Here is a 144,179-nt window from a genome sequence, read left to right on the forward strand (position 1 = left end):
ACCACAATCATCATCATCATCGTCATCGTCATCATCATCCCCACAACCACCACCACCACCACCACCACCACCATCATCATCATCATCGTCATCATCATCATCATCATCCTTATCATCATTATGATAAATGTTGTTCCTTAGGGCCAAACAAAGTGATGGAAATCTTCGGAGAAATAAGATTAGCAAAATAGTCGGAAGGGGGGGGGGGTGGGAGCTTTACACAGGGTTTTTTATATACAAGGTAAGGGCAGCTTTGCGAGGAATGTTTCATTAATGGGCAGATCGCTTGAATCATGGATGTATTAATAGATTGACTGCTAATTTGACGGAACGGTCTAATTGGTTAATCAATATTTTTGTTTCAAAGAGACTAATGTTTAGCCTATCCCGCATGTATGTTGCTGACATTTATTGCATTTAACCACTGTATCAAACCTCATTCCAGTATTACTCTGTACACTGTAGCATGTGATCAATGGTTCATAATCTTTAAAAAAGAAAAAAAATCATTGCCATCATAAGCGCCAGGGGGTTGCTATAAAAATGCTCGATATTGTTATTACTAGCATTATCCATTTATCGTTAACGATATTTTCTTAGTGTATAAAGTTGTGAAATACAAACAAATCCTGTGCTGGTCCAGTAGCTTCGTTTTCTTAGCTTATTTTGTGAAATATAAATCCTTTAGACCGTTTACCCAAGGTTGACGGAGAAAAGTAATAGAATAGAAGGTAATTACAGTACAAAATGATCCAGCGAGATAAAGAAGAAAGGAAGTATGAAGAGGGATGGGAAGAGAGAAGGTGGGTCTTAATGACAAAAAAAGGATAAAACTTCAAGAGAATAATCAAAGGTAAAGACCAGTATTGGAAACGCCCCAATTTCAAAAAATGAAATGGAAGCTCTTATTACCAATCATGTGAAAGAATATGTTTTGACTAATACATGATGATAAAAAATTTGCCGGGAAACCGCCTACTTATTCATATATTTGGTAAATTTGTTTCTCTCATGGACTGTGAGAGATATAGGGTAACACCCCCTGATTTATTTTGGTTTAATTTCTCTCCACCCTCCACCCAAGTACATCCTTCCGCTCTCGGGTATTTTTTTCTACAACTATACATTCAAATTATTCTTGTTTTGCATTCAAGCTTGATATATAGTTAGTATGTTGTTTGAGATAACAGAGAGGGAGTTGTACGTTCTAGTCGTATCAAACTATTATTGTGAATGTTTATTGATCCACGTATCTTTTATTTAGGCTATATTTAAAGCATGACAGCATTTAGACTGATAAGTGATTGACATGTATAGTAACAATATGTCAATCACACAAGAACATCTCTCCACATTTTTACTATCATTTCATTAATATTCTTTGCCTCTTTTTCACAAGCTTTTTTGCATCATGACCTACCGGTATGTGTATTTTACTTTTAGTTCGTTCTCTCGGAAATTATTTGTTCTTCCTAAATTTCATAACTAAGTTTTCAATTAAAGAATGCTTTTTTTTTTTTTATAGATGTTTCTATATTTCCATTTGTGGCCTTCCTTTCACTTCCTCTTATTCAACTGTTAAAGGTAAAGACCAGTTATGGTCATGCGATTGCATTGTGAAAGAAACGTTGTGGAATCGATCAGAAAAGGTTGATCATCTAGCATCTAGCATCTGCAAGGTTCTGGAATCATCAAAATGATAAGAAATTTGGCCCATTCTTCGTAAAGTTACAAGCACTATACACAGAAAGATGTATATGGGACTACCCTATATCTCTCACAGACCATGAGAGAAACAAATTTACCAAATATATGAATTACTAGGCGGTTTCCTGGCAAATTTTTTATCATCATGTATTAGTCAAAACATATTCTTTCACGTGATTGGTAATGAGAGCTTCCATTTCATTTTTTGAAATTGGGGCGTTTCCAATACTGGTCTTTACCTTTAAGGAAATAAGACCCGGTAATGAATAGAGAGAGACCACATGGTAATGATATTACCTACATGATGTGCAATACGATGTTAATAAAATAAAATCAAATGAATGAATTAGAAGAGGAGTTAAGTATTCCAATCAAACTTAGAAATCATGACTAGACGGATGAAGGATATGCGGTCAGATCATTGAATGAATGACTGAAACAGACATTGCAGAACAACTTTAATTGGCTTGGTGTCAAAATGAGCAAAGTACCCATTGTGGTAGACCGGTTGGGGTGCATTCAATAACAAGGTATAGTGTTCAAGCCCCCATCATTCATCACTCCCCTTAGGGAATGGTGAATCAGTGCATAAGGCAGACCAGTAACAATATATTTGAAAGCATGATTTGAAAGAAATATAAAGAATGATATATTATAATGGCAGAATGTATTATTATTATACAATGGAGATGTTATGGATGGATGGATGAAGAACAGCATGAATATGGCTCATTAATTTTGATTGTATTAGTCTTTGTATGAATTCACCAAAATGAAAGGAACATTTCTAAACTGTCCAGATATTTCCTGATAAGGTGGAACACAAACACCGACAATATCTAAACTCAGTTCCTTTTAAACTTGATCTAGGTATTATCAGCAGGGCTGTATAGATAATAGCTTCAAGGAAGATCTACATAATAATACTATATTTGTTTTTTTAAATCAAAAAATGAAATAGTGCTGGAAAGGACATGAACAGAATATAAACATAGACCACGTCAAACAAAATAAAGATACTCCAAAACAAACAATTTGTGTAAACCTGCTAATATAAAACAGTTTTATTTGGCATAACTTTCAATAATATATATAGAATGGCAGCATCTGTATAAAAATCATTAAGAAATCTGTTAAGATATTACACAATGTAAGAAGATACTGGCATTACTGTGTTATACTATTATTGCGATTCATGATCACTGATATCAATGCTTTAACATCCTGCATATAACATGTTGAGATTGTACTGTTTAGTGTAGATCTTTGGTTGTCATTCTTAGATTAAATCCAAATCATAGTCATTTTTTATCAAGGCTAGAATGAAGAAAATTTGAATTCCCTAGACATTTATTGAATAAAGGAGACAGCAAAAATCTCTGAGCTACCTTTAAACAAAATGTTTTCATAACATAGAAGTGATTAAAATACAACAGAGAACTGGTATTTTGAGACAGATGTTTTTTCAACATGGTGTTTAACCACATTATTCCATAGTGAATTAAATGTACATCTCTTGAATTGGGTCATACTTGCAGGCAAAGAAGCTACTGAAAAACCAGTTTCAAAATGTGTGACACAAAAGAATTTCCTGCAGGACCTTTGTTATACATTGGCTTCTGTATTTGGCAATACATGAAGAGCAGGTAGAAAACATGGAATCAAACAAGCTACTTGAAGTAATGTTCAATTTTCTTCTTCAAAATATTGATGGACTAAGTAATTGTTTTCATAGTTGTCACGAGTTTGTTGATAACATCTCATCTGATTTTGTGTCAATCAATTAAAACTATTGTAAGTGATATTTGATACAGAGATTCTCTGACATTCTGGATGTTTCTTGTCAAGGGTCATACATTTCACTTATTTTCCTATTAAATCTGTCCTTATCTTATGTAAACCTCTGGGAAGGTACATCACAATTAAGAACAATCTAGGAAAAGGAGTATTCCTGAATTTTGATAACATGTTTGGGGTCATCATCCCTGGCTACAAAATATATCTGTAAGGAGAAATACAAGGAAAAGGAGGTAGGTATTTAGATTAAATCAGTATGTCACATATCTGAGTGTTTAAAAACAACAACGGAAACATGGTGTAAAACAACCATGTAATAAGCACAAATATGAGCACTGCTAGATTACATGATGTTATGGTAAACTTAAATACTACAGGATTTACTAACAGATGGAAATCCACACACTCTTCTTATGCATGTGTGTCTCATCTTACTAGTATAGTATGTAGGTATTGTAATGTCTTGATACAACTCCAATATTGAACTGTTTATTGAGAATGGATAAACAGCCTAGTACACAAAACTGATGATAAATAGAATATATAGAAAACACTTCACACACAGAAATTTCCAACTGGAATCCAGTTTTAGAAGAAATTACAATATCATTAGCTACAAAAGACTACCAGTTACTATTTTAAAATTCCTTATTTAATATTAAGTATTTAGTGTCACCTATGCCTGTGGGGGGGGGGGGGGGGGGGGGGGGGGGAAGCGAACTGAATCACTATGAATCTCGGCTCTCTCCTCCCGATATAACTGATTGGGGTTTGTGCAGGTGGACCACTACACCAGGGTTTCCCCCTACTCTTATACAAATAGTGCAGTGGGTTCTTACTGTTCAAAGGTGGTGGCTCTCCTGTGGAAAGGACAGAGTGTTTTCCACTGTAACATGACCTGTGTTTATGAGACACTGGAGGGGCATGTTAACACACAATGCTTTAAATAAGCCTTTGTAATGGTTATATGTATAGTTAACTTGTAAAAGCTTGGTATTGTCTGCTTCCCAGTTGGATCAAAGCAAGGCCTGATCAGCTGCGAATCATAGTGACATCACACCAGACATTAGACTGTCCATAATTTGGCCAATTGTCTGAATGAAAGGTCTAGACTACCTCACAACTCCAATTTAACTATTCGTATAGCCACAAGGAACCTCAATCTGAAATAATCTAAATATTTAGAATTTCATACCTAACGATACTCATTTTTTTTTTCTAATATCAAGACTGACTAACACAACACATTACAACACAAACATGTATCACACAGCATAGTATAGTTGAAGAGCATAGTAGTACACACAACACACAAAATAGCAAAATATGATTTAAGTGAACACAAGCAATACATGATGGGCCCCGTCTTATAAAGAGTTGTGATTGATCTTTTGATCAATCACAAATGCTCCAATCAATCGCAAGTTTGCAGTCTATTATATCTTATGTACATAGTTGTGATTGACATCAATAGCAAATGAATTGCAATTTACATCACCTCTTTATAAGATGGGGCCCTGGTCATATTTCAAGATAGACTATGTTAAATACAGTAGGATCTGTTTATAAACAAGAATAAAAACCTAAATGTTGAGAGCAGTTAAAAGGATTTTCATATCAGATTTACAGAATGATGTGTATCTGTGAAAAGTTCACATAAACTCAGAAAAAACATTTCTATAATGATATTGGCTTGCTTCTATAAAATCCTTGATATTGGATTAAATAAATAAATAAATAGCTGGACGGACGGCTAAACATTTTATGTACTAAATTCTGGTGATGAGCTCCTGCTACGCGATGACTTGTAGCTATGATGAGAGCTTGTAATAGAAGGTGCTCTATCTCTTATGAACCCACTAGTAGGATGGCTTGGTTTAGGCTGGTTGTATGTAGCACTTAGGTGTGGTGTAGGTAGGTGTAGAGACACATGGCCTCCTCTGTCATCAAACAAAACAATGATAGTAATAGATGTAATAATATATATAAGATATGTGAGGAGCCAAATCCACTTGGAATCAAATGCTCAAGGCGCTCTTGTGAGAGAAAAAAAATCACATAAAAGCATCTGCATTACAACAGATACATTTTAAGAAGGCCCTGCATGAGTAAAGGTTCTTTCCCCCTCCTTAGTAGTGAGCTTAGGAAGAACAAGAAATCCATAGTTTTGAGATATCTAAACGGAATGTAATGATTTTAATATTAAAGTAACATTCTAATGGGGAGCAGAGCCATGGACACAATGAAATAAAACAAAACAATGATACATGCATATCAATCAGTATCATTCACATCGGCATATAAAGTTGAAATGATAACACAAAGTAATCAAATGAGTGTGACCTATATTGATTTGTTGAAAAGTAGAATAAATTTACACCTCACACAACTTTGTGAATCACTCGAGGTGATCCAGTTTAAACAAAAAGAAAAAAGGAAGCCATATAAAAATAGAGGCCATCAAGTTTACAAGTAGGAATAGAACTTTCTTTGTCTTTATTTTGACAAGACAAATGATATGACTACTACTGCTACTAGTGCACATATCCACCACCTAAGATGCTATTGATTTCTGCGCTCACAGCATTCAAGGAATTCCTTCCTACTGGTACCCATTTAACACCTGGTTGGAGAGTGGAAAATGTAAATTAATGTCTGGACAAAGGACATTAGTGCCATGGCAAGACTCAAATCGCAAACCACATGATCCACAGTCCGATTACATATCAATTAGACCACAACACCTGTAGCAGAATGATAAAACATCATCTCCTTTCAAAAAATTTCAATTCTAGTCATAACATCGGAAAGGATTCACCAAGATTTCTCTGTGAAGTGTTTTATATCTCACCTGTCTGATCTAGTCAGTTCTGTTCTGATCTTGTCAAGCTGAGCTTGGAGCTGCTTCTTATCATGGGCTAGTCTTCTCTCTCTCGCTGATCTATCAGTTAACTGGGTAATACATGTAAGAGAAAATATACTCAATCATCAATATTCAAAGCATAACCATAGCTGATCTGTTATTCGAGTACAAGTCTGAGAGAGGGAATATAATAAATGATTAACATTCAAAGCTCAAACTTACTTGGTCTGTACATTATCTGTGGATGACAATGGAAATTTCTGAAAGAGCTCCTTTCCTATGAATTCTCCCTAAAATTTGTTTTACTGTATTTCTTTTGTAAATTACTCCTGTCAACATTTCAAAGCTAGTTACCGTTTGTTCCAGTATCATGTATCAAATCAATTTAACTACATGAAGATGAGAAATTCATATTCATCTTCACACAGTTTCCGAGATGTTTGGTGGTGAATGTTCAGTCTTTTGTATAGGACTTACAGTTGTATGTCCCCTGGTTGTTTACCTACAATAAAATATTTCTAGCACTCCATTCAGATGAAGCACCTAAAGAGATGTTACAACCATTTACCTTTCTAGTGACCTCAGTAGCTTGATGTTCAGCTAATTCAACTTTCTGACGTAGCTTCCTATTCACATCCCTCTGGTCAGATAGAAGCTGCTCATTCTATTAACAGAAAAGTGGAATTAAAATACACAAAATAACAATGTATAACTATAATTGAAATTTCATATTGCGTGAATTAATGGTTCTGGTTGTGTATTGTGAATTATATGACTTAAGCTTTGAGTTGCTGTTTTTGTTTGAGTTGCCGTACAGTTCCTACAGGTGCTGGGACATTTTTCACCAGCCGTACGGACGGTGTGGTGATGAGTTAGGTGCTCCCAATACTCCCGGCGTTTTCGTCTAATCGTCAACATGCGGATATACTTTCTGATACTATTTTTGTCATTGTTACCCGAAAAACTCATGTTTTTATGAATTAAATTTAATTACTTAGTCTGAATTATGAATCAAATTTTAGTTTGCATGTTGAACTATCGCATTTTGTGTTTTTTGGGGGTGTCTTTATGTGTTACCTATGTTCAAGTCAAATGTACTATTCTGTATCTTATTGATGTTTATAATCTGTAATCTTGTACTGACATGCAAACGGAACAAATTTCCAATCATTGGACAATAAATTTTGAATTTGAATTTGAAAGCCAGTAAAGGGGGCATCGAAGGGCCCCTCACAATTTTTTTCTGTCAATTCTCATGAAAAATCTTTACGGGCACCTTGCGGTGCTCAAGAGTGCCATACGGGCATCCTACAGGCATCCTAAGGGCCCCAGGTAATATGCACAACACCGGGCGTCTGCCGTCCGGGGGCCATTTGATATGAATATTGCCTGTGCGGGCCCCTCAAGGCGGCATCACCCGTTTGGTATAAATACAGTTACATATTGCCCTCAAACTCTCTCTTTCTCTGGTGTGCTGAAGCCGGCTTTTAATGATCACTACCGCACAAGTCAACCGTTTGTGACAGGATGGCACTCATTCCTGTGCAACGTCCGAGGCCACAATTTGTCCCCCCCCCAGAACGCCTTCATCGTGCATGTATTGCTGGATTGCAGATGCAGTTGGACATGCTTTACCTCCGTGAGCAGTATGTAGTTGCTGCACACCTTGCAGACGAATTGGAGGAGGCCCGTCACAGAATGCACAACTATACTAATTTTTTCTCTGGACTATGACTCCCAACCTTGAACATTCTATTCTAGAAATTTCCTTTTCTCTCTCCTTATTCTTCTCCTGACCCCCATTCTTTACCTTTTATTCCTATTTCTCTTCTTTCTTACATCCATCATCCATATCATTTCATTGTTTTTGTCTGTATACTCTGCTTTTTTTGGTATTATACTTCTACCTTATTATGAATGACACTGTGTCAAAATTATTTTGAGGAACTTAAATTCTACAAGCTATATGCTTTTTTATCCTTTTTTTTTAATCGTAATTTCGAAATTATTTAGTGTAAATACCATACAAACTTGTGCCATGCAGATGTCTTTATTGTTCACGAATATCAATTTTGTAAATATGCTACGTTTTGTTAATGTATTGTATTTTTTTTTCATGTGAAATAAAAGAAACTACAGAACGTTTTGGGAGAAACCTTGGTTGCAACGACATGTTCTGCGAGATGCTGGCCCGGGTGGCCCCAAGAATAACTAAGAGCATGGATAGAAGTCCCCCTATCCATGCTGGACTCAAGCTTGCAGTGAACCTCCGCTTTCTGGCCACTGGGAACTCATAGAAAAGTCTATCATACGAGTTCCGCGTGGCACACAACACCATCTCCCTGTTCGTGCAAGAAGGGTGCAACACAACAGTAGAGGAGTACAGACTGGAGCAGTTCCCAACACCATCAGATGCCGACAGGTGGAAACAAGTGGCAGTCAAGTTCGGGAATTGATGGAACTTTCCAAACTGCTGTGGCTGTTTAGATGGGAAGCAAGTTGCCATCCGGAAACCAGACCATGCTGGAAATCTCTATTACAACTGGTGTTATACTGGTCCCAATTTTCAACTGGCATTTATATTGGTCCAACTTTCTAACTTCAAATTAAGTTGGTTAGTTGGTATGTTCTGTTCTTTGAGTTGATGAATATGATTGGTTAGATCCTCATATCTGTATGTTCTGTTCTTTGAGTTGATGAATTTGATTGGTTAGATCCTCATATCTGTATGTTCTGTTCTTTGAGTTGATGAATTTGATTGGTTAGATCCTCATATCTGTATGTTCTGTTCTTTGAGTTGATGAATTTAATTGGTTAGGTCATCATACCTGTAAGTTCTGTTCTTTGAGTTGATGAATATGATTGGTTAGATCCTCATATCTGTATGTTCTGTTCTTTGAGTTGATGAATTTAATTGGTTAGTTCATCATACCTGTATGTTCTGTTCTTTGAGTTGCTGTTTTTGATTGATTAGTTCATCGTTTTGGGATATAATTATGTTGATTATCTTCATGCCCATGAAGTTTTAGAGATTCCATCTCTTGCAGATGGACAACAACAATTGCTCACAAATTTTGTTTAATCACTCTTGCAATCCAGACACTCGTTCCATGCTTCCCCCAGGTAGGGATTCCTTACCAATTTTCGCCAGTTGAGAAACAGTGACCCTCTTTACCAACCAGCTTGCCGTACTTCAAGATACCAAAATTTATTTATACCACAGGCAGAGAAGGAAATCAACACTATGAAACTTGTGTAAATCTATCCCCTTCTAATTTCCTATCCTGTGTTTTCCCCTCTTTTTCATGGATTCCTCTCTTTTCCTCCTTGTACTATTTCTATTCTTCTGTGGTAGATTGCACATGTTTCTTTTTGCTTCATGTACATGTATTTCCGTATAATTGCAATGTCTACAATGTTTGGATACTTTTACAAATTCTACAGATTGCATTGATATTTCCCTCCCTAACTCTCTTCCCATCTCATTCCTTTTCTCTCTCTCCCTTTCTCAGTTCCTCTCTCTCTCTCTCTCTCTCTCTCCCTGTTTTACTTTCTTCTCTTTCTATGCTCTAGCTCAGCGCTTACAACCTGGTATGGCTCAAAGAAAGGAGAGAGGATCTTTGTTGGGACTTTGCCACTTAGCTTTACAAGAACTTTGGCCATTGGCTACCGGAAAGCCAATCATCAAACAGACAATTAAGACATAGTAACAGGTTACGAGAACTGAAGTGTCGGACACAACGTTACAAAAAAGCGCAATGCAACAAATTTTTAAACTGTTGACCTCTAATGCTGAAAATCTGAACATAGAGTTTTAGAACACACAAAATAGTGAATTGAAGATTAATGTTGCCTGTAAATGTGGAAATGTATTTTTTTACCTCAAAATTATTTTTTTATGAATCAATTCCTTTGAAGTGCATTCCCGCTAACTTGGATGAAATAACTTTTTTCAATTACATTTTTAATTTGTGTTATATTATACCAGCTCTGTGTTTGTGTTCCTCTCTCTCTTTCTCCCTCTATCTCATCCTCCTCTCTCTCTTTGTCCTTTCTCCTCATGGGAATTCCATTCACTGTATAATACCTTCTGCATTACATGTACATTCCTATTATTCAGTATTACACTTGTTTGATTCTCATATGAGGGTTTTGCTTCAATACCATTATATATATTAATACAATGTATATTGGTGTACTCAGTTCTTATACTACCAACATCACTTTAATTAACGTTTACGGAAATGTTATATTTAGTTGTGTTCATATCTACGTGTACATTTATATCCTTTTAATGTATTTAATGATAATAATTGTTGTGAAATCCCTCTAAGGCCCACCCCCCCCCCCCCCCTCTCTCTTATATTTTATTCTCGAGCTATCTGCCCAGGAAAACTGCTGTATTTGTTGTTGGTTGTCCCCTGCACCCGCATTATTTGTCCGTTGGGTTCATGGTCTTCACCTAGTGCGAGGATTCCGGATCGGATGGCGGGTGGTTTGGGTGTGGGGGACGGCTAGCTTGTGTTTGTGCAGGATTCCTGGCTGGAATGCGCGAGGCACTTTAATTTTGTTTAGCTGACATTGTCTTCCCCTCTCTTCACTGTTAATCTTTTTAAACCCCATTACATGGTCTTATGCTTCTTCTGTTTTTGGACTCTCGGTCTGTGCCTGATTTAGTTATTGCACAGCTCGAGAATCCTCTTTTGATTTACTTGTAATGATATATACTTATTGTTGTTAGTGTTTATATGTCGTATTTGCAATATTCAGTGATGATAGTTTTTTTAATATTTTGACTGAGGTAACTTATTTACAGTATGTATTCGTTACCGCCATTTTATGATGTATACTTGATTTAAATTTTATATTGTACCCAAGACAGGTGTCAGTCTTTGGACTGTTTGTTCTTGGTTTTGGATGTGATTTGCTTTGATTTCAATAAATCCCATATATAACGGTATTATACCTGTACGTTCTGTTCTTTGAGTTGCTGTTTTTGATTGGTTAGATCCTCATTCCTCTTCTTCTGCATAGTAAGCTGAGATCTAGGAATGAAAAGAAGAGAAATCAGTAGGAGGCATAATGGCTCAGTATTAGAAAAAGATTGTATAAATAGGACATGTCGGGTAGGGAATTCACTAATATCCTCTGGTAAGGCTTTACTTATCAAACACCTCAGATAACACTTAAAGCTGTTTATCCATTGGTTGCTAATCTACAAGCATATATTGTCTGTTTGGAGTCAAAAGAGCATAAACTCCAATACTTTACCACAAAGTTACATGTATAATATCAATAATGCTGTTGACAATTCATAGATACCGTAAATCTCTGTGTATAAGGCGCACCTGTGTATAAGGCGCACCCCTATTGTTGCTGAAAACCCACGCGGAGAAGGTGCAGTTGAAGGTGTCGATTTGTGCTTGTGAAATTGTCACAAATAATAGTAACAATGTCGTTTTTAGAAAAATGTGTAAGATCATTAATGTAAATTAAAAACAGTAGAGTACCTAGGATAGAACCTTGTTGTACGCCATGTAATAGAAGAAAAATTTGAGGAATTACTATTATAAACTACATATTGAGATCTATTAGAAAGATTACTTTCAAACCAAGATGACAGACAAATTTGAGTGTTGTTGTAGTTTCCAAGTGGTGAGTCAACAGTGACCCTCGTTTTTCTTTTCTTTTTTCGGCGGCAAAAAAGTGCGCCTTATACACAGAGATTTACGGTATTTGTACATTGGTAGAAAGTACAGTGATTTATGGAAATATATCTGAGGACTCGCCCATTTGAATAAATAACATTTAACTCTTGAATGACTGGATCACTGAATGATGACCACTTGGACAAATTCACAACATCTCAGGATTAACGCATTCAAAATCATTATACATGTATGTCTAGCAGAGCCGGGGTAATATTGGAGCGCTTTGAGCTCCTTGCAGGGTGGATATGTGCGCTATATAAATATGCAATATTATTATATTATTATGCTGTATTTTAGAGAACTACAGTTATATTACCTTAGTTCAGATATCTTGCCCTCAAACTTCTGACCCAGAACTCTGCATTCTTCTTTCCATCTATAAAGAAAACACAAGAAATTCAACGGGTAGATGATAATAATTGATTAGTGTGCATTTAAACCAATAGAGTGTGAAGGAGGGAAGCAATGGTTATATATGGACACTACAGGTAAACCTACCAACTGTCACGAGTTATCTACCAGCAATAACTTTCTTTTTGTGGTTTTAAGAATTACTACATCTGTAAATGATACAGAATACATAAAATAGGCAATTTCAATCCTAAATGTAAGTTTTATGCATGCTCTTCAGGCAACAGTTGCGACATCTTCACAAGTGTGTCTTAAATAACAAAAGCTAATGTAAGTAATCTGTAGGCTGAATACTGAATACTTTTATTTGTAACATGTCATAATTCATCAAGAAACATTTGGGAAAGAAGTGTTTATAACATCTGAATGTATGAAAAACATGGTTTCTTTTGCTTTGTGCATACTGTCAGCTGACATCAGGAATGTTCAATGATATGAAGATTCAAAGAGTTGATTGATAAGGGTTAGGGAGATACATACTTTGAGCTCATCCTCTGTTGAGTGAGGACCATCTGTCTGAGTTCCTTGGTAGATTGTCTGCTGTTCTCCTCCACACTCTCCAGACGAGCCTCATACTCTCTCCTCATCATACTCATCTCATGTTCTACACTGATCAACTGCGGAATTACAAATATTCTTGTTATCATCAAGCTAAATCTTATGTGATTTCTAGTACCTTCAACATTCATATAAATACTTGCAGCACATACCCCCAATTTGTTTCTGTTAATGTTTGGAATACAATCGCTTTACAACAACAAACACAACTTCTCTTCAGCAATATCCCATTTAAAGCCTATGTGCACTAGTTGGCCAGGAGGGATAAGACCTCCCTGCGTGGTCACTGACAGGTAGTTATCTCATCAAATCAGCTCTCAATTAACATAAGAAAAAGGGGACCATGGGGGATCAACGGGTACTGCTTGGGCATTGTTGGCTATATAGAGGGCGCAAGTAGCTACAAGTAGTACAGTCCCGCATTTAACAGTTTATGATATGCAATATTTTATTGTGGAATGAGCACATAAATCAAAAGTTTTTGAACAAAATGGCAAACCATATTGCCCCTAGATAAGTTAAGTATGCAGAAAGTCATACATTGTGCACATCTGTCCAGTAATGTGTTGAAATGCTTTCTTTTGTTCATGATGATTAGCCTCAGAACCTGGACAAACTTAATAATCAAAAGGCTTGGGTAATTCAAATTCAATCCTATATAAGGACTACGCAATAACTTTTTTGGCAGGGGGTCCGGATTTAACCTTTTAACATTGGGTTAAAATTCAAAAATGCTTAGAGTCCAGACTAAGATTTTGAGCGAGCTTGTGAACTGACTGCCTAGTAGTATCGAGCCCTGTCTATATCTTGAGATACAGATATGAAGTCTATATACATTACATACATCTTTAGCAGCTGATCTCCCTGTATCCTCCTTCTCTCTGCGTAACTCTATCATCTTCTTCTTGAGGTTATCATTATCTTCAGTCAATCTCAGTCTCTCATCTGATAAGGTTTCACACTCTCTCGATAACTTCTCAAGTCTTCCTCTCAGCTGGTCTGTTACGAGTAAACTCCTAGACTTCTCTTCCTCATGACTGTAAAGAAACAAATGAAACATTACGGACTGTCACCTATTTCCAGGTTCTAGTTCAACTTACGGAAAATGTGTAAGCTTTCCAACCCTTCCTTTAAGTAGGCCTGTTACAGGCAGACCCATTAAATTTTCATCTTTATGAATAAAACAAGAAGAATAAATTTGATATGACAGCAGAGGCTTCTTAACTATTCCTTATGTTGGAGAAAACTGACATGTAAAATATTTGTATCTTATACAGCGCTCTACCATTAACTGACCGAAGCACTTTATACAGTATAATTATTACCCCGGTCACACATTCTCCACCCATTGGGGAGCAATAAAGCTAGTACAGCTAGAGCACGTGTTAATCCCACAACAATGACATTTGCATCCCATTGGGTGCCCATTTAACACCTGGGTGGAGGGGAGCAATGTTGATAAAATGCCTTGCTTAAGGACATAAGTGCCGTGCCGGGGCTTGAACCAACGACCTTTGCATTCCCAGTCAAGTGATTAAACCACTAGACTACTCCTCTTCATTCCATGGGACCCACCTGTACTCTTGTCTCTGCACGTTCTTCTCTATCTGTTGAGCTCTTATCAAGGTTTCATCTTTTAATCTCTCCATTGCAATGATCCTATTCTGTAACTCATTTATACGTTGGTCTCCCGTCACGGCTGTGCCTTCTTTATACATCTAAAAAGGAGCATAAAAGGTCATCAGGTCAGAAATGTGCTAGCTAAGATTATTGTGAGTTTATGCTACCTATAATTCTATGTTGGCTGCGAGGGAAATAGCCAAAATGTACAGCGAAAATCAGAACTCAACCTTCTCTGTAATAGAGAATAACACTTCGCACAAGGGCAATTATTTGAATCTTGAGTCTTCCAGTTCTAAGACGGTTCCTCTAATCACTAAGCTCATCTATCTCACATTCCCTATCTTTGGTGAATATCAACCATATCCAAAAGCCCTCAAATTTACATGGTGTAAATATATCAATGCCCTGGTGCCTTAGGCTTACACATAATCCCCTGAATGAGTCATTTTCATAGAAACTACACCAATAGGAAGCATGAGAGCAACTTCCAAATGTACATGAGCCCAATGCAGGGTGGTATATCAGTATCATCTGAGGATATAATATTTACCTGTTCAAGCTCATGCTCTACTGCCCTCTTCTCTCTGATTGCTCTTTCTATCTCAGCTTGTTTCTCAGCATTCTCCTGTAAAATAAAAGACAGAAAGAAAGAACAAGGGCTTGAAATATGATCAGTGTTAATATCCCCACATACCAAGGACATTGCAACATGATTGGTCTACCTGCATGACTACTCAAACAAAGAGTCTAAGCAAGATATCTCTTTATACATTTCTGACTGATTTTGCTCTACCAGGAGTGTTGAGCCATATTCGTCAAGGTCTCATTCAGATATGATGCAGTCAAGCATCGCAAATTAACCGCCATTTTCTTTTTTTGTTGCGTGTAAATGAATGGCACGACTGCACGCAACAAAAAGGTCCTGCACCTGTTCACTGAGCTCTGTGTTTAGGAAATGTGAAGACTCTTACACTTTACATCATTATAAAAAACAAAACAGTGGTTTTGCTGCATCCTATCTAAACAAGACTTTTGGCATTTTAACTTGGAATTGAATCCGGGACCTCATGGTTTGAATACTACTGCTCAATCTATTGTTTCACGAAACCTCTGATATGAGTACTCACCGTTTCTAAGGCTGTAACCTCCTCCATCAGCTTAGCAATATTAGTATTACATTGCTTTCTGATGCTGTCTACTTCTTGTCTTGTTCGTTTGCCTGCATCATTGACTAGTTTACCCAGAGCATCCGCTAATCTTCTCACTTCCTCTTCTTTCTGCTGCTCTCGGATCATAGCCTACGTTCATGAAGGAGAAAGGTCAAAGGTCATAGTGGGGGTCATTCCATGAGGGGAGAAAAGATATGAGGCTGTCCATGCATGTAGCGATATGAGAAACTTTACTACACTTGAAAGATGATCATCTGTTGATGTTTAAGCAATGGATATATAATCTGTAACACAACTGTAACTGTAACATAAATTATGTTATATAAATGTGTGTGTTGTTTGTGTAGCGCTGCAAATACCCTATGGCCTGCCATGAGTCTGGCATGGGATAATAGACCTGGTATCTACAGTGTATGTATAAAAACTTCTTTGAAATAAAGACTTGATAAAACAACTATAATAGAAGTGTCCTGCCAGAGTCACTTGTTTCAATACTCTTCAAAATCTTTCCTTAATGTGCTTTTTTCTTTTTACGAGCATTACATGGACACCAAATTTATATAACATTACATAAATTTCGGGTCTATAATATTGATTCACCATGAAGCTATAGTACTTCTAAACATAGTTAGTTGAGCTTTTTAAGCTAAACACAATTAGTGCAAACATTGTTATGGTTGAAAGGAGACATGGCTTCTCACTTCCCATTGGCATGTCACAAAAATGCTCCAACTCCATGGAATGACAATGCTAAAATCATGTATGGAATATTAAATTTATATAAGAGGTGGATCAATGTAGCAAGCCAAAGTCATAGAAAAATCAAAAGCACTTGTGTATTAGCTTTATCAATATAATATAATTCATTTAAATATTGGTTCTACTTTATCTTGAAAGACATTTTTTTTAAACATGCAATAAGGATTTGCTCAGGAATCCATAAAATTCATTTCATAAAACTAAAAATAATAATACCGTATTCCATGAACATTTACTACTTTGGGATTAGATACCGGTATCTAATTCCTCAGTCATCACTTTAAAAATAATTCAGTTTTGTGTTCTTAATATGAAGTGAATTTACCTGGTCTTTCTCTAGCAATGCATTTTCTGACATCTGTATACTCTCCCTTACTTGCACTGTTGCTTCATATTCACGACAATCAGCATCTGTACTGTAAGATTAAAAGATTACATTGGCCAAATGACATCAATACAATAAATACAAATCAAATTACCAGATATAAACATTTATTCATCCTTTCAATCATTCATTTGAAATGGTATTACAAGAATTAAAACAAAAAAGTAGTTGCAATATAAAACTGAATTGTACATATTTACAAACATGTAAAAAGTGCCATAAAAAATCAGATCAAAAGTTCTAAACAAAATCATATTTTTAAACTATACTAATAGTGGCCGGATGTCAGTCAATGTTGGTAGCAACCATTATGTATTATCATTCATGTTTGCTATGGACGTTTGTGATATTTCTAATACTTTAATTGGATAACACATATTAAAGATTTTTAGCTACTATAAAAATTCACAAATTATCATTTCTTACTGTCTCAATACACCTATTGTATTTGAATAGGTGCATCTATACTGCACAAAGATTTTTTTTTCCCCCTATAAGAATTTTAAAAAGGGCTCAGTTTGTCTCGCAAAATGACAAAAGTTTAGGAATGCAACTCATGCAATCACAAAGAAGTGGTTGCATAACCAATCATCCCCACGATATGCATGTAAAGACTGAGCAATGTTGAGCTCACTGCTGCTGCAGACATACATGTAAGTTTATTTTGCTGTTTAGCATGTTACAGTTACAGTTCAAGTTTATTTCCACTCATAAAAAGACAAAAACTATAAAAACATATACAATTCCAAGTTATAAACACATCACATAAATAAATACTTGTACAAAGTGAGAGAAAGAGAGAAAATCCATTGAATTGGGATTGGAAGAGGCACCAGAGGTCAAAGGGCTATTGAGGGCTAGCTTCTCACTTTTAAAAGTTTAAAAGCAAACAAGATTTACCATCTCTGATGCAGAGCTTTAATCCTGTCTTCTAGCTCCTTCTTAGCTCCTTGTAATCTCATATTCTCTTGAGATATGAGCTCCATAGTCAACTCCAGCTCCTTGACTCTCTCTTCAAGACCTGGTATCCTACCCTCTGAGGACTGGACACGACTACGTAGCTCACCTAGATCCTTGTCCTACATACATCAATATAATAATAATAATAATATGAGATATGAGCTCCATGGTCAGCTCCAGCTCCTTGACTCTCTCTTCAAGACCTGGTATCCTACCCTCAGAGGACTGGACACGACTACGTAGCTCACCTAGATCCTTGTCCTACATACATCAATATAATAATGTAAGGACCCACACAAGACAAAACTAGTCTTACATGTTTGAGGACTTGAGCTTCACTGTTAGATTTTAATACAACCACAAAATGGCTGCCAAGATGGCTGACATCCAGTCCATTAAACAATAGTAACCAATCACAAGATTGGACAAGAAGTAAGTAACCAATAGAAAAGCTTGTAAAAGATAGAGTGCCATGTGCCTATAGTGTGCTGGGTGGAATAGCTAAGAGATAGGAAGAGTGAGTGTGTATGTGGTGCTATGGCAGGTAATGTGCATGAGGATGAATCACTATGAACATGACTGACAAAGAAAGCGGACAAAATATACAGTTCCTCAGGTAGATAAAGGAACATCCCTTCACTGCTATTATGTAAAAATGTGTAGAACAGGTGTCACATGGATATTCACTTTTTACATAATAGCTGTGAAGGGATGTTCCTTTGTCTACCTGAGGAACTGTATATTTTGTCCGCTTTCTTTGTCCAACATGTTCATAGTGAATGAATAGGGACAGAACAATAGAAGCCAAGAGCTAGCAGACATGAGAGAATAAATGTAGGTCAGGAGTGCGCTGAAGCATAACAGAGTGGAAAGCCAAAGTAAAATAAACAAGTAACCATCCGGCTCAGTAAAATTAAAACCTTACAATAATAATAATAATAACTAGCAGGACCCGCGGAAATCCGCGGGATTCTAGAGGGGGGCGGGGGGTGTAAATAGATATATAGAGACTGTCTAAATTAAAACCACCAAGAACTTTATTTGCCATTCAGGCCATTAAAAAAATATACATGTTTAGCGTCCTCGCCCGCTTTTTTTTAAAATATTTTATTTTTTTATTTTTTTTATTTTTGAAAGAAAAAAACAGCGTTCCCGTCTGCTTCCTTTTTGGGGGCCGCCTCCTATTTTTTTTTAATTTATTTATTTATTTATTTTTTTTTTTTTTTTTTTTTTTTGAAAGAAAAAAAACATGAAAAGCACTGCTAAAATGTATTTCTGATTTTAAAAAAGAAAAAAAAAAATTGTCGGCCGCCATCTTGAAAAATAGCCTGAATGTCAGGGAAAATGTACGGAGCGGCCATTTTGAAAGAAAAAAAAAAGAAAAAAAGGGCCTCCTTCCCATTTTTCGAAAAAACAGGACGCTAAACATGTTTTTTTTTTAATTTGGCCTTATATAAAAAAACAAAAACGATCCAACTATACCAGTAGTTATTCTTTAAGCCACTGGAACTGCGTAGAGTTCCGTAGTGTGGCGTACCGACTACGCAGAAATTAGGCTGCGTATTAATGGGAAAATAGTCCCTGCGTAGGTTATGCGTAGGCTGGCGTACAGGTTTGCTTATGGTTGCTTACTGTGTGGAAAGCTTTTACTGCTTTGTCAATCTGGCGTAGGGTAGCGTACTGTTGCGTAGTCATGTAGCGTAGTGTTGCGTAAAAAGGCGTACTTTCTGCGTCAAGTTTCTACGCCGAAAGTACGCGAAAAAAATTAAACATGTTGAATTGTTTTCGTTCATCTTGCGTACCCCTTTCCGTCCCCCAGCATATAGTAACGTAGGCCAGCGTAGTTGGTACGCAACACTACGCAACTCTAGGTATTGACCCCACGCCAAATAAAGTATTAAAAATATGCTCATCTGACCCTAATTAAACGCCTAAACCCCCCGAGCTTTCGGGGGTTTATGGCCCCTTGAAACCCGTGGACCCCACGCCTACACTCAACTCGCTTCGATCTACCTGATCCCCCTCGCCCCCCCCCCCCCCCACAACCCGTGGACCCCACGCCTACACTCAACTCGCTTCGATCTACCTGACCACCCCCCCCCCCCACACTTTGAAAAATGTTTTGTGGGGTCTGCATGTAACATGTAAGATGCAGATTTTTTTTTGTAACATGTAAGATGCAAAAAAAATATTTTGCCCCCCCCCCCCCCCCCAACGATCTTATGGCACTTCGGCCTGCCCGCTGTTGTGTTCACGTGTAGGCCTACTTCAATGAATGGATAGACATAAAATAGTCGCATGGATGGATACATAATATAGCGTATAGTTGTCGAATATTGGCATGTTTGGCCCTTCATAGTCTCTTCGACTCTGAATAGCTAGCTCACTCACTCACTCAGCTCAGTCGAGCAGCCAGCGCAGCTGCACTGCACTATACACACTGTATGCGTACGGCAGAGCTCTTGAAACTGAACGATGTTTTTCTCTGATTTTCTTGTGAAAACTTTCCTTTAATAAATGATAATCAAAACTGAGTAAACATGGCCAGAATAATCACAAAATAAGCTTTGATTTCATACCTCCACTCACGAAAACTATATAAAAATCCCGGCAATAATGATGGAAATAGGTCTCTAAGTTTGGACGTGGATATGGGAAGACATCTGTTGCGCTGATCATGAAATAAGCTAATAAATATCAAATAAAGACTCAACAATTTTAAATATGAGGTCGACATTTTAATTAAAAAAAAAATGGTAAAGATTACAACATCTAAAATATACAAAACAAACACGGGGAAGAAAAAAAAAACACTTGAGACGGAGGCGGGATCGAACCCGTGCGTGCAAAAAGTGCAAGAGCTGCCGGCGAATCGAACGCAACCGGCGCCTCAGACCGCTCGTCCACTTCCGTTTCATGCTAAAGCATGAAATTCGTGACGGATAAGTGGGACGTGCGGACGCGTCGACGACGTCGACGACGACCGGGACGTCGCACCGGGCCGGGACGTGGCCAATTCCGTAGATTGAAACCCCGTCCGTCCGCGGGACCGCCCGGCGGCGCCCGGGGGCGGGCGGGAGGGGAGATCTGGGCGCCGTAAAATGGACCCCGGATACCCCCCTCGACGCCTTAGCGTATTATTATATGGATAACCTAGGCTTCTATAGCGCATTTCATCTTCAGAGAAAATAACAAGGCGCTTTACAATAATAAAGCAACAAGATTATACATAACTACTAATTCATGAACTAAAGAAATTTCAAAATAAGGATAAGATTAATCATAATCAATCAATATCAACATCAATATAAAACATATTATATTTTTACAAGTCATAAAGAGCAATGCCATTTTTGTATCCTAAATATCATTTATAAGCCCTTCTTTACAGTCATTATACTTTACAATCATCATTATTTTATAGGTATAATATAATCACAAGTCGAATTGTCATGAAAATAAAAACAATTTAAAGAATTGCAAAAGAGAGACACTGACAAGTTATAGGGGATTTCCTTTAGCGACATGTGTGGTGGGGGGGGGGGGGAGGGGGTAGAGACAGAGAGAGAGAGAGAGAGAGAGAGCACAGCAGCTTTATAGACAGAAATTAACAGATGCACTTTGACTTCACATTGTGTACTACATCATAATCGTGGAGGACCTGGGCCCTGTCTTATAAACAATTGCACTTCATCGCAACTTATTTGCGATTGATAATCGCAACTATGTACATGTACATAACAGATAGTAGACTGCAAACTTGTGATTGATTTGAATCAATCGCAACCAATTATAAGACGGGGCCCAGGGGGGGGGGCATTTAAAAAAGATCCTAAGTTGAACTTATCTCGAACTTAGACTTAACAATTATGGAAAGCCGTTAGCATCTATGAAAACATTTTGTAAAATTGATTTTGAAAGACTAAAAATGGTGATTTAAATCTTTCATACTTTCTATTATCAAGGAGATGTCATGTTCTTGATGTGGAATTTATAAAAAGTCTTAAATACTTGATTTTCACTTTTGATTATATTTAATTTTAAGGCTTCAAATGGCTCTCCATGATTTTTAAGTCCAACTTCGAGTTAAGTTTGACTAAAGATCTTTGTGAAACACCCCCCAGGAGTCTCTAGTTTGACAGACACGAGAGCTGTACAAGCACCTACCATTATCATTATCATTTAAAGAAGCTCTTACCTTTGCTCTGCACTGTTGTTCTAGTGTATCTTTCATAGTAGTGAAGTCTCTGAGTTGGATAGATGTTGTCCTTAGATCACCTTTAACTGTTCTTAGCTGGTCTCTCATACCTTCTATCTCCTGACTCTGTGCATTCATCACATCCTGAAGATGTCTGTTAGCCTATAACATAACATCACATTTAATCAACACATCTTCAATTCATCACATCCTGAAAAGATTCAGTTAAACTCATGGAGCCCTTTTCTAGCCCAGCACTTAAATTATTTGGCAAGACATGGATCCACATATGCCACTCTCTACCCAGGTGTAAATAGGGACCTGGCAATCTCTGGGTAAAATAATTGCAGGGCCCTCAGGAAGAGCAGTAATATTGATGTGGATACCTTGGTAAATAAGTCCCTATTACCATCTATCATTATTACCGGTATTAAAATTATTCAACTATCTTATTCACCAACAGTTATGTGAAGATCTGCCAGTGTTAAATTATCTCCTCCCCACATTCATTTGTATATATTATTTCTGATGCATGACATGTTTATGCTTCCAAATAAATGTATGCTAATTGGAATTGTCTTTTGTAGGAATGCAAACTTGTTCATTTATGTAAACATAAAACGTAAATATCACAAATTCCATTGCATTGCTAAAGGCATGGACAACAAAGAGAATCTTCACCAACCTTTCCTTACTTTAACTGAAGAACTTTAAAAATTAACATACAGAATTGGAAATTGATTTGATACCTATAACAGGTTTATCAAAGTTTCTAAAGAGTAGGCTACTATAGAGCACTCCTAATTTGCTGTACATTAGCAATCTAATATAATAGAAAAGATTGTGATAGCGAGGGAGAATTTTTGAATGGCACATGTAGTTGTTACTAATTAACCAAGTTATGAAGTTATGATAAAGAAAGTCTAACTTACCGTTTCTAGTTTGTAGTTATTATCTCTAAGCTGTTGATTGTCCCTCATAAGAGCTACTCCTTTAGATTCTATGGCATGATGAGTAGAGACTTGAGCTTTAGAGTTTCCTAACATATCCTGTAAAAAATAATCATTGTTTGGCATTAGCTATAATGTTCAATTATAAGTACCCCAGTACCAAAAAAACACAAAAACACCACATGCACATGTAGGAATACATCAAAATATGGAAGGAAATCTTATAAATATAGTATCCTCAGAGCTGCCAACCTGTCACTTTCATTCAGCTTGAAAAAGTATATTTTGCCTGTTTGATCTGTTTTTCATTATTTCCCCTATGAAATGCTACTAACTAGATCTATGTTTCTTTGAATAAAAACGTGTTCAATGTCAGAAAGTTGTTTCGTGTGAATAAATTAAAAAATAAAATGCTGATTAACATTTTGGTTGAATTACAGTACTTACTTGAAAAGTTTATAGTAGAGCAAACTACATGTAGATGAAAACAGCAAAGGAAAATAATGTAGCGAGTATAATGCACTCAATATCACAGCACACAAGTCCATCTGAGCTCGCTCAAGATTTCAGTGATTTCTTCACAACCAAGATTAGACATCTTCGCGACAACCTTGATCAGCAAATCTATGGAGACCTCTCAGCTGATGAATTTTGACGAAGTCTCACAGGACGAGGTTTTGTCAATCCTTAAGACGTCATCTTCAGCATCCTGTGCCTTGGATCCCTTGCCCACCATCCTCCTGAAGCGTTGTACATCTATTCTTGCTCCTCTCATCACAAAGTTTGCAGGGTGAGTGCGTGCAGATTCATGCATGTATTGCATGGAGGGCACGGTCACACAATGCAATAGCACAACAATGCATACGCACGTTCTCACAGCCATACTCGGAACTTTCAAAAAATGTATTTTAGCACAGCAAAACGTACAGACATATTTTCCCCAAAACTACGTATTGAAAAATACGTAAAAAACATACTAGTTTGCAGCTCTTTATCCTGGATGCTGCAATTTTCTTTGAGAAGAAAAAAGCCGAATATTTTCACTTAAACAATTGGTTACAATTCATACTTATGTTACATATTTTGTAAAACTTTCTTTAACTTTAAAAACGTATTGTTGTTTATGTTATTTCATGTCTTTTGTTCCAATGAAAAAAAATAAATGGACATATTGTACTAAGTTTCGGGAAAGCAAAAGTTGAATTCTTTCAAAAGGGAAACATTTCAATAGGTCAATTGTCACCTTTAAATTAATGTTATATGGAATTAAAATGTATCCTTTATCCACATCAAACTTTTTATACTTGAAAAGGTAAAGAACTTTTATTCAAAGGTCAGTATAAAATACAAAACAGCAGTATATACATGTAGATTTGCCTTAAATCAGTTTTGATGAATTTGTGAGGTGCTGCAACATAGATCTCTGATTTCAGCACTCAATCTCTGTCAAATAACATGACTAATTCATTTAACTACTTCAATCAATTCTGCCACTACTAGTGACATCACTGATCTACGATTGAAATTTCAAAATATGAACAAAACAAAAGTCAAGTATACATATCTAAACCACAGAAACAGTATGACACACAACCAATAATACAATTTGACACACAAGACTGGAAACTATATCTGGACAATGAATAGGATTACAATAAGGTAAATTGATTTGAAGAGAGTAGCTTGGCTTACCCTATGTTCTGATGCAAGTCTGTCTAATTCATGTACAGTTTCTTGCCACATCTCATTGGCTGTTTCTCTTTCCTGTATGGAGATGCACATGGGAAATAAAAGACATTTGGGGCTTGATTGTAAGATATCAATAATTACTGGCTTTGCACAAGAGCAGTATGTTAATCTACTCTCCACCAAATAACAGCTGAGAAGTGAGGAATGTAGATAGAAATACTCTCTTCAGAGTATGAGAATAAAAAGCACAAATTTGATTGATTGATTAATAATCTTTTTCTGGTAGTTGTTCCCTAAAGTTATAAATGAATTATCTTACAACATTACTGACTGATAGAATGGTTACCTTTCCCAATAGTTCTATCTGTTTCATCAAGTTATCAATGAGTTCTATATCAACATACAATAAGTTTGATTGATTGATTGATTGGTTGAACACCGTTCTCTGCTTTGCTATCTTCAATGAGTTCTCTCTCAACAAACACAAAGTGTGATTGATGGTTTGATTGGTTGATTGATTACCTTTTCTAGTAGCTCTATCTGTTTCCTTAAGTTATCAATGAGTTCTTTCTCAGCATCCTCCTCAGTGTGGTCTCCTCTCAAGCCTGACTGAATTGTTTCCAGCTGTCCCCCAACCACTGATTTCAGTTCGTGGTGTAAACTGAAAGGTACAAGACAGACAGTAATCAACAATTCAGGCAATGTTAGCAATTAACTTCACATTAGTATAAACAGTCTGATGAGAAAGTAAAGTTGAACTGAATTTACTTTCGCCCAACTCAACCTCCAACTGCTCGAAATGTATACTACAGTGAGCGTGTTCAGATTGTAGACTTGGAACAAAATGTTCTTGAAAGAAAATATTCTGGGCACACGTTCACATATGCTTTCAAAAATAAAACTATTCTCGGCACATGTTTGTTCAGACTAAAATAATAATAGTAATAATACAAAATGCTTGCAAGAACATTGTGTTTCAAGAATGTGTTTCAAGAATGTGGTCCAACTGTGCTTTTGTTAGAACGCTTTGGGCTTGGCACAATGTTCCTTTAGCACACATTCACATTAAAAAAATTGATGTGTGCCAAGAACAGTTTGCATCAAAAATGTGTGCTGAGAACAAAATGTGTATGCCCAGATAGTGGACTCAGATAATACAGGTCATTTGAACACATACTCAACTTAAAATGTTGTTTTTTTTTCTGTCATCTTTCTGTACATCGCAACTCGCAAGTAGATACATGAAAAAAGATGTCCTCTGCATCATTTCTTTCAGGTATATTGTACATATCATATATTTGTTAATGATTTGTTTGTATTGTTGAGCTACAAGGTTAAACAAAACTCAACCAATTTAATTACTAATAAAGTTTAACGGTTCAAATTTTGTGAAATATTACTTGTTGGATTTCTTCATTACTGTAATCTTATCTTTCATGATGTTGTCTTACCTGTTATTTTCTTTGACCAGTTTGTCTACTTTGCTTTGAAGGTCTCTCATCTCTGCCTGCAATGGAGAATGTACATAAAACACACATCATATCATTCTGTATCACTATTGATCATTCTTGCTTCAAGTATATTACATATAATGGCAGAGTTTAAACAAAATATCGTTATAGGTAAAGTTAGAGAATGAAAGACATTAGAAGAAAAAGTCAGACAGAACTAACAAGAAAAATGGGAATTAATGTAGAAACAAATGGTGATACAATATCTTGATAATAATTCCTTGCTCTTCATACTTTACTTACCTTATATACACCAATTTGCTGATACTGCTCTGCTATTCGCTTGTCATACTCTGTGATCAACGGAGATAACATTCTAAAAAGAAAGACAGACAAAAGGAAATGTACATTCACAAATTGTACATTCTTATGTCATATTATAGTATTAATGACTGCTTTGAGAGAAATAGTTGTTTTATTACGCTCAAGGGAAGGTTAGAATAGCCCAATTGTAACCTTCCCGAGAGCGTATGAAAACAACTATTTCTCGAATATTAAAGCAGTCATTAATACTTTTATATGCCGAAAAAAAATAGACTAAAAAAAAAAAAAAAAAAAAATAATTTACATTTTTGTCGAAGACGGGATTCGAACTCTTGCGTACAACAAGAGGTGTATCGAAAACCAACGCTTAGACCACTCGGCTATCGCGCGCCGTTAACATGCTTGGCAGTTTTCTCCAATATATACATTAAAATGGATTGAAAACGGCTCCGCGTGAGGGATGCTTCGCAAAAGCTCCATGAAACGGACCCTTCTTTTACTTTTGCAATGCATATTGGCACGAACTTAGATCAAGATCTATCGGCAGATGTTGTTTTTTTGTTTTTGAGAGTTAATTTTCGTCTTCATGTCAACAATGCAAGATAAAATTGTCGGTAAGATCGATCGAGATTCAATTGTATTGAAATTGCCGACCAATTTTTCGCACACGTATGGTATCCTCCATCGCTCAAACCATTTTTTAACATGTAAACCTATGGGGTAACCATGGAGACTGACCTATTTTTTTAATAACCATGGTTATTAAAAATATTGAAATGTTTTAAGCATGGTTACCGGGAATTTTACAGGAACAGTTGAAGTTTATGAATGCAATTCGACCAATCAGATGGCTGGATTTCTTAAGTGAGGTATATAAAAAGTTATGTATATAGAGGAGGATGGTTGGTTGGACTTAAATGATGTGGTACATGTTATTGTGTAAAATTTCTCTTTAAAATCTCTCATCACTTACATTCTGCTTGTTTGCCAAGGAGCAGCTGGATCACCCTGGTGATATAGACTCTCCTAAATGAATAATAAACAGGGAGGAAAAACATAGTTTAGTACATTGCTCTTCATTGTGGAGAATCCTTTCTCCTTCAAAAGCAATAACAAAGCTATGAATGAGGAACTGAACATTGTTAAGCTTTATGGCCGAGTGATCTGGATGATTTGAAGATCTAAAGAAAAAGAGCTTAATAGAAATGTTCTTTTGAGTCAGTGAGTACATAACCAACTCAAAATGGGTAGTAGAGAACATAAAGACGTAAAAGCAATATGTGATATTATCAAGGAGGACAATGTCCTATTGTTTAATTCTTTTTGATGAATGCTTCAAGTAATTATTATGTAAGCGTACATTGCACATTGTAAAGCGCTTTGAGAGGGCCTTCGGTCCTGAAATGCGCTATAAAAGAACAAACTATTATTATTATTATTATTAATATCAAGGTTATTCAGAAAAACTATAGCTCAAGTTTTTTTAGAGCACAGAATCTTACCACTTCCTTCTTTTCCAAAGGGCCATACTTCTCTTGATATCGTTGCAGAACAGCATTCAGTCTTTGGACTATAGAACAAAATAATGAATGTGGAAAAGAAATTAAACCTCTTGGCAATACATATGTGTATCAATCATTTAGGATGAGGATCAATTGAGTAGCTGTCCATGGTTCGGTCAGTTCCATACATGTATCTCAAAATATCTGTAAGATTTCAAAATTCTGATACCACCAATGGAAAGAGGATCATACGCGCACTCATAGAATTATCTATAGCGGTAGTAACAAAAGTGCATAAGCGCTGCAAATTGTGCAGTCTTTTGTATCTATTCTGTAAAAATATGAACTTGCTGACAAGTCAAGCAAAGCCCAAGGATCCAGAATCTTCATTTTGAGAGATGTCATCAAACTTGTAAGGTTCTCTAAGGAAAAGTGATTTCCATTGCAATCTGTGAATTATCTTACCTGATGCCATGGATCACTTTTTTGTGGATAAATCACCTTTAAACTCTCATGTGCGAAGAGAATTCATTGTTTTTAAGAATTTTCTTCAGTTGAAGCGTATTTGTATTTTGATTGACATTACGACAATTACAATGATATCGCAATATTCACTGATAAAGTTGTAACCTAATAAATAATAACCTCTTGCCAATTCTCGCCAAATAACACCAATCATGCAAACCACTGCCAAACTCACAAATCCTCTCTCCTAAGTCTTCAACTTATAATCTAAACCAAGCCCTAAATTAATACCACTCACCCACTTCAAGTTCAGTGCAAGTCTGCCTGTGATTTTATTATTATCATGCTGTCCATGTGCCTCATGCAAAGTATATTCAAATGAAATACATTATCAACCAATAGTAAAATAAGATTTAATAATAATACTAAATATTCATTAGGAAAAGGAGAAGAGAACCAATGATAAACAAGAATTGGAAATATGTAAAGCATACACACAAGACTCATGAATACAGAATGAGAAGAGAACAAAGGAACATACCAGGTGAAATGGACAACTTGGTATGTAGGTCTAGAGAAGATGAATGGAGGAAGGCATTGGGTCAAGTGAATAAGCAAATGATGTAAAATGAATATGTATAAAAAGAAGAGACTAGAGAAACAAGTAGTAGACTCTAATTGGGACAAATACAAGTAGGGAATTAGTCTAATTTAAACTCTTACAAAGTGATAAGTGATAGAAGTCTAGTCTATTGCCGGAATTCTATTTTCTACTTTTCAAAAATTCTAGTCTAGAAAAGTAGAATTCTACGATTATTCGCACCTACGACCTAGATCTAGACTCTATCTAGATCTAGTAGTCCAAACAAAAGTTGCTGTCCATTTGGTAGTAATTGATCTCAATCAATTTATGAAGAATACAAGAGATCATGGATAGAATATAGATCTAGGCCTAATAATATCACATTTCTAAATTTCTTTCAAATGTGTGCGAACTTAGGACACTCCACCATAAAGAGCTGGAACTCCAGGCCGACAGAGATGGGCAACTACACCGACCGTTTTCGCTACCCGCACTAGCTGTAGTCTAGTGGTCGCTTACCTTGATCTCGCAGGAAATTCGTTTCATCGCCTTCCATTTTACATGTGTTGTACAAAATCAACCCAGAATTGTCATTCTCTTCTAACTCTTTATTTGAAAGCGTGGTATACTGACAACAAAACCACCGAATATCGGAGAAATTTGAGAAATTAATAGCAAGTTTATCCTTTCAAGTCTTCCGCCATTTTGAAGCGTACGTCGAGACAGTTGCTATTGTGACGTCACGAAAAGTACAGATGGTCCCTCCCCTTTTTGGGGTATGATAATCAAATTCAAATGGGAGGAGAAGTGGGGGGAAAAAAAAGTTATTTTAGCAAATAATCTTACATACATACTAAGAAAATTTAGCTATTTAGATATTAAAAGATGTAATCATGAAACTACTTCCACCTTATCTTTTAGGCTAACTATAGAGAAAGGGCATATGGACTTTACTTATCCAACAGTGGCCTTGAATATGAATTTCCAAAGACTTTATGCATTGCTAATTTGCTATTCCTACAAATACAAGTTTTTTTGGCCTTGTTTAAGACAATCACTTTATGTAGTATTGTTGCTTTTGACATTTTGATTTGTAAAGAAGCAATTTTATTAATTCATGTGCATCAAGGAAAATTTGTTGTAGCTATAATTATGTCTTTTCCTTATCCTTTTCCTCTTTTACAACATACCCAAATGCACTAATTTCATGACCTTTGCTCTGTATCACAGGTAACAGTTTTACAATTTTATTTGGTAATTGGTCTTATTAATTAATCAATGAGTTGATTTTTATAGGTATTAAATTCTATTGATATATAACATTCAGAATTTTCCAGAATGTTAATAATGTATTTTACCTAAAAATGTCAAGAAGTAATTAGACAATTAACATTTTACCAATTTGTATATTGCTATGTAATTTGAATGTTAATGTTAATTTTTATCTTGTGTATAAACATATACAATTAGCTTAATGCTGCAAAACATGTTGTCTAATAAATCAGATTTGACTTGAATTAAAATTGAAAAAATGATCAGTTTTGCAAGGCTTCCTTTAAAATGAAACAAAATAAAAGGCTAGGTTCGACCGTATTGATGGGACAAAAAGATACATTACCAAAGACTTTAAGTGGCAGCGGTTAAAAGGTGTGAAAAGTATGCCTTCCTTTCAATCTTTTTCTTATTCTTTTTTTTTTTAATATTTAAGTTTCCTTTTCTTTAATTTCCATTTCTCTTCTTCTTCTATACTCCTTGTTAAACTTTTTGAACTTATTGAGGCAGCATTCCCACAATCTGCCGACATGGCTCAAACTTTTGCTTTTGGTGTTGGCTCCGAATAGTTGTGTGATTATTCGAAATGATGAAGCAGGTAATTTATTTTGATCCCCTGAGCATTATATAAATGTATATCTCTTATGTTGATAAACAAGTGAATAATCGCAGGCCTTTTATATTGATAATTACATGTAAAAAAAGAATGTATATCTGGTGTAGCTTTCTCATTCCTTCCATTTGTTATGATTTTGTTATGATTTACGATTTAAACTAATATTTCATTGATAACCATGACATTTACATCATACATGTACTTCGTTCAATATTTTAATTTTTTTTAATTGGTTACGTTAGGACCATATTTGGATAAATATTGTGGTAAACAAAATCAAATTCGGAACCATTCTTAAAGCTAGAGGGCGCTATGTAACAATCTGCCAGCTAGTTTAGCTTCAGCCATTTTTTTGTACAGGCAAAATGACGATGGAGAGCGATTTACCAAGGGCGGAAGCACACGAAAACTCAGTGAGAAATTAATATATTATAATAATTTGAGAAAATAATGTATGTTTTGTATACTTATGAAGTTAATATACTAATTTTAGAGAAAAATATTATGTGCAAGTGTGCAAAAATGAGTAGTATTGGTAGGCTAAAGTGCTGTAGCGAACGCTCTCTCCGCTAATCCCCGTGAAAGACCATGGGCGTGACCCCCAACGCTCTGCCTCCGACGCTCCCATGGCGCGGCATGCAATGAGGAGTGAGCTCAGTCACTCAGCTCAGCTCAACACAGTGCAATTCCGGAAAACAATAAACAAATCTGACTTTATGTGGGTTGGTCGTCAGTTAAATCGACTTCTCTTATACCTCCCTACCTCTTTAAACATTTTTAGTCTTTTATAATAGATCTAGGCTAGGCACATTCATGGGGCACTAGAGGGCGCTTCGCGCGCGTACGAAAATCTGAATGGCCTTGCTGCGGTGGGTCGGCAATAATCAGCCCAAAATTTGGATATGGAGAGGGTGGAAGGATATATCTATTTTATAATGTTATCTGGTCTTACCCCTAACCATCCTATGTTTAATCTAGGTAGAAATAACATGTGAGTACAAGAAGAGAAACATCGGGCCCATTACTGATGCAACTTTTTAAATATTAGCCTAGAAATGACCACCAAACGGAAAAAATTGACTTTTTTTTTTCTGACAAATCTTCATAAAATCTGAGTTATAAACATCTCACAACTAGGTACGGTAATACAAACACGATTTTCTGAAAATTCAGGTGTGATTTTTAAAGTTTCTTTCAAGTATATTTCTGCGCATCGCAGCGCCAATTTTCTTCACTGCTTCAAAATCACCCTTGAAATTTTTTTTTGCAACAAATTTGATACGAGGTCTGCGAGTGTTTCCCGTTCCTTGCGTGTTGAAAGTTTGGTAATACATAGTTTGCTTTGACTCATGCACGAAAAAATGGCTCGAAAACAAATGTCAAATGAAGAAATAAACAAGCTTTTGTATAGTTATAAGAGATCTACCGAGGTTTCTTTGTCGATTTAATTTATTATATAGTCTCAATTAGAATTCAGAATTATCTCACTGAAAAGTTAAGAAACCGACGATGTTCTCGATTGTAGTTATTTTCACTTTACCAGCAGACGATCTAGCGTTGTTTTGGCAAAAAGCTAGCCCGCCAACTTCCCACCTCAAACCTTTCGAGTTCCGCTAAAATGGCGCGCTGCGGAGCTCCGAAGGTGCGTTGGTATCGCTGGCAAACTCTCAGCCGGTTAGCTCCCCATGACGGACCATTCGCGGTATGGCGAGAGTGTGTGTGTGAAGTATGATTTTGGATTCGAGAACGCACGTAACGCAAGCGTGCGCGTCATTTTCAGCTGTCGAATGTCTACGACCAATTTTACATGTACGATTTTTAGTACAGATACATGGTCAGTTTTCTTGTTATGTCTTTGGTTTTACAACATTTAAAAATATAATTTCTTCAAATTTGCTCCTGAATTCGGATCAGACTAAATGTCTGATGTGTTTTCAAGTCAATTTTTTTAATATATTTTTTTGCATGGATTTGCCTATCTAGGCCTATAGTTTTTAGCGAGAATGTGTGCTGCAATTCTGTCCATCTTCCAAGATTGTTGCTGTTTTACTGTAGTATTTCTTGCTATCACCAATGCCCTGATGTTGATCTGTTGGACGTAATTTCAAACTACTTACATGCTTCCAGTGTATACGGTGGATGCATGTGGCGCGCGGATGTTACATGTAGTATTATGCATGTGCAATATCCATATCCGAAAGCTCTCGTCACGTCGGCTGCTACTGCCCTCCTTGGAGTTTTTTCAAAGTCCATGATTGTTCGGGAAGAAATATTTAGGGAATACCACTGCATGTCCATCATTATTTAATTATTCTTTGTCAAAATGCTGTGAACAAAGGTGCGATGTTGCAGTTATTTCAAACCTGTCCTGAGTTCTGAGCAATTTTTTCCATGCGATGTGTAGATTCGACTGTAGGTAGGGTGTCTGATCGCGCACCCGATGTTGTGTGCTAAAATTCTTCCCATAGACATTGCACGCATCCCTATGCAGTCTACATGCATTGCGCGACCATGCAAAATTGGTCAATTTTTTTTTCTTCAAATCGAGATTCAAACCTTTATTCTTTGTGATCCTGAATAAATGAGGTGCCATGTTAAAGAGCAGGTGAATTCCAATATTTCCAAAGGGGGGTCATCTCGGAATTCTAAAAATGTCTTGGTCAAAACAGCGATTTAAACATTGTGTCCTGGCTAACACCGAGGTTTGTCACTTTTGAGATATGACGCCCTGATCGTTAAGAAGTCCCAGTCCTAAGGAATATATCTATGCGCTTATTTTTTCGCTAGCCCCCAGGGATCACAACTGATTACAGTTTGAAAATACCCTTCCCCCTATTTGTTGGATCAGCTAATTAGGGAGGCATGCGCTCCGCTCAGTCCAAACCATGGGCACATTGCGTAACATTTCCGCGTACGAACAAAATAGTGAATGAAAGTATGGCTAGCCGTTCGCGCAATAAAACCCAGAAGTTAATACACATTATAGTCTCTGCGATATTGCTATTGACTATAACGTGTATTCACTTCCGGGTTTTATTGTGCGAACGGCTAGCCATACTAGGCAAATGGCAAATATCGCGGAGACAACATGGCTCAAGCTGCAAGTTGCGCATAACATGCGTACGCTATGCACATCGCGCGATACAGCTGTTTGGCTAAATTTAGCAAAACAACATAACTCTGCATGTACGTCTTTTTTCGTCGATTCTGACCAAAATGGTATGAATATTGCAGCGTTTTAGAGGGGCTGTATCTTTTGATAGAAACATCGGTGAGACTTGAAATTTGAAATGTATTATTCTGATTACATTTTTTGTTCAAATATCAAACAAAAATGGTGAAAAATGATTCCAAAGAGTGACCCAGAGTGCATTTGAAACCGGGTCATGAAGTCAACATCTGGGCATTTTGGGGTATTGGCGATAGTCGCAGAAAACTTTATCCAATGATTTATCCTAATTTAAATTGTTTTTCTTCTTCAAGACAGTTAACAATGTATTACTAACATAAATGATCTAATCTTTACCCTAGATTCTGGAAGAGTGCCAAATCAAGTTGCCTGATCAAAGCTCTTGATGAGAAGTAAACGACTGATTATGGCATCCATCCATCGTTTTCAGAATACCACCCGTTAATTTACTTCTGATGTGCTCTTTGTATTTATACATGTAGAGCATTCAATTCAAAGCAATATGAAAAGTAGAAATAGGTCTAAATTTACATGAGAGTAAATTCAATTTCTTTCTTTTTATAGGTTGGTCACCAAGATGATCAACAAGAGAGGAATAGACTGAGAAGTCTCAACCTTGCTGGTCATGTAGGCTTTGATAGTCTTCCTGACCAGCTGGTCAATAAGTCTGTCAATCAAGGATTCTCATTCAATATCCTCTGTGTAGGTGAGTAAATTCTATGGTTTGTTTTCTTCTTACATTACATTGTAGTTATTACTTTTATTATTATTATTATTATTATTATTATTATTAGTAGTAGTAGTAGTATTTATTGAGCAAAAAAGAAATAAATCATTGAATACAAAACAAGAGAACATTTGGAAAAGAGTCACATTGATGCCGGGAAAAGAAAAAGATTAACTAAATAATTGTAACCCAAAGGTCTTCTTTTCCAATCCATGTGACTTAACAGAAATGGTAACAATAAAATGCTGAGGTATAACAATTCATGAATCACTGTGTAATCAACAATACTAATCATTGACAAGATAAAATTGAAAACAAAAACAAATTTAATGTCTACTATTTCAGAAATAATTTTGGTTGACAATGAATTTTAGACTGTCACTAATTTTCAAACCTGTACAATAAAAAAAAAAATCTTCCCCTTCCCATTTAGGAGAGAGGGTGGTCCACAAGGACGTGTAGCATCAAACAAGTATTGATTGCACAGGTTTAAAAACCAGCGACAGGTTTCAATTTTGATCGTACAGGTTTGAAAATTCGTGACAGTCTAAAATTCATTCTCAACCAAAAATTGTTTCTGAAATAGTCGTCGTCGTTAAATTTATTTGAAAATAAATAAAAGCAGAAAAATGAAAGGAAAAGCTCAGTGAAATGTGATAAAAAACTGTAAATTTCCGTTTTCTCTGAAGTTCATGAAGAAATATTTTTTTCTTCTCAGAGAGGTTGCATAAAAGCGTACAGTGCTATAATTAAAACTAGGGTTCATGTATATGATGAAATATTGTCTTTAAATAAAATACAAAAATTAATATTTGTTTAATACAAAGCAAATGGGAGTTGACCTCAAAGGATATTTGTGCATTTATAAAAAGAATTACCAAGTTGTGTTTGATCAATTTAAACTTCAAATATTCATAGCTTTCTTGGATTCATTAAATTTAACAGTCACCTTCAGAAGTCTGTAAAATGACTATTAAACAAATGATGGTACATTGTATACTGCTACTTATGACTAATGACACATTAAATGTGTTTTGTGCCTTCAATAATGTTTAATTGATCAACAGAACAATGCAATATTTATTGTTGTTCAAACACTTTTGTATAGCCCACTTAAAAAAAGAATTAATTTATCACTTGATTGAAATATTGACAAAGTGCCAAGTACAACACTCTTACAAAGAATTTTTAATCATTTGCATGTTCAATGCTAGTTTACAGCATTCCAGTGATCATTCAACTCTGTTTACCCAAATCAGAACTACAAATGTGTGTTATGGTGGCTTTGTATGAAGTCTCTCATCCAGAAAGGTTTGCCCATAGAAAATGCGAACAATTGATGACTCCTTCTAAAGAATGTGGAAAATTGATAATACTGAAAAGACTGGACCCAGATTTTCTGGTTTACTGGTTTATGAAGTGTGTTCACAACAATGGGGATACAGGCATGAATGGAAGAACAAATTGATCACCACTCTAGAGTTTTCTGTATTTCCTAGCTCTGTGGACAATGTATATAAACTAGTTGTGGACTTGTGGTGACAAAACTTAAAAGGTGCATGTAAATGTAAATGTAAATGTAATGTGTCTGTATGTATGTTCATTGATTGTTAAGGTTAGTTCCCCATTTATTACACACATTAAGATAATGGGATATTTTCGTAAAATATTAAGAAAGTCAGGTAAGACATTTAATAATTACGGTAAAGGATTAACACATATATACATGTACAGTACATAGTGTACATGTACATGTACATGTGCATGCACTAAAAAGTAATATACATATTCCCTGTAAGAAGCCAGTTTTTATTTAAAAATCTGCACAAGAAAGTAACAGTCATTTGTTTTTAAAAAATGTGTAAAACCCACTGACACAAAATACCGGATATATGTTCATGAAATTGTGTAGTCATGCGTCAACAGTGCTCTCCATGATACACAGGTGGAAGTATTCTTTTCAAAGATGGCAAACAAATGCTATTCATGAAGCACTTTCATCACTTTGAAAGTGGCTGTTCTAAAATGTGCCAAGTTAGACCTCTCCATATAAAACCCATAGAAGTTTAGAGTCAACTTTTAGTGATGTTATATTCTTTTATCCAGAATGCTCTGAATAATAAATTTTCTTACTAGCAGAAAGTGCAAAAGTTGCTGGAAAATTTGAGTTGATTCTGTTGTTGTTCACGAACATTAAAAAACTAATCATAGAAAATACGCTACACAGAGTGAAATTTATAATTACTATATTTGTGTACAAAATGCCAATTTCTTGTTATTAGAAAGAAAAGAAAAAATTAATATACTTTTTATGTTTTCACTTTTCAAACTATCAAAAAGTGGAAAATACATATAATTGTTGACATTACATGTAGACCTTGAACCCCAAACTTCACTCGAAATTTGGGGTCATTTGCATTGTACCATGTGCTAGCTACAAATTGGTCTATTAAATATGCATAGATCTATCTTCATGGTATTGGCATTCATATAGTGAGTCATAATGGAAGGATGCTACATGTAGCAAGATAGAACGAAGAAGGGTTGAATATTCTTTCAAGTATCAGGTTTCAACCATGATAGAATCCACTTGAACTTGATTGAGATTATCACCTTCTGTGGAAAGCTAATCATCTGAACACACAAACACAGCTGTGGTTTACACTTTATAGATACACTGAACATATCCAAACTCAAGAATATACACAAATTCACTCCTTTTATGAAAATACATGTATGAATATTTGTGTGTGTGCCAATGTGGTGTGTGTTTAAGAGTTTCATACAAATGCCTTGTTCATAGACAAATATCATTATTTTCCTGAAATGCATGAGTAATTATCTCGTCAATCTTCTACATTTCCTCCACACCAATGCTGATCAGCTCCAAACTGTTTCCACCATTGTTGTAACTGATTTCTCAAAAGCTTTCGACTTAATAGTCAATCACAATATCGCAATAAATAAACTCTTCACAATGGGTGCTCGACCATCCCTGCTGCCATGGATCAGTAGCTTTCTTCATGGACGACAACAGATGACAAGATACAACGGAGTACTTTCATCTTCCCTTACTCCAGTTGGAGGTGTACCCCAGGGTACTCGCCTTGGGCCAGCAATTTTCCTAGCGTTGATTAATGACGCATTGACAGACGCAGCAGGTATATCCAGATGGAAATACGTCGATGACACAACCTTCGCAGAAAGCCGCAGACGAGGGTCATGCAACATGATGCCCTCCACCTTAACGCTGTTCCATCAATGGTGTTTGGATAACGGTCTTCGCATCAACTCGTCAAAGTGCAAATCGATGAGAGTGTCCTTCTCACGGACCGAACTTCCACCTTTGCATCTTGAGCTAGATGATACAACTCTGCAGGAAGTGAAAGAGCTCAAGCTTCTGGGTGTCATACTGCAGCATAACCTACGTTGGGACAGCCACGTTCGTGATATCACAGGAAGGGCATCGCGAAAATTCTACATTATTCGGGCCCTAAAGCGTTATCGCGCCCCTGTGGAAGATCTCCTCACAATTTACACGTGCTACATTCGACCTGTGCTTGAGTACTGTGTTCCAGTTTGGAATTCATCCATTACATCTGAACAGGCCAATGATATCGAGAGAGTCCAGAGGAGAGCCCTCCGTATCATTTTTCATGATCGATACCACAGCTATGAACATGCCCTCCAGATTTCAGGTCTGCAATCCCTCTCTGACAGAAGGGAACATCTGTGCCTAAGGTTCGCAGAATCGCTCTACAAGCACTTTCGCGACTGGCTTCCAGTGATGCAGAGCACGAATCGACGATTGAGACACAGTAATAGATTGAGAGACTTTAAATGCCGAACAGAAAGACTGAGACACAGCACTCTTCCTTACTTGGTAAGGACTCTGAACGAACATTTTTTCTGATGCCAATTATTTTGTATGCCTGATATTCATTTTGCTGTAATATAAAATGTAATACACTCCTTGTGGGGAGTATTTGCCAGTAATTGTGCAATAGGTATTTAATCATTGAATTTTTATATCAATATTTTCAATTATTTCATATCTAATTTAAAATGTATATTAATAGCATTGAATTTTAAAGAACGAGTAATACTTGAATATTAATGAATTAACACCGAACACCTAGTACTTAGCCAATAGGTATTTAATCATTGAATTTTTAAATCAATTTTTTCAATTATTTCATATTCAATTGTGATTTAAAATGTATAGTAATAGCATTGAATTTTAAAGAACGAGTAATACTTGAATATTAATGAATTCACACCGAACACCTAGTATTTAGCCAGTGCAATATGTTTATTTTATTTTTTTTTATTATCAACAAATTTCAATATTCTTCGCGAATTTGCAATGTAATTCACTTTATTTCTTAATCCATCATGAAATCCAATTTCAAGATTTCCAATATGTTTTACCAATGACAAAAAATCAACCCTTCGGCATGCCATATTCGTAATAGTAATGGTTTTAATGATTAATTTCAATAGTATATTTTTAGAATGTTTCAGTTAAGAATTTCATGCTTATTATTTGAAATTAATGATAGTTGCCATTATAATTGTCATTTGATCACTTTTATTTGTATTTCAATGTTGATTACCTAGACTGTTTTAATATATTATTGTATAATTGCTTTTATCATGTACATTGTAAACTTTTGTAACCATTGCAATTCAGTCTTTGGACTGCGAGAATGGATAATTATCAATAAAATCCTTCAATCAATCAATCAATTGGTCATAAGGAATATTGTAAATGGTTTAATACTGACAGGTATACTTGAAATTCAAAGTAGTAATTCTGAACTTTTGATTCATAAAGTCTTCTTACTATCTTTCAGGGTTATTATGAGAAGGGAGGAAGGATGAATGGTGTTTTTTCGGGATGGGTCAGGGAAGATATGCCACCTCCTATTCCCCTATGAATGTTGATTATTATTATCTAAATTAAAGAGACAGAGCTCTAGTAAATATAAACAAGCAAGACAGCAAACAAGCAGACAAATAACCAAAACTAACATAAATATTGGTCACTTGAAGTTTTGAACTGTAGTAAAATATAAGGAGCCCCCTTTAATACAGAAAGTGATTTTACACTGCTGGAGAGAGGTACATGTATACAATGTATGTTGTATTATGAATTTACTGAATAGGTGTAAGGAGGCCTACTCATAACATATGAAAGAGGTCATAGCCAGAATGGTGTTAAAATTCATTATGATTGGTGTGAGCTTTAAGGAAGGGGACATATAAAAATACAGTATTCACAATCACACATGATCAGAGAGAGTTTATGAAGTGTCCTGTAAGAATCTTCTTTTCCCTTTTCCTCTCCATATCATATTAGCTTTACTGCTCTAATATAGAGAGACATACATTTATCTATGTCATTTTCTCTTGAGTAATTAATGGTCTTTATGCACACTCCTTATGGGGTTATGGGAGTGTGTGAGTGTGTATCATGCCAGGGTCAACTCATGATAGGTTAAGTATTGTTTCATTTTATAGTTTCAAATGGTCATCAAATTAATTGAAGAACCATAGTCTAGAAGTTCAGACTCTTCCTTGCTTGAAAATTATAGTACAAAATGGCTGAACACTTGGAGTAAAGGCTACCCTATTTTGTTTCCCCGTTATTCTTATCCAGAGCAGGCTGTGAAGTATCAAAAGCAAAAATAGCCCTTTTAGTCTTCATCTAGACTTACTAATGAGTATCACATGTTATAATAAAAGTGTTTGGATTTTGCAGACTATTTATAAAGGGGTTGGCATTGAAAAAGGGACAAAATCCCTGTTTCCCACTATTTTGCTGAAAAATAATGCCGGTGATTCACAATTTCGTCAATACTGTTTTGCCCTATTTCCTTTTAATTCCCCAGTTGATAATAATTTCCTAAGTTTAAATTCAATAGATTGTGGTTTTAAGGAAACTTTCATTTTCATAATGCATGTGTTAAAGGTGTAGGGCCTACATTGTAGATGTACATGTACATGATGATGTAGACTTTGCCTACTGTAAACAATATATATATATATATATATATATATATAGTATAGACAATTCCTTCTTCAGTTTTATATTTCACATAAATATGTTATATTTAAAAAAAATGGATGATTAGAAAAATACTCTTCCCCCCCCCCCCCCCCCCAAAAAAAAAGGGAAAAAAGAAGTACCTGGTAATGCCTCAACCGTATAAATGCACATAATTTTTAGTGCAACACTTTTCTGCACTTGCATACATAATGTTCGCCTTACAGACTAATGTGTACATGTAGAAAGTGAAACAGCTCTTAAATTAAAGGGGCCATTCACACATTCTACATATTATTATGGCATTGTGCTTTTTGTATCGCCACTGTCCATAGGCTCACTATGTATGTACTGTACATGTAATTGACAATGGTGTAATTATAGAGCGTGTCTATGAAATATTTTAAACATATAGTTAAAGGATTATATTTTTCTTTTGCATGATAGGTGAGACTGGTCTTGGCAAGTCAACGTTAATGGACACCTTGTTTAACACAGAGTTTGAGAATGTACAAGCAACCCATACACTGCCCGGTGTGGAACTCAAGGCTAATACATATGGTAAGAGGAAATGTTTGTCACATTGATCAATCAAATTATTAAAGCCATTCTGTACTAGAAGCTCTGCCATCGTGTCATCTGAGGTCAGCTGTGCAGCAGTATGGTCTCATAGTTTGTTCTCGCATCAAGTCCTAGGTCTGCAAAGTGGGAATTGAGTATGAGGTTAAGTACTGTCGGCAAGTTGACCATGAGATGGCGCTGTGCAATAAACAGAACGCTAGGGCAGAAAGTTTGTTCGGTATCGCTTTAAAAGACACGGTATTGGTTCTAGGGATACAAGCTGTTTTTATAGTATTATAGACTAAAGTTTAATTGCATGTTTGTCATTAAAGTCAAACATTTGGCTGTAATGATGATAAATCCATCTCTTATCCATTACTGGTATCTGTCTTAAACCTCTCAATATATACTTGTATATGATTTATTATGTATTACTTCTGTAAGGGTTTGATCAGGGTGTACATATGATGGAATATTTCTCAAATGATGTGGCGTTACTATGAGATTGATTGAATTGAATATCATTATCCAGATTCCATTTGAAATGCTCTATAAATGGCCTCATGCGCACAAATGCAGGAAGTTCATGTCTGACAATTTTTTCCTTCCAGTTGTTTATCTTTGAATATCTGTTTCCTTACCGACTATATTTTGGAACTTGTCAAAGGTGAATGTGTGGTTCATGATGTGTTCTGTCATGAATGCATACATTAGTAAAGTACCTACAGAGGAAGGAAACTGGAGAAGAGAATGGCATGTTTATTGCTGATCTATACAAGGAAATCATTGTCAAGTTTTCATTTCCATTCAATGATAAGGGGAAAAATAAAATCAGTTACAGTACTTTATTCCCTGCGCTACTTATTATTCTATTCAATGTGGGCACATATGAGATACGTAAGGGTTAGATGATTATATTCTTCTGCCCCTCCCCCCCCCCCCCCCCAAAGAGAAAAAAAAAGGTCCTGTTTAAAATAGTGAAATTCTGCATCGGGTATTTATGAAATATGTACTGTCTGCGATGCTAAAGATATTGAATTATTGCCTTCAAGTGTAGCCCTGATACATTCCTATTCATGTTCTAGTCATTTGAAGATGATTTGTTATCTTGTCCTTACAGAGCTGCAGGAATCTACCGTTAGACTGAAGCTGACCATTGTTAATACTGTAGGGTTTGGTGATCAGATCAACAAGGATGAAAGGTAGGGCATCAATCTTGTCGTTACACTTTACAAACATAACATTTCAAAATGACAAATCACTGGTTAAAAATAAAAACAACCAATCAGTAGTGTACCAGAATAGATTTTCTTGTTGAAATGTATCTTCCATAATGGTAAGTTTGATACAAATAATTGTTACCTTTATTTTTCTAATTTTAGTATTGTTTATCATTTATTGTGAACGTGTATTTTAATTGATGATTAAACAAAGATATTGTTGTCACGCTTGACATGTATGCAAAGATGATAGGTTCTTGTGGCATCACGTTCATACTTCCTACATTGCCCTTTCTTCTTACAATCACAAACACACCTGGTACCACTTTTACTATCTGCTTCCTTCATGGCTGTTTTGATGACAAAGGGCTGTATACAGCACTGTTTGAATCAATGCACACTGATCGCTTAAGCAAATGTTTTCTGCCATTCATATGAGGTGGATACTTTGCTAGGGAAAGAGATTCATGCACACACGTGGTTACAAAATTCATTTCAAAGACTAATTTAGACCTAAAAATCAGCTACACTAAAATCATGCATGATGAAAGTATATGTAAATTGTAATTATGAACACTACAGCTTCACTTTAAAACATCGGTAAATGTTCTTTTGAACAGGAAAATACATACCTGTATTAAAACAGATAGCATTACTCCATTTCTCCTTTATTACCCCCAGTTACAAGTCCATCGTGGAGTACATTGACAGTCAGTTTGAGAACTACCTCCAAGAAGAACTGAAGATCAAGAGAGCGTTTCATATGTACCATGATACTCGTATCCATGCATGTCTCTACTTCATTGCTCCTACCGGTCATTCTCTCAAATCACTTGACCTGGTCACCATGAAGAAGCTTGATAGTAAGGTCAACATCATCCCGGTCATCGCTAAGGCTGATACCGTCTCAAAGAGTGAACTTCATCGCTTCAAAATCAAGGTCAGTATTATTAGTCTGTAATTCTGTTCAAATAAATCTGTATCAATCTATTCTACATTGTAACTTCTTATGATTATTTCTATTAGTAAATCCATTTTTTAAATTCATACCAGTGGAAAAAGTTTTCATATGTAATTTTAATTTTAAACACTAACATGTTTTAATTTTGTTTGAAATATCTTAAGAAAAGACTATGTTAAGAGTGTGCCGATTTTTTATTTCATCTTTTTGTATTTGTTAAACTATTCTTTAATCACAGCTAAACATGGGTTGTCGAATGAAGACTGCATGAAATATCAATTTACCTTCCTTAGGAAAAATACAGCAACTATTTGTATATCCCATTTATCGTGAGAAAATCTATGCCTTCCCAAGTTACATGAGATATCTGAGATGCAAATCTCATTGATTTTGTTACAATTTTATATGTACTTCTCTCTTTTCTCCCTTTCATTTTGATCATTTATTCTCATCTGTGCTTTATCAAAATATCTTAATTGATTTATTCTCACTATCTTATGTACCTTAGATCATGAGTGAGCTTGTAAGCAATGGAGTACAAATCTACCAATTCCCTACTGATGATGAAACCGTAGCAGATCTCAACTCAACCATGAATGTAAGATATACAGCTTGGTGAATAGATCTTAAAACAGAATTAGACTTGTATTTCTTTCCCTTCCACCTCCTAAGACATTTTTATTATAATTTGTTATTCTGTGACTGATCATTGAATAAATTTCACTTATTTAGAATTGAAATAGCACAATAAAACATAAACAATATATTGGAATAAAAGTAATATGGATTGTAGTTTGTGATCATATTGTAAAAAAAAGGTATTTGACTCAAAGATGCCTATTTATATAAGTGATCTTACACATGCTCCACATTTGCTTCCTGTTTTATTTCGTCACAGATATAATACTCTGGTTGGGGTTTCAAGTTTAGGTTATGATATGATTAAGGTTAGGGTTACCCCAAGATCTATTGTTCAGTCCAGGAGGTTGGGAATTTAGTTGGTGTTAAAATTGACATTGGAGTAATAAGAAACAAATTTGTTGCATGGTGATTACAGTCAATTTTATTCTAGACTTTTTTTTTTGAACTACTTTTCATTCAGTGTTGTGTAGACTAATGATTGTGATATTACTATCTTATTTCAGGGCCACCTTCCATTTGCTGTAGTAGGAAGTACAGAGGAGGTTAAGATGGGTAATAAGATGGTGAGAGCAAGGCAGTATCCATGGGGTATTGTACAAGGTAGGTCACTCATATTCATTGTAAAAGATTTGTTGCTTTAAAAGTATTAGTAGTTTCTTGTTGATTTTTACGTATTTAGTCATATAATGAATCTTTAAAGCTCATACAAGAATAATAAGAGTCATAACAGAAAAGTGTGATCTTGAACATCTTATCAATAAAGACATCTTCGAGAAAGACATTTACTTGAAATCCACTGTTTGATAGGACAATATAGTATTAAACAAGGAAAGCAAGTATGCAGGGGAATTTAAATAGTATCCAGTGATCTTTATATTTATTTCACATCTCATTTGATTGATACCTGACTGAAAAAAAATTACCATTACAACCATTTACTATTGAGAGTATCATATTTTGTTGTTGAGAAATCTTACATTTTGGGAGGGGGTGGGGGATGCCAAAAGTGTCTATGGACCTTGTTATATCTCTTTGATGTTATTGATTTATAATGATAGAAATGATTGTTTGCATTTCTTGTACACAGTTGAGAATGAGAACCATTGTGACTTTGTAAAGCTCCGTGAGATGTTGATAAGAACTAACATGGAAGACCTGATTGAGCAGACACATACCCGTCACTATGAGCTCTACAGACGATGTAAGCTAGAGGAGATGGGCTTCGTAGATACTGCTGCTGATAATAAACCAATGAGGTAGGTAAACCTGTCATACAACATTCTAGATAAGATCAGACCTGCTTGTTAGATTGGCCAAGTGAATATTTAGTAATCCGTGAACCAGCCTTATAAGCCTATAAAATACACATTTCTGTATGCTGTTGAATTCATTAGATATTCTGTTATTTAATATGTCATTATTTTCTTTAGTATGTACTTTATATAAATTTGGACGCTGCTAGGCATTTACATTGAGTATGCAGCTCACTTTCATAGGACACACAGTTATACTGAATATGAAATCAAATGTATTTAATAGCAAAGAGATATTGCATTCAAATATTATTTCAGTAGATATTAATTTAAAATGTTGAATAGATAGGTCAAAGCATGCGTATGCACTGGCATAATCTTTAATAAAAAAAAAGCTATTAGCCTATACATTTTCAGGTTGATTTTTCACTTTCTAGCCAAACAATATTTTCTTCTTCAGGTGATTGGTACACTTTAAGGTAAGAAGGCTGGAGTAATTAAATCTTTTAATCTGTTAATATTCCTATCCCAGCTTACAGCAGACATACGAGCTGAAGAGAGAGGAGCATGTCAAAGCACTTCAGGTCAAAGAAGATAAGATGAGACAGGTGTTTGTAGAACGTGTCAAGGTCAAGGAAGCACAACTCAAGACAATGGAGAAAGAGGTAAGGAAAACAACCTGTAAGGCCTATTCAGATATGAAGTGGTCAATTGCAGCGTTTTGTTGCTTACAACGTGTTAAAGGGAAAGTCCACCCCCAAAATAAGTTTGTTTCGATAGAGGCAGAATAATAAGAAAATCAGGTGAGTGAAAGTTTGAGCAAATTCTGAATGAAAATAAGAAAGTTATGAATTATTGAAGTTGTGATCAATCAAATACAAATTGGCAACTCTGTGACTTATTATACAAGCTCTCCTTCATTTGCTTTGTGCATAATATTCCATAAAATCATGTTTTCTTCGTTATTGATGACGGAATATATATTTGTTCCTTGCAGGGGGAGTATAGAAACATATTTGCAATTATTATATTTAGGGTGCATGTATGGTTGAAATTTTTCTTGAGGGAAAATGAAAATTTTAGATTTTTTTAGTACTGAACAAATGGAAGTTGAGCTCGCATGATACGTCATAGAGTTGCCAATTTGTGTTTGATTGATCACAACTTCAAAAATCCTAACTTCCTTATTTTTAATCGGAATTTGCTCAAACTTTCACTGACTTGTTTCTCTCATTTTTCTACTCCTATTAAAACTAACTTAATTTCAGGGTGGACTTCCCCTTTAATGGTCGTGTACACGTGCAACAAAGGTCCTACACATATTCACTGGTCTCTGTGTTAAAATATACAAAAATGCATGTTAAATGTTGTATGCTTACTTCATTAAAAAATTGCTGCTGTTTATCGCTTTACATCTCAATGATGCTTTAAAATCACCGATCAAATTCATCATCATTTCAAAGGTTACCTTGAATATTACTTACTTTACTAGTATAAGTTTTGATACAAAACCTGGGAATAATCACATTTTTAGGGGAGGGTGTATTTTGTACATTTTGGTTCAGAGCTTCTGATAAATGTATTGAATTTTTGTTTGTAAATAGAAATGAAAACTATTATTGATGCACTGGTCTACTTGATTAGTTGTAAAGTGAGGCTACCTTAACCCCAATCATGAATATGAATAAATCTAATGTCCATGTCAATAAGCTACAGTTAAATTAACTTTTTAACTAAAATTAGTTCAGAACAAAGTGTAACACTCTTTCTAACCAATAACCAAACTCTCTAAAATCATCTCTGTCTTTTGTCATTGCTAGCTCCATACATGTAAATGGTTTGCCAAGATGAAGAAGGAACTCTATTTAATACCATCTCTGTCTTTTGTCATTTCTAGCTCCATGAACGGTTTGATAAGGTGAAGAAGGAGTATGCCGATGAGAAGAAGAAGCTAGATGAACAACGTCGTCTCCTGAGTGAAGAGATCAACCTGTTCAATCAGAAGAAACAACAAGCTGCTGAAGATGCAGCTCTTCATGCTTCACAAACACTCCCCGGTAAGGGAAAGAAGAAGTGAGATCATACCAAGCAGCTTCCATATGAATGGCTACGGGCGATAACCAAACAAAATTGTTATATTCTGGAGAGTAATGGGTTAGGGCATGTTTTGAACAAAGAGGTCTTACATAAGTGGCCGAGGTTCGATTAAGAACTTAAATATATGCGATAGGAACCGAGATAATAATAATGATAACTGGATTTAAAGGAGGCTCTAGAAAATTAGGATATGTTTGGAATTTATTAATCAACCATATACAACTCTGTTTACAATGACTTGTTCAAGAAAGTTTGAATAAAGGGATAGATAACAGATCAAACAAACTTTAGGTGTATTTTGGTAACATTAGATATGCCAGAAACTGCACAATGAATGATAGCTGAGCAATTCTACAACACCACTCTTAGGGATACTAAACATGTTTGTAAAACAAGGGTAAATTCTTTCTATATTCTATATTCTAAATAAATGGATTAAGGGAGTAAAATCCAAGATGATGGACCAAGCCTTTGTTCTGAATGTTATATACAAGATTTTGTATTTAGATACTTGACTGATATATATCATACAATCAAGACTGATTTATGTAGTATTAGAGGTAGTACATGGTTGTATAGGGTTTGTTTACTGTACATAAAGTGTATGGAAAGTGAGAGATCATTTTTTTCACTACTAGTATATGCAATTTAATGTACAAGATAGAAAATAGATTTTAAAAACAATCAGAGATAAAATATATTTTCTGGAAATTTAATTGTTAAGGGAATTTTTCTAGTAGGTCTTTTTTGTGCACTTATCTTATGATGTCAACAAGAGGGAAATGATGAGAAATTGTATTAGGATTAAAATATTCTTGTAATATTGACGTCGAAACTAAGAACACAGATACCATAGATGTACATGTCTGTGAATTACCACAATTTTCTAGAATGTTTTTAAATATAGCAATTAAAATATCTGTTGTTAATGCCCATATCTAACTCTGCACAGAGTATGAGCAGTACATATAAGCAGACATTTCCAGAAAAACTGAAGGAATGGGAATAATTGTTATCTTCTTAAAACCTTAGTACCATCAGCTGCCTTACAATGTGAATATAACAAATTGGATATCATAGTGGTATGCATGTTGCCTGGCTGGAATGCTCCCCAGGGAGTGGAGAATGTGCATACATTGTGTGCGGGTAAGCCTGAATCCAATGACAGGGGTAATGATATATATCTGTAAAGCACTTTGATAGGGACTTCGGTCCGGAAAAGCGCTATATAAGAACTAGCTATTATTATTATTATTACAAAGACTACAATTTATTATTTTCCCACCAAAGCATGTATTATTACATGCAGTAGAGCTGCACTGACATGTAATTCATGACCATTATCATGTATTGATCTTTTAATCCTCAAGCAGTGTTTTGAATATTTCATTGTAAGTTTATGTATTTCCTAACCGTTGTCATTACTAACAATCATATATAATGTAGTATACTTTAGAAACCTATGTCCAAACTAAAACTAAACACAGTTTGAAATCAAAGTAAGTTGAGAGGAAATGATTGTATAGAAAGAGTAGTGAAAGTTAGTGAAAAGCAAGAATTATATCAGGAATTAAGGTTTGCATGGAAGTAGAAGGAAACATGTGAATACATACATTAATTTGTAAAGAATGCAATTTTTAGATCTTCCATTTTTATTGTTTCTAAAAGCTGAATGTATAATAATATTTGCTTCATCATTGAATATCACCATTTCATAGAACATTTTTTGGCAATTAAAAAACTTGTTTCAGTTTTATTTTTAGTGGTGCTATGAAAACAAAATAACATGTCCATTAAAATAGAACCAAAAAGCAGCCAGAAGTTGATAAAAAAAAAGGTTTGTGAAGGCATATGTATTACTGTGTCACTAATGTATATATTATCTTCCTTTTTTTAGTTTTAGCTCATGTATTTATGTCATTTATGCTACGTTTACTTTTTAAAATCTTATTATGCAAGTATTTATTTTCTTTCTAAGCTTATATTAAATATCATGTTGGGTCATTGTTTCCTGTTTATATTGGTGATTAAGATCAACTTCTTTGAAAGGACAATTTTTATATGGAAAAAAAATGTTATTCACATCAATCGAAAAATAATTAGCTGCTGGTAGTAAAGGATTATTAATGGCAGAAACAAAGAAGTCCCAAAAAAAGTCTGAAGAACCTGAAATACCCATGATGCATTGGCCAAAAAAAAAAATCATATTTATTTTTGATTTACCAACAAATACAATGTTTGTACGTTGGAAATAAGTGTAGAATAGAAAATTGTATTAACTCCTTTTGTTTTCAATATAACAAAACAATGTTTGTATGCTGCTTCTGTGAATAGCATGCAGCAAAATATTTATGAATAAAACATAATGACAAGTTCCTATTTATCACGCTTCATTTTCTTGTTTTGATTCTTAGAAATAATCCAAACTTCTTAGTTTCTATCAGTTATCTGTACTGCATTTTCTAATGGTTCAGAATTCACAGGTTTGTTGTTTAATGAATCCCGAGGAAATTGATATTCAAAAGCAAATGACATCGACTCTCTGAAACAAAAACATATATTTTAAAAGAAATATCTCAAAATGTTGAATTCTCATGGTGCAGCAGATATTGAAACTTGGCCCCTCCTCTGCAAATCATAACACCTGGGGGAAGTCTCAATTGTCGATGCATTTGCATCCAAAAATTTGCAATAAGTTCATTTTTAAGTAAGCAGAACACATGAAATAAAAGAAACAGAATGGTAAAAGTTTGAAATAAATCGGACCAATAGTAAGAGAGATATGAATGTTTGAAATATGAGATTGCTAACATCTATGGGAATAGATGCTCAGTGGATGGTGACTTATGCATATAAAACTCTCCCGGATATCAGTACTAATATCTCTTATTTTCCTCAAAATATATCATGGATAGCATATACATGTAGGTCCTCTAAAAAGAGAAGACCTCATTGCATGCATTGAAAAATTGACAATTTGGTCATTCTGTGTGTTTGAAACAAATGAGAAAGTTTGGCAGTCTGATTCAGCCAATTTGAAATGCCTCTATGTATTTCTTATTGTTTGTCTAATTTCACTGATTCAAAATAACACCCGTCTGCTTCTCCAATTTTTCTGCCCTCCTTTGGAGTAGATGTCTATAAAGATTGAATATTCTTTGAAATAGATTGCGGTACTTGGGGTTACATACCATAATGATTGCAATACTGATGACCTACATCTATACACAACAAAAACAAGCTTGCAGAGACTCTGAAGAGCATGTTTTCACAGTACTGCTTTATTCTACATATACACACACACACACATACACTATGAATAGAGATATCTTACAGATCTTAAATAGGTAATCTTGCATATTTACAGAAACACAAACCAAAACACTTTTCCTTCATACTTTTACATGACAACTCGTAAGCCTGACTAAAAGAAAACTTCTATTTGAGGCCTGTCTTTTTTTTGTGGACAGCAGTCAAATGCATATCTTCATATCATATCTTCTGTATCTAATTGTAATTTGACTTTTAAGAGGTCTTATGGTGAAAAACGCTAAATGAGACGCTAAGTATTAATTCATCCTACGAATGAAAAGTTGTATGACAAGGCTAGGACCTCGCAACACAAAGATTTGCAATCAATTGCGAATTCGAAACAATGATTCAGACTGGTTTATGGTCAGCCTTTTGAAGAATATGTGCGTGCAACAATGATTTTGATTGGCCATTGTCATTTTGCTGTTGATTGTAACTTGTGTGTTAGAGGACCCAGGTATACATTGCTGTATTATACAATTAATCACGAACCCTTATTACTAGATTGGTTGATAAAACCATGCCGTTTCACAAACAAACACAAGACCTTCCATTTTAGCCTTGCATCGACTGAAACAAACTGAGAAACATTGACGCTTTGGCGAAGCGCGGAAGCTTTGAAAGAAGACGATTCGTTGTACCTTTCTCGACTCATAATCCTTGTCTGAATTCAGTCCCTCCCCTCTCTCGCGCGAAGCTTTGACGTTTCATTAAATTATTAGTCAGAGAAAGAAGACGACCGTTCTCGACTCCTTTTCCCTTTTTCTTCCTACGTCCTCTTTCTTTTTTTTCTTCTCTTTCTCTCCTTTTTTTTTTTGGCCGGCGTTTTGGGGGGGGCGACTGCCCCCACCGCCCCCCCCTGGCTACGCGCCTGCTCTCAGCTCTCCAAACCTGCTTTGATATAACAATGAAACATATAGAATTTATGTCTTTATTACATGGTTTAACAGGACTATTATGTCAACCCCTCTTTTGTTGTATATATTCCTGACTTCCCTGAAGTTAATTCAGTCACATTCGTAGTACTACATGAATTTTTATATTAATTCCAGTACAACTTTACCGGTGCTATCTCAGTGTTTGGTAATGTATGATACAGATGGCTTCTAGGCAAATTCATCTTCTCAGCAAAGCTTCAATCTGTCAAAACAACTACACTGAATGTATGCATCAGGAATACACATATCTAACAATGAGCATAAAAAAGCTCTGAAATATTCAGTTGGTGCAATGCATTTTCAAATATAAAGATATGCTATGGTTGCATATGTACAATCCATATAAGCATATTAAGTGAAAACCCTACATGTATTTTGTTTCCGTTCATTTTGATGATATTATCTTTGATAAGGTTTATACAAATTAGTTATACAAAGTGCGCCAGTGAATCTCATATTCTCTTGGTGGCTTTGCCAACCTTATACTAGCAATATGAATTGCCAGATCAGTCTACAAAACACAAGTTGTGTTTCTTGCAAAACTGATTACATTTTCTTAATATGGCAGCTTTATTCAAATCAGTTAGAATTTCACATCAATCCATAAAGGACCCTCTCATTAAAAAGCTCTGTTACATTCCCATAGTTCAACTCACTTATGTGCTTAAAAATCACAATTTGAATGAGAAAGATAACTCAAAGCAAGAATCCTGCAGATCATACTCCCCCAGCTTCAAAGAAACCAATCAGGTTTTCAAGCTCATAGTTATCCAAGACTTCCAGAAGCTGAGGCACTTTAGTCTTGACATTTGACCCCTTGAACTTGAACTTATCAATGAAGAGATCAGTGATCATCCCTGTAAAGACAATCATACACCAATACAACAAATTAGTTAACAAAAATTGTATGTCAATGTCATTCATCTTAAATATTTATATAAAAAAATGCATTTATTACCAAAATAATTTCTTAATCTAAACTATCTAATGTAACATAAAAGTTGGATTGATTGATAGAAAGTTCAAAATTAGCTTTATATAGACACCAAAACTGTCACACAGGTAAATAATTTTGGATGTGTAGTAGAAATCCCTTTCAAATTATCCAAATGATCCTGATGAAAGAGTTCAGCAATATTCAAGTACTATTATAGTTGATATAAGCACAGCTTTGTTATCACTATTCATAACAGTCAAAGGATACATTGTGATAATGGGACAACACTTACCATAGAGTCTTTCCAGATGACATGGCTGTTTCTTGTATTCCTGCTGGAGCGTATCAGCCTCCTCCAGGATCTGACGATATTCAGGAGACATAAACTCCAAATCTCCTTCATGGATCTGTAGCTCCTGCGTCGCAATAAGAAACAATACAAGTTTCCTTTTAATACAACACATCACTGCTATTAAACAAATCAATACCCCTGGATACATTAAGGCTTATGTATCATTACATTACCCCATCCTCAGATTCATTAATGCATGCAATGAGTGCACCTTCTCCACTCCCTGGGGAGTATTCATGCCATATGGAAAATGAAAGAATATAGTTTAATACTTGAAGTTGAAGTTTATTTGTATTTATTTTGTATTTATATGTAACAAAAAATAATGGGTAGATAACTTAAAAGGAGAACAGTGAATAGCATGGTGTTTGGAGAGAAGTGTAGATATGACAGACAATATAAAACTAATGTAAAAAATTAGGAGTTTACATAAAAAGCAAAGCTTACAAGATCATGCAGGCTCCTGATGAATTGATGGGATATTACTCAACATATATGTAAGCATGCTATGATCTACACTTATAGCTCTACATTTAATGATCAATAATAGGAGTTCCGATTAAGGAAGATTTGATATACATGTACATGATAACTTTAAAAAAATAGATTTCTTTCTTAACAGCTATAGTATCATCATCATCATCATTATCATATCATCACCATCATCATCATCATCATCATCATCATCATCATAATCATCATCATATCATCACCATCATATCATCATCATCATCATCATCATCATCATCATCATCATATCATCACCATCATATCATCATCATCATCATCATCATCGTCGTTGTCATCATCATCATTATTATTATTATCATTATCATGTTAGGACTAGTTCATGCCTGTCAAACTCACCTTGAGTGCATCAACCAGCTGGACTTTCTTAGCAAGTAGCAGCTGGTACTCAAGCTTAGGATGAATCCGTCTTAGAGTATTAGCTACCGACTCATCAGCTAGGTCATAAGAGATGTTGAGATTAATCTTTCTCTTGGTAGCTTCCTTGCTAAGGACATCCTTCAATATCGAGATGGTTGAGATATTGTCTGATCGAAACACACCTTCTCCTTTCCTACAAGAGGTCAAAGGTCATTGCAAAATATTTCATGTTGGTGAAAACGGGAGACAAAGCTATACATTGATGCAAACAGGAAGATGATTAGTAAAATGCAATAAAGATGTATATTCTCATGTTTGGGCATCTTCGAGATCCAACATTGAAGGGGTTCCACATCTTATAAGATACATCATACATTCATGTCCTATGTACAAAGACTTGTGTATCAGTATTATGCAGAATATTCCAAGTGGGAAATAATTTCTTCACAATAAAAAAAAATTGCTATTGTTGTGTCTGCAAAATAACACCGGGAGCAATAGTTTACTTTGTTTTAAATGATACCTCTCGACTATATGTCAACATGGCAAATCTGTTTAAAATTTATTCTTAAATCTATAAATCGAAAATTGTATTATATTGGTCTGATTTATTTCAAACTTTTGCTATCTCTTTTTCTTGTTTTTATTGCTTTCATACAGATGTACTCATTACAAAAGTTTTGTCCTTTAACTAAAACCTGAACAAGCAGCGATTTGAATACTCACTTGTAGAGACAATCTAGTTGCGTATCCAGGAATGTAGAGAGGAAATGAAAGTTGATGGAGTCTCCTGGGGGTGTCCTCTCTGGAATCTCAGGTAAACAATAAGACACCCAGGAATGAATCTCGGCTAGACTGAACTGACCGGTCAGCTTCAACTGATTCATGGGCCTATAAGAATGATAATAATATTATCATTAGTTGATCGAATCATAAATAAGAAGATTTTTTATATTAATCCCACATGTTGGTGTCATCTGACCATGAATTATTCAAACATGGTTGAAACCAGGTCACTCTGCAGTATCAATTTATCAATAGTTTTGTGTGTAATCACAGATCTTTGACTTGCTTTCTATCTCTGTAATGAGAGTCTCTATTCTATGATGGGGTATACCTTACCTAGAGTCATCCAGCATGTGTGTACGTTGATGAAGTGAGAGTGGCTTGATTTGGTACTGTCTGAGTTGACATGTCTTGGGCTGTAGCCTAGGTGTGATATAAGCTTGTAAGGTTCCATATTGACCCTCGATGCTACGGATCTTCAACTCAAGTCTTGTTGTATTGGCCTGGCAGCGGTAGGTAGCTAGTAAAAAGTTCCCATTCTATTGTAAAGAGAAGGAGAGAGAAGGACAATGAAAGGGTTGGCACAGAAGTCAAACGTTAACTATATAATCAATTGAAATTATTGATCAAATTTAAATATAGAACTTTGCAAACAATGTTATTCTCTAAGATTATTAATCTATCAAAAATAATATTGCTGAAAAATATTCAAATGTATAATGTCCCCAACATTTGATAAACTTTGATAGATATCAACCCAGGTAAAAAAAGAATTCTTAAAAACTTTAAATTATTGATACTTCCTTTAATAGCTATAAACTGTAGGTAGGAACACCTACTTCTGTTTCTCAATTCTGCCTGCTCTAAGTTTTATCATCATTCAATGAAATAGTGAATTTTCAATGTAAATCAACTGACCTCCATTACTAATAAAGGAATGTCCGAATATGAAATATATCTCGACCATGTCAGGTCTAAATAGGTACAGAAATAAACATGAACTTTAAAAGCCCAAATTGCCACTGATCATACAGTGTAGGTGTTTTGACAAACTTTTTGTGTCATTTTGCTAGTCTTTACAAATTTAACATCCAACCGTACCAGAAGCCCAAACCGGAAGGTTTCCAGTACCCGTCTTGGTTTGACTCCCATCACTAATTGACAGAATCTTGAAAGTATTACCTCAGTATCACAAGCACTGTAGCTGACTACAGCTGTGTTCTTCTCTGTATCCAGTAGATCAATAGGAACATCACTCTGAAGAAGAATATTGTCAATAGCAACCTGGACTTCAATACTGAGTGTATAGCTGGCATCATCTCGATTGAGTGAGAAACGATCATTGATGTTAAACTGAGGGACAGCTGAGATGGCCTTGGTATTCATGGCTTGGTAATGATACTTCTCTCTCTCCTGCATCACCTTACTCTGAAGTGATTCTAACTCACTCCTGTAGGGAAAATACAAGGACAGGAGATAATTCATAGATAGTCAAAGCCAACGGACAATAGACAGTATTATGCAAATTTTTCTTCAGATATGAAGGAAAATCATATCATAACTTAAAGATTAACTTTAGTTGGACATTTTTATATATTGAAATAATGAATAATGAAAGCAAAAGCTACCTTTCAATTTGTCATATATTGAAAGTATTGATATTGTTTTACCATATGATTCTATATAATTTGAAAAACAACATTCAAGACTGACTAGATTATATAATGGTAGTCTGTAGTGTTAATGCCAGTGTATATCATCAGGCCATCCTGGTATAATATGTCAAACAGGAGGTCTTTCTCAGCAATACCGTACTATTTTGTTGAGTATGTACATGCAATAATTAAAATACATTAACTACAGTACTGCATATGGGTTTCTTTCAGTGACATCCATCATAATTTATCAAACCTTACACTATTCTGAGAAGTTCTTACCTAGAAGATTGTTCTTTAAAAAAAAAAAAAAAAAAACAGCGAGAACAAAAAGAACATCAAATTAAAAGAACAATGAATTTAGTTGTTCTAGACTTACTTGAGATGTGAGATCTTGCCTTGTGTATCATCAGAGACTTGAACCTTTTCTCCTGGACCTGCTTCCTTGTAACTTGGTTCAGTGGTTAAGCCTTGGATCCATCCTGAACATAGAAACACCATCATATTCAATTAAAAATCTTCCTTTAGTTAAAAACATTTGTAATTTTACTTTAACAAGCAATATCTTAAAATTTAAAGAAAAATAAATGAATAAAATAAAAATGAATTACTAGCTCAACTAATGCCACCAATTTGAAGAACACATCATCCAGTAATAGTCCAGGGGTGTGTTTCACAAAGATCCTAAGTTGAACTTATCTCTAAGTTGGACTTAACAATTATGGAAAGCCGTTAGCATCTATGAAACTATTTTGTACAAGTTATTTTAAAAGGCATAACATGTTGATTCAAATCATTCATATTTTCTATTATCAAGATTTCATGTTCTTGATGTGGAATTAATAAAAAGTTTTTGAATATATTTTTCTTTAAGGCTACCAATGGCTCTCTATAATTTTAAGTCCAACTTAGGATCTTTGTGAAACACCCACCAGGGGTAATTAGCATAGGAATGTTTAGATTCCGTACACAGACCTCAGTTTAATGGTTAGGTAATCCAGGATATTACAATATTTCAAATGTTAAACTGAGATTGTTATGATCTGTTACTCACCAGCGTATGTACATGCTATGACTTCATCAAACCCAGATGAGTTGACTACTCCTCCTTGGATTGAACTCACACTCTCAGATAAGGTCTATTAAAGACAAAGTAACAAGTATAACTTCATCAGTCTCATATATTCATTGAATAACACCAACATTGTTTTTTTAATATGAATTTTCTGTATTGATCCAGTTTTAAACTATAATCTCTCATCAATTCATTTTCATTTACATGCAGATGTGCTTTCTGTCATGAGGATGACATTAAACAAAAGTGTAACAATTCTTCAAGTTAACCAGTATAATGTGAAACATTTCCTGTCTCATATAGATCAAAGATATATAAATAAACATACACTACATAAAAGAACCACTCTACAAAGTAGTACCTCAATTATTCATCTCAAGAACCAAATATCTAAGTTGGAAGAACATAACCATGAAAAGTATTTTCAAAATAGTACAGCAACTGTTTGTGTGGCCTGAATATTACTTTATACAATTTCATTTTATTCACATGATGTTTTTGATGGGAATGTAACGGTGAAAGATAAAAAAAATAGATGCTGCCGTAATTTCATGCCCTTTAGAAAATTATTTTCCTTGTTGCGTGAATAAGTTGAGAGTACTTACCGTACTGTATCTAAGTATAGGTTCATCAGCGTCATTATAACCATAGACTTCAACCAATCCATCGTCCCGTCCTATTAATAGATCTGAGATACCATCAGCTGTGATGTCATAGTTATCCATACACAGGACTCCACCACTACGCTTCTCGTTTGGAATCTCCCATTTATGACTGGGGGATATTCTAGAGGGATCAAAGGAAGAGATAATCATGTATGCATACTTGATGAGTACAGTGATTGATACAGAGACTGTGAATCAAGTTTAGAGTTTTGTCAGTTGACTAATTGGGATGTAGAAAGTGATGTTGCATTAACATATCAGTTTCATTGCCTCACATCAATTTTCAAATAAGATACAGCAATGATCAACTGTTCCCAATTCTCCATATATGATTAGTACAAATCTAGGCAAGTACTACCAATACAAATCAATACACTGTTAAACAGATGCAATAGACTTGTACCTTAAGAAACATTGACATTGTATACTAAAACCACTGAAATGGACATTATTTGTAAGTATTGAAATGATTATGAATAAAGCACAACTCGTAACCACAGTAAAGTTTGTTATGTGTATCAGATAACAAGTATACAGTCAAACCTGTCTATAGCGACTGCCCAAGGGAAACACAAAATGTGGTCTTTGTAGACAGGTGGTCACTAAAGCAGGTTTGACTGTATATCATTGACCAAGAGATAAAATGAAGTGACTCACCTGTTTAACTGAACCAAACCAACTTTACCATCTGACGTTCCATACAAGACATCTTCACCTTCCTCACCTGATACATACACATGAATAAACAGAAAGAATATAATAATATTGAATCATCAAAATAATACCATCAAATGATCAAATAGCTGGATACTTGTTCCTTCTAAAGATGTATACTGTTCACATGTAATCATTGAGTAGTTCCACCATTGTCATTGAGTCTGGACTCACATGAACTAGTCCCTAAACTTTCCATACAGTTGAAATAGACCGGTGTAAATCACTTATACAAATAATCATATAGGGTGGTATTCCGGTAGCGCGTACTAAGTTAGCGCATACTTAGTTAGTTCACACTTTTATGGAGTGCCTGTTGCAAACTAATTTACCCTGTACAGATTATTTTAATCCTTCAATGAAAAGTGTCCAAAAAATTAATTTTGCAATGAAATGGGAAGAAAAAGATAATATGAGTATGAACTGAATTTCAACAAAGTCTTTGGTAGATTATCTTTGTCATGAATATTGAAGGAGGAAGATGAAACCTATCATTCCATAGAAGTGTGAACTAAAATTCTTGTTTAGTCTGGACTTAGTCTCGGATTAACTTATGAGAATACCACCCATTGAAATATAAGTTCATATTATAGCAATACATCAATAGAGATATACCAATATTTAGCCTTCTTCACTACCATATATACTGTCTTAATGAATGTCTTGATGTCTACATATGATTCAAAAGACAAGCAATTGTTAATAAATTAAATGCCTTGTCTAAATGGATATGAGAACCTTGTAGAAATATAGGACAAACTGAACAGATCGAGCCTCTATAACATGTATCCTCTCTATACCTACCTCCTTCATCTGCAAAGAGACTGAGAGACTGAGGAGGACCAGCAACCTCCACCTCATACAGAAGATTAGAACCTTCAATGACTCTTAAGACACGGTCCTGGCAGGCTAGCACTGGAGTGACCTCCTTGACCCGGGTCAAGGGTAAGCACAGGATGTCATTGATGCGATCACTGCATAGGTAATAATTCTCATCCTTACAATCCAGATAGTGATTGAAGATGTAGTTACCTCCAAGGAATAGATGGCTACCACATACCCACCTAAAGACAATCAAAGAAAGAAGAAGAAAAAAATCCTTAAATAAACATGTACGCAAGTCACTGATTGATTATTCCTTAACATATCCTATTCATTTCAATAGAAATTTGTAATGAAATTTTCATGCAGTTGTATCAGTAAACATAAAATGGCATTATTATTTACAACTATATATACCAGAAAGATAAGCACAAATCTGGAAAAGCTTTTAATTCAGAACATTTTATTTTCAGTTCATCTCTTCAAAAGATTAGCAAGGCAAAAGATTACAGCATTCTACACTAATGGATTTAACAATGAAAGAGAGTATGTATTCTATACCTTCTTCTTATTTATATGAAATAGGGTATTTATTGGTAAGTATCTTATAGACAGACAATGTGTCATGTAACATTCAACAATTTGTGCAGTATAACAGGTTTTTGTGCATGGTATAACAGTAAATTGAACTGTGCCCCTCTCTTCCATGTGCATATCCATTATTTGCAAAGGATGCAACCATCATTGTTGGTCAAACAGTTTTTGAGCGTCAAGTAACGCCTGGCTGGAATGTTCCCCAGGGAGTGGAGATTGTGCACACATTGTGTGCGGGCAAGTTTTAAATCCAATGACCGGGATAATAACTGTAAAGCGCTTAGAGACATCATAGATGTATTACTGGTAATTAAGCGCTATATAAAAGCGGAATATTATTATTATTAACCTGAATGATATTGAGATGGTGCGACTCCAAAGGATCAAGGCATGAGATAGCAACGTACTACCCTCAATTTTATATAACAAATATTGCATGCAGTGCATTATTCAGTGAAACATATATTCACCTCCAAATTCAGAATTTCTCTCATGCCATTATATTTTAACATCAGCCTCTGGCCTCGTTGGAATATAATATCACTCAGGGAAATTCTGAATTTGTTTGTTCATATATTTTGTTGTACTGAACGCCAAAGCATGCAATATTTGTATAATATTATTTTCATGTCAAATCTGATATTTTAAATCATGGTATTGACAGACAATGATAGTCATACTTACATAGTTTTGATGCTTTCTGTCAGGTTTGTATCAAAGCCCAGAAATTGTTTGCCCTTCTTTGTGAAACCTTTGATTTCTGAGCCGCATGCTGCAAAGACCTTGTCTGCAAGCGACCCTAGGGTACCACCAAGCTCTAAACGAGATATCTTAGGGCCTGGTAACGTCTTGAAAGCACTCTGTGGCAAAATCAAATTCAAAAGGTACCGTCAAAACTTTCTATTAAGGCTATATCCACAGGAAACACAAAAAGTGGCCAATGTAGACAGGTGGTCTTTCTAGACAGTTTCTACAAAAAATATTTCTTTCTAGAGGGAGGCAATATGCATGATCACTGTGCAGGTGGCCTTTATAGAGAGGTGGCCACTAAGACAGATTTGACTGTATATAAGAAAAAGTAATAGCTCTACCTGAATATGGCAAGCTAGAGGCTCTTCATCAGAATAAACACTTACAAAGAAATATTTAATATGAAGGTGAGATATAAACCTTAAGATATATATGTGGGCTGTTCAAACATACCTAGTAGACTAGACCTAAATAATATTCATAATAATATTTAGTTTTCATATAGCGCTTATCACAAATGTCTCTAAGCACTTTACAACCTAAATCAATTTGTTTAAACATGGCTAATATGACACTTTTCATTACATCTGTGTATGTGGTTATAAAAGTTATAGTAAAATGATAAAAATGTAAAAGGTAAATGTAAATGAGGTAAAAGGGTAAAGATATTTTTTTTAAATCACTGCCAACGCATATAATTTCATTGATAAAATAATCTGTTAGAGATGTCAAAAGACAAGGAATAAAGTGCCATACCACTGCTTCTCCTTTCTTGATATTAAAGCATTGAATAACACCGGTCTGGTCAGCAACAGCGACCTTCTGAGGAGCTTTGGCCTTCTTCTCTGGTAGGAGTCTCATCGTACGAGGGCATGTCACTCCAACCTGGCAAATCAAACATGTATTAAAGTGGTCATATCAATGCAACTTATGTTTGCTCAAATCAAAAATCTTAAGATGTGTAAACATGTAAATACAAGGAAAGTTTACTGATTAGTTTTAAAAAGACATGTACTGAATCCCTTTTGAGGTACTTTCATGGTATATAAAAAAACAATTATGATATGAATAACACTTTATTGTGGTACATGTCATGTAGGAATATGCTCACTTTAAAGCATCTAAACAATAAATCAAAAAGAATTGAAGAGTTAACAACAGCTAGAAGTAAATTGTATGTGTCCCATTGTACTTATCAATCATATATTCCTCTTATTTCAGTAATACAACAATAATAATTAAACAATAACATAGTCTATGTACAATACATTAGTGCTAACCTGGAGATAGTCCACTCGGTTTAAACTTAATTCCATCATCTTGAAGAATTATTCTCTAGAGATTCCTCCAAGTAAAATCATCTGAGCTGAGATCCTCTCATTCAATCCCCTCTACGAGGAAGAAAATGAAAAAGAAAGAAAGAAAACAATATTAGCATTAGGTGAAGGTAAGAGCACCCATGGAACATGGAAGCTCAGGCACAAAGGTGGGCGCTTGTTCAGAAACGTATCCAAAATTTGACCCGTAACGCCGGCGTTGAGATACCCTATACTAAAACATACCCAAAATGAAGTATGTTTATTACCTGTTTCGTGTAAATTTTCTTGTTATTTTTGCAGTATTTTTTTGGATAAACGTTGATATTAGTATACACTTTTTCAGAGGTTTCACGGCAAACCGCTGCACAATACAAGTGCATACCGATGGTGGGTTGCAGGCAGGCGCGCGCCTGTGTGAAGTTATCTACCGTACTGTCTCAGATCCTCATTACTCATTACTCAAACCTGAGAAAAAGTGTATAATATATCATTGTTTTTCCGAAAAAATACTCCAATAATAACAAGAAAATTTACACGAAACAGGTAATAAACATAACAACTTTTAGCTCGATCATGATCTTTATTTGGACATTTAATGAATATTTACTTCATTTCGAGTATGTTGTTGTTCGTTTGGTATTATAATGGCTATTAGTCAAATTTGACTATTGTTGCCAATTTCATCGCATCTCTTTCTTTTAATGTCTTGGTAAAATTATTATTTCTTTCTTTCTTTTTCCAATCTCATTTTAATATAATATTAGTCATAGTCTACAAAAAATAAAAACAAAAAATTATTTCAAATTAAACCACGATCCGCACACAGTTCCAACTCACGCTGGCCCTGTCCTTTCTATGATGCCTTCTTACCAGCCCAGCGAGTTATGTTACGCCGTACGCTTCTCGGTTGATAAACTCAACCTAGGTCACTCTGGCATAGACAAGGGGGCGTCGTGTACCTGTATGTTTAGAGGGTTTATTTATTTATTAGGAGAAAGACAACTGCATAAGCAAAACACTTTTGGGCTTTATTAGTTTATATGAGTTAGTTCATGAGATTATTTATATAGCGCATGACTTTTAACTACTATAATCATTGGGGGTGACATGCTTTCGAGTAATGATATAGCAAGTTTTAATTGCTTTTTTTTTTCTTCTTTTTTTTTAAAGCGTGGCCAGCAGATTTCATGTATCCTTCTCTCTCTCTCTCTCTCCTCTCCACTTCCCTAAAGTTGTGTGTATGTATTAAGATATGTTTTTCGATTGGTCAAATAAATAATGTTAAATTGTTTCAATCATTATTTTTTTTTAAATTAAAAGAGGCCTAAATTAAATTAAAAGAGGCCTAGGTATGTTTTAGTATGGTATCTCCAAGCCGGAGTTAGGGGTCAAATTTTGGATACGTTTCTGAACAAGCGCCCGAAGGTGTTCAAAAGAGTGTAATGTAGTTTCACACACATTAACATATAGGAAATGAGATGGTAGACACTCCAGCAAAGCATAGAGAGTCAATGCTAATGCGTATTGACGGTAGACAGTTTACACCTATACTGACAAACAAGGATAGGAAGAATGAGCATTTCATACACCTACAAGGGTCAAGGCTACTCTGGATTAACCGTCTAGACAAAGAAGTCTAATATGTATAGCTATGTGAGTATGAGATTATGGTGCTTAAAGGTAATACACAGTTATGGAATATTAATTTAATGAAAACTAAATCTAGACAATCTAGGAATCAAAAGTTTTTCCCAAACAAAAAAACATTTTATTTTCAACAAGTGAACAACCATTTCAATTTTAAGTTTGAACATTAGATAAGTCTCTAAATTTAAGTGCACTGCAAGGAGCTAGTGGTTAATCAGCATTTTGACCACTCGTCTTAGCTGGTGTGTGCTAAGTAAGGCTTGGTGAAATCAATATCATATTTCATAAATAAACTTCAAAGTTCAAGTTCGACCTGCAAGTGATAAAAACTACACAAAATTCAACACATGGGGCTGCATCCAAGAGTTGGTTGATTAGGTGCACCCATTGCAGTTAGGAGTCTGCATGTTTTAAAAACGCAAATTAATAAATCATTTATTAAACAAAATTATCGAAATAATAAAGATATAATTACCAGTTACATGAAATGTTACAATTAATCACGAAGAAAGGAAATCTCCTCGTTGCTATGAACGCTTGAGACCTCCCAGTATTTCTCGAATTTGTTCGCTCGGGAATTCGTATGCTGCCCTCTAGCTCTGAGCTCTTCGTATTCACTAATTGTAATCTTTATTAAAAATATTAAAAATAATGGTAATGATAACAATTATTTTAGATAGATAGATAGAAATGGTTTTTATTAAAAAGATCATCGCAGCCAATGGCTGAATTGCGATCCATTTCACAAGGTTATATACAATACAATTGCAATTCAAATTGAAATAACACAAAATATGACATAAATCAATAATCAAACATAATATAGACATTTCATAAAAATTCATTGATCAGATTCAAATTTTTGTTTAAAAAAAAGAAAGAGATAGGGAGAGGTGTAGGAGAGGGAGAGTTGGAGTGATGACAAAGAGAGAGAAGGAGAGGAAGAAAGAGAAGGGGGACGAGAGAGAAAGACGGAAAGAGATAGAGAGGGAGAGAAAGAGAGAGAGAGAGTTGAAGAGAGGAAGAGACAGACAAAGGGTACCTTATCATTACAGATGAGGGGAGATGGCAAGAAATATTCAGTAATGCAGAAAATTGAGATAAAAACTATCAAAATTCATTCACATAGTTCAATCTTGGACTGTGAAATTCTAAAAATATTGGTATTACATTTTATTCAAAAGATTTATAAAGTAAGGAAGAGAGCTGCACTGGAAGCGTTTTGTTTTACATTGGTATTGTTTAAACTTTGATTGAGATCTTAGAGAATAAGTGCTTTGTTGTCTAAGAGGTAAACATTCTTTAAATTGTGGGTGTTTGGCAAGTGCATTTGCAAAGTCTATACATAACTGCTTACGTCTTGCTTCTAATGAACATAGATTGCACGTTTCCAATGCTGCTTCATAATTTTCATACTGACGTCCTAAAAAGAAATAAGGGGCGACTTTAAAATACCCCACCACTAAAATTAACCAAACGTTCGTAGGGTACCAAATACTTCACAAATGAAGCTAAATCTCGAGTTTTTTAAGCTAGTAACACTAAACGTAATCATAACCCATGCTTTAACCCTAACCCTAGGTCTTTGACGTTTATGTACATTAACCCTATTGGTGGGGTATTCTAAAGTTAAGCTAGAAATAAAGAGGAGAACAAGACCAACAACCAAAGTCTGGGCCCTTTCCCTAAAGGCTCTCCTATATTTTATATATTGTTATTGTATTTTATTTTTTTAAGAACAAAATGTGGGCAGGAAAAAAATCAGTCAGATTACTCAAAATGATTAAACAGATAACACCATAACGAATACTAAGAGTAGGCCTATCCGCTACCACTACACAAGAACGCTAATAATTTAGGGGAGGGGTATTATCCCATGAAGTGAAGAAATGTATGTAAACGAGAGGATCATACAGAAATGTAACATACAAACTCTATCGCAAAGGAGAAACCATGCAACTATGCCTTGACTTTTCACAAAGTGTAGTTCATAACCCACTTGTGTCAGATTGATTTCCGGGGAGGAGGAGCCACACATAATGTATGCACTACGGACAACAAATATGTTCCAACAATAAAACAAAAAGGTTCCAGAGTAGTATAATTCCATATCTCATCCGCCTTTTTAATAATCAGCTGCATTCCTTGAATATCATCGTTAAATTTTTGATCCATGTATTTCGGTATTTCATACCTTATTTTATGCATCTGATGTACTTACTTTAAAAAAAGAGCAACCCCATATTGCAGTGAAGTTCAAGCTATATATATTACATAACAAAGGCAGCAAAATTATTATTTTTGATACATCTACTTTATATTCAACTACTATTTTTTTAATATAAATATTATATGCAATATGTTCTTTCCTCTATCCTTGTATATATTAGTTGAAATTGTTTTTATTTAATCAGGTCAAGTTATGTAAGGCATATTTTATCATACATGATAAACCAAGATCAATTTTGTTGAATAGTGAACCCATTTAAAATGTATTCATGTAAAAGTATTACATTGTATACATAATAAGAATTGCTTCTCTATTGATTTTTTTAAAATTAAAATTGTCATTACTAATCGGGTCAAATTATGTCAGGCATTTTGTATTACTAATTATGGGCCAAAATCTTGCTTGCTTTTTTATTTATACTGTTTTATACTAATGTAAAAGTCGCAAAATGTAATTTTTTTTTTTTAAATAACGAAATTTTACTCATAGGATTTACGGTTCTTAAAGTTTGGAATATTGTCATTCATTTAGGCAATCAAGCTGGATTCTTGTGACATTTTAAAGGATATGTTATACAATGTTCGCTGTTATTTTTACTGCGCGTATGATTCGATTTATATGCTGTTTTATGCTAAAGTGTAAATTATGGTTATTCAGCTTCCTTTCATCTTATTTCTTTCTTTATCTTTTCTTTCCTTCCTTTTGTTTTATTATATATGGGCCGACATTTACTTTCATTTTTGCATTTGTATATAGTGTTTTGTGCCCCCTTCAAGAGTCACCCAGAGTATGTGCCCCCTGCACCTGGCTCACATTTTATTTGATTTGCAACTCACTTGATATAGGGGCAATCATATTCCTGTGTGTGTATTTTTTTTTATTGTGGGGAAGGGACATATTGTGCTTTAAGTTCATCACTTAAATACTCGCACTTCGAATGTTAGCTCAGAGAAGTATTGAGTGATCAAAATTAGATTATAATAATATTTTGGGGGTATATAGATCATAAGTGTTATTTAGTGGTGGCATTTTGATGAGGAAGAGGAGATGAATTTGACAGATGATGGAAATGAAAATAAGGAAGAGGAGATGGGTGACGGTAGGGGAGATGAGATGACGGATGGGGGAGAGGAAATGAAGGCGATATTAATGTGGGAGGGAAGACGAATGTGGCGTGAGAGGGAGGAGATGAAGGTGACGGATGAGGGAGAGGAGATGAAGGTGACGGATGAGGGAGAGTAGGTTGAAGGTGACGGATGAGGGAGAGGAGATGAAGGTGACGGATGAGGGAGAGGAGATGAAGGTGACGGATGAGGGAGAGGAGATGAAGGTGACGGATGAGGGAGAGGAGATGAAGGTGACGGATGGGGGAGAGGAGATGAAGGTGACGGATGAGGGAGAGGAGATGAAGGTGACGGATGAGGGAGAGGAGATGAAGATGACGGATGAGGGAGAGGAGATGAAGGTGACGGATGAGAGAGAGGACATGACGGGGACGGTTAAGGAATAGGAGATGGGTGACTGTAGGGGAGATGAGATGACGGATGGGGGAGAGGAAATGAAGGCGATATTAATTTTGGAGGGAAGATGAAGGTGACGGATATGTATAGGAGATGAAGGTGACGGATGAGGAAGAGGAGATGAAGGTGACGGATGAGGGAGAGGAGATGAAGGTGACGGATGAGGGAGAGGAGATGAAGGTGACGGATGAGGGAGAGGAGATGAAGGTGACGGATGAGGGAGAGGAGATGAAGGTGACGGATGAGGGAGAGGAGATGAAGGTGACGGATGAGGGGGAGGAGATGAAGGTGACGGATGAGGGAGAGGAGATGAAGGTGACGGATGAGGGAGAGGAGATGAAGGTGACGGATGAGGGAGAGGAGATGAAGGTGACGGATGAGGGGGAGGAGATGAAGGTGACGGATGAGGGAGAGGAGATGAAGGTGACGGATGAGGGAGAGGAGATGAAGGTGACGGATGAGGGAGAGGAGATGAAGGTGACGGATGAGGGGGAGGAGATGAAGGTGACGGATGAGGGAGAGGAGATGAAGGTGACGGATGAGGGAGAGGAGATGAAGGTGACGGATGAGGGGGAGGAGATGAAGGTGACGGATGAGGGAGAGGAGATGAAGGTGACGGATGAGGGAGAGGAGATGAAGGTGACGGATGAGGGAGAGGAGATGAAGGTGACGGATGAGGGGGAGGAGATGAAGGTGACGGATGAGGGAGAGGAGATGAAGGTGACGGATGAGGGGGAGGAGATGAAGGTGACGGATGAGGGAGAGGAGATGAAGGTGACGGATGAGGGGGAGGAGATGAAGGTGACGGATGAGGGAGAGGAGATGAAGGTGACGGATGAGGGAGAGGAGATGAAGGTGACGGATGAGGGACAGGAGATGAAGGTGACGGATGAGCGTGAGGAGATGACGGGGACGGTTAAGGAAGAGGAGATGGGTGACGGTAGGGGAGATGAGATGACGGATGGGGGAGAGGAAATGAAGGCGATATCAATTTTGGAGGGAAGATGAAGGTGACGGATGAGGGGGAGGAGATGAAGGTGACGGATGAGGGGGAGGAGATGAAGGTGACGGATGAGGGGAGCTAGGGGAGATGGGTTACGGCAGGGGAGAGGAGATGAAGGCGATATTAATGTGGGAGAGGAGATGAGGGGTAGGAGATGAAGGCGATGGATGAGGGGGGGGGGGGATATGAAGGTGATATTCATGTGGGAGGGAAGGTGACGGTGGGGAGAGGACTGAGATGAAGGTGGTATATGGGAATGAGGGGATGAAGGTGACGGATGGCTTAGAGGATTTGAAGGTGAAAGATTAGAAAGAGGAGATGAAGTTGACGGATGAGGGAGTGGAGATGAAGGTGACGGATGAGGGGAGGGGAGATGGGTTACGGCAGGGGAGAGGAGATGAAGGTGACGGATGAGGGGGAGGAGATGAAGGTGACGGATGAGGGAGTGGAGATGAAGGTGACGGATGAGGGGAGGGGAGATGGGTTACGGCAGGGGAGAGGAGATGAAGGTGACGGATGAGGGGGAGGAGATGAAGGTGACGGATGAGGGAGAGGAGATGAAGGTGACGGATGAGGGGGAGGAGATGAAGGTGACGGATGAGGGGGAGGAGATGAAGGTGACGGATGGGGGGAGGGGAGATGGGTTACGGCAGGGGAGAGGAGATGAAGGCGATATTAATGTGGGAGGGGAGATGATGGGTAGGAGATGAAGGCGATGGATGAGGGGGAGGATATGAAGGTTACGTTGGGGGAGAGGAGGTGACGGTGGGGAGAGGACTGAGATGAAGGTGCTATGGGAAAGAGGGGATGAAGGTGACGGATGGCTTAGAGGATTTGAAGGTGAAAGATTAGAAAGAGGAGATGAAAGTGACGGATGAGGGAGTGGAGATGAAGGTGACGGATGAGGGAGAGGAGGTGATCATTACTTTGTACTTTCATTTTGCAGTTTAAAGAAGAAAATGAATCAAAATGTCCATGTCCGGTTCATATTTCTGCAGTTTGTACACTTTTTACAAGGAATTGAGTAGAATGTATACATGCAGTACTCGTCATGATTACAATAGAATCTGCCCCCTCAACGGATACTTGGGCTAGGTTGGATGTTCTACCCCCCCCCCCCCCACTCCGGGGTCGGAATGACCGCATGCGTGTTACACAAATTTCCGGTAAAAGGGTACTTTTCGTGCGACAAAGTCCGGCCCGAGAATTGTAAAAAAAAGGGGCGTATTTGACTTTTCACCAGGAGATTTCTTTAAAAAGGGAGTGTTTTTTCTTTTATTCTCTTATATCTTTGGACTCCTGAGAAATTATTCCGAATTTAAGGGGTACATTGAGTATTTTCCGTATTTGGGGGGGGGGGGGGGGTCTCCAAGGCAGGAAAAGCCCGCGAAAAGCCCGCGAAAGGGGGGTTCGGAAATGTTGGCAGTCCTCAGATAGGGGTTGCTTTCAAAAAGAGGGAACAAGCATACGCGTACCCTGAATAACACTGAGTGGGGGGGGGGTGTGGGGGCAGGGGTGTTCTCCCGCATGGTTGGCTAGTTCATACCAACATCGGGGGGGGGGGGGGTATATTTTAGCCATAGCAATATTTATTCATATCTGTACTGTATTGTTTTATATACATGGTATCACTATATTTCTGTAGCCATTTCTCGCTCTTTTTCTTTCTCCCTTAAATTTTTTGTTTACATTTTAATCATTCTTATAATAAAACAAAAAATAGTGTGAGTGTGGTTGATTTTGTTTGAATATACATCAATAGAAAATAATGAAAATAATTGAAAATGTTATGGCTTATCGGCAGAGCGCAAAAGCTTATGACAATTAACTTGTTCGGTTCAAGATATTAACACTTTCTGATGATAATGACTTTAAAAAATATGCTGATAAACTACTTGTACTCCTTTGTTGAGGAGGAGGGGGTGTTCCCTGAACAAAAAAGAGATGAAATAAAAAATACGAGGTAGAAAGGCAGAGCCGGGAATCGAACAGAGTACATCTGCATTGTGAAGCGATGTCTTATCCACATGACCCCCGTGCTTCACTGTAATTAACTCGTTCGGTTCAAGATGTTAACACTTTCTGATGTTAATAACTTTAAAAAATATGCTGATAAACTACTTGTACTCCTTTGTTGAGGAGGAGGAAGTGTCCCCTAAACAAACAAAAAAGATGAAAAAAAATAAGTGAGGTAGAAAGGCGTAGCCGGGAATCGAACCGAGTACATCTGCATTGTGAAGCGATGTCTTATCCAAATGACCACTGTGCTTCACTGTTATTAACCCGTTCGGTTCAAGATCTTAACACTTTCTGATGTTAATAACTTTTAAAAATATGCTGATAAACTACTTGTATTCCTTTGTTGAGGAAGAGGGGGAGTCCCCTAAACAAAAAAAAAGAGAAGGACAAATCAATATGAAGAAAAAAATGATGAAAAAAAAAACGAGGTAGAAAGGCGTAGCCGGGAATCGAACCAAGTACATTTGCATTGTGAAGCGATGTCTTATCCACATGACCACTGTGCTTCACTGCTATTAACTCGTTCGGTTCAAGATGTTAACACTTTCTGATGTTAATGACTTTAAAAAATATGCTGATAAACTACTTGTATCTCCTTTGTTGAGGAGGAGGGGGTGTCCCCTAAACAAAAAGTGATTAAATAAAAAACTTGAGGTAGAAAGGCATAGCCGGGAATCGAACCGAGTACATCTTCATTGTGAAGCGATGTCTTATCCAAATGACCACTGTGCTTCACTGATTTTAACTTGTTCGGTTTAAGATGTTAACACTTTCTGATGTTAATGACTTTAAAAAATATGCTGATAAACTAATTTTACCCCTTTGTTGAGGAAGAGGGGGTGTCCCCTAAACAAACAAAAAAGAGAAGGATGAATCAATATGAAGAAAAAAATGATTAAAAAAACACGAGGTAGAAAGGCATAGCCGGGAATCGAACCGAGTACATCTGCATTGTGAAGCGATGTCTTATCCACATGACCACTGTGCTTCACAGATGCAGGTTTAGTGCAGCAGACCATGCAGGTTTAGTGCAGCAGACCATGCAGGCCATATAAATTTGATTTTGAACATGGATTTGCGACATGATTTAGTATATTTATAGATTGGTTAAAATGAAAGGGTGACTGCTTGTGCTTGGTCTCCCTTTGTAGTGGAACAAAAAGGAGTTGAGCCTCCCTTCCGCCTTGATTGATGTTTAGTAGAACAAAGAGGGAGAGAGATTGAGCTGGAGAGAGATTAAGCGGGAGAGAGAGAAAGAGAAAGAGAAAGGGATAGACGGAGAGAGAGGGAGAGAGAGAGAGAGAGGGAGAGATTGAAAGAGAGAGAGAGAGAGAGGGGAGAGAGAGTGAGAGAAAGAGAGAGAGGGAGAAGGAGAGGGAAAGGGAGAGAGAGAGGGGGAGAGAGAGAGAGAAAGGGAGGGAGAGAGAGAGAGAGAGAGAGAGAGACGCCGGACGCGCACTCATCAATAAGATGAAGTATGTTCCTGCTTGGTAGTGACATGGATTACACGTTCATGACGTGATGATTGATGAGCTCATAGAAGGATGTGGGATTCAATCAAGTTTCACATTACACTCGGAAGCCTGGGGATTGTCACTTGATACTCCGCTAATGTGCAAGCATTATAATGGTCAGATTATGAAGGCAATGTATTGGCTCCATATTTTCTTGCCTGGATGCGTAAAATGAACACTGGCAAATAATTCAATTTTATTTCATGACTCAAAAGGTTGTATCGGATATAGGGAGAAAAGGAAGAAAATGGCTGTATAGATCGTCCCTCCTCTCAAAAAGGGGGCACTGTAAAAGGACATTCCTTCGGAGGAAAAAGTAAAAAATTAACAAAAATTTGATTTGAACCGCTCTAATTTAAAGGTACTATGTCCCATTTGCAGGCCCCGAAAATGAAAAGGTTAATTCCAACAGCATTTGAAAGATGATACTAATTTAGAACTTCCCTTAAAAAAAGGGGGGCTTGAAAATGTCTGTAAGTGGGAAAATAACGACTATTAGTTGTCGAATCCACTTAGGAGCTATAGAGCCAGTAAGTAATAGTCTGATTTTTCAGACCTTTGTACCGAATTGTCGTACGTTTTATGCTGCGCAAAGATTCAATCAGTTTAATTTTGGCCATTACAAGAAGTTGGTCATTGATGTAGGCAAATGCTCATGTACCCTTTACAACTCATTTTATGTATGTTATTACCAAAGATGAAAAAGCCAGTCAGTCACTCAATAGTGTCTGACAGTGAAGTCTAGCCGAAGTAAACAGTTTTCCTGGCATAATTTGAATATAAGGACACTGCTAACGTTTAAATTTCACAGATAGGCCATGGTCATATTCATAATTCCTGCAAAGTTCTACAGAATTTGATGTTGGCTACAAAAGGGACATAGTATCTTTAAAGATAAAGTTGAATTCTGGTCATGTGATTGCATTGTGAAAGAAATGGTGTGGAATCTATCAGAAAAGGTTGATCATATATAGTATATAAGTATTTGTGTGTATTGCAAGGTTCTGAAATCATCAAAATGATTAGAAATTTGGCCAAATCTTGGCATAGTTACGAGCACTGTACACAGAATGATGATATGGGACTACACGAACACGTGGCGAAAAAAAAACCTACCCCGGATTTTTACGATGTTTCATGTCATATTTAGAATATGAAGGCATTTGAAGAGCCATGCTTTTCAGGGAACATGTTTAATCTGATGTTCTTCCACCCTTGCATAATATCAATGATAACGCTCACAAATTATCTTCACCTCTCCCAGAACTCAACCTTCTCTTTAAGAGCCATTTTAGTTGTGTTAAAAATGAAATACAAATAAAATCAAAATAAAGTCCTAGTTTTAAATAACGATTTATAAAGCCCATACCAAACATAACTATGTCCCCGATGCGCTGTAGGCTTATGGAGAGAGGGGGGAAAAGAAGAAAAATGAAGAAAATAGTTAAATATGCTCAGTATTCTTCTGAAGTCATAATTTGCAGTTAACGATCCATTGGAAATTGTTTTAACATGAAAAGTTTCAAAACATATTTTAAAGTTGTCAACAGTATCAAAATTTGTCACTGTCACTATGATCAGCCGAGACTTGTCTCTGCAATCACTAACGCAATTCTTAAAGTGACTCGGTAACATCGTTGAAAGTTGATGAAAAAATTGCATAATTTTTGTATTATTATATTCCTTCTACTGTACCAACCCTCTGACATGCAAAAAATCCTGAACAAATTCTCAAACCACAGAGAAATCTATGGTTTTCTTTGAAGGAGTCACTGGTCAACACTCTCTAACAGTGATTAACAGTAAATTCTCCCAACCATTTTTGAATTTTCCCAACCGCTTTTTCATGAAAAAAAGACATAAAACTGGCTATTAAAATTCTGTCAATACTTAAATGTCTGGAATGGTATGCAGAGTCAATTTATTGCTTTGTGACGATTTACATTCACCTAAAATGTAATTAAATTGTAATAATATAGTTGGGAGAATTAATGTATCGATCAGATCAGTTTTTCCCATTTTGTATCGTTAATAATGCTAATTCATCGCGGAGGATCGAATCTCTGCTCTGGTACCTCTGCAGGTGCAGGAGCTTAGCCTCTTTCCTACCACCAGTGACCAGTCATGCCAGTGCACACACCCCGGCTACACCCATCAGCTCCCTATACTAGCTTCCAGGCTCTAACAATAGGTGCAATTGTGTTTTTTTGCCGCGTCGCGTCGGTACGGTACGGTGCGTCTCTAATTTGCCAAATGGAAGCTTGATAACTCTGGTACAGTGGTCGTCCGCTCTCATCTACTGACTCTGACTTGAACACCATTATCAGATTGTAATTTTAGAGGTAAGGAACATTTACTTTTAATGTAATTTTAATGGCTATTCTCGGTTGTTAGATGCAATTTTAGAAGTAAAATTGTTACTGTAAGGTAAACTCGTCGCGTTTCCCCTTCCATCGTGTCCATGATCGGGAAGCTCAGCCCAGCCCCGAGTCTAGCCCGCTCCCCTTAGCTTTGGCGCGTCCACTCTGATCTGGTCAGTCGAGCTGGTCGAGAGTAGTAGCGTACTGACTACAGCCTATAGGATTCGCCTAACATGTGATTTTTCTACTCGTTCAATATGTGAAGAAACTCAAGAAAGAACGTTCTTTATTTAAACTTTAAAGTCTGCTCATTTTTTTGACACACCTATTTGATTGAGACTAGATCTACATGTATCTACCATAAACTGAACTGAGTTGTCTTGGAACTTCAGAAGATAACTTGTTTTGTCAATTACTGAATTAGCTCTTCTTCTACAGTTTTTCCCTCACTTAGGAAACTTTCATGTTTTAACTCAGTATTTCAAAATCTGTGTCAGGGCCACAGCATGTAAGGCCTGGCTTATTCAGGCAACCTACCATTTATCAACTGAGATGAGTAGTAGTGTGACTATGACTGATTTGGTAATCAAGAATCTTTTAGAAGTTTTCATGATCGACCTTTGACTTTTGGAGAGAGCCAAGTTGAAAGTAAGATTGAAACTTAAATGTGCTAGTCTCTACTGAAGAAAAGATGGGTTAAACATGACGTTTGGAAGGTACTAAACTTTGCTTTAATTTGTATAAATATATATATATATATAGTTTGTTTTTATGTTTTGACTGCTGTGATAATCAAATGTTTTAGATATCGTAATCTGACTTTTGTTGTGGTTTTGTTCTCAATTGAGGTCATGCAGACTCCAATTTTAATGTGATGACCAACAGTTATTAGATATGGTTGATCTATAGTGTACATGTTATTGTAGATTATTTTGTGGAACTGAAATAGTATTACAAGTCAAGATTTGTATTCTGCTCATTAAAAATAAAAATGGTACGGAAGTGCACTTTTAGTTTTTAATGATTTGAAGAAAAAAGTATTGTTACAATGAGGACGTTGAAAGGAATAACAAATTTTGAAAAATGAGTTATAAATTGAAAACAAATTCAAAACCCTTTTAAAACTATCACAGTAGTACATGCATGTAGCAATATGAAAATGTCAAATTTGTCTCTTTAAACAAGGTTACTTAACATAGCCATTTAAGTAAATAATCTAGAGCTGGAATGCACCTAAGTATATTAGATAGCAAAGAACATACATGTACATGCAAGCATACATTCAATTGTATACTAGTGTTGCTGGTACACATACAAGTAAAATGTCTTTCTACCAAGCAACAGCCACATGTATAATTAGCTTGTTTTCACTTCCTGGTACATTATGTATGTATAAATAATTTTGAACTTTGAACTGTGATACCTTAATATGGTATCTCGGTCAAAGCTGGAATAATAATATGAATTTGAGCCCTCAGAGAGAACAGTACTTGATGAGGCTACCTACCCTGGGTAAACAAGACATTATTATAACTTTGAAGGTGATAAAATAGTACATACAATAAAGATGAAAATATCCAGTAGTCTCAGCTCATAGAATCCTTTTCATTAAATGGCAGACCGGAGATTAGTTCACTAGTAGACAATAGGTCACTACACTATTGATTTTTAAAGGAATTTGCTCCGGAAGACTGGACATGTATTGTGAGATTTTAAAGATCATTTATCATGGAGAGGACCTTTATTGAGGGAAATATCTGTTTGACTTTTATGGTTTATAAGCTACATGTACATGCTATCTTCTATCTGGTCATAATAATGATTAATGGAGCTCTTCTGATTGTGGATATAGGTTGGGTTTTAAAACAAATCAGCAAGGGCCCAGTTCAATATGCCATCTGAAGAAAACAAAAAACATGGATGTTTATCAGTGATTGAGATAAATTTTTTCTTAGATTTTTCAATCTGCCAGATAATTTTTATAATACTGTTAGAAAGATTTTACCATTACATCAGTCTTTTGTTTTGTGGAGACTACCTGTAATTTAAATAACACTTTCCATGGACAAGTCACTTGAAAGTCTGCTAGCAATTAATTCCTTTCATGATCCAAGTCCATTTAGGCAGCAAAGTACTTGTAATCTCTAGTGAATTGTACCTTGTACCTAATCATGTCAATTGAAATTGGGTTTAAGTGCACCCACCTAAGGTTAAGAAATGACAGAGAAGGTATTGTACATGTACTATTTGTACAGGGTTATGGTAAATATAAAGTACATGCCCACTCACTCTATAGTCTTAGGATTAGATTAATCCATGTCTGTATTATTATCAGTACCTACCTACCCACCCTTTTCTCAATCAATAAGAAGCAGTCAATATTTCGGGAAGAGAGGATTACTGGTAATCCACCTATCCTGTGCATTGATCTAAAAAGATGGGTCTATTAAAAACACCCTGGTAATCTCAGAATCACTGACCCATGCAGACCAACCCATTAATATGCTTGTGAGGGTTCAGCTTAATTTCCAGGGAGTCCGTATGGTAGGAAAAGTAGTTGGACATATTAGGAAAATGGTGTGTTATTATTATTATTATTATTTTTTTTTTTGGGGGGGGGGGGTTATAACATAGACAAGTGTGCTGATTTGAAGAAAAGGGTAAGAAGTTTCACAAAAAGGGTGATGTATTTCAAAGAGGAACAGGCGACTTGTATTATGTGAGGTAAATTTAGCACCAATGATGCAGTAAATCTGAAGTACAATGTACATGCCCATGCACTCAATGTATAGTCTTAGGATTAAACTGAGCCATGTCTGTGGATGGTAACTAATTCCTACCCTTTCCTCAATCAATAAAAAGCAGTCAATATTTCAAGGAGGAGAGGATTAATCCATCCTGTTCATTGATCTCCTGTGATGGCTCTATTAAACACCCTGGTAATCTCTATATAGAATCACTGACCCATACAGACAAACCCATCAATGTGTTTGTAAGGGTTCATCTTCATCAGGAAGTCCGCATCGGCATGGTACAATTGGTACATATATGTAGTTACTGTAGACATTTCGGGAAAATGGGGTATTTTTCAGGGATTTTTGCAAACATAGAAATGTATAACTGATTTGATTAAAAAAAAGGGCAAGAAATTTCAGAAAACAAAGGTCATGTATTTTGAAGAGGAACAGGAACTTGTATTATGTAAGATAAATTTAGCACCTTGAGCCAAATAGATAAGGTTATATTGAAGAAGAGCACATTTTGTACCAGTTTTTAGGCAAGAAAGAGATAATATTTTGTTGAAAATGTTCTTGAAAATCAACTCCGCTAACGATCATGTGTTACCCCTTTAAATATGAGGCCCGGGATCAAACACTGTGTACAAAAAGCAAGCATCATACTTGTGCATATATGTACTGAATATTAAATTGATGTACAGATTAGTTCCGGCATTGTTGGTCTGTTTTTAGCAGTCGGGTAGAAATATGAGAGGCAATTAGGACATCATTTCACAAAATCATCATAAGTACATGTACATGTACAAGTTTATTAACATCCCGTTGAAACACATACATGCATTTCCATGGGTTGTTGGCAAACTTGTACTTAGTGGTTTCATGAAATGTTGCTTTTATAATGTTAGCAAGAGGGGTGAGGTTTGTTTTCTGAAAGGGAGATCGATCACCCCAAAAAGGTAAAAATAAATACAGAAAAAAATATTATTTTTAAGAACATTGTTAAGCATAATACCACTCTTATAATACTGAGTAAGATGCTTGCAATTTGTTTAAGATTAAATAGAATAAAGGGAAAAATCCATATTTAGTTCCACATGAAAGCTTATTGGTGTGTACATTTATAAGCGTTGGCCAGTATACAGTACTTACAGTTAAACTTGCAGTACATGTACGTGTTGAAAGAAGTAATATGGAACCCAAAAACAAACAAAAAGCGTGGAGAGCAAACATAATAGATTGATTGGTCCTCTTGAATGGTAACTAAGTAAATGTCAAAAGGGTGAGATTCTTTATTATCTCATACCCATGTGAGGGAAGAATTTGAGTTTCTGAGAGTTCACCCTGGCATGCAATTCATGTGTAAGGTTCCATCTATGTTTATTAAAAGGAGAAAATCAATGAGAAAAAAGGTGTTCTGTTTAGCCAGACAATCAACTCTAATAGCTTATTAATATTTTAATTGTGTTCTGTTTTTCTTTCTTAAACTGTTGTATGCATTTAAGCTTTAAATCGTTTGGGATGCAACAGATCCTTTACAAAAGACATCAAGAATACTTCTTGTAGAGATTAACTGGTAGAGATAATCATGTCTTTTCATCCAATTAAAGTCTATTTTTACGTTTCTTGTACTCATACACCATTCCATTGAATGGACAATGTCTGATTATAAGTAAAAATGGGAAGTTTGCACAATAGCATCAAAGTTATGAAATGTTTTTGCCATTTTGGGGAAGCACTGTCAATATTCTCAACAAATTTTAGGGTAAATAGGCATTCATAACAAAGGGATCTTCTTTGTGTTTGCTTTTAAAGGTCAATTTGTATAGTTGAAGTTATTGTATTGAAAGGTTCGTTTTATTTCTTAATCATATTTATACTGTGTCTGGGTTTATAACAATGATAAGATAAGACAAACATTTGAAGATGTGAATGCACAAATAAAACGCAATAAAACACCGCTTATTTTGTTTGGTCTGCAGATGGTACATCAATGGTGCAATAACTTACTTGTACTGGTACATTTCACTTCAATTCACATTAGTCATGATTACAGGCAATCACAGGCTATTGAATTATTACAGGTAATTTATATACCTATGCAGTGTATTTCTTTTCAGATTCAGATTCAGGTCTACTTATATTTCCCTTTTCAGATGCATTGAAGAGAAATCATATGTAAAATGTACAGATTTCAAGCCCAGCAAATATGTTGCATTGATCTTCTTCCCAGGGACACCAATATGTACAAATTGATACATCCCACGACCTTCATCTGTAATGTGTATCTTCCTGTTGTCTATCTAAATGTGTATGTACGTGTGTCCGTACATGTATGTAACTTGACACCCAGGTAAAATTGGGTTTGTGGCTGTTATTTGAAGTGCTGAGAGGATATTTGTTTTATTGTCTATTTTCTGTTTGAAAGTGTACATGTACTTCCATCTAGTATTGCTACATGTAAGTCTGTGTATTTCATCTGAGCAACCAAAGCTTGAATTATATTCCTTCAAAAGAAGTCCTGCAGTTTCACAAGCATGAATTGTACAGTTATAGAATGTACTATTAATGTGCTTTCTAACTCACGAACAATGTAATTTCTTTCTAAGTAAATATACAATGACTCTATGCCTACAATTTCTATGTACCCTGTCAGTATACCGCTTTACTAACATTTCAAATTTTATGCATACTTTTTGAACTTATCTGAGGCTTGCCCAACATAGCAATGAGTAATGTATGCAGACTGAATAAGTATTGTAGTTCATTCATAAATAACAGGTCAACGGAATAACTTGTCACTAGGTTTTAGGTTTTGGTAGTTCGTGCTAAAACGAAAATGCATTGTTCTGTCCATTTTTTCATTTTGAGTACGATCCCATCTTTACAAAATATTCTTTAGTTACCGGAGTCACCTTTTACTTTGGGTGACGATCTCTTCCAAATGCATTTGACAATGATGAAAATGAGGTTTCCCCCTACTTTACAAATAGTTCTTCAAGCATTATAAGTTTGCTAAACTTCTCAACACGAGATCCCCATTCAGGGGGGGGGGGGGGGAGACTCGCACTGAAATTCGGTCATGTCAATTGGAGAATTTCGACCAGCTCGCTTAACCTATGTCAACAGGTCCTCAGAACTCAAATCGACCGGCCGTCCAGCAAAAACATTTAACGGCCATTAGGAAAAATTTCCAAAAATGTCCATGGCATGTCCGTGTTCTGTCTCCATTTGATCCGAAAAATTAACGCTTTGCCAAGTTACTTCACTGGAGGGCTTCAAGGGAGCGCTTCCACCCAGCATCTAGACCAAGAACTAGATAGTTTATTCCTCAGCACTACATCCTGACTTATGGATCCTGCTGAGTATCGTCGTAGAAGTAGAAGTAGAAGTACATTGTAATTTCAAGCAAGTATTCTTACAATGGTCTATGCCTGTTGTTATCTCTCCCTCTTGTCCCAGATCAATACAGGTAAGTATAACATCCATCCATCATGGTTCGACGTTCCACCCGTACCTCTCGTACTCCATCCCGGTTTGGTTACTCAGCTCGGTATGAGCCGTACACAGTCAGGAAAGCTTCTGTACTGGTACCAGCTGCAGGCAGAAGGAATGTATCTACTCAACCACTCGTTATTGAGAAGGCCAAGGAGACAGGTAGGATACTTTATATTTTACTTTGTAATTTCTTTCTAATCGCTTTCCCTTTGTTGTCTTACTATCATCATCATTCCTATTCTCCATTTCTTCACAGTTCCATCTGTTCCATTCTTCTTATACCGCTCCCTCCCTATCTCTCTCTCTCTCTCTCTCTCTCTCATCTTCCACATTTTTTCCTTTTTTTTTCTTTCTAACTTAACTCTCTCTCTTTAAATCGTTCTCTTCCTGACACTTTCTCTCTCTTTCTTTATTGTTTAATCATGTTTCTATGATAAATCCTCATATATTGTGTAGCATTATCAATAGACATTCAATTTGCATTTTATTGCGGTTCAACAGTAACAAATCTCTAGTATTTACTTGTTATAACTCAATTAATCAGCCTCAATTTCTATTTAAAATATGAATATTCCTCACTTAACAATGATTAAAAAAATAATAATAATGAGGAATCTATTCTATTTGTATCATAAGTATGGAATAAGTAATGATCTATTTTACTGTGTATTATTTGTACTTGTCTATATCTAAGTTTTGTTGAAATGCTTTTTAAAACTGAGCTTGTAAAACTTGCAATGTAATTTAGCTTTCGGGCTACCATTTTGCACTTGTTCTAATAAAACCATTCTACTACCAGGTAGGATACATTTTAGAAAAGATTGAGAGATGGGAAGGAGAGTGTATAAGAAGGCACTGAATGTTTACATTTTACTTGTCTGCCTAATGACTTTGTTAGAAAGCCCGATGATACCTTGGTAATGAGGAACAAAAATAAGAAACCCACCAGTCAAGTATTCATATGGGTCAGGATGACTACTCCATATTTTCCTCTTGACTCCTATGAATATGCATTTGAATTATGCTTTTTAATGAATGTGATTTCTCATAAGATTCCATTAGTATGTTTACATTTACTATTCTAAACAACCTACCAATTAGAATTATATCTACTTTGAGACAGTTTCTCTCAAAACAATATTCTATTCTATTCTTTATTCCCTTACTGGTACTCAACATTTAAACTTAATAGTCCATGTAAGGTGTGTGCTAGTATCTAACATTTACTTTTTCATTTTTCTTGGTTTTATTTGATCAATAGCAAGGTTACAGAAAAAAAAGGGGTAGCAAGCAAATAGGAGGGGATATCATTCAGATCACGTGGTTATCATGGAAATGAATTTTTTTGTTTGGGTAAACCTCTGTCCAATATTTTCACTATCAAATTATTGTTCAGCTCAGTTTTATTATTTTTTCCTTACAGACACATACTGTATATCCAAAAAGATACACAACAGCTTTACAAATGTCAAAGGTACTGTTTACACCTTGTTAGTTTATTGTAACCATTTCTGTATATCTTTACAGTGAAGCAGTTGAAAGTGACAGCCGTGGACCTGTGCTCTGAAGCTAACAAGAAGGCCCATCACACAGATGCGTACGAGGTCGATCAACTGATTCTTCGCAGGGGTCAGGTCATGGACATGTGTGTGACCTTTGACCGGGCATACAGCAGCGCAAAGGACACTCTTTCTCTAGAGTTGCTTATGGGTAAGGATGGGTCATTTTGACCGTTTTTGTCTTTGAACTATTTCAGCGGATGTGTAAAAGGGATTGATTTTCAAATAAACTGATTTGTCAGCGTATATGCCAAATGCTTTTTCTTTGGTTTTAAGGAATTCTTGTAATCTGTAATGTAAGAAGACTTTCTGAGATTTACAGCTAGTGACAGATTGATTACTGAGTAACCTTTGATAACTATTTTCTCAGTGGTGAAAAAAACAGTACCTGGCAGTCATAAACTGATGATGAAGTTTAGCTTTGATATTAGAGTTATAGTCAGTGAACAATCCAGTACCTTAGGTTATGAATGAGAATTTACCTTTGATAATTGCATTCTAGTGAGTAGAAAACAGAGTACCCTGGGGAGATTAAATTGGTTAGGAAATCTTTTCTACCTGACTGGTTGAAAAGTCTTTAAATTCATCTCTGATCACCAATTACTTATCCTATGTTTATTGCGTTGCAGGTTCTAGACCAAGTGTGGCGTCGGGTAGCCGTGTTCCAATTGACTTGGTGACCCGTGCTCCACCACCAGATGACTTTGGTCTGCAGGTCGTCAGTTCAAGCGGTAACAAGGTCACCATGAAAGTTCACCTTGCATGTGATGCTCTGGTTGGTGAATACCAGCTGGTTGTTTGTACAGCACAGACTAAAGAAGAGGACGAATATCGCTATGAGTGTGAAGATGATATTATCATCTTATTCAATCCATGGTGCAAGAGTAAGTTTTTGTTAAAAACTCTTCTAAAAATATTTGATAGTAATATGATAATTACTAGCTTGGAAACTAAGCTAACAAACCGTTACTAAAACTGCAAAATTTTTACTTCTTCACCATGGACTTTCTTTGTCCTAACTTAAGAATTGCACGACTTATCCCGTTTTTTCCCTCCAGAATCAAGAAATGTACCTCAGACTCCTTGCTTTGCTAACCTTTTTGTGAAATGAATTTCGAACATGTAGTTCTATATTATATTTTATATTATATTAAAATTATATTCTAAAATTATAATAACACCAACCCCTCTGCAGTGTATTGATTTCCAATGATGAAGGTTACATATTTTGACAGAGTAAGAAGTAGAGGAATTATGAGCAACACACCGCACACACAGTATAAAAACAAAACTAACAGAGTAACAGTAGTTCCTTGTGATGCAAGTTACACATTTTACAGAAGAAGAAGAGGAATTGTCAGCATCACAAAGTACACACAGTATATAAACTTCACTAAAGCTATGGTCACAAATCAGAGCAGCGACCGACCGATCAGTAGCCTGCTCGGTCGCTGCTGGAATTAGGCATCGCCCAGCGATTACGTCGGTGCCCGGTCAGCGACCGCCCAGTCACCGAGCGTATTTTGGGCGGCGACTGAAAAGTGAGCAGGCGCCGCCCAAATTTTAACTCCGCGCTAAAACTTCAGCGGCGACCGAGCGATGCCCTAAAAACGAGCGGTGCCTGGGCGGCCGCCGCTCGGTGGCCGGGCAGCCGCCGGGCAGAATTGGTTAAAAACTCGCCGCTCGGCCGCCGAGCAGGCTACTTTTGGGTTATGTGACCATAGCATAACAGTAGTTCTTTATCTTTTTAAACAGAGGACGATGTGTACATGGAGAATGATAAATGGCGTAAGGAATACGTGATGAACGAGAATGGTGCCTATTTCTATGGAACAGCATCAAACATTGGATCATCTGCATGGTACCAAGGACAGGTAGGCTAACTTTATATTGTCAAGGCTCGTTGAGATATGATGCAGCAAAACCGGGGCATTTAAAAAAAATGATGATGTGAAGTGTAATAAGCTTCACATTTCTGTATCTTATAACACACAGCTAAGTGAATATTTGTAGGATCTTTGTTGCGCGCAGGTGCCATTCATTTACCATATTTGCCGGCGTAAAGGCCGCACCCCCGCATAGGCCGCACCCCCAACTTTGACATTTCGTAGAGAAAAAAAAAAAAAAAAAAAGGGGAAAAAAAAAAAAAAAGGAAAAAAAAAAAACGGACCAAAGAAAATAATTGTAATTTTCCCGTAGAACTCTATTTCTCCTACAAACTAATACCAAAATTATCAATCATTTTATAAATTTACAGGAAGTTTACCTAAAAAATGATCGTAATTTAGCAAATCTTCATCGATTTTTAGGCAGATTAGCACATTCATGGGACACTAGAGGGCGCTTCGCATGCATACAGAAACCAGAATGGCCAACCTATCGCAGGGTGGAAGCATGGTGGAAGGATGTTTTTTTTTTTTATAATGTTATCCGGTCTTACCCCTATCGTACCGTCAAATGGAGAAAATAAACAAGCTTTTGTATTGTTATTAGAGATCTACCGAGGTTAGTTTGTCGCTTTAATTAATTAGATAGTCTCAATTATAATTCAGAATTATCTTACTGAAAAGTTAACAACACCGATGATTGCGCTCTGTGCATCTCCGAAGGTGCGTTGGATTTGTTAGCAACTCCAGCCCCGTAGCTCCCCACCACAGAGTGTGTGAGTAAGGTACCAAAATCATACCTTACTCACACACTCTGTGGTGGGGAGCTACGGGGCTGGAGTTGCTAACAAATCCAACGCACCTTCGGAGATGCACAGCGCGCAATCATCGGTGTTCTTAAGGACATTTTTACAACTTTACAAGTACGAGTTTCTGGTCAGTTTTCTTCTTATTTCTTTGGTTGCACAACGATTAAAAAGATAACTTCTTCAAATTTGCTGCTGACGTGGTTCAGAAAAGATCTTGTCCGATGTGTTTTCAAGTCAATTTTGTTAATATATTTTGTTGTATGAAGTTGCCTACAAATAATGGACGTGATGTTTTGACCGCTGAATTTTGTTGTTGTTGCGTATACGCCGCACCCCGACTTTTTGATTTTTTCTCACCCGAAAATACTGCGGCCTTTACGCCGGCAAATACGGTACATGCTTTAAAAAATAAACGAGGTGTGTTTTTTTTGTGGCGATTTACTTTACCATTTCTGAACAATCCTTTTGAATGCTTGGTGATAATTGGTTTAATACAATCAGAGTAGGGATAAATTCCAATGTGAATAACCCAAACAAAAGAAGGCCTATAAACCCTCCATCCGGCAGGCGAAGGGCGATGACTTGTCCAAATAAAGAAAAAAACAAAAACAGGTTAGTGTCACACTCTTCTTCAGTGGCCAGATGTGACAGATGTTTAAAAATTAAATCCGTTTTTGATGCAGACACACACAAGGTGGTCTGCATCTGGCCATATATGATTATAGAAAAGAACAGTTTGATACTTTAGGGCAGTCAGTCATAGCGCTGTCGGTCACAAATTTGTGGCCTTTATTTGAATAGAATCTTTTGATCAAATTTGAATTTGAAGCACTTTTGAAATGTGATATTTTTATGTAGATTTGAAATATTTCAAACTAACAGTAGCTTAAGTTTATCTAAAGGTAATACACATTCTTATGATAAAGGCTATGGGGGCAGTAGATTTGATGAATTTCTTAGCTTAGTAGCCTGTGGTATACATAAGAGTTGATCATTCTATACTTTATTCAGAAAGTAGATTAAACAGCCACTTAGCCTAGTAGCCTGTGGTATGAGAGTTGATAATCCTATTACATTCAGAAAGTAGATTTTACCGCCAACGTTGATTACACACCTATTATTACAGTTTGGAAGTGTAATGAAATTGTATTCTTGTTTGGCTGTAGCATGTAGCATAGTTGTCATAGTGAGGTATAATTTGAATGCTGTAATGGAAGTTGTGGCTTGAGGCCATAAAAGTGCATTTATAACGACCTATTATCGCCAAATCTGTGGCTTGGCCTGCAGTATGAATGGACTAATCATATCTTGTGTGTTCATGCATGACACATGTCAACTCTTTTGGACTCTGCTGATACCTGCACCACTGAACTTGTGTAAATGTCTGTATCAAGGACCATTAGGCATGCTAAAATAACAATATATATATTTGTATGGTTTGAAAAGTCACTCTATATATCGTCACCTGCTTAGAATAATGGCCAAAGTCATATTTTCAAGATTTTAGAAAAACTGAGAAAACCGAACCAAACATAGAATAAATGATATTTTTTGCTCATTTTACACAGAAAGGTTTGGGGATATGTGACTATTGAAATACAAATAATGCTGTCTATCTAATCCCTTTCATAAGAAGATTAGATGACTCATTTACTTTGGGTTTACTCAATAATATATATTTTTTCCTACACACGCTTGACTTACCGGTAGACCATTATACTAACTGGGTATAAGCAGCATGAGTATGTTAGATTCAGCACATATGCCACTTACAAAGGTGGATAGCCTCACGAAGAGATGCATGGCTTGGGCAAATATATAATTTTCTTCAAAATGTGACTTAGGCCATTATTTTAAGAAGGTGACGATATGCCAATCGGTTGTCTTTATCTCCTAGTTTGAAGAGGTAGCATTAGAATGTGCTCTTTACTTGCTGAAGAAGTCTCGAATGACATCCCGTCATCGATCTAGCCCTGTTGAAATCTGCAGGGTCCTTTCTGCTCTGGTAAGTATATCAACATGTTTTAAATCCTATGTGTAAAGAACAGATCATAAGGTCAAGCTAGCTCTAAACTAGCTGTAGCATCGTTTGATTGGCATCTGTGTGTTAAAGCCCCTCTAAAGTGTTGGGAGCCCTAAATTCGCCAACAATTTGATGGCAAAATTTTACTTTAATTGTATCAAAATGTGAAAGAGGATGTCATTTAAGAGTCTATTAAGACATACTTCTGCATAGTTCCCCCTCCCCCAAAAGTGTTTGAAGACAAATATTGATAAAAGAATACATAATTTGGGTTTTCTGTTGTACGCAGAAAACTATAGTAAAAGTAAAACGATGAAGTCTTAATGGTTACGATCGTAAAACTTGATCGCCAATGACCGGTCATTACCATAGGATAATGACTGGTAGTTATCTAAATTTCGTGTTAGGCTAAATAAATGCATGGTCACGTGTACGCTTCCAACCAATCATTTGGTAAGGATCCATGTCATCATTTTATAAAAGTACCTATTTAACCATGGATATCAGTCTTTGAAAAACTAGACTCTTCACCATTATTTATCATAATCATAACCCATGTTGCATTCCATTAGGTGAACTCCCAGGATGATGACGGTGTTCTAGTAGGTAACTGGAGTGGTGATTATTCTGATGGTGTAGAACCTACCGCATGGAATGGTAGTATCTCTATCCTGTCACAATACATGAAGACTGAGACTCCTGTAGAGTATGGACAATGCTGGGTCTTTGGAAGTCTTCTCACTACATGTTAGTATCAACTACTTAATTGTTATTTAACAAATAATGGTATTCATCTGTCTTTTATACGTAAATGTATACTTTCAGATTGTTTAAAATTTCAGTGTGTGCAAAGATTTTGAAGCCCTTGAAATCCATAGTGTCAGGGATCCATTATTTTAATCATCTGTCTGTTTACCTGTTAAACACTATGATTTCATGGTAAGCTGTGAGATATTTGATGGATCTAATGTAAACTTAATTTAACACTAAAAGTAGGTTTTAACAACAAGAATTTAATGTTAGTGGTCATTCAAATTTTCAATTAAATTAAGACATAAATGTAAAATTGATCATACGAATCAGAGATAATAAAAGCACTTCTTTATAAAATATGAGTTGAATTTGTATATGAAGAGAATGCCTCATAATACTCATCAAATACTATGTCTTTTGTTTGTATATACAGTGTGCCGTACCCTTGGTATTCCATGCCGTACCATTACAAACTTTGAGTCTGCCCATGACAGTGATGCTAATCTCACTCTTGATTATCACTTCAACGAGGAAGGAGATCCTCTAGAAGACTTGAATGATGACAGCATCTGGTAAGTTAGCAATCTATATAGAGGAGGTGTTATGGTATAGTAATTCATTTACTGGACTCTTAATCCAAGGGTTTAGGGTTTGAACCCCAGCCTGGCACTAACAACCTTTGGCAAGACATTAATCATCATTTGTCACTCTCCACCCAGGTGTTAAGTTGGTACTTGGTTGGCTGTGAAAGTCATTGTAAGCTGCCTAGCATTGTGAGTGTCTGTAAAAATGGTCTTGGCTGGATTACTCCCCAGGGAGTGGAGAATAAGCATGCATTGTATGCAGGCAAGCCTGAATTTGATGACTGGGGTGACAATATATCCGTAAAGGACATCTTTGACATGTTAAGTGCTATATAAACCTGTATACTTAGTATACCTTACCAAACTACTAATGGTATATGGCATAATCAATATCAACTTGGTTTTTGAAGCATTGGCCTACTAACTTTGTACAAATCTGATGCATGTTTATTAATTGTTTATTTTGTTTATCAGGAACTTCCATGTGTGGAATGATGTCTGGTTTGCACGACCTGATTTGCCAGAGGGCTATGGAGGATGGCAAGCATTGGATTCTACACCTCAAGAAACTAGTCACGGTAAGAATCAAGTTTTATCTATAAACTCATAGATCAGCACGCTTCTACAGGATTTCAAATACTCTTACAGTCAAACCTGTCTCTAGCAATGGTCCAAGGGAAACACAAAAGTGGTCTTTGTAGACAGGTTCTTTTAGTACATGTTTCAATGAGAAACCATTTTCAAGGGAAACAAACAACATTGTCTTTGTAGACAGGTTCGACTGTACTTTCTGGACATTTTTGGAATTGCCCAGGTACACACTTCTGAAGAAAGTCACCATAATCTAATTATAGCACTAATGCTATTAACAGAATCGCGTACCTGTCTCCAGAGGTGGATTTTTTAAAAGGTATCCTCTGTTGTTGTTGTTTTAGTTTTAAGGCCGTGTGTCATTCAATTATGAATATTTATGCCGAATTCAAGTTTTTTTAATAATTTTAAATAATTTTAAATGGAAGCAAAACAAAAAGGATGGAAAAAAAAATTGACGCTGTTCAATTTTTTGCATTTTGCGGAGATTCCAGACAAGCTGTCGACATAAAATCATTTAACCTTCTCAGTTCTGTAGAAATGTTCCATACTTAAACATTACAGGTCACATGACACAATGCATAATACTGCATGCATTGCCCACTTTCCAGGCTTCCAGTGTACCTACTAAAGTCTGCTTATTAAAATCTGTTGACTTATTAGCTTCTGTAGGAAAAGACACTTTATTTCAATAGATTTTTCTTTCCCGGATCTCTTGCAAGTGATCTACATGTATATCAATACTTGCTGAAGAGAAACTCTGAAAGACAGTAGCAATAAATATGTCAATGTAGAGCACAGTTAATTGTATGTTTTGTTCTTTTGTTTCAGGTGAATTCCGGATGGGACCAGCTTCTTTGAAGGCTATCAAGCAAGGTCATGTGTATCTAGACTACGACACCAAGTTTGCTTTCTCCGAAGTCAATGCTGAGACCGTCTACTGGACAGTACCCAAGAACGCTCGTCACGTATGAGCTTTTCTCTTTCTTGATTTACTACTATCTGCCTTAAATTCAATTGAATTCGCTTATTTCAATTCCAGCAAATCAATTAAAAATACATAGGTATATACATGAAATATAAACATACATTTACAAGTTTAAAAAAAAAAAATATATATATATATATATATATATATATATATATATATACAGTATAATATATTTAAAAAAACACACAATATTATAGGAATTGATTATACTTTTGATTATTGAAATACTGTCTGCCAAGGCCTAGAAGGATATTCAATTCAAAGACTGATTTGAGCATGTTAACATTGTCTTGCTAGTAAGCTCCAGATGAAGACTGGGTAGTTACATACATCAATTTCAATTTGTAAACATCAAAGGAACAAGATAAATTTCAGCGAAACCTTTCAGATTTGCTTGATTTTTTGCTCGAACCACATTCTCTTTCAAACTACGTCTTTGGACTGTAGACACATGGTTCACTGTTCAATGTCCTTTGGCAAGACATTAATATACATTTGCCACTCTCCACCCAGGTGCTTAATAGGTACCTTGAATGCTGTGAGCACCAAAATCAGTAGCCTATCTTGCAGACTCTGGGTAATATTGGAGCGCCTTGAGCATTGTGTGTGTTGGATATGTTCCCTATAAAGATATCCAATGTTATAATTACTCCTGAAGGTGAGAAGTGTGGGAGCATCAATGGCAGTTTGTGGCAGCTTGTTCCATTTGCTTACAACTCTCTGGCTATAGAAATGTTTCCTGATGTCAAGGCGGCTTCTTATTTTGGCTAGCTTCATGGAATGGCCTCTTGTTCTATCATAGTTAGCAAACTGAAAATAATTCATGTCTATTGAATATGTGTTTTCTTTCAGGCTCCTCAAGTGATTACTACTGATCCCAAAGGAGTAGGGAATCACATCAGTACCAAGGCTGTCCTGGCTGAGTCTCGTCAGGACATCACAGAGGAATACAAGTATAAAGAAGGTAAAGAATGCATTCTTCTTAATGTCTCATACCAATAACATGACAAGTTAGTTTATTAGACAAACTAGGCAAAGCGGCGAAATGCATCAACATATGTTTTAGAGTGATTATTGCTGTTTGAGAATGAAATTTTATGTATTGTAGACAGTTATGTAAATACAAACGCTATTTCAATTGTTTAATATATTGATTTGTATTTCTGTATGATGTAGAAATGCCCAATTCAGCCAATGGCTGCGATGCATTTTGTTTATTAAATTAAATTGAATTTCAGTGCCTTAGGTCAGCTTGGCTAAAGCTAGGATAATAATAGTAATTTGTGGATATCTTGGGCATCCCCTAGGATCGATGTGTGTATATTAATGTAGCAGATATTATTATCATTATTACTATTATTCATGAGCACAATCATTGGGAAATATATATACCATAACACTATCGAGACAAATATATATGATAGGGTGTCATAAGTTTTCAATTTACAGATTTATCTTAAACCTACTTGTTTATGTAATCTATAGATTCCAATCCCTCACCCTCTTTACACATCGTCATTCCAAATCAATAACTTACCCCCTGTCCACACACAACATTTTCCGTGATTAGCTATACCGTTTCGCGATAGTGGTACCGTTTCACGATAGTTTTACGGTGAAATTGTGTGTGTGGACGCTCACTAACGATACGTCGTATAACGAAACTAGTCTAACGAAACGCAGGTTTGGGCATCGTTTCGAACTGAAACTCAATAAAGAATCACGCCTAATCACGAAAATGTTGTGTGTGGACAGGGGGAGTGTAACTAGTGTAACTAACTGGGCGGGGCTTAACGTGACCTCGAGCGAAAGGAGACCAGACTGTAGAGTTTCAGGATTACTTTCTTCTGTTTATGGACATCCTTGAATTTATACGATGATTATTTATATGACGTTTTTTGTGTGTGGACACTTCGAAATTTATACTATGATTCTTTATACGACGTTTCGTTATAGAGTTTCGGGATAAATTGTTTTGTGTGTGGACACGCTGAATAATGGCTAGAGCAAGGGCTCATATGGATCAAAGGTCAATTTAGGATACTTGCTAAAATGTATAAGACACTGACCTTGGATAACCTAGTCAAGGTCATGTGATAGCATACCATGTTGAATAGTATTCCATTATTTGTATATGTAGGTTCATCTCTGGAGCGCATTGCTGTGTACAATGCTAGTCGCTATGTGGCAAAGAACAAGAACTTCCGTAAAGACATCAAGCAGGACGTAGAGTTTGAGGTTGTCTTAGCAGATGGAACCATGATCGGTAAAGACTTTTCTGTCAAGGTATGCATCCATACAAACAGCTCATACTAACTAATCATACTGAATATGGAGTGGTCAAAGTTTGAAATGAATCGGACCAATAATTATAATTTATTATTTATAAGTGTTTGATATATATATATATATGATGACTAAGTCTATGTGAATCGCAAATTGGCAATTCAGTCAGTGGATTGTGATGTAGCTCGGTTAATGCAGGAGAAAAGTGAGAACAGTATTGATACTGATGAGGCTACCCTGGGTAAACAAGACATATTATTATTATTATTATTATTATTATTATTATTATTATTATTATTGTTTAAAATGTAAAATATAAATTCCATAACAAGAAATTAAGATCAACTTTAAAATTCCAATGGAATATTTTTATTTCTTGCTGTAGGTGATTGCAACTAACAAGAGCAGTACGACCCGAAGTGGTTCTGTGACCTTGACAGGAAGTACAGTCTTCTACACAGGAGTCAGGAAGACCAGAGTCTACTCATCTAGGAGGACGTTCTCCATGAGAGCTGGGGAAAGTAAGTTTGAGATAATAGCTATAAAGATTGATAGAGAGAGAGAGAGAGAGAGAGAGAGAGAGAGAGAGAGGAGGGAGGGAGGGAGAGGGAGACCAGAGTCTACTCATCTAGGAGGACATTCTCTATGAGAGCAGGGGAAAGTAAGTTTGAGATGATAAATAGACAGATTGAAGGAGAGAAAGAGAGAGAGAGAGAGAAAGAGAGAGAGGAGGGAGGGAGGGAGGGAGAGGGAGACCAGAGTCTACTCATCTAGGAGGACATTCTCCATGAGAGCTGGGGAAAGTAAGTTTGAGATGATAGCTATAAATATTGATGGAGAGAGAGAGGAGGGAGGTCAGGAAGAAGGAGGGATAGGAAGAGGGAGGGAGAGAGATAAAAAGATGAGGAATGATAGGTACAAAGTAGACATTGATTTATATTCTGGAAGGTATAATAGATTATTGAAAGATAAGTTGTCACATTGTTATTCTCTACAGTGCTTATTACTCTCAACTATATTCTAAAGGCTCGTTCAGTTATGATGCGGCAAAATTACAGTAAATTTTTGTTTGATGACATGAAGTTTAATACGCTTCAAATTTTTATATCATACAACTTGCCTGCAGTTGCTATTCATTTACACTTTAAAAAGAAAACATGGCAGCATTTTTGTGATGGTTTACCGTGCTATATCTGAACAAGCCTTTATTAAAATCATCTTAACTTGTTCAATTTCAGGTGAGACGGAGACCTTTACAGTAGAAGCTGCTGATTACATGCCTGAGTTGACAGAGTACGCTGGTTTTACTTTCTTCATCATGTCGTCTGTGACTCAAACTAAACAAGTCTTCAGCATTCAGAAAGACTTTGTACTCAACAAACCTACCTTGGAACTCAGTGTAAGAAATCTTTCTTATAATCACATGAATCCTTCTTTAAAAATCTAGCATAAATTCTAAGGTTGTCAACAACAGTTTAGATCCTTTGTTTTAGATGCTAAATTATCTTGTAGATTCTGAATTATTGTTTTTGTTACTTCTCAAGATACATTCAGAATAGAAGGTAGAACACTGAATTTTTGACTGGTTATTTTGGTTGGTTGTAGTCTAAGTTCACATCGAGCATAACCAGGGCTCATGTAGTACGCAAGAGTTTGCCATATCTTTGGAACGTTGGGGGGTCAAATTTGACCCCCCATAGGATCTTGGCCGTTTCATAGCCTATCGCCGCGAAAATTTGCATGCATGTCAAGTGAAGTGTATAGAATATTATGGTAATTTCAATTTTTTGAAAAAATCACTCATTTGCATATTTATGGTAATTTATGCAAATAAGGTCATAAAATTCACATTTTTACCTATAAATCATAATTAAACGTTCTTTTTTACTGCATATATTCGTTAGACCATTTGGAATAATAATACCAACAAAAAAATTGGAAGAGCCAGGTTATTCCTTATGTTATCTCTTGTTTTGATAATTTCTTATGTATTTCATTTTTTTTTAAATTTATGTATTTTTTTGTTTTTGTTGTTTTATTTCATTTGTAACTACAATTCAACTATTTTGACCCAAAAACAAACACCTTAACTTTAAACAAGACCAAATACGGTAACCAATGTTTTATCTCTTTTTAGGAAAAATGATATGTTCAAATGTTTCGTACACAAATCTAAAAAATGAGCGAATTTTCGGGCTGACATGCAAAGACAAAAGGTCACGTGGCGTTGTCACTATACGTCCGATTTTCAAAAAAACTGCTTTAAAAGATGTGTAAGACTTGAAAGAAAAAAGTCATGAAAGGAAAACTTTATATCTGCCCCGGTTCCGGAGAAGTCGCTAAATTGCTACAGGGGGGGGGGGGGGTCAACTTGACCCCCCCCCCACGTAACATAGGGTTAAAACCCTTCATACAAATAATAAATTTAAATGTATTGTTTTGATTATTAGATCTCTGATGATTTGAAGGTTGGGCAACCTTTGAGTCTATCTGTCACCTTCACCAATCCCTTCATACTAATAATAATATGTGGTTTTTGATATGTTTTGTTTTGATTATTAGATCACTGAGGATTTGATGGTTGGTCAACCTATGAGGCTTTCTGTCACATTCACCAATCCTTTGGATAAGGCTATCAGGAATGGAGTGTTCCGCATTGAAGGACCGGATATCGATGGATTCAAGGCTGATAAGTTCAGGTATGAGTCTATGAAAGATTGGTCTTTTTATTTTTAAATGAATGGTTGTATAATAGGAGGAAAATTACAAAGATTACAGAATGCTGCTGCTCGTGTCGTGACCCTGTCCAACAAGTACAGTCACATCACACCAGTCCTCAAATCACTCCATTGGTTGCCCGTAGAAAAAAACTTGTTGTTTTCAAGATTATTTTGCTTTTATTTCACTGTATACATGGCTCTGCTCCGCAGTATAACATCGGCTTGATTAAGCATCACTTTCCTTCTAGACAGCTACGTTCTCAAAACTCTGGCTTATACTTGTTACTCCTAGGGTTAAAACAAAGTGGGGGGAGCGAACCTTCACTCATGCTGGGCCTTCATTGTGGAATACTCTCCCTCAATGGATTAAGAATAGCAGTTCTGCTGAAGTGTTAAAAAACAATCTCTAGAAATATCTGTTTAATTTAGCTTATAATTGATTACCATAACCTTTCATGTCTGTACCTTTCCTATCGCACTTTGTATAAATGTATCATGTATGTATTTTTCATCTTTTGCACAAGCTGCGCCTTGAGCATTTGACTGTCAAGTGGATTTGGCGCCTTATAAATCTTATGTATTATTATTATTATTAGCAAAGACTGGAGGGAGGGAAATATGTATGTAATAAAATATGTATATATATATATATATATATATATGAAAGAGAGAGAGAGAGAAAAAAAAGGAGAGATGGATAGAGATAAAGATAGATAGAGAGAGATAGAGACAGACAGATGAACATAGAGAGAGGGAGAGAGAGATAGAGAGAAAGAGAGAGAGAGAAAGAGAGATTGGAGAAAGTATGAGGTAAAAAGGGGAAGTGGTTTTTTTCAGGAGAGAGATGGATAGGAAAAATGTATATTGTAGATGAATTTGAGGAAAATCAACTTAAAAATACATATTTGAGAGATGTACATAAGATCAATGGGCAAGTGGTGTACAGTGTTTTTTTTATTAAGTGGATTCTTGCAAGGATAAAAACTTTTCCCAAGGGCTTCATTAAGTATTGAAATTCTCTTTCATTTGGCAATACTTGTTTTGTTTTTAAGGAATAATAATATACTTTCAGCTATTTTCAAGGAATGTTTAAGGAATGAGTGAAATACAAAACATTACCAATTTATTACGTTCACATTTTTGCCTGCACATGTGTATTCCAAAATGACAGAGTTTAATGCTTACTTTCCTGTAGATCAAACTATGTGATAAAAAAAAAATATTTTGTCCTTATTGAAACTTTTTTCCCTATTTCTATATTTATAGAGAGATCTTTTCCAGTGCAAGTGATGTTTATATCATGATGTATTCTTTCTGTCTAACTATTACATTATATCTTAATATGTATCTTTGCAGAGTGATCCAACCCAACGAGAAAGTGACCCATGTAGTGAGAATTGTACCAAAGAGGACAGGCAACCGCAGGTTCTTTGCTAACTTCAGCTCAGACATCTTGATTGCCTTAAAGGGAAGCAGTACCTTTGTTGTGGGTCCTTCAGCCTAAGCTTCCACTCACATCAGGGCTTATACAACTAATTAATGTTTAGTGTGGGCAGATTTGTTAAGTTGTAATGATTAAACTGTGTCTTCCAACTGTGAAATATATCACTTATCCTGGTGTAAGTCTAATGCAATAACTTTCTCACTTACATTCTTCCTTCATTCCATTCAAATCAGAGTAGTATATATATTGTGCATACAATGTAGTTTGAGTCATATGTCTGATACATTCCAAATGTCAGAAGGGTTTTCATTTTTTTGAGAATGAAGTTTAAAATTAAAAAATGACCGATAACAAGTTAAATTTGCTTTATGTCTGCTTTGCCACTTTGTAGCTAACTAGAAACCTAGCTAGAGGTACCTCTACAATGCAAGATGCGTAATTTGTTTGTGAAATAACAAAGAAGATAATGATGGTTTCTTCATCAGATACCGGCGTAGACTGTATATGAATTTTTTGTAGGGATATAAGGTTACAAACCTTTCATGATATATTTTCTTCAGTTTAAATTCTGTTTTTAATTGATGATTTTTATACATGTATAGCGAGTTAGTAAGTAGTCTTTTTATGTCAATATGCGACTTGTACAAAGCTGAATTTTTAAAGCAGGATTTAATCATGCTTTTTAAGAATGTATGTATGGCGACATATTATGATAAAAACAATCATTTTGTTTCAATCCAGTTCAATAAAATGCTTTTTAAGGAATACTTTGTTGAATATTTTTGTATGAAGTGGATTAGAAGTAGGTAGTTTCTAGACAGTCTTTCTCAATCAGTGCAGTCTTATAATGTGTGTGGGTTTTTCAAGTGTTTGTTCTTATTGCAGTAGTAGTTCTTGTATTGTGTGATGCACAGGTATTTTTCTTTGCAATTTAGTGTAGTCGCATCTGTAGTCTTTGATGTCAGTGCACAAACATCTGTAGCAATTCTGAAAGGCAAATCTGGTGGATATTCTGGAATATGTTATATGTACTTTTATATTTTGCTACAATCTGATTTAGTGCATTACTGTAGAAGCACAGTGAACGAATTTATTGATGGTACCGTTGTTTTCATGTTTGCTTAAGGCATCTGTTAGGTAGTGACAATGTTTTACTGCAATTAACAATTTTTGCAAAAAAATATTTTCAAAATGTTTGTATAACAAAAGCAAACTTGTACTGTAGACTTTTAGATATGATTTTAGTTTCTTTTTAGATATTCATACTTCATGACATATTCCCCAGTTTGTTACATTAACTGGAATCTTAGTTGCTCATTGAATACCATTTATTGAAAAGAGTTGTCATTTTTTTTAAATTTATCTTTTACATAATTTGTTTCCCTGTGATTTTGATACTGGAATCATAAAGTGGCAAATATTCTACTTCCAACTTCAACAAAGTCTTGAATAATTTCTTTGAATATCACCTTGGACAAGAATGTCATGAAGCCTTGCTATTTATGATATATTATCTCTTTTATCCATATATTTTCAACATTCAAGCAGCTGATTTTTAACAAAAAATAACATAACCTGACTATGCAAATATATAGAGAGTTCTGCAGCTGGTGATTGATCACTTTTTTTGATGATGTTCAAAATCTAAATATTTCTTAATTGTAGAAGATAATATTTTAACAGTACACTGTGTGCTATCCATCACCTTTTTGAATGCCGTTTTTACTCATCATTTTTTAATAACTTTTTGATAGTGATGACACAAAAGTTTGTAGTTTTGTTGACAAACACTAACATGTGTGGTTTGATTGGTGAAGGGAATCAATAAAGAGGTATAAATCAAGAATATGAACATATGTTGTCTTGACATAGCTTTATTATTGGAATGGACTGTAATACATTATGATTCTAAGTAGTATTGATTAAGAACTTTCTCTTCTTCATTTTCTCCTCTTTCTTTTCCTCCTCCTCTCCTCCTTGTTCTTCTTAATAGTTCTTCATCTTCATCTTACGAGTGTATTACATTAATTGTTATCGATCATTATAATTATTATACAATACATCAAAAGTTTATTGGTTTTTGATTGGTTGAGAGCTCGTCACGTGACCAGGAATATTTCAACTATTTTAAGGATTCTCTGAAAAAGTACTATAATATGAGAGTACTATTTGGGAGTTGAAAAATTAATGATTTTTTTTTTTCTCTTTCAAATCTTAATTTAATGAAAAACAAATTTTTTAAAATTGACATTTTTTGGGGTACTAAATTTTATTTTTTTCTCTCAAAAATGGTAATTTTTAAACAAATTTTTGATGCAGGATATAAAGCAAATATACCATGCCTTCTATTCGAGGTACGGTACTGGTTAAAACTATGGGCCTCAGTGACTTGAAAAGTACCATTTGCTATTGGAGTCGCCTCTTGCTCATAGTTTTAACCAGAACCTCTCAAGACGGTGTATATTTGTATACTATTATCATTATCATCATCATTCTTTCAGCATTCCTATTAAGATACAATTCAGGAAGACATGAGATAGAAAGAAAGAAGGAATGTGTAAAATCATTAGGCCTACTGAAATATTGAGACGGGGGGGGGGGGGGGGGGGGGCTTGAGTGGAGAATATGGTTCTGGGCGGCCGGGCCAAACAGAAAGGTTGCCAAAAATTATCCTGTGAAGGGGGGGGGGGGGGGGAGTACATAGGCCTACACCAAATCCATAACCAATACATCATATCGATTTAAGAATCATTTACATAATAATGTTTACATCAAATATGACAGATGCACTTTTCATTGGGGCTGAACTAAGCACCTGCAATCAGAGCTTACTAATGAGATCGAGAAGAACGAATGACGTATACTACTTATACTAAGCGGCTAGCTTCAGTTGATCTCTGAGCGACATAATGGATGTGCTTTTGGTTGAAGCTTTCTCTGGAGCTATTGAGGTATATTTGCTTAATTTTATTGAGATAAAGTGTATGAGCAGTCGGATGATTATTAATGACTTATGAAATTGTTTTTTAAAGGATAAATTCAGGTTTACTAGTTGGCATATCCATATGCTCTTAATTATTGACCCACACATAGCAATTTATGTACCGTCATGTTAAACCAATCGGTGCACAGGTACAGGTGCACGACCGCCAAGTTGAATAGAAGTTATAGAACATGACCAAACTTCAACGATTAACTGTTTCGGATTACTACAGCTACATAGTCTAGATATTTATTTGAATTATTGAATTTGATAATTCTACAGATTCTGGCGAGATGAATACAAAACCCCAGAACATTCTAGCTAGATCTAGATCTAGACCTAGATTAGGCAAATTAAATTCATGCAAAAAAATATATTAAAAAATTGACTTGAAAACACATCAGACAATTAGTCTGAACCGAGTCAGGAGCAAATTTGAAGAAATTATATTTTTAAATGTTGTAAAACCAAAGATATAAGAAGAAAACTGACCAAGTATCTGTACTAAAAATCGTACATGTAAAATTGGTCGTATACATTCGACAGCTGAAAATGACGCGCACGGTTGCATTACGTGCGTTCTCGAATCCAAAATCTTACCTCACACACACACTCTCGCCATACCGCGAATGGTCCGGCGTGGGGAGCTAGCCGGCTGAGAGTTTGCAGCGATACCAACGCAGCTTCGGAGCTCCGCAGAGCGCCATTTTAGCGGGACTCGGAAAGGTTCGTGGTGGGAAGGCAGCGGCCTAGCTTTTTGCCCAAACAACGCTAGATCGGCTGCTGGCAAAATGAAAATAACTACATCGTCGGTTTCTTAACTTTTCAGTGAGATAATTCTGAATTCTAATTGAGACTATATAATAAATTAAATCGACAAAGAAACCTCGGTAGAACTCTTATAACTATACAAAAGCTTGTTTATTTCTTCATTTGACATTTTGTTTTCGACCATTTTTTCGTGCGCGAGTCAATGTAAACTATGTATTACCAAACTTTCAACACGCAAGGAACGGGGAACACTCGCGGACCTCGTAACAAATTCGTTGCAAAAAAAATATTTCAAGGGTGATTTTGAAGCAGTGAAGAACATTGGCGCTGCAATGCGCAGAAATATACTTGAAAGAAACTTAAAAAATAATACCTGAATTTTCAGAAAATCTTATTTGTATTAGTGTACCTAGATGTGACTTGTTTATAAATCAGATTTTATGTAGATTTGTCGGGAAAAAATGTCAATTTTTTCCGTTTGGTGGTCATTTCTAGGCTAATATTTTAAAAGTTGCATCAGTAATGGGCCCGATGTTTCTCTTATCGTACTCGCATGTTATTTCTACATAGATTAAACATAGGATGGTTAAGGGTAAGACCAGATAACATTATAAAAAAGATATATCCTTCCACCCTCCCATATCCATGTTTTGGGCTGATTATTGCCGACCCACCGCAGCAAGGCCATTCAGATTTTCGTACGCGCGCAAAGCGCCCTCTAGTGCCCCATGAATGTGCCTATCTAGATTCTAGATCTAGACGGTAGACCCACGGCCACGTAGAGTCTAGGTGACTTGGTCACTTACTTTACTTACTAACTTACTTAGGTCTAGTCTAGACTAGAGAGTTTAATTCTAAATGAGTCAAGACTAAATTTACTTAAAACAAAAAGGATTCTCAAAATGATCAATGTAGGCCTACAACAAGACATCTGTGTAAATGTCCAAAATGGACAGCATATAAATAGAAATTATTAGAAATGGTGATGATGAATCCATTTATAATTGAAATGTGAATACAATGAAGAATAATCTTATAGAAAATATAGAATATACTTTAATAATAGGAAGGAAACCACCCAGTGAGATAACAAAACAAAAACTAGGAAGAAGAAGAAGAAGAAGAAGAAGAAGAAGAAGAATTAAGAAGAAGAAGAAGAAGAAGAAGAAGAAGAAGAAGAAGACTTTTTTTGAAAGTAAAACTTTATTTACAATACATATAATAATTAAAACAGATAAAAAAAAAATAACAGTGATGCACTTAATATAATAAGTGTTTGTGAATCATATACCAATAATCAACAACAAGTAGTACGTAATACATGAGAAAGTAACCATTAAACAATTCATAAAAAACAATAATTCCGATGGTAGAAATTGAGAAAAAACATAAATTGTACTAAACACTGATTACAAATGATTACACATCCATAGAGTGTTTCAAAACGATTAAATTATGGGAATTCAAAACTACCAACTATGAGCTTCTTCTCAAGACAAACTTATCACAAACAACAATTAAATCAACCATGTGAGATCAATATCATCTGAAAGAAAGAGTACATTATTGGACGACCATATCTTATGAAATAACACCAAATTGTTTTGTAATTTGTGAAATTCATAATCAAGAATGACTCTGTTCTTGATTCTAAGTTTCCAAAAAGGAAGTGGATCAAGAAAACGAGAGGTACGATAAAGCCAATATAATGTGCTTTTAAGAATGACAATAAAAAAGTTGGATAGGCGCACGGCCTCCCTGTTACGACCTCTTGCATGTGGAACCAGAGTCCAGTAGAGGTCAAAGTCAATGTTTACTTCGGGTAGAAGACTTGACAGAAGATGATGAAGAAGATCCAAGGCCGGTTGTATAGAAGTACACTCGATAAAGAGGTGTAGAATAGTTCCCTTCTTGCCACACCATCCACATGAAGAGGAGATATCGGGATTAAGATGATGAAGAACGGCAAGCGACGGAAGAACATTGTGTAATAGTTTGTACTGAGTGTCCCCATCTTTCTTAGATGATGGATAGCAGTAGATTTCAGTCCAGTTGATTAGTTTAGAAGGGGAAAGTAACCCAGCCTCGTGCCAATGAGTAACTTGAGCTCTAGGAAGAAAGTTAATAGCACGGTTGAAGATTCGATATATCGATTTAGTCAGCGTGGCAAGAATGTTCTTGTTGTCTTTAGTTATGATCGAGAACGGAGAGGTAACAGGTTCAGTCAGATTATGAAGATAAGCTGAAGCTGCTGACAGTCTTAGTCCGCTGTTCGAAAAGAATCTAGGAAACAAACCGGAAATCTCTTTGTGAAGTAGAGAGAGGTCAAGTTCCAAAAGGCGTAAAGACGGACGCTGCAAAGTGGAGGCAATGACGACCTCGTCTGCTCGGAGCCAGGTACCGTTGTTCGGGTTTACAAGATGCTTGACGAGTTTGATTCCACATGCAAATAGTCTAACAGGGAAGATCTTGTCGCCATCCAGTGTAAATTGAAGAAATTTATAATAATTCAAGGGAATGTTTAACACATGGTTGACAGTAAAGGACGATGTCTCGACGCTTGCTCCAGAGGTAATCCAAGCACGCAAAATTTCTGAATAGAAACAAGGAAGGCTGGTATAAAACTTTGGGTCTAATTCAGTCAGAAACAAAGGAAAATCAAGATTTAGTTTCTTATATCTACGAAAATTATGAGAACAAAGGGCATACGCAGGATGAGAACAGAGATTGAGATAACGCTGTAAAAAGGCAAAATGAAATGTAAGGGTTCGTGCTTGGAGACATGCCAAACCAAGAAGAAGAAGAAGAAGAAGAAGAAGAAGAAGAAGAAGAAGAAGAAGAAGAAGAAGAAGAAGAAGAAGAAGAAGAAGAAGAAGAAGAAGAAGAAGAAGAAGAAGAAGAAGAAGAAGAAGAAGAAGAAGAAGAAGAAGAAGAAGAAGAAGAAGAAGAGAAGAAGAAGAAGAAGAAGAAGAAGAAGAAGAAGAAGAAGAAGAAGAAGAAGAAGAAGAAGAAGAAGAAGAAGAAGAAGAAGAAGAAGAAGAAGAAGAAGAAGAAGAAGAAGAAGAAGAAGAAGAAGAAGAAGAAGAGAAGAAGAAGAAGAAGAAGAAGAAGAAGAAGAAGAAAAAAAAAAAAAAAAAAAGAGAGAGAGAGAGAGAGAGAGGAAAGGGGGGGGGGGGGGGGGGGGGGGGGAGAGAAGAAGGAGAAGGAGAGTACTTGAACAAGGAAAATCATTGTCATTATAACAAAAAAACACTAAAATTGGAATTTCGTTTAAAGTTGAATAGTTTCACAGTGAAATTTGTACACAAAAAATTACTTCACAATTAAGTCTAAAGTTGTTGTGTTTATTATGGAATTAGAATTTATGCTGTTGTGAAAAGGGAGAAAGTTTCACTTTTCAGAGTTTAAAATGTTCCCTAATGTCTCTTTGTGATAACCAGAATAAAATGGAACAACTTTCGAAATGTGGAAATGATCAAGAATTAAACAATATATCTAAACATGTACCCATTGCGATTTATTATTATGGTATATATATATATCTTTAAAACTTTACAGCAAATCAAGAGTTTTAACTTTGCCAAGACGTTGGTGTTGATTGGTTCATCATGTGATGAGGGAAAAGAGAAGATCTTAAGCTGTTCTCAGCTTGGTGAAGGCAGAGACCTGTCAGAAGAGGCCATCATTATTAACTCATTCCTTCCTGCAGGTGAGTACTAATTAAAGATTGTAATACTTTATGTGCTTCATCATCATCATCATGATCTTAATAATGAAAATGAAAATAATGATAATAATGAAAATCAAGCATAAAATATACTCTACATACAGTAGTAAAGCTACATGTATGTCACAGCATGTTCAAAATTAATGATACATAATATTGAATTAAACTTAAAATAAATACAGATTGAAGGAAATATGAAAAGGGTTTTAATTGTTTTCAACAAATTCTTAAAATGGTTTGTGGAATTAGATGATTTGATGAAATATGGGATATTGTTCCATTCTTAAGATGCAGTTACAGTAAATGTGCGATCGCCAGCTTGGGAGAGGACCTAAAGTCGTTGGACCTTTGGTACTATGTACAAGCATTAGTAGTCAGGTTAGACAAACCAACAATCCAACCAACATTATCAATATTTTACTCCTATTATGCATCATCAGTTATCATCAGATAGGAAAGGATCGGACATATTAGTATAATATGTGCTCTCTCTTTTGTGTTTCACCACTGGGTAGGGAAATAATGGAGGTTCCTTTAATTTTTTGTATTTAATTCAAAGTTAATTTATTTCTCAAATCCTCTTGATATATATTTAAAATAGATTTTCTTCTTCAAGACTGATGCAGAAATAATTGTGATTCATAATTTCTCTTTTCTTCATATTAGGAGTGAAAGTATGTGGTTTATTTCTTCCACAATCATCCGCTACTCCTCTTTCTAGTTATGTGATGGAAATGATCACCGGAGAAATTGCTAAGGTGAGACACTGTCATATCTATGTTTGATTGTCCTGATTTATGTACTGTATACTGCAGCCTTGTAATAGCCTTACTGAAACCCACCATTATTGTATCCCCCGGCTTTCAGCAGCGTTACGCCGCCGCGTCCGCCGCCGCGTCATATTATTGTGTGTGCTCTAACTGCCACATTCCTTGATGGATTTCTTTTAAATTTTGAATGGAGGTGTATTGTAGTATAATCTCAACACCTATAACTTTTGGTGATGCTGCCCCCAGTGTTCCGTCTTCTATAGGGTAAAAGGCCATATTTTCGTGGATGGTTTGTGTGCGCTCTATAGGCCACATTTTTCAAAGGATTTTGTTCAAATTTTGAACGAAGGTGTATCTTGGTATAATCTACAAGCCTATAGATTTTGGTATGCTGCCTCTAGTGTTCCGTCTTTTATAGGGTCAAAGGTCATATTCTGATAGGTGACTTGTGTGCACTCTAGTTTGCGGTCTAACTGCATCATTCCTTAACAGATTTCTTTCAAATTTTGTATGGAGATGTATCTTAGTATAATCTACACACCTACATCTTTTGGTGATGCTGCCCCCGGTGTTCCGTCTTCTATAGGGTCAAAGGGTCATATTTTGATGGGTGTCTAGTGTGCGCTCTGCAGGTCATATTTCATGACAGATTTCTTTCAAATGTTGTATGGATGTGTGTCTTAGTACAATCGAAACATCTTTAGTGTTTGGTGATGCTGCCACCTGTGTTCCGTCTGTTATAGGGTCAAAGGTCATATTTTGGTGGCTGTCTTTTGTGCACTCTAACTGCCACATTTCTTGACTGGTTTCTTTAAAATTTTCTACAGAGATGCATTATACTCTGATCTACACACATATTGTTTTGGTGATGCTGCTCCTAGTCTTGACAATAGTCTGAGCTACTAGTGGTGATCTCTACGTCATCCTTTTGTTTCAGGGATGGGAGAGAGGATCTTTGTCCCTTCTCCGAACATGAGGATGACACAAAATCGCTGCCACTGCCGGGGGATACATTCGCATTGCGCGGCAATACAGATTGCGATATTTCTAGTTGTTAATAATGTCTGCATGAAGAAAGCCTATATAGATTAATTCACTAACAGGCTTTACTTGCTATTCAGTAGACTGATTTAACATGTATATTGTAATTTGTATTTTTACTTAGAGTGTTTTTAATCTTAAAATTACATTGACTGCCTATAATCATCAATGATATTGTTTTGCTCACTCTTCAATCTGATAGCATTGTTATTTACATATTAAATTTTTGGAGGAAATGTCTGCATAGAGCATCTAGATTTAGCTCCTGTATACATGTAATGAATCTTACCCAGTATCTTTCTGTGCTGTATTCAGTTTGACTCATTTGTTTTAGTTATATTGTATACAGATTATTTATAAATAAATTAGTTTGTAGTCCATGAAACTCTATTTTAAATGTTACTATTTCACTCTGTCATTCCTTCCTTATAGAAACTCTTTCCATCTGGTAGAGTAGTGCTCTTGTTCACCAATGAAGAGGATGAGAGGCTTGAGGAGAAGGCAGAGTTGTATGAGCTTGAGACTGGTCAACGCAGGTCATGTGATCTAAGTATTGTATCGGATTCTATCAGCTGGGAGCAGAGTGTATTGATCTTCAGAATTAGATCTGAAGTCAGTATGAAATGTGCATACAAGGATAAATCAGGTGAGAATCTTAAAAAGTTTCTTTTTAAGTCTGAACTTTATTTATGTCAAATTCAAGGCTGTCAGCTCATTCGTTTCTGTAAAGCAATATAAAATAGAAACTGCTTTGTAGATTGAAGTGTCCTGGATAGAATGAAAAGTCCTAGATGTAAAAGTACTTTTGTTTAATAATACTCAAATCTATTTAAGGTTGATTTAACATTAAAGATAAACTTTAGTACTGGTAATGCGATTGCATTGTGAAAGAAAAGGTGTGGAAAGGATCAGAAACAGTTGATCATGTAGCATGTAAGTATTGGTGTGCACTGCAAGGTTCTGGAGTCATCAAAATCATAATAAATTTGACCGAGTCTTGGTAAAGTAACAAGCACTCACATAGAAAGCTATATATGGGACAACACACATGGTGTCGGGGCTAGTACTACCTTGATTTCCTTGTCTTTCTATGCTCATTACTCAGCCAGTATACATTTTCTTCCAAAATTGTTTGGCACATGTCATTTATTTGTAATCTTGAACATTCAGTGTAAGTTTCGTTTGATTCTGTGAGAATTAAATTTTTTTTTTTTACCAGTACTGGAGTTTATCTTTAATTTAAAGGTTTGGATTCTGACATTTCTGAAAGGCATGGCGAACATGTATTTTTTAAATTTCTTTGAAAAATAAATTTCAGAATTGTAAAAAAAAGCTTTGTATCTTTGAGGTCAAGACAAATGTTCAGAATACGTTGTACGAATGAGCTAATTATGAAAGTAATTAATTTTGTTTTCCCTTTTTCCCTTTTTTTTGTTACCCTGTAGAGTTGCCAAATGTATTCCTGCTACAGTATAACTTCCTCAAAAACCAGCTCCAATCCCCCACAACCCTCTACCACATCCAGCAAACAAGTATCCTTATTGGAAGTCAACCCAACACATCATCATCATCATCATCATCATCATCATCATCATCCAGTAACAATGCCACAGTCACTGGACCACTGTCTCCTAGCAACCGTATCCAAGATGTTCTGCAGCACCTCCAAGATGAAGAAGAGGATGATGGGTTTGGAGTGGCTGGTGGAAAGAAGAAGAAGAAAACTAAACTAGACGGTCAGGTACAGGATGTCATTCATATTCAGATTTTGAACATTGTTGGTACGAATCCCGGACAACTCGCCACAAAGACAACCCGCCCCAAGACAACCCGCCACAATACCCTGGACATCCCGCCACAATACCCTGGACAACCCGCCACAATACCCTGGACAACTCGCCACAGCCTTTTCGGACAACTCGCCACACTTTTTTCCCCTCATGATTTCTAGATCTAAAATCCCTCATCTTAGATGAAATTGTCATTTTTCATGATTTTCATGCTTTTATAAACACAGTTATGACAGGAAACATGGAAATTGTGAGTATTTTGAGAGCTGTTCTAAAGAATAAAGATGATTTTCCTTGCGCTTGCAACAAGAATCACTAGAATCAAGAATCAACAACATATTGTTTAAGCAACGTACTTCGCAATTTGGTGTGATGGACTGAATATCGATTTTCGAGCAAGCGAGCTAAAAGTATAAGGTCCCATTTGAAAAATTACATGATGAATATTAAAGACAATCTAATGAAGAAAGACTGAAAAGTTCTATTATGTAATTATGAGTAACATTATAATTAAAACATCTGAGAAAGAAAAGTAGGCACTTATCAGAAGGGAAAAGGACATGTACAAAATGATAAGGGGGCACTTTAGGGGAACCTGAAAAAATGGAGGCACAGTGCCCCCCCCCCCCCCCCCAACCAAGAATGCTGCCTTTGACTGTGGGCAAAAGTGCGAAACTAACCCAGAAAATCTAGAAATAAACCAAATTTCAATTTTATTTCGCGGGTCAACTGCCCCCTCCCCCATCAGTACGCCAGTGCTTCCAGTAGGCCTATCCTTCCATGAATTCCTACCATTAAAAATTATCAGAAGGGAAAAGGACATGTACAAAGGATAAGGGGGCACTTTAGGGGAACCTGGAAAAGTGGGGGCACAGTGTCCCCCCCCCCAACCAAGAATGCCGCCTCTGACGAAACTAACCCAGAAAATCTAGAAATAAACCACATTCCAATTTTATTTCGCGGGTCAACTGCCCCCCCCCCCCCCCCCCCCCCATCAGTACGCCAGTGCTTCCAGTATCCTACCATAAAAAAAATTCTGGGACAGAAAAATGCAGCTGTTATAGACCTCTAGATCAAAAGTATATTATTGTTACAAGGGAAATCAACTTTATTCTTTTTAATGACTGTTTATAAAAGCACGAAAATCATGAAAAATGACAATTTCATTTCAATATATATTATTGTTACAATTAGGGAAATCAACTTTATTCTTTATTCTTTGTAATGACTGTGTTTATAAAAGCACGAAAATCATGAAAAATGACAATTTCATTTCATTTTAGATCTAGAAATCATGATAGGAAAAAGTGTGGCGAGTTGTCCGAAAAGGCTGTGGCGAGTTGTCCAGGGTATTGTGGCGGGTTGTCCAGGGTATTGTGGCGGGATGTCCAGGGTATTGTGGCGGGTTGTCTTGGGGCGGGTTGTCTTTGTGGCGAGTTGTCTGGACCCCGTTGGTACCTATAGGATCTTGTTATAAACGGTATCTAAATGTATGAGTTAAAGTATGAGTATTTAAAAAGTCCTTGATGTGAATATACTATTTATATTGTTTTTGGTATGAACTCAGGAACTATGTAAAGCACTGTGAAGCAGTGTAATTTGAGTAAGACTGCTACAGAACTGAATGTATTGTGTGAACAGGTTCTTGAAATGAAGATCTATTTATATTGTTTGTGTTAACAGGTCCTTGATGTGAACATGTGTTGTTTGTGTGAATAGGTTCTTGAAATGAAGATGTATTGTATTATGCAGGTTCTTGAAATGAAGATGTATTGTTTGTGTGAACAGGTTCTTGAAATGAAGATGTATTGTTTGTGTGAACAGGTTCTTGAAATGTAGATGTATTGTTTGTGTGAACAGGTTCTTGAAATGAAGATGTATTGTTTGTATGAACAGGTTCTTGAAATGAAGATGTATTGTTTGTATGAACAGGTTCTTGAAATGAAGATGTATTGTTTGTGTGATCAGGTTCTTGAAATGAAGATGTATTGTTTGTGAGAACAGGCTCTTGAAATGGAGATGTATTGTTTGTGTGAACAGGTCCTTGATGTGAAGATACTGTTCAAGACTGGCTCTGGACTCACTGCAGAAGAAGATAACCACATTCCTGTTGTTCTATACAATGATCGTAAGTTTAGCATCGCTTGAAAACCATTTTTTCTCTAGCTATATTGAGTTGAATGAACATAATTCTCATGCAAGCTATCATGCAAAGTTAATTTTTTTAAATAATTGCTGTGTGAAATCCTTTAACAAGTTTAAGATTCTACCTCTCAGCAACATATTGGCCCAAATTCACAAGGTTTGTAAAAAACGTATCGAAACGCGTCATATGACGCACATAAACCTAGGTTTGTCGACAAACCTCCTTTGTAAATTCAGGCCAAATGGTTTGTTAACATTTATTATTTTCATTATCTGATATACTATTGCTGTTTTGTTTCATGTTAGATAAAAGTGAGATGCATCATCTGGCTATGAATCTACCCCTGGATGTAGTTGTCATGGCGTCCGCATCATCCCCCGTCTCTCATCTAGCTTCTCTCTTCATTGAAGGAGTGTGTAGACAGCTGCGTGCTATGGAGATATGTATTGCTAGACACTTTGAAGTGAGTGGTAGAAAAACTGAGTATGAGGTTGAAATAAGTCTAAGCTGTGGTTGTTTCCTTTGTATGTATTCCAAACCATCCAGGAATGAATGTTCTCCCCTCAAAACACCATGAGAGGGTTGGTTTTATTCACTAATAATAATTTGGGTTTATATAGCGCTTGAAGGCATCATTTAACAATGTTAAATCTGAGATACACAGCCCTATGTGTTATCAGTGTCTGTGATATGGTGTAATGTTGGAGCCCTAAAAAAATTGGGCTTCAAAATTATCATGAAGTGCCTCAAAAAAGTAAAAATCTTTGAGTGACCGGTTTTACCATACTTGTTTTCCCCAATAGACTGGAGTGTTATAAAAACCGTTTGGCAAATGCAAAATTTGGTTTCGATTTCCAATCATAAATTCTTGATAATCAGACAGGCGATCGGCTTGTAAAAGTCATGGGGTTCCTTACAAATTATCATTGCAGCATGAGCTAAATCCAGGATTTTGTTTCAGAATCTGAGACAAAGTTACCCAATCCCTTTAATACATTGACCATGTCTTTAGGCGCTGAACAGACATAGTACCCAGGTCATCAGATTCAAACTCGCCCACACACAGTGTACGCACATTCTCCACTCCCTTGGGAGGATTCCAGCTAGTCACCATTTACAGATGCTCACTATGCTGATCAATGAGTTTCATATCCTACTGGGTAGCCATTTACAGATGCTCACTATGCTGATCAATGAGTTTCATATCCTACTGAGTAGCCATTTAACACCTGGGTGAAAAGTGGCAAATGTGGATTATTGTCTATCCAGAGGACATTAGTGCCCAGCTGGGATTCGAACCCTCATCCCATAGATTGACAGTCAAGTGAATAAACGACTATACCATGACACCTCCACATTTATTCAATATATAAATTCATTCAATTTATCCATCTTTCTTTCATCCAACAATTATTATATATATATCATAGCTGAAAAACAGTGGTGTATTTACGTAATATGTAGTTAGCTTGAATAGTTTGTATTTTAAGAATAAAACATTTTCTTTCAAAACTGACACCATATTTTTGTAAATTCTGATGAATAGAAACATAACATATGCAAGCCTGAAGCGCACCATTTCAAACCCATGGGACTGCAACATTTACTGACTGTTATCTATCCTTCAGGAGTCAGCGATCAAGACTTGGGTAAGATATTACATGTGTGAGAATGAAACAAACAAAAACAAAACAAATCTATAAAATAGTAAGAAAGATAAGACATACTTTGAGAAGGTAATGTGGCTCAATAACTTTTTAATCAGAGCCCTAAAAATATTTAAACCAGATGCATGAAAGGATAGAGCAAAACATTTTGCACTTACTACATTTTGTTGTTGTTGTTGTTGCATACATACCATATTGTGTTTGATGCCAGGAATTTTAGAAAGGAAAAGAAGCTTTAAAATCCTTAAATTGGCAACACATTGAGATGTTTAAAAATGATTGTATTTCAATGAAAATTTGTAATTATTTAAAAATCTATTTTACAAAGTTCTTACCCATGTATATTGTTTTCAGAGACATAACAATTTATTGGACCAATAGAGTGATAACAGAAAAATATTATAATCGCAAATTTGAAGAACAACATGTAATAAATTCAGCCCTTAAAGACTCTTGTCCTGAAAGGGAGGAATGGAAAAAGAACTCTATGCTATGAACTGATTACCATGTGTTTATTGAACTACCATTCATAAATATTGTACCTAATAGAATATATTTCCATGTGATTGCCATTCAGAAACCACAAGGCAGTCACTCCATCAGCAGTTCACCCTCCCTCAGGATTAGATATTGTACCTAATAGAACATATTTTCTTATGATTGCCATTTAGAAACCACAAGGCTGTCACTCCATCAGCAGTTCACCCTCCCTCAGGATTAGATATTGTACCTTATAGAACATATTTTCTTGTGATTGCCATGTAGAAACCACAAGGCTGTCACTCCATCAGCAGTTCACCCTCCCTCAGGATTAGATATTGTACCTAATAGAACATATTTTCTTATGATTGCCATTTAGAAACCACAAGGCTGTCACTTCATCAGCAGTTCATCCTCCCTCAAGATTAGATATTGTACCTTATAGAACATATTTTCTTATGATTGCCATTTAGAAACCACAAGGCTGTCACTCCATCAGCAGTTCATCCTCCCTCAAGATTAGATATTGTACCTTATAGAACATATTTTCTTATGATTGCCATGTAGAAACCACAAGGCTGTCACTCCATCAGCAATTCATCCTCCCTCAAGATTAGATATTGTACCTTATAGAATATATTTCCTTGTGATTGCCATTCAGAAACCACAAGGCAGTCACTTCATCAGCAGTTCACCCTCCCTCAGGATTAGATATTGTACCTTATAGAACATATTTTCTTATGATTGCCATTTAGAAACCACAAGGCTGTCACTCCATCAGCAATTCACCCTCCCTCAGGTTAGATATTGTACCTTATAGAACACGTTTTCTTGTGATTGCCATTTAGAAACCACAAGGCAGTCACTTCATCAGCAATTCATCCTCCCTCAAGATAGGCCACTCTTGAGAAGGCTCAATACATACATGTTTCCGGAAGAGAAGAAACAGCAAGTCTATCTCACGAATACACACGTTGGTCTACCGCCCTCTGGAGGTGAGTCTTGAATAGAGGTTGCTTTTATCTGTAGAGCATCTTTCTTGTGCAGATGATTTAAGTGAATGTCAGTAAAACATCTATATTATTAATACGCAAAATCGCCGCGGGGGGTCTAAAACGGGGCAAAACGGTTCCTCAAAAACGTCTTTCCCCGACCCCGCTCGCCTCCACCGTGGCGCGGGAACGGTGGCACAATTCCACGAGGCCTGTCTCCCGTAACCCGCATGCCACCTCGACCCCGCGATCGACGTCAATGCCGTTAAACGCGGTTTCGGGGTTTCGGGGAGGACGGGCGGACGAAAGCACGGCGGGCGTTGTGGATTGCAAGGAGGCGACGAACCCGCGAGAGCGAGTTGACAAGGCGTGCTCCCGCCCTTTGTCTAATTATCAAAGAGAGACGAAGAGACACATAATAGACGAGAATCCACTCGCATCAACGGGTGTAGCAAATCTCATCGTAAAACGGTGGGGCGTACCCCGAGTTAGACCTCTTACTATAGGATATGCTTTGTAGCGTGTCAGAGAAATACACATTAACCGATGACTCACCCGGTTGATGAGATGTAGTAAATCTACGCTCTGACGGGCTGGGCTTACCCGTGTTATGGATCTTGCTATAGGGTATGCTTTGTACGCCAGACGGCCTATGCCTGTACGTGTATGAGATGATTTTACGCTCATGTCACACGCACAGTCGGTTTGCGACTTTCATTCTATGATTGCCGTGATTTGTGATTTGTATATAGTTAACGTGAATTAGAGGTATGAAAGCAGGGCTAACTTTGTGATTATCCCGTCCATGTTTACTGAATTGTGATAATCATTCTTCAAAGTAAAGTTTTCACAAGGAATCCATCGTAACTTACAGTTCAGTTGCAAGCTGGCTGTCTTGAGGCTCGAGTCCACACACGGACAGCGCATTGCGCCACATGCACTGCTGCCGTGCACTGTCGGAACTGTGACTGTGTGTGAGCTGAGCTGGGCTACATAGAGTAGACTCGACATTCGATAACACTTTGAAATTGCTCTTATTGCCCTGATTTCAATATAGTTTCGTGATTATAGAGGTATGAAACCTGAGCTTAGATTGTGATTATTCTGGCCATGTATAGTTGTATGCTGAATGTCGATAATCAATTGTCAAAGTAAAGTTTTCACAAGAAAATCAGACGGTCCCGGGTCGTTTAAAAACATAACCTAGCTCATTAGCTGAATACTAGAATACTAGAATACTATAGAATACTTTACTCAGTGATAAACAGTTCTTGCATCAAATCAATGCTTTCAAACGGGTATGACGGTCGCCATTCATGGTCAAACAGGGTATATTATAAAAATCGTCTATACCCTATATAAAAATAATCACATATTATTTTTGATTGCACATAACCTCATAGGCCTCTTTCTATTTACCCCCCCCCCCCCCCCCCCCCCCCCCCCCTCCCCCTCCCCTCCTAGAATCCCGTGGATTTTCCACGGGTCCTGCTAGTCTGTCTTTAATACATGATGATATTGTTTGTTTGCATGTAGCTTGGTTGATCATGGCTCGTATTGTATGTTCCTTCCATCTCCTATTGATACAGGCTAGGGATCAGTGGAAACAATGTGTCCCTCTGATGGGATGTTAAATAGAGATATAGAGTGTAAGAGAGTCATAGGGTTCTTCTCGTAAATCCCAATTAGTTTTGAGGGTCTTAATATATATATATATATATATATATATAATTTCCCTTTCTCCTTCCCAGGCAAAAAACAAAATAATTTAATGATCATCTCACTAGGGTTCTTCGGTTGCACACAGCAATGATATGAATGAGAAAATGTTATGATTATAGGAGGTTTGAGTTTCTCTTGGAATGACTCCATGCAGGTTGATGATACATGTCTTTGGTCCATTGTGCAAGGCAAGATTGGTGTTAGCAAGATCAAGAACAATTTCAACACTGTATACCCCAAACTCCTGCTCTATCTGTTCTAATCTGTAGGAATGAATGATGACTCATGGGGGGGGGGGGGGGGGGGGGGGTACTGTAAAATATAAGCATACTCCGGATTCCTTTCTTGTAAATAGTAACTCTTCTCCACCCAGGTGTAGTAAATTGGTACTCTGTTGGAAGAAATTCCTTGAGTGCTTGTGCGCCTTATCACGGTAACCATGCTAAAGCCAGGGTAATAATATGATTCCAGGGCCGTATTGGGAGAACAGCATTAATACCGAAGAGGCTACCCTGTGTAAACAAGATCTATAATGATTATTTATTATTGTTATTAACCTAAACTATTTTGTTTTATATCTCTGTGACAGTGCCAGAAGGAAAGCAGTCGATAGTCCAAGGGAACTACACGTATCATCATTACATGCAGGACAGGTTTAATGATGATCAATGGGGATGTGCTTATAGGTCATTACAGACTCTATGTTCATGGTTCAAGCTTCAGGTAACTATGTTACTTTAGCCTATAATATCATACTATATCATCTTGATTCATATTAGAGGGATTGAGCTCATTGTATTACTCAATGTTGCTATGAACTTGTGTCATTATTGCTACATCAATCTTGTCTGGAATGTTTGTTTTTATTGATCACTGCCTTCAATATAAAATACTGCTCTTTCTTTTAAATGTTGGTCAAATTAAGTGGAAGTGACCAACAAAAAGTTCTTTGTTCTTTACTTATTTATTTGTAATAATTAGAAGATATAGGTATATCTTATCAAACATGAATTTTTTTTTGGTTTTTTGTTTTGTTTAAATATAGCCTATGGACATAGATTTGGAAGACTTCTTATTCAATAATATGGTTATTATTTGATAGATATTCCGGTTGTCATTTTCTGTACACTGTAATGTCTGTAAACTGTAGCAAATTTGTAGAATAACAGCTTAACAGCTGATTAATTTCAGATCTGCATTCTGTTTGGATAAAATTAATTTTGAATATCAAAGATTGATAAATGAACGAAAAAAATATCATAAAAATTTTGCCACCATTTTAATCACTTTTATATTACATGTACTTTTAAAAGCCATTTATCATCTGGGATCTTGAGTGTAAAAAAGAAAGAAATGAGAAAGGGTACTTTGGGACTGGAATTAATAGCAGTGATTGTTGATCTTCTTGTAGGGTTATATGGACTTCTCCATTCCAAGTCATAAGGAGATTCAGCAAGCACTCGTCGATGTAGGTGACAAGCAAGCTAAGTTTGTTGGTTCCAGGCAATGGATTGGATCAATTGAAGTTAGCACTGTCTTAAATCAACTCCTAGAGGTAAGCTTTCAGTTATTCACTATTTGTTACATTTTCTGATGAATGTTTGGAGATGTAATAGGAGCCCCAGTAACCCTTTATTTACATTACTGTCAGAGTATACAATGATAGTTATGTGTATTAACATTGGTGAAAGCTAAAATCTGAATTGATCAGTATTATGTCAATGAAGCAGATAAAGGGTAAACTGTGATATATAAATCTCCAATCAGAATACAATTTAATCTGTGCTTGAAGTAATAACTGAAAAATATGACTGAAAAATTAACTGAACTGTAAGCTGAAGATAGGTTACCAACACGAGGATGATGTTGGCTTTTTATGTACTAGAGGTTGATGAATACCACTATGTTTAAATCAATATAAACAAGCACTGAGACTTTGGGCTTTTAGAATACTTTAGTTCGTGCTTATTTATTGATCCTGCACAGATGACCGTATGGGGGTTAGAGATTAGCAGAAACTTAGTCACAAACATCAGGCTCTGGCAAAGTACTTGAAAAAGAAGATGACAAGAGGAAACTGATATTTCACTAGTACTGTGACAGTAATAAACCTTTCTGAGTAGCATGACCATGATGAAGCTTTATGATTTGTTTATAAAAACATTCTAACAATGTTAATGTGTATTTTATTTCAGGTTACATCTAAGATAATATTTGTTCCTAATGGTGAGGAGCTTGCAATGAAAGGAAGGGAATTAGCAGCTCACTTCCAGGTTCAAGGCACCCCTGTAATGATTGGTATGACAAACTCTTACAAGATTTTGGGAAGAAAATATTAATTGGATTAGAGGTAAAATTTATATAGTGAAAATTTTCATTCATTTTAGTAATAAAATATTCAATGAGCTTTTAATTCAAGCGAGATCAGATCTGTGCTATTTATCATTTGTATTGGACCAATAAACAACAATGCAAAGAACATTAGGGTTGCAAGCCTGTCTTGGAACTATGTTACATATGAAAATAACTTTGTTGTGGCCCAGGTCTTCTCAGCAGTTTCTTTCAATTAAACCACTTAATACCTTCTCTTTAGATAATGTAATGTGTGTCTATGGCAGTTGCTATTTTGTTGAGTTAATTGGAGAGATTTTGAAAGAATTATGACTAGATCAGGATATTTGAATTGAAACATCAAGCAAGTATTAATCTTATTTGCATACAGGAGGCGGAGTTTATGCTCACACCATTCTAGGCGTGGATTTCAATGAGAAGACTGGTGAACTCAAGTTTCTTATTCTAGATCCTCATTATACAGGAGGTGAAGATATCAAGACTATTCAAGATAAGGTACATATACATATATATAGAAGAGTTTCCCAACGTTTTATTGTCTTTTTTGTCTTGTTTTATTCACGAACCATCAGAAATCAGCCTTAAACAGAAGAGGACTTATAACTCCATGCTTTTTATTCAAATTGTCTGATGTAAAGTTTTAGAGAAACACTGCAATAAACATATTGTGTTCTCTGGTGCTGTGGATGAGTGACGTATGAGTATTACAACCCTCAATTTTGTGTAAAGAGATTGAGAATTTTCAAAATGTTAATATGAAAGATACGGTAGACAGACTTGTATAGGATGGATGGCGAACATTGCATTCATTTATTTTTTATTGTTCTACAGGGATGGTGCGGATGGAAGGGAGTTGATTTCTGGGACAAGACGGCATACTACAACCTATGCCTACCACAAAGGCCTATTGAACTGTGATATCATCTTATACAAGCTACAAGACAGCCTACTGCAACCCATGTCTACCACAAAGGTCTATTGAAATGTGATATCATCTTATACAAGCTACAAGACAGCCTACTACAATCTTTGCCTACCACAAAGGCCTATTGAACCGTGATATTATCTTATACAAGCTACAAGAGAGCCTACTACAACCTATGCCTACCACAAAGGCCTATTGAACTGTGATATCATCTTATACAAGCTACAAGACAACCTACTACAACCTATGCCTACCACAAAGGTCTTTTGAACTGTGATATTATCTTATACAAGCTACAAGACGACCTACTACAGCCTATGCCTACCACAAAGGTCTATCGAACTGTGATATCATCTTATACAAGCTACAAGACAGCCTACTACAATCTTTGCCTACCACAAAGGCCTATTGAACCGTGATATTATCTTATACAAGCTACAAGAGAGCCTACTACAACCTATGCCTACCACAAAGGCCTATTGAACTGTGATATCATCTTATACAAGCTACAAGACAACCTACTACAACCTATGCCTACCACAAAGGTCTTTTGAACTGTGATATTATCTTATACAAGCTACAAGACGGCCTACTACAGCCTATGCCTACCACAAAGGTCTATCGAACTGTGATATCATCTTATACGAGCTACAAGACGACCTACTACAGCCTATGCCTACCACAAAGGTCTATCGAACTGTGATATCATCTTATACGAGCTACAAGACGACCTACTACAGCCTATGCCTACCACAAAGGTCTATCGAACTGTGATATCATCTTATACGAGCTACAAGACAGCCTACTACAACCTATGCCTACCACAAAGGTCTATTGAACTGTGATATCATTGTATACAAGCTACAAGACAGCCTACTACAACCTATGTCTACCACAATTAAGGCCCATTTAACTGTGATATCATCTTATACAAGCTACAAGACGGCCTACTACAACCTATGCCTACCACAAAGGCCTATTGAATTGTGATATCATCTTATACAAGCTACAAGACAACCTACTACAACGGCTCAACCTATGGTTACCACATACAGTTAGGCTTATTAAACCATATTACTGATTTATGTAACCTATTAATTTCCATATTTCATTTCCCCATAGATTCATGTGTACAGTAAACTAATAAAAATATCCTCTCACCAATCTATCTCTAAAACACCAATCATCCAAAACCAAATCAGTTTTGAATTTTATTGGAATATTTTTTGCACGGTATAACTTTATTTCAAGCAATTTTATTATTCAGACATAGAACTGATCATTAATAGCATTTACATGTATACCCCTTGCTGTACAAGGGCTTTTGGGTTTTGATTTGAGATTTTATCACAATGGGATAAATTTCATACACTACTCTTCTTATACATGTATTTGCAACAAAATGATTTAAAAAAAGTAAGTTGAAAGTTCATATCCCTTTTAATGATACTATGTTTATAATACTTTCTGTCATGCATACAAATTGTAGGATATGAATAGATTTATTTCTATAGTTCTAGTATTTGTATATTCAGTTCCTCATGTTTGTATAAAAAGTCAAACCAGAATACATGTTTTACATGACATGCTACTTTGTAATGTTTCTTAGGTATTTGTAATGCTTGGTTTATGATTTAAACAAAGATATGGATTAATTTCCACATTTATACGCCTGATTGACCAACATAGGATCAAACCCAAATGTTTGGAAACCAGCACAGCTAAATATTTGAAACCTTTATTGTTGTGTCATTGTTGTGAAATTTTACTTTAACAGGACAAAATAGTTATCTTTAGTTTATTTTGACCATGAAATGGACCAAATCAAGTAAACTGACAACGCAAATCATGTGCAATATTCCTTTTGGATTGGCTGAATACATGTACATGTCATTTTTTATTGGGTCTCCATGAAAAGAAGGAAATACATTTCTCTCCTGATGTACATTTACAAGCAAACTTAGTTGCAGTCATTAGTGGAGATATATTATTGTATCGGCCAATCTTCATTTATAGTTTACAATAAGATGTGGAAATATTCTGAGAGATGCATCTACTTTTAATTTGCAGGAAAAAAAAGAAATCTTATTATGATACCCTTTTGATATGATGTACTCACTCAGTGTGTGCAGATGTAAATTGAAAAGTAAATTCTAAAATTATTTATGCGGCATGTAATATCATATATTCATAGATTTTATTGAAGCTTACAATGTTTATAAGCCTAGTTGCAATAGTTCTTAATAATTTGGTAATTGTATATTTTACCTAAAGTGTCATTCATTTACATCATTACTTTGTAGGAAACTATTTTTCTTTGACATTTCTGCTAATATTTAGGATAATGTTACTAGCTAGTGTACACTTCCACACCATTTTTCTATGGTAAATGTGTAAGAAATGTGCAGTTAGTTTTTCTTCTTCTATACATTAGTGATATACCTTACATCATCTGAGCAGCAGCAAACCAATTTGATTGGTCTATTTGAGGCTGTCCATACACGGATTGCTGGTGTGATCAGCTGTCAACAATTATATGTTGAGACCTGACTATTGTTTTCAATTGCACAATATATACAACAAAAATAATAATAATAGTGAGTTCTTGTATAGCGTTCATTTCTGCCAAACTTGACACTCCTGGCGCTCCACAATTATTACCTGGCTTTAGATGGCTGTCATTATGGTGCTCTGGCATTTCAAGGAATTGATTCCTGCCAGGTACCTACTAACCTCAATGGGTCGAGTGTGGCAAATTTAGATTAATGTCTTGCCTAAGGACATAAGTGCTACAGTAGGACTCGAACCTCAAAAACCTGTGATCCACAGTCCAGTGATGTATCCACTAGATCAAGACCCTCCACATAAAAAAATTTAAAAAATCAGTGGCTAAGAAACTTAAAGATAAACTTTAGTACTGGTAATGCGATTGCATTGTGAAAGAAACGGTGTGGAACCTACCAGAAAAGGTTGATCATCTAGCATATAAGAATTTGTGTATATTGCAAGGTTCTGGAATCATCAAAATGATAAGAAATTTGGCCAAGTCTTGATAAAGTTACAAACACTGCACACAGAAAGATGTATATGGGACTACACGAACACGTGGCGTAAAAAGCCGGCCCCCCGATTTTTACGATGTTACATGCATATTTAGAATATGAAGGCATTCGAAGAGCCATGCTTTTCAGGGAACATGTCTTATCTGATGTTCTTCCACACTTGCATAATAAGAATGAGTAATGCTCACAAATTATTTTTCACCTCTTCCCAGAACTCAACCTTCTCTTTAAATTTACACCAGGTTGCAACTATTTGTTATTGTCTACAGTGAGTTATGTATCTAAGTGCAAGTCTTAATATATACTTTCATATTTTATGTGTGTAGAGTGAAAACTAACTTTCATGAAGCAGGGTGTCTATACCAGTGGATATTATACATGTATAATGGAAGATCTATCATTCTACAATTAATCAACTCAAATTGACCAACATGAATGTATAGTTACTTTATATAGAGCATTTAAGATGTACAATATGATTATATTTCTTTTGAATCAGTGTCACGTTACAGTATTTTGTTGTGCAGTTTGACTGCCACATAGAACTGACATAGTCATTTAATTGTTAAAATAATAGACTGGATGATTTAAAAACAATGCAAGGTTGATATTTTCTTTGAAAAAGCTTGGTGACTTATATATATTTTACAAGTATTTTATTTAAAATAACATTCTTGTAAATGAATATTCTCAGTAAATAATAATTAAATCAAAATTTAATGATTTGAACTGTATTTTAAAGATACTGTTTCTCTTTTGCAGTTTTGATAAAATTCCATAAGCACTATTGTTTTTGGTTTGGGGGATAATTATAAAACATTCCAGATATTTTGTGTAATGAATTCCTTTTACTGACAAAATGCAACATGCTAGACGAAAACATGAAAAAAGACTGGATGATTTCCTTAGTATGCAAATTAAGATAACTATTGTTAATTCTTTCACATTTTATGTCTTAAAATAAACAAATAGTTGTATAAATTTGTTGTTAGTAAGAATTTTTTCCTTCCTTATAATTGTCATTAACATTATTAACCAATGATGAAAAATTATTAAATCTATTTTCTAATTAACAAGGACCGAGTACTTTGGTTTCTTTTCTTTATTGTATTGAAGTATACCATAAAAAGTTGTACTATGTTTTCAAAGTGAGCAGCAGTGACAGGAACAATATTACAAGGAAGGGAAGGGGGGGGAACTAAATATGAACAGGGTATTAATAAAGATATAGGTGTATATAATACAAATATATACGGTCTTGAGAGGTTCTGGTTGAAACTATGGGCAAGAGGTGACTCCAATAGTAAATGATACAATAGTCTGTAGTTTTAACCAGTACCTCGTAAAGATGGCAGGGTTTATTTGTTTTCTATACCCGGTACTGCATTTTTTTTTTTTTTTAAATAAAAAAATAAACATTTTACAAGTTTAATAAATATTAATGTTAAACAAAATTTATTTAAAACATGTTTTAACAACCAAATGGTTGAAACATTTCTGGTCACCTAAAGAGCTAGATCCCAATTACCAATAAAAAAACAATAGTTTTTTTGTTACAGGATATACAGTCGGAGGGGGGGGGAGGGAGAGAGAGAGAGAGAGAGAGAGAGTTTTTTGGGGGTAGGGAGAAATGAAGATTGTATCGAGGGAGTTTAAAAGCACTTGAGAAAGAACGTTTGTGCGTGTAAGAAAAGTCAAGAGAAAGAGGCACGAGGAGGGGGGGGGGGGGGGGGGGGGGGGGGGGTCTTGCATGCCTCCGGCCAGATCCAACGAGTGCATATCGCGCATGCCTTTGTTGATATATGCGATCGACATTCCCACGGCATGCATGCACGTAGAAATGGAGAGCAATGGAAAACGATGATGCCAGCGGAATAGACTCGGCTCCTGGGGCCGTATCTCTGCCCTGGTCTGATTTATGGTGCCCAGTCAGTGAAGATTATTTGAAAGGCTGGGTTAAAACTCTCACAGAAGCTGAACAAGTTAGACAATGTTTTGAAGAATCCACAGGCCTCCGGTTTGTGGGGGAGAGAAGGGGGAAGGGTTTTGGCATGAACGACTCTCTATCGACACAGTTCGCCGGAACTGCTGGCGTCGAAACACCTTCCAACACCGGCGAAAGCAGAGTGGATGCCGTGGATTTCATGTTGGACTCTAATGTTACCACCACCAGTACATCAACTAAGACGTCAGGTAATTATAGCTCCAGTGTGTAAGATAAAGGATATAAACAGGACACATATTAAGTTGCTTATTCAAATAATACATGATACATCTTCACAATTTGGACACAGAAATACTGAGAAAATAAAATACCCAACAGGCTTCTCAAGTCACAGCCGAGGACCTCGCCTCGACCGGCCATGATCAAGGAAAAGTTAAACAAAATCAGAATGAGATGAGCTAGGCTAAGCCTGAAATAATAAGGCTTTAAAGTAGAATCATGCACCCACAATTAGGTCTGATGAAATAAATAATCAACAAAAAAACACAGAAAAAACAAGAACATGATGCCTCGATCGATCTTGCCCAAATTAATCTATTTAAAGTTTTGCAAATTTGTGAGTGAAGTGAGGGAGCAAAAATGTGACATTTTTGATGTGTTAAAATGGACATTCCTCAGTAAAATACACTAGATAGATCATAATGTACATCTGGACACTTCACTGCACTTGAATGCTAGGATATTCAGAAATCTCATTGCCGTGAATCGTCTAAATGTCGTTCTAAATCTAGAAAGCATAAACGTGAGCAAAATAAGACTAATTTATATTGTTTAAGATGTTTTATATAGATCTAGATCTATGTGGCTATCTCGCTGCCCAAATATGAGGATATGCTCATGCAGGCAGCTTGCTGTGCAAGACAATCAAAAACTGCAAGACTATCAAAAAATGTGCAAGGTAGGAGCAAAATGAGCCGAAAAGAAAGAAAGAAAGAAAAAAGACATCAATTATATATTGATATTTTCAGAATGTTATTTTTCAAAATTAAAGATAAACTTGAGTTCTGGTATTGCGATTGCATTGTGAAAGAAAAGGTATGGAATAGATCTGAAAAGTTGATCATATAGCATGTAAGTAATAGTGTGTAATGCAAGGTTCTGGAGTCATCAAAATCATCATAAATTTGGCAGATTCATTGGTAAAGTAACAATCACTTACACAGAAAGATGTATATGGGACAACACACATGGTGTCGGGGCTAGTACTACCCTGATTTCCTTATCTTTCTATGCTCATTACTCAGCCAGTATACATTTTCTTCCAAAATTGTTTGGCACATGACATTTATTTGTAATCTTGAACATTCAGTGTAAGTTTTGTTAGATTCTGTGAGAATTCATTTTCTTTTTATACCAGAACTCAAGTTTATCTTTAAATGATTAGAAAGAGCTAAATGACATTTTGTCTGTAAAATCATTTCTTTTTATTTTTCTGCTTTATTTACAGATCATACAGATGTCCCCAAGTTGGCATTTGTCCGATACAAACATGGGAAATTCATTCCTTGCGATGGAGTACCATTTATGATTATGGGAAAGTACTTTCTTACTTGCTTCTTAGGAAGGAATAAACATAAGTCTTCACAACAAGCTTTAAGAGAGGAAAAGTTACAGGTAAGTTGTTCAACAACCTTCAAACTCTTTGTGACTATCAGTTGACCAATTTGAGATTCCTTTGTTTATGATCTTAAGTTATAAAAAGTCTTTTTGATGTTGTTAAGTAGGCCAAGTAAAAAACATTTCTTGATGAACTTTCAAACCTTTTAGAAAAAACATCTTATATATTTCAAACAAGATCATTAACTTTGGAGTGTCATAAGAGCAATTTTTCTTCAAACCGTACATAAAGATGACATAACAAGAAATTTTCTTGAAAATTGAATAATTTTGCTATTTCTTTGTTTTCTTAGTTATCTTGTTGCTTGTATCGAATCTTACTGAATTGCATTGAATCTTTATCTTAAAAGCAGGGGTGAAGTATAATTGACCAAATCTCATATATTTTTGAAAGTATAGTTTTCTAATTATATATTGTGAAATAAAAATAAACACAAGCATACCTGGTATGTGGTTATTTGCAAATAAACATAGTAGTAACATATCATTCTGCTTCTAATTATTGACATTTTTTTTTTTTTAATATGAAAAAATTCTTGTCAACACTGATGGCTTTTAGAACAAACTTGTGAACCTTAACTCAGATTCTCAGAAAGATGCTAGTGATTTTTTTTATTTATCAAGTATACTAGGGTGGATGATCAATCAAATAATATTTGATATGAATCCCTACTAATAGAACATTTTAAACCTTAAAAAGAAGGTTGAGTTCTGGGAAGAAATGAAAAATAATTTGTGACCGTTATCATTGTTATTATGCAAGTGTGGAAGAACATCAGATTAAAAATGTTCCCTGAAAAGCATGGCTCTATATGGCATGTAACAGCATAAAAATCAATCAACCTTTTCTGATTGATTCCACACTGTTTCTTTCACAATGCAACCGCATGACCAGAACTCAACTTTATCTTTTATAGACATATCACACTGAGTTTCTATGGTGAAAATTCACACCATGTGTTGGTATAGTAGAACGGAAGAACATTCCATCATCCATCTCAAATCAAGGATTGAATATTTGTTTTGTTTTCCTTAAGGTTGACAGACTAGATAGAAAAAGAAAGAAGAACCACAGATCAAAGAAGATTGGATGTCCAGCCATGATGGTTATGACAGAAGTCATCAGGTTCCCACAGTACCAGGTAATACCATTACATTCTTGCTGTATTAATGGACTTTGGATGGTTCTAAGTTCTAAATGATCTATATTAGTGAGGAATATGATGCTAATTTCTCATACCGGTGTGTTAGCTCAATCAGTAGAGCGTCCGCGTTCGAACCCCGGCCGCGTCATACCAAAAGACGTTAAAAGACGGGAGTTGCTGCTACCTTGTTTGGCGTTCAACAATAAGGGATAGAGCAACACTGACCTGGCGCTGCTCAGTGGCTGCCGGGCTCACGATCAATTGGGCAAAAAGAATTTCCATTTTCGGTTTAACTTAATAAAATTTGGAGTGGACTTTAAAAGATTATTATTATTATTATTATTATTATTTTGTATTACTTGTACAGGTCTCCCAGATGACGAGAAGTAGAATGACAGACAAGACCAAACTTTTACGAGAGCATTTACTTCAAAGAGCAGCCATAGAAACAGAACATAGGATCTATATTTCACTTCCTTCAGATGACGAACATCAGAACACACATCCTTTAGGACAGGTATACCGTAATGCTCTTTTGTAATTTTCTCTAAAATGTTAAAAGAAAGAACATGTTTTGTTGCCTTATGGTACATGTCAAATTGCATTTTGTTCCTTTTGGATATAAGTTAAGGATAGGAAAAAGTACATAAGCATTTCATTAACATAACCAGGAAAAGCACTATATCCAAACCTTCATGTAGTTTGAATTTTGATTTTGATATGTGATACTTGCAGGTTTACAACTAATACATCAGTTGTTAACCTGCAAGAAATGTATATACATGTAGGTATTCTATTACATTTGAGATCAGATGATGGACACGAAAGAGGAAGGTATTCTGTTGTACACATACATGTAGACTCGGTATAATAAGTATCCATAACAACCTGCCTTTGTTTAATATTTGTGATTTATGATCATTTGGTTGTCAAATAAAAAGCAGTGTTCTCCATTTCTTTCTCCAGAGTCTTGTTGAATGCTTCCCTCCAAAGAAACAACAAAGACTTACTCCCGTTCAACAAACTGCAGAAAGGTGCAGAGCCAAAATAGACTCACTTGTACAACTGTTGGATGTTTGTAATAACCAGCGCATACTACGGGAGTTGGAAAAACAGCTTGATGATATGCTTGTCATGATGAAACAGAGCATAGAGTTTGAAAAGAACACAAAGGAACGATTGAACAAAGGAAGAGCTGAAAAGAAGAGAAGGAAAAGAAAAGAGCAGATAGATGGAGTTCCTGTGTGTCTCCAGAGTGAAGAGTGTGTCAATGAGATTATCATTGCAACAAGTGGAATCAGTAAAGAGTTGACTTGACACACAGGAGTTTGAAACGTGCTGAAGTAGTCTGAAGATCTTGAAAAGACCAAACCTGAAAAAATTGAAGAACCAATTTCAAAGACAGGTCTTTGAAAAGTGCAAATATGGCAAGGGTGATTGGGCATCGACTCTACCAGTCTACCACAAATATGACGTTCAACAGTAGATGGTGACCTTCTTTCCACACTGTGCAGGTCAACACATGTGCATAATTGAAACTGGGGAAGACGATAAGACAAGGTTTCTTCCAGCTTCTATGCAGAATGTCTAGTAGTAGCGACTTGTAATGAACTATTGTCAGGTTTCATTAACTCCCCCTATGATTTGATGAGATCTATGTAGGCACCATCATAACAAATATAGTTGATTGGTTCCGAAACTATAATTTTTATCAGACTTTCCAGTTCTTAACACATTGTATGTGTATATGAACCGGAAGTGCCTTTGCCCAATATACCAATGGCCTGTGCTGCCCTCTATGGCTAAATACCATAGTTGTGGTAGCAATAATTACCAAAACTAAAAAAGCATAGAGTGTTGATGAACTACCGGTACAATGTTTAGCTCCTGTTAAATACAGTCATTGAAGAGGCCAGGAGATGTTAGAAAGACACGCTGTATGATTGATATACATGTTACACTCATAATGACATCAGGGGCCCGTTTCTCGAAACTGTCTAAAGTATAACTTCTTGACTAACCCATTGAAACGCGTGTTACAGAATTAACACACGTTCCAATGGAATAGTCAAGAAGTTAGACTTATGATGGTTTTGAGAAACGGCCCCAGAGCTTGATACATGTACAAACATGGATTTTCACAATAATTGCCTTCCTTTGAAAGTTTGAAAAATCTTAATTTATTATCATTGAGTTATAGTGAAGCCAATGTATTTTTTATAGAGTAAAACTATTCCATTCCTCCCTGATTTTCTTGCGTAGGTTATTACCATGATCCAAAATGTAATCAATCTACATATTAGTTTTTAAATTTTTAAACTTAAGCTACTTGCTCTCTCTATATAGAAACTTCCCCAATCGGTGCCTGTTGGTCCCCCATGATCCTCTTTTTCTTATGTTAGTTGAGAGCTGAGTTAATGAGATAGCCACCTGTCAGTGACCTTGCTGTGTGGTCTAATCCCTTCTGTTTCAGTAGTATTGACAGTCTTTAACAAAAGATTGGCGATAGTTGTGTAGACATTGGTATCAATTCACCATAGTATTTTTCACCAGCAGCCGTAAATCTGATTATTCATGATTTAAAGAGAATGGATTGAGTAGCTCTTCTCATCAGATGATGTTAGAAGTTAGATTTCTACCTACATGCCAGCCAAGAGTATATTTGGATACTATTATTTGTTCAATAGTGTAGACTAGATTGATTTCCCATTTAAAATTATTAGATAAATATAGACCTTTGTGCAAAATTTCTCAGAATGTACATGTACTTCTTCTCAACTATTTGAAAAAATATTTCGAGTTCCGTCATAATGAAAGAGAAAACTGAACTATTTTGTTACATTATAATGTTCGTTAAGACTACTATACTGGTGTGAATTGTTACTTTGGCAAATAGCAAGTCAAGTTATTCGGTCATTTGACGTCCCATATGTTGCGAAGAATAAGAAAACAAAATTGGGTCTGATCTGATCGAATGTCAGTAGCACTATGGACTTATTAGAATCATTACAAATACTATGAATTATGATCATAGTGGTAATGTAAGTGACAAAAATACATTGGGCTTGCCCATTATGTAATAATCACTTCAACAATATGTGTGGCATTAATTTGCTTTGGAGCGAAAACCTGAAACTTTGTGGGAATTCCTACTAAAGTTTGAAAAGATTCATTTGAAGGAAAGTTACCGGTATACAGTATTTTAGTTTTATAGCTTTATAAATGTTGCATTTTATTACTTTATTATTAATTGAAGAGTTTTGTTTTGTACAAACTCTGATTTATCAGAAGTGTTCTTAAATTTTAAGAAATATCTTATTTTACATCCTGCAAATGTTTACTAAAATCTCTTTCTATAACTCTAGACATAGCTCATCTACCCTCTCTTTAATAATACATTTATGCTCTTATTCAGAGTTGGTGCTACAATTAAGCCATTGGTCTCTTATGATTTTCTAAAAAATAAAAGAGAAAATGCTGTCCCCAAATATGACAATTTTTCTTTCTCTGTTTTTATTTTCCTTGTCAGAGGTGTTGAAGACACGGCCCAAAAATGTGGAAACCTTTTTTTTGGTCACATATTTACACTTTTACATATGTACACATTATGAAACTTTGTTTGAAGTTTTGTTTATTTTTTTAAAATCTCAGACATTTTTGGGAACCTGTGTACTCCCCTTAAAGCCCCTCTAAAATGTTGGTTGCCCCAAATTTGCCAACAATTTGATTGCAAAATAACGTGAAAGAGGATGTCAAAGAAGACACACTTTCGCAAAGATCCCCCAAAAAAATCCTTGCAGAAATGTATCTTAAATGACATCTTTACATTATCATACAAAAAAGTTAAATTTTGCCATCAATTTTTTGGGCTCCCAACACTTTAGAGGGGCTTTAGGAATAAACTATTCCTGCACCTGATTGGCCTAATTCTATGATTAGAAATAAAAATCATAATGCTGTGTAAAAGCACAGATCAGTGTATATGAAATCATCCTGTCTACTTTATTATGTCGAGTGTAGTGAAGACAAGTGAAAACTAAATTCTCTTGCTTTATTCAAGTGCCTTTGGGGTAAAATTGACAGCTTGATGGGGTAGGGTGGCACAATTTCATTTGTGCTTAATGTTCATAAGTATGTCAGATTGGGTTTCCTCTTCTTCTTCTTCTTCTTCTTCTTCTTCTTCTCTTCTTCTTCCTCTTCTTCTTCCTCTTCTTCTTCCTCTTCTTCATCTTCCTCTTCTTCCTCTTCCTCATTTTCTTCTTCTTTCTCTTCTTCTTCCTCTTCTTCTTCCTCTTCTTCTTCCTCTTCTTCATCTTCCTCTTCTTCCTCTTCCTCATTTTCTTCTTCTTCTTTCTCTTCTTCTTCCTCTTCTTCTTCTTCTTCTTCTTCTTTCTTCCTCTTCTTCTTCTTCCTCTTCTTCTTCTTCCTTTTCCTCTTCTTCCTCCTCTTCTTCTTCTTCCTTTTCCTCTTCTTCTTCCCCTTCTTCTTCTTCTTTTTCTTCCTCTTCTTCTTCTTCCTCTTCCTCTTCTTCCTCTTCTTCTTCTTTTCTTCTTCTTCTTCTTCTTCTTCTTCTTCTTCTTCTTCTTCTTCTACTTCTTCTTCTACTTCTTCTTCTTTCTCTTCTTTTTTTTCCTTTTCATGTTCTTTGATATCTTTTTAATTTTTTTCTACATCTTTCTCCTTCTCTAGATCTTGCTGCTACTTTGATCTCCTTCTCCTTGTCCTTTCCTTGTACTTCTTCTCCATTTTTACCGTAGTCTCAACTCCTTTTTGTCCTCCTTCAAATCCGCTCTTTCCTCCTCTTTTACTCCCTTGATATCTTCTTCTACACCTCATCTCAACTCCTCTTTGCCCTCCCTCAATCTGCCTTTTCTTCCTCTTTTTCTTCTTCTATTGCTTTCCATGTTCTTTGGTATCTTTTTCATTTTTTCTACATCTTTCTGCTACTTTGATCTCCTTCTTCTCCTTTTCCTTTCCTTGTACTTCTTCTCCATCTCACTTAGTCTCTACTCGTCTTTGTCCTCATCCAATCCGCCTTTTCTTCCTCTTCTACTCCCTTGATATCTTTTTTAATTTCCATCTCCTCTGGTTTCTTCTTTTTCTTAATGTACCCTTCCTTCTCCTCTTTCCCCTTCACCCCTCTTCATTCTTCTTTTCTCCTCCCTTTTCTCTTCCTTTTCTTCAGCCTCATTTTCTCCTCATTCTTATCTCCTCCCTCTCTTCCTACTTCTTTTGACCACATTCTCATTAATTCTAATCCTTCTGTTTGTCATCATCAATTTTGCTTCTTCACATCCTCCTCTTGTTTTTATTCTTCTTTTCGTCCTCCTGTTTTTTACTTCTTCTACATTGATCACCTTATGTATATCTCATTTCCCCCTTCCTCTCATCCTTGAACTTACTATTTGATCTCCTTCTCTTTCTCCTTCTTGTTTTGCATTTCTTGAATTTTCTTGAATTTTTCCTTTCTATTTTCCTTTTCTTTCTTTTTTCCTCTTCCTCGTTTTCTCCTAATTCTTATTATCCCTGAGCTCCTACCTCCCTCTACATGCTTTTTTTTCTTTCTGTCCTTTTCCTTCTTCATATATAGCTCTTCTTACGTGTTGTACTTATCCTTGTATAAAGCTCTCCCTAGCTTCTCCTTCTAGTGGATTGATTGATCCTCCTGTCCTCTGGTCTTCAAGTTGTTCCTTTTCCATCTTCATGTCCAATTTTTTTCCTTTGGCCTGTACAGTGTACTTTACATCGTACATTTATTTTTATTCCCCTCTTTAATACTCTTTTCTTTTCTTTTCTTTTTCCTTCTCCTAATCGTTTTGATCATCTTATTCTCAGTAAAGCTCATATACTTCTTCTCCTCCTCGAATTGTTTTTCTTCTTCTTTTTTTCTTTTGATCTTATATCTCCTTCTCTTGATCTTCATCTTTTCTTCACATTCCTCCGGTTCAACATTCTATGAACTTATCATTTAGTTTCCCTTTTTTCTGAGGATCATATGGTGTCATCCTCCTTCGATCATTCCTGCTCCGGCCTAGCTCCTTCCGGCGAGTCGTCGATCCTCCTAGTTCGTTCCTCCTTCTAGCATTCCTTTTTTTCTATTTATCTTTCTTCTTCTTCTTTTTAAAGTTTCAAATTCTTCTCATTTTTCTTCTACTTCCTCTTTTCCCTGCTCCTCCCCTGGCTCCTCCCTCCTCCTTCCGCCGGCCTCCAATATCTCCTCCTCCCGATCCCACTTTGATCTTTTTCCTTTTCTTCTTCATTCTTCTTCTTCATCTTCTTTTTCTTCGATCTCCCGCTTTCTCTTTCTCCCTATTTTTTTCTCTCTCTCTTCCCTTTTTTTGTTGACTGTTTTCGTGTCTCTTTTTATCGTTCCCTAGCTCCTAGCTCTCTCTCTCTCACTGCTGCATCTTCGTTTCCCAGCACAGCGTTTTACACATACGCGACGTCGCGACGGTATCTGCATTGGTGAGATGCTGAGCGATGCTGAGTGTAGTCTGACAAAAAAGTGCTTGCCTCCGCCTATTTCATTAAAGGTCCTAGTGACTGTTTTTCTACCTGGAAATACGTGGGTATGTAATTTGAACAATTTTAAATCCGTTTGAACTTTCGATGTGTTAAAAAAATGTATACTCTTTAAAAAATTAATCACTTACTTAACCGAATGGAGTGGGACTGGGAGTTGGAAAGGTCATACAGTAGACGACTTCAGTCCCACATGCTTTAATTTTTGTAATGTTATTATACCGAAATTGAACTCCAGTCTTATGCACTCCAGCAAAGCATAGAGAGTCAATGCTAATGCGTATTGACCTCTAGCGCTGCACTACGTGCTAAGAGGCAGCAATTGCACACATGAATAGTCGATACACAAATTACACACAAAATGCACATAGATCTAATGAATACAATGTGGCTGATCAGCAAGTTTGACAGGGCCAGGGGCGCTGGTCCGAGAATAAGGATCGTCTGTATAAACGAGGACAAGCTCGTAGCCAGGATTTCAATTTAGGAGGGGGGGGGGGGCGATAGTGAGCACGCAAAGCTTGCAAATCACTTACAGAGCGCGCATAGCGCGCTCACTAGAGAGTAGAGGGGTAGGTGCAGGGAGGGGGGAAGTTCCCCCTCCCTTGCAAAGCGCTGAAGCTTTGAGTTTGACGTTTCATTAAATTTTTAGAGAAAGAAGACGATAAGTTGGACCATTCTCGACTCTTAATCCTTGTCTAAATTCAGTTTCTTTTGACATTTCATTAAATTATTAGAGAAGAAGACGATTCGTTGTACAGTCCTCGTCTCTTAATCCTTGTTTGAATCAAGTTCCCCTTCCTCCCCGCTATGATTGAAGCTTTGATGTTTCATTAAATTATTAGAGAAAGAAGGCGATTCGCTGGCCCGTCGTTTTTTTTTGGGGTGCAACTGCCCCCCCTGGCTACGCGCCTGAACGAGGATTGTCTTCCTAAACGCGGACCAATGAATCACTTACAGAGCATGCATAGCGCGCTCCTTAGGGGGGAAGGTGCAGGGAGGGGGAAGTTTCCCCCTTCCCATGTAAAGCGCGAAAGCTTTGACGTTTCATTAAATTATTAGAGAAAGAAGACGATTCGTTGGACCATTCTGGACTCTTTTAATCCTTGTCTAAATTCAGTTTCTTTTGACGTTTCATTAAGTTATTAGAGAAAGAAGACGATTCGTTGTACAGTCCTCGACCCTATCCTTGTTTGAATCAAGTTTCCCTTGCTAATCAAGTTCCCCTTCTGACGTTTCATTAAATTATTAAAGAAAGAAGACGATTTGTTGTACCATTCTCGACTCTTATTCCTTTTTCTTCCTACGTCCTCTTCCTTTCGTCTTTCTTCCCTTTTTGGTTTTTTTTTGGGGGGGCGACTGCCCCCTCCGCCTCCCCTTGCTACGTGCCTGAACAAGTATCGTCTTCGTAAACGCGGACCGATGCATCCTCAAAAATAAGGATTGTCCGCATTCTCGCAGATGTTTTATATTTTTGATCGGCGCGTTGGCGATGCGAAAAACAGATTCTGCAATGATTTGCTTGATGCATTTTACATTGACTTTGTACTCGTAACCAATCAAAAGAAGACCCTGATTTTCTTTCAAGTTCAAAATAATAATACAAATAAGATATTTTATGATTTGTATTGAAAGTTATGCTCGAAAGTGGAAACTTTCTGAGAGAAATACCTAAATGAAAAATGTCATCATTCTCATGACTCTGTAAATACAGTCTGTCCGACCGTTAGCTACTTTTCTATGGTAGACCAATGTATGGACAAATATTATTTATCTTCTCTACTCGTTTAGGCATTAAAACCTTATAAGAACAGTTTGTACAATTGTATAATGCTTTTATACTAACAAAGAGTTACGATTGATCTAAATCAATCACAAGTCCTTCAATCAATTGCAAGTTTGCAGTCTCCTATTTCTTATGTATATAGTTGCGATTGATATCAACTCTCTGTAAGACAGGGCCCCGATCTGTGAAATGAGAGCTTGAATATTATACAAATAGTGAATGGTCATGAGTGCAATGGTACAAGATTTTGCACGAGGTGAAAGATAAGAGACGCTATATTCAACGAGGCGCAGCAGAGTTGAATGGAGCGTCTCATCTTTCAACGAATGCAAAATATTGTTCCATTGCACGAATAAAGACCATTCACTATTTGTTTTATACAACACCTCAGACGTTAACGGGCTTAAAACAGTTTTCCTAGGCCTAAATCTCAGCGAATTTTTGTTTGTTTTCAATTGATGAAATTGCTGATAGTGAGCGCGCACTATTAAGCAGGCAGCAAACCACGCGGGTACCATGCGCCGCGCGTACCAACCTTTATGTTTATTGTTACGCGGAGTGCAATTTCTTTTGATCCTTTCGCACCATTGCACTCTGACGTCACTTAGCTCACCATATACTTTGTACATGGTTAGTGACGTCAGAGTGCAATGGTGCGAAAGGATCAAATGGAATTGCACTGCTGGAGAATGATGCCGTTCAATGGTACTTTTAGCGCATGTCATGTGATCAAGAATTGACCAATGAGGTTGCAAGAATCTTAGTAGGCGTTGTATAACAAGAAATAAGTTGCTACCCATAGACTAACTTAAAGTTGCCTTGAGATTTCGTTCTAAACCGATATGACAGGTTTGGAAGATGTTGCTCATCTTGGCAAAGACAGTTTTGTGAAACACATCGTGGACAGCAGCGAGATGTCGTTGATCTTATAGTTATGACGGTTCTGAGAAACGACCCCCATGTTACCAATAAATGCAAGCCCATCATCAAATCCTGCTCCCGGCCCCCCCACTCCGAGAACGGACGGACCCCATGCGTATTACCAAAATGTCCGGTAAAGGGGTACTTTTCGTGCGACAAAGTCCGGCCCGAGAATTGTAAAAAAAGGGGTGTATTAACTTTTCACCCAGAGATTTCTTTAAAAAGGGGGTGTTTTTTCTTTTTCTCTCTCATCTCTTTGGACTCCTGAGAAATTATTCCAAATTTAGGGGGGTACATTGAGCATTTGTATGATTTAGGGGGGTCTCCAAGGCAGGAAAAGCCCACGAAAGAGGGGTTCGGATATGTTGGCAGTCCTCAGATAGGAGGTGCTTTCAAAAAGAGGGAACAACTTGAAGCATATGCGTACCCTAAATAAGAAGAGTGGGGGGGGGGGCAGGATCCTGCTCCATCCACAGAACATGGATGACATTTTTCAAACTTCCCCATACACTTCTGTGGTGACCCTTGCCACACATTCCCTTCTTTCTTACCAAAGGTGACAAACATGTTTTATAATTGTCTACCTGGTAATAGTAACTTTTGTTCTCAACCTCAGATCATCAATCCTAAAGTGTGTTCCAATCTAAGGTTGCTGAAGATCGTCCTGTAACATGGAGGACTACAAGTATCTCTTTAAAGTTGTTCTCATCGGCAATGCTGGGGTTGGCAAGACATGCCTTGTCAGACGTTTTACACAGGTAAGGATTGATTGCTTGCTTGGTTTTGTTTCAATGACTTTGCATGAACCTAATTGCAGCACTTTAGGAATCCTCGTTTTATTCATGGCTGTACAATGATTGGTTTTCCAACTTAGTACTTAGTATTTTGGAACTTGATTACCTTGGGCTACAATACCATTAAATCTTTAAGTTGGCAACACATCAGTATCCCAATAAGATGGCGTTTTTGTCTCAATGTGTCGTTTTGTTCCAATTAAAATACACAGTTTATTGTTGGGACTTGGGAGTATATATAAACTAGTTGTATTGCAATTTCATAATTTATGTTAAACTTTTCATTTTGTTGTTGTGGACAGCCACATTGGAACCCCATATCTGAGTTCCTTGAAGACGACTAATATTGATTGTTACTGGTTTGTTTCAGGGCTTATTTCCACCAGGACAAGGTGCTACTATAGGTGTTGATTTCATGATCAAGACAATAGAAATCGGTGGTGAAAAAGTCAAGGTTAGTTGAGCATATCAAGAGTTCAGAAAATAAGCTTACTAATTCAGAACATTTACTGTATGTGCAACCTGATATAAGGTTGTTTTTTCCTAAAGAAGATCTTCTACCAACCACGAGAATGATGCTCAACCATTTATCCCTCTATACATGTAACTTGATCCACAGTGGATGCTCTGGATGGGTCATTTTCAGGAAATTTTCTAAATCCCATAGTTTTTGAGAATGATAAACAATGGCTGTATTCCAATGATATATTGTGCTTTGATATTAGGTCTTAGATTGCAGTAGATTGCTGTACAATAACAATGAGGTCAATGGAAGGACAGTAAGTTGGTGAACATTTCTCATTACCGGGTATGTCAAAACCAGTGTTTTCATTTTAAAGAAAGAAATGTGACAAAAATAGTCCACACCATGAAGGAATGCCAACATTACTGTAATTTATAAAAAAGTAGAATTTAACTTTGCATTTTTACTAATCTTCCTCATTTTTTCATTTTTAATCATGAACTCCCATTTTCTTTGATTTTTCTTGTTATTAGTTACAAATATGGGATACTGCTGGTCAAGAGAGATTTCGTTCTATAACTCAGAGCTATTATCATAGTGCTGATGCACTTGTTCTAGTCTTTGATGTCACTTCAAAAGAAAGTTTCAATGCACTACCAAGTTGGCTAAGGGAAGTGGAGCAGTATGCAAGTCCAAAGGTCATATCCGTGTTAGTAGGTAAGTCCTGTCTTATTAACTCTTATATGCCATGCAATTATCTCCCTGTGCCATACTGTTTTTATCATGGGATAGATCATATACCAAAGGCTTCAGATTATTCAACTGTTTCTAGTTCAAGATTGATCTATAATGGTGTTGAGAGGGTTATATTGAAGCTAGTCAAGACTGGAAATGTGTAAGTTTGTAAAGCATTTGTGCTGATCTAAGCAATCCCTACTGCCTAATGTTGTGTGCATAAATGTTGGTATGGCAAACAAGTTACTGTGCAGAAGGCCGAAGAAAGCAACCAAAGTGTGAAGAATATATGATCAAAGCTCTTTGAACCATTGGTTTTATTCAAAGTGTTCAAAGGGCAGAATTTTTTGTTGTTGCTTGTCTATTTTATGAGAAAGTATTTACCTCCTTACCTCAAATGAATAAAGACTTGTCCACATACATGTTTTAAATCTTATAAGACACAGACATTTAAAGTGAGTATGTATAGGACCTTTTCTGAGCACAGCAACTCTATTCATCCCCACTATTACTGTGATTTACTTCAGCATGTTTGTGACCGAGCCTGAAGTCCATGAAGTTTTATATCAATATCTCAAAGGGTTTTGGAAATGATTTATTTATTCGTGTTTGACCACAAAAAAAAAAATCGAAATAGCTTTAGGTAAATGTAAGACATTTTTATTTGATCAATTCTTGTGTTGTAAATATGATGAATAAAGTACATTCATCAACCAGTCACTACATTGCAGAAAATATTAATGTGGCTAAATTAATGTTTTGTATTGTTTGATATCAGGTAATAAAATTGACCTTGGTAAAGATCGGGAGGTGAATGAAGAAGACGGGCAAAGCTTTGCAGATTCGCACTCGATGCGTTTCCTGGAGACTTCAGCCAAAGAGTCAGACAATGTGGATCGCCTCTTCCTCGATATTGCAGTTGAATTAACCAATAATGTTAGAAATGGTGAGATCAGACATGATGACCATGAAGATATCATCAAAGACACTACGTCAGTCTCAACATGCTGTAAAGGCTGACTCTTCTCGCTCATCATATTGCATCTCATTAGTCTCTACAGTTTGTTATTGGTAAGATCTGATGACATCATCGAAGGCACTACATGAACGTCAGTATATGCTTGAAATCTCTTATGATATCAGATACACTTCATCTGTATATTGCTTATCTCTATGACAGTATCATCAAACTTTCTGAGGCTAGTCTAAGATTGAACTCTGATGATATCATCACAGACTACTTCAGTCGTTACATGGTGTAAAGGTTGACATATCTGATGATATTATCAAAGACACTACTCTAGTCTGTACATGGTGTAAAGGTTGACATGTTTGGGCCCCGTCTTACAAAGAGTTATGATTGATCCAAATTAATTGCAAGTCCTCCAATCAATTGCAAGGCTGCAGTCTCCTATCTCTGAAGTACATAGCTGCGATTGATATCAATCGCAAATATGTTGTGATTGATATCAACTCTTTGTAAGACGGGGCCCTGATGATATCATCAGAGACTCTACTCTAGTCTGTATGTGATATGAAAGTGTCCTGTATTTGTTGTGTCAAACTGATTTTATTTCCTTGATGTTAAGCTGTTTAATATGCAAGGTATGCAAGTACTCATATATGCATTGCAGAACCCCACCACTTTTTACTTTTGTCCTAGTTCATGATTTTGTAAATCCTTCTTTTAATTTAATTAATTTTTTATTTAGTCAACGAAAAATAGACTGATCAATGTAAAAATACTTTAAATGTGTGTCATGAGGACCAATTACAGTTTTATTTTATTTTAGACTTGTGGAAAACGGAAACCGTTTAATTTGAAATATATTGTCACTAATACAGTTAACACATCTAGCTTATTGCTGATTGTGTATCCCTTCCATACTAAGGGATCACTTTGCATATAAGTAAAAATGATAATAGAAAAGATTGTTAAGTAGAAAACAATCTGTAATAATTAGAGAAAATCTATTGTAATATGTTTTGTCTTGCCATACTAAGAAAAAGCAATCATTTCAACTCTACTGCCTATAAAAATGTGCAATCATTACTGCAATTATTTGTGTTCATCTTACAAGCCACGTTTCACTGTAAATAACAATATTCAAACACATAAAACTGTAGTGTAAAATTTGTCTCAATATAGGTTATATGAGCAGTCAAAATTACATTGCTTGAGGCTTTCAAAGAGAGATTATGGATACTCAATCTTACACAGACAATGTATCTGCAAAAATCCAAAAGCTTTGTATTATAGGCCATTAACCAAATGCTTACAACTTTGTGAGTGTCCGATAAGAATAATTCAATTCACCTGTTACAAATAATTATATCTCAATTGTCAGAAAGCAAATTGCATTATGTGTTGTTAGGTAGGGTAAGCTGTGATGTTTGCCCTATCTAGCAACATCTAATGTATGCAATTTTGACTATTCTACAATTAATCGTAACAGTGTATAAAATAATTTTTATTGAGGCACATCACAACGACGTATGCATTAAATTTGGTTCATTTAGAAAAAGGCCTATTGAATGAAGGATAGAGCTATTCATATAAACTAAAGCATAAGAGAGCTACCGGCCAGTCCTTTCTCTAAAGACATTAATTGAAAATTCTTGAAAATGGCAGTCAATAAAAATGTTGATAAAATCTGCTATTATACAAGAGCTACATGTACAAGTTATAACAGTGAAGTGCTTTGTTTGAAACCTTATTTCTCTTGCCTTTTGTATCTGAAGATTTTTGTCCAGATATTGTTCATCAGTCTAATTCTACCTTTTTGAGAAAATTACAGAATTAGTTAAAAATGTAGAGATAATAGATATATTTTAATATTAAGCCCTGAGTGCAAGTGGATAGTGTTTTTGTTTTCATTCTCTAGAACAAGGCTAGATTCTCCATGGCCCTATGCAAATTAATTTTTTATTTCATGAGAATAATATTGAAAATATGTGCAATAGTGTATCCTTGAAATCACACTAAATGAGGCTCAGAATGCACTCCAAAAATGCCAACATTTTAAAAAATTTTCCTTGACCAAGACTTTGACTATGTGCCATGTTATGAAATGGTGTCTTGTTTGTTTTAACCTGATTGCTAAGAAAGCATGTGTGTGCTTGTAAGTAAGCAACCAGGGGACCTACAGCTTTTAAGTCATCTTCGAGGGAAGATGACACATCAAGGGCGCTAGCACATACACTTGGTTTTAAACACGGGACCTCCCGATTACAAGACCACTGTTGTACCACTGAGCCACATGCCTCCTTGAATGTGAAAAAAAGAAAGAAAGAAAACAGAAGACATTTTATTAGCATTAAACTTTTATAAAATATTTAAAAAAAAGTATATTTACTACATTATAAAAGAGATGAAATGTGCAATGATACAACATAGACCAGTGTAAAAATATTTTTCTGTTTGTGGGAGCTCTAGGAGGGTTTGGTAATGTCTAAGTTTGATATTCCCACAGATATGTTTAAAGAGAACGTTGAGTTCTGGGGAGAGGTGAAAAATAATTTTTGAGCATTATTATGTAAGTATGGAAGAACATCAGAGAAAAAAATATTCCCTGAAAAGCATGGCTCTTCAAAGGCCTTCATATTCTAAATATGACAAGTAACAGCTTAAAAATGAGGCCTGATTTTTATGCCACATGTTTGTGTAGTCCTATATACATCTTTCTTTGTAGAGTGCTTGTTATTTTACCAAGACTGGGCAAAATTTCTTATCATTTTGATGACTCCAGAACCTTGCAGTATACACCAATACTTATATGCTACATGATCAAGTTGTTTTGATCGATTCCACACCGTTTCTTTCACAATGCAAATGCTTGACCAGAACTCAACTTTATCTTTAAGTATTTTATTATATTTAATTTTTATCAGAGCTCTTTTTCAATTTACTAGAGCTCTTTTGGAGCTTTCCAGATCTAAGTTGTGTATTTTCTTTCACTGCCACATACTGTAATTAGTATTGATTTGTTAAATGAGCTCTCAGTATTAAATGAGAAGATATCCAGCTTTTTGTTCCTGTGAGAGGGCAATGATTGTCATGACAACATCTCTCGTAAACAATTATTGGTTTGATCATAAAATACTTTATCAAGTGCAATTTTATTTTACAAATTCTTGCCTTAGTTACAACTGCCACCAGTATTGTTTCCTTTTGTGTTTTTACTAATCACATCTCATTCATTGAATATGATGTTCATCCTGAAGAAGCTATTGATTCCCTTGATATAACTTGGACCAAAATGGTTAATCAGTAACAAGAAACTGTTATCCATCGGGCTATGTAATGCTTTGATGTGTTTTTAATATTTATCATCTTTGTATTGGGGTTTGGGCAGTGGATCCGCGCCTGGGTTTGGGGTCCATTTCTTGTTTTGTTTTTGTTTTTATGATTAACATAGAAACTTAATAATTGATTAACAGAATTTTTTAAACATTCCTCTTGTAAAAGAATGAAACCATCGTTTTGCGATTCCTTCATCTTTTATGACATACACGGTATATTCTATTAAGGCATATATATATGGTGTTTAATATTTAGTTTCCAAAACAGGTTATCATCTTAATGTGTTCTTGAAGTGTTTATCATGCATGGGGTATTTCTTACATGGATTAAAGTTGAACTTTACTCACTTTATCAAATCTAAATTTGATCCTTTTCCTTGGTACACAGCATGAGCACAAATGTCTCATTCAAATTCTTGTTTATTTTATCATGTTTGAGAAGAAAATGTATTGTTTGAATGCTGTTAATTATATGATAATCTTTTCTATCCTGGATGATATCTTAGTAGAAGCTAGGGCATTTGTGTTTATTGGTTTTTTATTTGTTGCAGTTGTAAAAATGTAAATGTCCTTTGGTATAGGAAGCAAACATCTTACATACTTAGATGACATGTTTATAGAGGATGAAGTTGAGATATATTTTCCAGCTGATTTCTTTATGCTTTTCAGTAAAAGCAGTAAACTTACATTATTGCCCATTCCTCATGATAGCTGTTGCATGATGTACACGTTACTTCAAGTACATGTTAGTATTAGGAATTCATGTCAAGAAATGCATGGCACAAAAATTAGCAGAATTTTAATTTCTGTTTGTGTTGTTTATAATTGATCCTGAATATATTGATATTCATTGTAAGTAAATATATTTTATGTGTACATGTATGTCTTATTGCCTTTTGTTCAACCATTTTTTAAGTGAGGCTTACTGGTTGAGGGTTCGTTTGTGATGTACAGACAGAGTATCTGGAGTTCAGCTGATGTGAGTTTATGTAGAATGTTTGAGACACCGTACACTTATACTATGCAATTAATGGGTGTCACATCATAAGTTTTTATTTAGAACAGATATATGTAATTTTCTGTAGCAGCAACTAGCCAGTATAATTTGGTAGACAGGTCAGTTGTATAATATTGCAGTGGATGTTAGGAAATGGACCTAGTCTGTATTCATATGTGATATGAAGTGTTTATGAAATTATAATAGAATTAGAGTTCAGGTATGTAGAAACCAATACTAAATTGTTGTCAATGAATATATAACATTTTACAGTTAGCTGTATGAGTAACTGTGTAACCTCATCTGTCAAGCTAAAATGTACAAGATCTTCTCTCTCTAACCTCCCTTCAAATTGGCAACACTAGTCAATTTCTTAAATTGTAACACTATGTACTTCAGGAATATTAATGTGTAAAATCTTTGGATTGTCTAACTGAATAGTATTACCATGGCGTGATGCAATTAAACACAATGTATTGGTCTGACAATATTTGAAAATTAGGTTTTATTGTTGTTCATACTGATTAATAAGTTTGGAATCTAAAAATGTTTTCTTGTTTCCCCTCAATGATAAGGCATTGTGATTCAGATGAATTAGTCTTTAATGTGGGATAGCTCGATAACATTAAACCATATCCTGTAATATAACAGTTGAATTAGTGGATAGCTTCATAACATTAAACGATATCCTGTTTACATAACAATTGCCTTGTCGGGTAGTCACACTAAATATTTGTCTGTGTGTGTGTACCTGAAGAAGGGGGTCTTGTTCCATGTCCCTCTTGTCTAGTTCATCACATCCATTTGGAACCAGAAGGACCCTAACTCTGGTTAACACCCTTCTGGCTCCTAACATATGATTGGTTATTGCTCACTGTATAGAGTACCAAGGCTGTGACATCATAAAAATCTATTTTTGGAATTTTCTCAATTTTTTTCTTCATTTTTCGAAAGAGCATCAAAAATAATATAGGAACTCAGTGTTATTGCTCTGGCTCGTAATGTTATGAACCAGAGCATTATAACACTGAGTTTGGCCCATAGAAAATCTATTTATTCGGATGGTCATATCTCAGCCAATACTTAACCTATTCAAATGGTTTTCGACATTTGGAAATTATTTTTGATGCCCTTTCGGAAAATGAAGAAATTCCAAAAATAGATTTTTGATGACGTCACACTTCACCACTCTACTGTTAAAAGCTCAGGACTGACATCCAGTGTTTCAATTCTTAGGGATGCAGGGATACCCCAAAGTTATTCTTTTTTTTGGTTTTTTTGAGTGAAGTAGTTTTTGAGCCAAGATTTAAGACAACTTGAATGGGCAAAAGAAGACTAGTGAAACCTGTGTATAAATACCTCCAAGGGAACCTTGAAGACTGGCTACTGTAGACAGGTGGCCTTTCTAGACAGGTTCTACAACACATATTTCTTACTAGTGGGAAACGATACAAGTTCACGACCCCTATATGCAGGTGATCTTTATAGAGAGGTGGCTATTAAATCTGAGGTTTGACTGTAATTGGATTTCCTGATTAAGTACCTTACAGTATTTATTCAAGTTAGATGACCAGAAATGTACATGTGTTTACCACAACCAGTATGTACTTACTTTCACCAGGCTTTATTTAGCTTCCTTTGTTGTATCTTTGAGTGGTCACATCTTCTTTTATTCAGTATCTGTTACTTCCACATGCACCAAAGAAGCATTCTTTGATGATTTAACTATTATTGTCTATGCAATATATTTTGATAAATGTTCATTAGCTTGAGTAAAGTAGAAATTACAGTG

The 144,179-nt window shown here is 35.9% G+C and overlaps 8 protein-coding genes across 9 annotated transcripts; 5 read left to right on the forward strand and 3 right to left on the reverse strand.

Annotated features, from left to right (window-relative positions):
- Window positions 1-4,204: 4,204 nt before the first annotated feature.
- LOC592850 (sodium channel and clathrin linker 1) lies at window positions 4,205-18,070 on the reverse strand. Its single transcript, XM_030981204.1, has 12 exons — window positions 17,884-18,070; window positions 16,924-17,014; window positions 15,798-15,968; window positions 15,221-15,295; window positions 14,623-14,765; window positions 13,892-14,084; window positions 12,970-13,106; window positions 12,395-12,454; window positions 11,334-11,412; window positions 6,936-7,031; window positions 6,356-6,456; window positions 4,205-5,444 (listed from the first exon to the last, which is right to left on the reverse strand). The coding sequence occupies exons 1-12, from the start codon at window positions 17,967-17,969 to the stop codon at window positions 5,267-5,269; spliced, it is 1,410 nt and encodes a 469-aa protein (XP_030837064.1). The 5' UTR covers window positions 17,970-18,070; the 3' UTR covers window positions 4,205-5,266.
- LOC100892314 (sodium channel and clathrin linker 1) lies at window positions 18,046-29,830 on the reverse strand. Its single transcript, XM_030980240.1, has 10 exons — window positions 29,625-29,830; window positions 28,058-28,125; window positions 27,529-27,581; window positions 26,535-26,607; window positions 26,232-26,287; window positions 25,264-25,441; window positions 24,784-24,855; window positions 23,074-23,190; window positions 22,142-22,303; window positions 18,046-18,204 (listed from the first exon to the last, which is right to left on the reverse strand). Exons 1-10 carry the CDS (start codon window positions 29,659-29,661, stop codon window positions 18,046-18,048), a joined length of 975 nt encoding a protein of 324 aa, XP_030836100.1. The 5' UTR covers window positions 29,662-29,830.
- A 1,460-nt stretch (window positions 29,831-31,290) lies between these two features.
- On the forward strand, window positions 31,291-50,074 carry LOC586062 (septin-11). The gene is made up of 10 exons (XM_785860.5): window positions 31,291-31,406; window positions 34,748-34,889; window positions 41,407-41,520; window positions 42,641-42,722; window positions 43,422-43,680; window positions 44,210-44,299; window positions 44,847-44,943; window positions 45,431-45,599; window positions 46,129-46,261; window positions 47,494-50,074. Exons 1-10 carry the CDS (start codon window positions 31,359-31,361, stop codon window positions 47,671-47,673), a joined length of 1,314 nt encoding a protein of 437 aa, XP_790953.3. The 5' UTR covers window positions 31,291-31,358; the 3' UTR covers window positions 47,674-50,074.
- Window positions 50,075-51,980: 1,906 nt separating this feature from the next.
- LOC586040 (Bardet-Biedl syndrome 7 protein homolog) lies at window positions 51,981-64,747 on the reverse strand. The gene is made up of 15 exons (XM_030981205.1): window positions 64,623-64,747; window positions 62,462-62,572; window positions 61,938-62,066; window positions 61,116-61,291; window positions 59,820-60,079; window positions 58,959-59,025; window positions 58,242-58,422; window positions 57,616-57,700; window positions 56,941-57,043; window positions 56,089-56,356; window positions 55,243-55,445; window positions 54,847-55,011; window positions 54,100-54,313; window positions 53,173-53,296; window positions 51,981-52,800 (listed from the first exon to the last, which is right to left on the reverse strand). The coding sequence occupies exons 2-15, from the start codon at window positions 62,498-62,500 to the stop codon at window positions 52,661-52,663; spliced, it is 2,154 nt and encodes a 717-aa protein (XP_030837065.1). The 5' UTR covers window positions 62,501-62,572; window positions 64,623-64,747; the 3' UTR covers window positions 51,981-52,660.
- A 10,019-nt stretch (window positions 64,748-74,766) lies between these two features.
- On the forward strand, window positions 74,767-96,870 carry etg (extracellular transglutaminase). Its single transcript, NM_001161437.2, is given in 16 exon segments — window positions 74,767-74,775; window positions 80,991-81,185; window positions 82,554-82,736; window positions 83,215-83,469; window positions 84,341-84,459; window positions 87,178-87,285; window positions 87,876-88,050; window positions 88,490-88,628; window positions 89,115-89,218; window positions 90,063-90,199; window positions 91,075-91,186; window positions 92,363-92,508; window positions 92,894-93,029; window positions 93,747-93,907; window positions 95,071-95,207; window positions 96,585-96,870. Coding segments are annotated over 15 exon segments (2,223 nt in total). The 5' UTR covers window positions 74,767-74,775; window positions 80,991-81,022; the 3' UTR covers window positions 96,733-96,870.
- Window positions 96,871-99,375: 2,505 nt separating this feature from the next.
- Window positions 99,376-120,911, forward strand: LOC585417 (ufm1-specific protease 2). 2 transcript variants are annotated; one of them, XM_030981207.1, is made up of 15 exons: window positions 99,376-99,623; window positions 103,985-104,135; window positions 104,820-104,911; window positions 106,397-106,610; window positions 107,410-107,705; window positions 109,795-109,882; window positions 110,206-110,363; window positions 111,447-111,549; window positions 112,896-113,042; window positions 115,351-115,484; window positions 116,173-116,316; window positions 116,957-117,059; window positions 117,484-117,608; window positions 117,945-117,985; window positions 118,199-120,911. In XM_030981207.1, exons 1-15 carry the CDS (start codon window positions 99,582-99,584, stop codon window positions 118,242-118,244), a joined length of 1,884 nt encoding a protein of 627 aa, XP_030837067.1. In that variant the 5' UTR covers window positions 99,376-99,581; the 3' UTR covers window positions 118,245-120,911. The 2 variants fall into 2 exon arrangements, with proteins under 2 accessions (XP_030837067.1, XP_030837066.1); XM_030981206.1 differs by having other exon boundaries at window positions 99,377-99,623; window positions 117,945-120,911.
- A 2,004-nt stretch (window positions 120,912-122,915) lies between these two features.
- On the forward strand, window positions 122,916-127,238 carry LOC585433. Its single transcript, XM_795243.5, has 5 exons — window positions 122,916-123,293; window positions 124,553-124,719; window positions 125,760-125,864; window positions 126,235-126,384; window positions 126,834-127,238. Exons 1-5 carry the CDS (start codon window positions 122,951-122,953, stop codon window positions 127,182-127,184), a joined length of 1,116 nt encoding a protein of 371 aa, XP_800336.3. The 5' UTR covers window positions 122,916-122,950; the 3' UTR covers window positions 127,185-127,238.
- Window positions 127,239-132,209: 4,971 nt separating this feature from the next.
- On the forward strand, window positions 132,210-139,327 carry LOC105441035 (ras-related protein Rab-30-like). The gene is made up of 5 exons (XM_011671754.2): window positions 132,210-132,436; window positions 135,713-135,854; window positions 136,261-136,344; window positions 136,887-137,070; window positions 137,867-139,327. The coding sequence occupies exons 2-5, from the start codon at window positions 135,768-135,770 to the stop codon at window positions 138,106-138,108; spliced, it is 597 nt and encodes a 198-aa protein (XP_011670056.1). The 5' UTR covers window positions 132,210-132,436; window positions 135,713-135,767; the 3' UTR covers window positions 138,109-139,327.
- Window positions 139,328-144,179: the final 4,852 nt, after the last annotated feature.

Source organism: Strongylocentrotus purpuratus, unplaced genomic scaffold (assembly GCF_000002235.5).
Source record: "Strongylocentrotus purpuratus isolate Spur 01 unplaced genomic scaffold, Spur_5.0 spur5_scaffold_11, whole genome shotgun sequence".
NCBI classification, from domain to species: Eukaryota; Metazoa; Echinodermata; class Echinoidea; order Camarodonta; family Strongylocentrotidae; genus Strongylocentrotus; species Strongylocentrotus purpuratus.

Coding starts and splice junctions, on each gene's coding strand:
- LOC592850 (XM_030981204.1), bottom strand. CDS start 17,969: ATGGAGCTCATATCTCAAGAGAATATGAGATTACAAGGAGCTAAGAAG. Junction 15,969..16,923: donor CATTGCTAGAGAAAGACCAG/GTAAATTCACTT, acceptor TCATGAACGTAG/GCTATGATCCGAGAGCAGCA. Junction 5,445..6,355: donor GAACTGACTAGATCAGACAG/GTGAGATATAAA, acceptor GTTTGATGACAG/AGGAGGCCATGTGTCTCTAC.
- LOC100892314 (XM_030980240.1), bottom strand. CDS start 29,661: ATGGAAGGCGATGAAACGAATTTCCTGCGAGATCAAG. Junction 27,582..28,057: donor CTTTGGAAAAGAAGGAAGTG/GTAAGATTCTGT, acceptor TTATTCATTTAG/GAGAGTCTATATCACCAGGG. Junction 26,608..27,528: donor CCTTGGCAAACAAGCAGAAT/GTAAGTGATGAG, acceptor CTTTCTTTTTAG/AATGTTATCTCCGTTGATCA.
- LOC586062 (XM_785860.5), top strand. CDS start 31,359: ATGACGATGGAGAGCGATTTACCAAGGGCGGAAGCACACGAAAACTCA. Junction 43,681..44,209: donor TTCATCGCTTCAAAATCAAG/GTCAGTATTATT, acceptor TATGTACCTTAG/ATCATGAGTGAGCTTGTAAG. Junction 46,262..47,493: donor TCAAGACAATGGAGAAAGAG/GTAAGGAAAACA, acceptor TGTCATTTCTAG/CTCCATGAACGGTTTGATAA.
- LOC586040 (XM_030981205.1), bottom strand. CDS start 62,500: ATGATGGAATTAAGTTTAAACCGAGTGGACTATCTCCAG. Junction 62,067..62,461: donor ACCGAGTGGACTATCTCCAG/GTTAGCACTAAT, acceptor TTGATTTGCCAG/GTTGGAGTGACATGCCCTCG. Junction 57,044..57,615: donor CATAGCATGTACATACGCTG/GTGAGTAACAGA, acceptor TTCTATGTTCAG/GATGGATCCAAGGCTTAACC.
- LOC585417 (XM_030981207.1), top strand. CDS start 99,582: ATGGATGTGCTTTTGGTTGAAGCTTTCTCTGGAGCTATTGAG. Junction 109,883..110,205: donor TGTTGTTCTATACAATGATC/GTAAGTTTAGCA, acceptor GTTTCATGTTAG/ATAAAAGTGAGATGCATCAT. Junction 110,364..111,446: donor GTATTGCTAGACACTTTGAA/GTGAGTGGTAGA, acceptor TCTGATGAATAG/AAACATAACATATGCAAGCC.
- LOC585433 (XM_795243.5), top strand. CDS start 122,951: ATGGAAAACGATGATGCCAGCGGAATAGACTCGGCTCCTGGGGCCGTA. Junction 123,294..124,552: donor TACATCAACTAAGACGTCAG/GTAATTATAGCT, acceptor CTTTATTTACAG/ATCATACAGATGTCCCCAAG. Junction 124,720..125,759: donor TAAGAGAGGAAAAGTTACAG/GTAAGTTGTTCA, acceptor GTTTTCCTTAAG/GTTGACAGACTAGATAGAAA.
- LOC105441035 (XM_011671754.2), top strand. CDS start 135,768: ATGGAGGACTACAAGTATCTCTTTAAAGTTGTTCTCATCGGCAATGCT. Junction 136,345..136,886: donor TCGGTGGTGAAAAAGTCAAG/GTTAGTTGAGCA, acceptor TCTTGTTATTAG/TTACAAATATGGGATACTGC. Junction 137,071..137,866: donor GGTCATATCCGTGTTAGTAG/GTAAGTCCTGTC, acceptor GTTTGATATCAG/GTAATAAAATTGACCTTGGT.